This window comes from Acanthaster planci, linkage group LG02 (genome assembly GCF_054643075.1).
Source record: "Acanthaster planci isolate LZ-2023a linkage group LG02, COTS_SCS, whole genome shotgun sequence".
NCBI lineage: Eukaryota > Metazoa > Echinodermata > Asteroidea > Valvatida > Acanthasteridae > Acanthaster > Acanthaster planci.
In genome coordinates this window covers 10,163,826-10,308,004 of record NC_141778.1, presented here as the reverse complement: position 1 = coordinate 10,308,004, position 144,179 = coordinate 10,163,826, and the positions used below count along the sequence as shown (strand labels likewise).

At 41.9% G+C, this 144,179-nt stretch overlaps 6 protein-coding genes, 2 long non-coding RNA genes and 2 pseudogenes across 11 annotated transcripts in view; 8 read left to right on the top strand and 2 right to left on the bottom strand.

Moving 5' to 3' along the window:
• The first annotated feature begins 8,035 nt into the window (after positions 1-8,035).
• Positions 8,036-25,440, top strand: LOC147799869 (uncharacterized). 3 transcript variants are annotated; one of them, XM_087132493.1, is made up of 19 exons: positions 8,036-8,339; positions 8,703-9,029; positions 10,091-10,357; positions 12,730-12,978; positions 13,328-13,687; positions 13,878-14,153; positions 14,301-14,534; positions 14,685-14,789; positions 15,209-15,336; positions 15,471-15,614; positions 15,705-16,104; positions 16,485-16,675; positions 16,924-17,076; positions 17,182-17,315; positions 18,708-18,807; positions 19,005-19,170; positions 19,614-19,680; positions 19,952-20,120; positions 21,825-25,440. In XM_087132493.1, exons 1-19 carry the CDS (start codon positions 8,237-8,239, stop codon positions 22,041-22,043), a joined length of 3,792 nt encoding a protein of 1,263 aa, XP_086988619.1. In that variant the 5' UTR covers positions 8,036-8,236; the 3' UTR covers positions 22,044-25,440. The 3 variants fall into 3 exon arrangements, with proteins under 3 accessions (XP_086988619.1, XP_086988621.1, XP_086988618.1); XM_087132492.1 differs by having other exon boundaries at positions 8,039-8,339; positions 19,850-20,120; XM_087132495.1 differs by lacking the exon at positions 15,471-15,614 and having other exon boundaries at positions 8,038-8,339; positions 19,850-20,120.
• Positions 25,441-29,327: 3,887 nt separating this feature from the next.
• LOC110990964 (adhesion G protein-coupled receptor G7-like) lies at positions 29,328-45,037 on the top strand. The gene is made up of 16 exons (XM_087133880.1): positions 29,328-29,337; positions 31,405-31,629; positions 36,160-36,435; positions 36,576-36,809; positions 36,963-37,067; positions 37,464-37,591; positions 37,702-37,845; positions 37,942-38,341; positions 38,685-38,878; positions 39,778-39,930; positions 40,054-40,184; positions 40,299-40,398; positions 40,640-40,805; positions 40,935-41,001; positions 41,189-41,459; positions 41,779-45,037. The coding sequence occupies exons 1-16, from the start codon at positions 29,328-29,330 to the stop codon at positions 42,019-42,021; spliced, it is 2,847 nt and encodes a 948-aa protein (XP_086990006.1). The 3' UTR covers positions 42,022-45,037.
• An 8,182-nt stretch (positions 45,038-53,219) lies between these two features.
• On the top strand, positions 53,220-54,141 carry LOC147799868 (uncharacterized; annotated as a pseudogene).
• Positions 54,142-59,628: 5,487 nt separating this feature from the next.
• LOC147799867 (uncharacterized) lies at positions 59,629-62,160 on the bottom strand. The gene is made up of 2 exons (XR_015424220.1): positions 61,860-62,160; positions 59,629-60,687 (listed from the first exon to the last, which is right to left on the bottom strand). It is a non-coding gene; the product is annotated as an uncharacterized LOC147799867 (long non-coding RNA).
• Positions 62,161-62,333: 173 nt separating this feature from the next.
• On the top strand, positions 62,334-64,479 carry LOC147799866 (adhesion G protein-coupled receptor G6-like; annotated as a pseudogene).
• Positions 64,480-68,766: 4,287 nt separating this feature from the next.
• On the top strand, positions 68,767-69,093 carry LOC147799865 (uncharacterized). The gene has a single exon (XM_087133879.1). It carries the CDS (start codon positions 68,767-68,769, stop codon positions 69,091-69,093), a length of 327 nt encoding a protein of 108 aa, XP_086990005.1.
• A 2,515-nt stretch (positions 69,094-71,608) lies between these two features.
• Positions 71,609-91,809, top strand: LOC147799864 (uncharacterized). Its single transcript, XM_087132491.1, has 21 exons — positions 71,609-71,903; positions 74,557-74,930; positions 75,293-75,431; positions 76,343-76,582; positions 77,133-77,357; positions 82,331-82,579; positions 82,868-83,224; positions 83,400-83,675; positions 83,820-84,053; positions 84,208-84,312; positions 84,717-84,844; positions 84,955-85,098; positions 85,195-85,594; positions 85,938-86,131; positions 87,024-87,176; positions 87,289-87,422; positions 87,537-87,636; positions 87,870-88,035; positions 88,162-88,228; positions 88,416-88,686; positions 89,006-91,809. Exons 1-21 carry the CDS (start codon positions 71,804-71,806, stop codon positions 89,222-89,224), a joined length of 4,275 nt encoding a protein of 1,424 aa, XP_086988617.1. The 5' UTR covers positions 71,609-71,803; the 3' UTR covers positions 89,225-91,809.
• Positions 91,810-95,569: 3,760 nt separating this feature from the next.
• Positions 95,570-97,101, top strand: LOC147799863 (uncharacterized). Of its 2 annotated transcripts, none has more exons than XR_015424216.1 (2): positions 95,570-95,801; positions 95,894-97,101. It is a non-coding gene; the product is annotated as an uncharacterized LOC147799863 (long non-coding RNA). The 2 variants fall into 2 exon arrangements; XR_015424217.1 differs by having other exon boundaries at positions 95,875-97,101.
• Positions 97,102-97,736: 635 nt separating this feature from the next.
• Positions 97,737-113,585, bottom strand: LOC110987656 (acid ceramidase-like). The gene is made up of 12 exons (XM_022250574.2): positions 113,398-113,585; positions 110,170-110,307; positions 109,072-109,158; positions 108,115-108,193; positions 107,535-107,609; positions 107,256-107,301; positions 106,581-106,725; positions 104,899-105,035; positions 102,013-102,144; positions 100,833-100,956; positions 100,238-100,294; positions 97,737-99,068 (listed from the first exon to the last, which is right to left on the bottom strand). The coding sequence occupies exons 1-12, from the start codon at positions 113,512-113,514 to the stop codon at positions 98,979-98,981; spliced, it is 1,227 nt and encodes a 408-aa protein (XP_022106266.2). The 5' UTR covers positions 113,515-113,585; the 3' UTR covers positions 97,737-98,978.
• Positions 113,586-125,533: 11,948 nt separating this feature from the next.
• The window catches only part of LOC147799862 (uncharacterized), a 23,553-nt gene continuing 4,907 nt past the window's right edge, over positions 125,534-144,179 (top strand). Inside the window, exons 1-12 of the mRNA XM_087132508.1 lie at positions 125,534-125,622; positions 126,727-126,853; positions 130,218-130,307; positions 130,866-131,014; positions 131,351-131,544; positions 132,484-132,623; positions 134,083-134,345; positions 138,244-138,390; positions 140,070-140,116; positions 140,305-140,408; positions 141,266-141,536; positions 141,701-141,894. Coding sequence (XP_086988634.1) covers positions 126,728-126,853; positions 130,218-130,307; positions 130,866-131,014; positions 131,351-131,544; positions 132,484-132,623; positions 134,083-134,345; positions 138,244-138,390; positions 140,070-140,116; positions 140,305-140,408; positions 141,266-141,536; positions 141,701-141,894 — 1,725 coding nt within the window. The 5' untranslated portion in view covers positions 125,534-125,622; position 126,727. The remainder of the gene's footprint in view (positions 125,623-126,726; positions 126,854-130,217; positions 130,308-130,865; positions 131,015-131,350; positions 131,545-132,483; positions 132,624-134,082; positions 134,346-138,243; positions 138,391-140,069; positions 140,117-140,304; positions 140,409-141,265; positions 141,537-141,700; positions 141,895-144,179) is intronic.

Here is a 144,179-nt window from a genome sequence, read left to right as displayed (position 1 = left end):
AAAGGTTTAACCGTACTTTAGCCGAAAGGTTATTTGGCCACCAATACGCTCAAGAGATGTTAAATGTAGGTGCGCGAAACGTGGAATGGGTAGAACGTTTGCCTCAGGTCGTGAAATCGTTAAACGAGGAAAAAACGCGGTTAATAGATGCCGTTCCTGCAGAAGCTATAAAATCAAAGCGAGTGAACCAAGAACCGAGTACACCTGTAAGCGAGCGCCAGCGAGCTACGAGCAAAGCGAGTATTCCTCCAGACGCAGTCGTCAGGTACCTCTATTACCCGGGCGAGCAAGAGGGCGGCACCGTCAGAAGGGCAACAGATCCGATATGGTCCGTGGACGTCTACCAAATTGAAAAGCGCACCAGTCAATTTAAACGAGTGAAAGGAAAACGCGTCAAAACGGGCCCAACATTGTACTACCTATTAAACGGCCCGAATAGGAGTTTCGTCAAAGAGGAACTTCAGGTCGTGCCCGAGGATACCGAATTACCGGAGTAGCTCGCTTATGCCCGTAAGCCAACGTATCGATTCCGTTCGGCAATATGTAACGCTTTGTGTCCAACGGCGACAAACTAAGTTTATTTTGTGAAATGGTGAACACCCGATGTTTATCCGATCTAAATAGTTGTTGTTTATTGAAATGAGAAACCCTTTCAAATAGGCATCTTTTATACATCTCGTGGGTCAATCGTTTCTCGGTTACTACCTTGGAGACCCCTTTCGCCTTCTTTAAAGAAAAGTACTCGCTTCGCTCGTTGCTCCCTCTGGTCGCTTCGTTGCTCGCTGACGCTCGCTTGTGATCTACCGTCAGAATTGAATACATTTTTGGCCTAATACAAACGGCTTCTAAAATTGTTTTACCGCCAAACTCGTCTTTCATTTTGCCTATGACTTTTTTATTTTTGACGCTGTAAAGCGGATGACCCGGTGGATAATTACTAAAGTCAAATAAATGGCGCTTCTCGTTTAGGTAACCAGTTAAATCGTCAGAGCTTTGCTCGATTTGAACTAATAGAGAATCAGTGTCCGTATAAAGTAAATTTACTTTTTCACCAAAAGTTGATTTTAGTTCGTTGTAGTAGAAATCGTACATTAACGTTTTTGAGATATCGAGAATACTTACACCGCAATAGATTGGCTTATTTAATTTTGTTTTGGTTCGGTACATCTCCACAAACGAAAGAGAACAGTCCCCAAATGGCACCGTCGATTTATAATTCGGTTTATAAGTTAATTTTTTATATTTTGCGGCGTCTTGTTCGTCCCTTAGGAGGTGGCCGTCAATTCGATGTCTTACATTTTCCATCGTCTTGCCAAATACCGAATTGTTCATCAATTTGAAAAAGTCTTTCTCAAAATCATTTTTTGCTTTCTTGCGCAATTCGGTGTTTTTGTCAATATAGTTGCTCATCCAAGGCCATTGTTTAAACGACATCACCCGGTGAACTTGTTTTAAGGAAATCCCGAGTTCGAGATATTTTTGCAATGTACGATAGTGAACCACATATTTTTCTTTAGTGTTGAGAGTGCATACGAGTTTGTCGACCGAGGTTGGCGGCTCACCTTGGCCAATTAAATTCTGTTGATAGACCGAAAACCATCCCTTTGATACAGCCATATTTTCAGGCGCTAGTGGAAAATCATTGTGGGCGTCGTGTAGGTGTTTGGGATACTCTAAAGTGACTTCAAATATATAGCCTACGTCCGACTTGGGTGATATCCTAGTGATATTTTCTTTTGTAAATTTGCCTAAGTCTTTGACCCACTTAAATTTCCCGACCGGCAAAAACTGAGACATAGCCCAACCATATAGATTATTTGCGTCTAGGTACATGATCTGTGACTCCGGCTTATCGGGGTCGTAATCGGGTAGTTCTGGACTATTAGCCTTTGCATATCGCTTTGCACCCACACTCGAGATACCACCTCTTTTTGCCCTTTCAAAAAACAAGTGCTTGTCAATGTCTGTCAATAGTTCCAATTGGATTTCAGAGTGTTTTAGCAGAGCGTCCCACGACAGGCCTGGCGCAGTATAGTAGTTGGCTGGGTCAAGGCCATAGTTCTTCTTGCATACCTTCCGGAAGTTCTCAAATACACCCGCTAACAATAGCACGTCCGTTTCCACGTATAAGTCGTGGTAGTCGCCTAGGTTTTGACAACCAAAGGCTTCCCATACTGTCTCTGCACGAGTGTATTCTTGCTCGGTTATCCCTCCCTGCTTCAGAGAACTATAGAAAGCGTCTATTGGTGGGAGTTTTGTTTCTTGAAATCGATCAAAGGAATCGATATACTCATAGGGGTAAATTCCCTTTTTCAAGAGTAAATTTGGGTTATTTGGAAACCTTTCACAAAGTAATTTAAAATCATCTGGTGAACAATTTTTAACCAACCGATCTAGCGAAGCCGCCATGAAATGAAAGGAGTCTAAAAATCTGAGTTGGCCAAAAGAAAACGAAATGTAGTTCTCGGTATTTTTAGCGATCAACTTAATTGATTTCCCATAAAATTCGTGAGCACCCTGCATAATCAAGTGCGCATCGTATTTCTCCAAGTTGTGTAAGATAACCGGAATAGGTGTTTGGTCGGGCACTATTCTTAACTTGAGATTACAACTAGCGTGCGCTGGGCCTCGGTACTTCCCCGTCACGTGACAATGATCGCGAACTTTTCTAAAATTGTTGATGGGCTTTTCGCAATCTAAACATTTCCACTCTTTGAACCCAGCTTCATTTTTATGACAGAAAGCAATTTTGTCAGCTTTTGTCTCAGGTGGTTTTGGAATATCACATTGACAGTGAGATTCATACTCACTTCGTTCGTTCTCACTTCGTTCATCCGCTTTTGCTCGATCTATCAACTTTTCGCATATCCAGCATCTATTACATTTTTCGTAAATTTTTTGTAATTGATCGTCCCAAATCAACGGCTCTTTGTTTTTAAACGTTTCATTTATTTTCTCTGTTTCCTGAGAAAGTGATTCTACAAAATCTACAGCCGCGTCTTGGCCTCTATATGTTTTTCGGCTAGTGCAAACTCCATCGCATCTGACGACTGCGTATGAGTATCCGCAAGGCCTGTGAATCTGTGTTTTCACCGTGTTTGTGTCAGTCAGCGGTAATTTTTCTAAAACAGACTCAAAATCGGCGTAAATGACAAAAGGCGCGTCTTGCTTATTTTTATAATTTTTGAACTTGAGTATATTCTCGCCTTTGACTGGCATTTCGACTTTACATGTAGGAACGTTTAAGCCTTGACAATCTTCTTTGTGGCTGGCTAACTTTTCTTCAGTTAGGAAATGTGTCATGCACTTGAAACACCAGTATTTTTGACCGTCGTGTTTATTGATGTCACCCGTCAACCGAGAAAAGTTTTTAATCCAACAGTAGTGATTATCTTCATCTCGGGTAAAATAAAGTAAATTGATCGGTTCTTCTGGCCGCTTGCTTTTGTGCAGAATGTAAATACCGTCTTTTTTGGTATAACCAAACACATTGATCGCCAAGTTATTTTGCGATTCGATACGTGGAATTTGTGAAATCGGTGTTGGAAAGCTTATGTTTGTAAAATTTAAACCATCCGATTCTGACCGGTAAGTCGAAGGTCGCTCCTTATTTATTTTATATTTTGGATTTGTTTCTAGCTGACTTTTGACTCCGTCTGAATACAGCTTCAAAGCTGCTCTCAACGCCCATCGGATACATTCTTGATCTTTATTTTGGACGTTTATGATTGCTTTTTTGTCTAACAGTTCCTTAGGCAACGGAATGTAAGAAGAACCCACTGGATTATATTTAACCACGTTGATGTAAAAAGCGACAACTTTGTCAAAGATCCACCCCGAGCCTTTTTGTGTATGGGCCTCCACCTGTTCGATTTGTTCTTCGCGTTGCTTAGCGAGTGCATTTTTAACGCTTGGTTTACTCGTTACTACGTCTTGATCACTCTGAAAGGGAAAGGTGCCGTAGTCAATCGTTCCGTCAATTTTTTCCAATCTAAACTGCACTTTAAGATGTGTTTGTAATTTGTAACTCCCGATTTCTTTGAGTTCAACTAACGCTGTTTTCTCTATCAACTGCTTATAAAAATCAAAAAAATGTATTAAATCGTCTTCATAGAAGCGAGGAATCAACTCCCAATTACGAAAATTATCTTTAAAACGCCTTATACGTTTAATGTCTACTTCCTCCAGTTCTTTAGGTTGTGTATAAGCTTTAATCGCATCAATAAAGTCCTGTTTGACGTATCTGTCTTTGTTTGCATAAGGAATATTATATTTTTGTACCGTTTTCAACAGCTGCCGATATGACTGACGCGGGAGATATCTAAATTGTTTTTGATCCTCTCTGATAGCTTTTATTAGCTCTGATCGTGTATGATATTTGCGCCTAGGTGACGGTAATGGGATCTTATACCGTTTAATAAAATCTTCCAAAAACACCTTCTTAAATCGAATAAAGTTCGTTAATATAGGTCGATGTTGTTGATAGCTCATGTCTCTTTTTATATATAGATTTATAAAATTTTTATCATTTTTTCTGACGCCTTGACTTGACATGTTTTTATATATAGACCATTTACTTAAGGCGGTTGTAAACATAGCGTGTTTTGCTTTGAACAGAGCCATGCTTTAAGTAGAGGTCACAAGTTCAGATCGGGCAAGTCGAGACTTGTTCGCAAGGGGAAATCCCTTTTTTGTTTGTGCAGGCCGGTGCCAGTCACGAGTTGTTTAGCCAGCTGGGGTCAAAAGGTGAGCGAGCGTAGCGAGTACGACCGGAGGGAATACTGCGTGTGATGGGTAAAAGAGATTTTGGCTCAGAAGGTGTATATTTACCCTGTATTTTTAGAGCCAGATTTTGGGGTCGATGAGGTACCCAGGGGTTTTTGCTGAAATCTGGAATTCCAGATTTTTAGGGGATTCCCCCGATTTTTTGAGTCGATGTACTACCCAGGGGTTTTTGCTAAAAACGGTGAAAAAGGGCGTGTGATCCAGAACTGTCAGTTCTCTACTACTATTTGGCTGTGCTCTCCAGCGCATGTCGTCTGCATGGTCAACCGGCCAAAACAGTAAAACTAGTCTTGGGGCAAGACTTGTGATTGGCCCCTGTACTGCTTGTTAAAATTGCATTGTTGTGTTAGAAGTTTCAGTGGTACTAGTTTTTCTTGTTTGTCTGTTTTGTTTGGTTGCTTAGCTTTGTTTAAACCATTATCTGTGTTCGGTTTCATCACACTGCAGAAAAGCAAGAGAAGCTGAAAAATCAAACTTTCATCACCTCTCCAAGGAAATAACAAGGGACAGGGCAACGACTCTTAGGGGAAACAGGACATTGTACATGTTCTGGCATAAAATATGCTTTCTCTATTGATTTTCTAAAGTGTAAATCCTGGATGGGAAAAAGACATGGCTTTGTATGAAATATTTTTTTCCGCCAGAATACTTTAAGCAAAATTAATCTAGCATGATAAAAGATTACATAGATGAACTTTATAACTACATGTACCAAGTTTGGTTAGACATAGTAGGAGATTGAACCCGGATATAAAGTTTGGGTAGATGCAGAAGGTTAAAGTGTGTAACTATGTTATGTGTGTGTAATACGTTTTATATTTTATTGTGCTGGTTATTTATCCGTGGTGTATTTTTGTCGTAAATTGGGGGATGGGGAAAGTTGAGGGGATGACTTGCCGGGCCATGGAAATTTGAAGGGGGGGGGGGGGCTGATTCCATATAACACTTTAAAGTGGGCGATGTTCATGATACAGATGTACATCTGTAACATGTATTCCATTCCTGAAGGAATATATACGTACATTTCGGTCGTTTGCAAGTCGGAACAATTCATCACAATCCGTCTTCATTTTTGTCTCGCCACGAAAAAAATGGGAGATGATTCACTGACCTATCACCCGGTCTAAAAATGGGGATTTATAGTTATACCCCCATCGACCTGGGATTTACACCCGTGCTCTGCTTTAATCTGAAATGTACTAAAATTCATAACCTCAGTTGAAATTCTCAAAAATTATCTTGCCATAGCACCCACAAACGTAAAGTTAAGGCCCCAGGGTTGTATTTCGGTTTAAAGGATTCAGATTATTTCGCCTGATCTCTGTTGTCTGCAAGGATTGCATTTGCTAACCTTGCTACTGATTGTAACAATGAAGTTTGCATTGCTATGTAGCAATCTACCAGGATAAATAAAGATCTACTCCTTTGTCGCTTGAGTTTGTAATTTAAGCAAAATTGGGAACGGAGTTATCTACTGAACGCCTTTTGAATTTCACCCCCTCCACATTTTCGGGAGAATAGTATACAAACTGGCCCTGTAGGCCTATTCCTTAATAGTGAGTGTAAATTTCAGTGCTTACTGAGCATGTATGGTTCACTAACCTTATGGGCAAATAGAGGAATTAATATCCAAGTTCTGATTTGATTTTGATATCCGTTGGAAAGCATACATGCTCCAATCCAGGTCTTAAATACATTAGGCATATGTGCTATCATTGTGTCAGCTCTGTTTTCTTAACAACTGCCAAAGCGGACTGAGTGTTGTTCGACGTTCCGGGATCAGTGCCCCCAACCCGGATCAGTAACTGTTCAAGGATACTTATTTCGTCTTGATCATCTTAAAAAATGATAAAGATAGCGTAATGTATGCATGGGTCTTGGCCATGTTCCTAGTATGTCTGAACGTCAATACGAAGAAGTACTTCTGTGTTGTGATCAAATCCATCGAAGATCCGAGGCAAATTCTCTACCTTGATATCACCATTGCACAATTTATTTCACGCCAAATCTGCATGTGCCTGTCTGTCAGCTGATGTCTTTTGTACTCCATAACTTTGTGCAAATACAGAACAGTGTAGTACTTATAATATTAAAAATATGCTTAAATTTGAATGAAGTATATTTTGAACGAATGGTTAAGCGATGGTATCACCATGCCCAACTCTTAGTAGGTTTGGGATATGTCCCCCATCCTTCCAAAAGGGGCCATAGGAACATACTCCACCTGCTTGTACTATGCGGACGGATCCCATGGAGAAACCCTATTTTATTTGGAAGAGAGGTAGCAGAAGGACATCAAATACAATGTCTCATGATAATTTATACTCCCATGACCCAACATTAACTTTTTAACCACTACCGTTCAGTAGTAGGTCTACGCATGGTTAGTGGAGTAACCCCCAACGGAGGCCGATGCTCGCCAGCACGCTTCCATTTTATCAAGGTTACCGTATTGGACGAAAAGAATAATCGCTTACCTTCACTTTCCCCTTGAATATTTAGCAAACCCTGAGGTGCCCCGTAAAATTTAATCCTAGTGATGTTGTTTGTAACCTTTGTGTAAGTATGGTGGTGGACATTTTATTTTATCGTATTAAAATTAATCATCTTTGGCTCACGGAATCATTTGATTCACGTTTCAGTATAATATGATCCCACGACACTGTCGCTTTTGTGGGAGTGCTGGGTCTTCCACATATTGGCAGAACACAATCAATATTTTTATGATACGTGTCTTGCTTTTGCATATGACTTTCTCAACCTTTCATTCCATCATCACCAACTTTACTTATAGACACATAATTATTAACGTCAGTGATGAGAAATATTCTTATGATATGTGTCTTACTTTTGCCTATGACTCTCTCAACCTTTGACTTGTTCATTTTATCATTACCCACTTTACTTCTAGACACATAATAATTGACGTCAGTGATGAGCACTGCCCCCAAGTTACATAACTTTCCAGCCCCCACCCTAACCAGCAACCTGCAAGTTTGACATCTGTTGTCATAAAACAATTAGTGTCCCAAAATACGTCCATTTCATATTGGTCCGATTGCTTGATTGCAGTATATAATTATTCTGCTTTGCCAGTATTGGCAAGCACCCAAGTGCATATCCTCCTTGCAAACAGGACTGTAATACTTCCTCCTCCTGACAGAAACAAGCGTAGTTCACTGCAGAGTCCAACAAGGAAACTAAAACTTCAGTTATTGTTAGGGCTAGGCTAATGTCATTTGATTTCACTTTCGGATTTTACTCAAAGGCTACGCATCGGTTGCGGTAATGCCCGCGGAAACAATAGTTGTGTATATAAAAGCGATATTAAGTTGCGTCTCTTATTTAGTTTCACAGCTTCCAGGGACCAGCTCCAGAATACTTTCTTTCCTTGGACCCAAAGAGCTTGTAAGAGATTGGTAATCAGAATTGAATTCAGACGAAGGCAGTCATGGATGTCCTATGTGACGGAGCATCGCCTAACACGGTATTTGCGTGTCTGGCCATTTTCGTTTTATGTACCATCGGATGCAGATATGAAGTGGCAGCTTTAGGTAAACAATAAAAACCACGTTTTTCCTTCGCTAAGTAAGCACGCATATAAAGCTTACGTTTTCTTGTAAAAATGTACCATGGGTTACATAACTGAATGTTAGTAGTGCCCTTTCTAGGGTACCTTGGCAGATTGAAGGTCAGATTAGTAAAACAATATCGTCACTTTCTTAGTTCTCGCCCCAAAAGTGTCCCAGGCCCCGCCCCTGCTGGCTTGCAAGCGCTGCTGCTACGTCAAAAAGGGGTGAGGTCATTAGTAATTACAACTGTCATGTTTGTAGACCCAGCCAAGGCTAGAAAAGTGTTCATGCTAAAAGATATCGATTTAAAATAAAGGTAAATGGTTTTTCGTTTTTCACTTTCAGTACCAGTCCGACTTGCAGACGGTAGTGTACCAACTGAGGGAAGAGTGGAAGTTTTCTACCAAGGCCAATGGGGTAGAATATGTCATGACGGCTGGGGAATTGAGGAGGCCACGGTAGTCTGTCGCCAGCTTGGTAACTTACTTCCTGTGTTAAACTCTCACAGTCACTTTGGACACGCCTCAGTGCCGATGTTGCTTGACGATTTTGTATGCACTGGAAGTGAAGCAAGTATTGATCAGTGTATGCATAGAGAATGGGGAGATGTGGCCGGCTGTGGAAGTCATAATGACCATTATACGGCAGGTGTAAGGTGTTCCCCTTCACATGGTGAGTTACCCATTAATCAAGAGATTATGATGAGGGTTTATTACTATCAAAATCCTCCACAAAAATGTAAATTTCAACTTAAGACTGAACTTGACATGCCCCCGTATGATCGCAAAACGGCTCGACCAATATAAATAATCACTTACTGCGGCAAACAATTTGTTTTTTCTTAATGGTGCACAGCCAGAACCCTCAAATAGGAAAAATAACGTGCAATTTTTTCCGTAAATACCATATGATGAATAAGGTATCTCTTCTGACATGTAATTCGTTTTTGTTTCACTTTGTTTTTGTTTTTTTTTGGGGGGGGAGGCAATGCAAATGCCAATCGTTTTAAAACGGTACTACACGATCGGGAGTAGAATAATGGGTAACAAACAAAATGCCAACCTCAGACCTAGATATGCCACTGCTTCCATTTATTATGGCCAGTATACATGAGGCAAATCAATATTTCGTTATTACAGAAACATGTATAAGGATTTTTTCCTCACAAAGCGCTATCTCGCCACGGCCAAATACGTCATTAGATATCTCCGCGCGGTGAGAGGAAACTCACTGTGGCAAGATTTGAAAAAAATTCTTGGTGGTAGCCTTTGCCCGCTTTCGTAGGAAGCAGACAGTGTTTGACTTTGAACATTGATGCTGCTTAACGGTTGCGTTGATGTTTATGAATACTTATTGCCAGGCGTGAATCTAGACGGGGTGGAGGTTGTTGGTATGTGGCCTAATAATTGTGGAAAACAGGTAGGCTATACTCGGGTCTCTTCTCATTGTTTGATCAGCTATGTTGGATCCATATTATTACAGAGCGCCCACTGTTGGTGGGTGGTGACATTACTGAGGTCAACCCCCCTGTTCATGGCAATTTTGGGATGGGTCCTAGGTAAGGTTCGAAGACCTTTGAAAAGCATAAGCCGTGTAGGTGTATTTATTTGTATGTCTGTTTGATAACAAAACAAGCAGATTAATAGCTTTCACCAAGGGTGAAAACTTAACGTACCAATAATATTTCCCAAAACCTCCTCCGGCAAATATCCTGGATCTGCTCCCTGTTGCAGGTGCTGAGCCCCCTGTCATTACCTGCCCAAATAGTCGGACGGTCGAGACTGATCCCAACCAGAACTTTGCCACTGTCTTCCTGCCTGACGCCTCGGCATCCGATAACAATGGATGGGTCGAGATCACAATTGAAGTAGGAAGTTCTACGTATCACGTAAATGACAGAGTCACTTTGGAAACTACAAATTCTCCATATGTGCTACAGTATACAGCAAGGGATGTCATTGACAACACTGCAAGATGCAGCATGGTCATCACTGTCACTGGTAAGATACGGTGTTAAATAATTGTATTCATCCCATGTTGTGGCTCTCGTGTGGACAATTTATTGGGTTCTTTAGAACATAAGACCGTAGCTCCTCTCCAATATGTATGAAACCAACCAACGTTTATCCATTTATCAACGATTAAACGGATTTTTAATTTAACACTTCATAGGCGTGCAGAGTAACACCAGTGGTGTTAAAGTAACACCATATGGTGTGGTCATCGGATAATACCAAAAAGTGTTGATGTTAACACCACAGGTTTTGCAGTAAATGAGTTATTCTTTTTATTGAAGGTTCCTCACTTTTTAGTTCACCATATGCACTATACGTCACTGTATGCAAACAATATTATGTCGCTAATTTGAGATGTGGAGGATGAGGGACCACTCAGAAGTTATAATCTGATGATCTTTCCACATGGCATATTGTAGTGGCCTGTGGTGAGAGCTAATTAATTGCACAGCCCGAAGGTCACATTGTGCCTTGAGCGCAAAGAGCCTCAAGCATCCACTTTAAATGTATTTTATCATTTCTTCCCAGTTAAAGACAATCAATTTTAATTTCCCTTCTTCCAGCGCATTGTGATACTCATCTAAACGTCGATGCTGAAAGAAAAGGAATTAAAAAATTTATTGGTGTCTTAGGCTTAAAAAAGGGGGGGGGCCTAAGTTACCCTGGGTTTCGGGCAACATGGGCCAACTTTTGTTTTTGATCTTCATCAAAATGGGGCATGAAAATCAAAGTAAAAATGGTTACCATGGTTACCACAAACAACGAAAATGCTAAATAATGAATAACTGATTTCTAAATAAAATGATATTAAATACGTCCGCATCCACTGTACGTTTGAGAGAATAACAAAATTTCAAATCCTCTAGTGGTTACTAACCAAAGTTACCCCATGTCACGGTATCCATTCTTGCCTGCCCGGTAGGTTAGACAGACGGTACCAGCATGATCCAAACCAGAACTAGAAACTCTGACACAGCACTCCCACTTCCCTCCTATGCGTATGATAATTGAATTTTCCCTAGCACTTTCATTTTTAGCAGTATTATTAGTTAGTAACATTCCAACGTGAACAAAATCTTTTTGGCCCATCGATCATACTCACACAATGCAGCTTACTTTCAAGGGACGACACACTTAAAAGAGTAGCAATCCACGGTTGTGGTCAAATACGTCTGTACACTTGGACTAGGAGTGGAACAGTTAGTGGAACAGTTTTTACAGCCACAATATCCACATTATGTACATGGACCCGAATGTTATGTTTTTAAAGTACAGTGGATACTCCAGCGATCAGTCATTGAAGAGCGATGGTTGCCAGAAATACGTGGTCTTGTGACTTGTAATCAATGCTTAAAGTTCACAACTGTATTATTATAGCTTGACGTACATTGCGCGATCACGTTGTACAGGTCAGTTTAAAAAATAGTTGTTAGCAACGCAGAAAGTCCGCAAGATGTCTAGACGCAGACAGTCGAAGAAGAGACGCTGTAGGACGTCATTCCACCAAGTTATGAAACAAAATGGCGTCTGAAACTTTTCGCACTACATGCCTTTTTAGGTGTCACTGTTGCCTCTTGAAGTAAAACTGATTTTCCAGTTTGATGTCATTTTTTAATAGTGAGCTATTTTGTTTAAAAGTTTGGCTGCATATGCAATCAAAAAAGAGAAAATGGACAAACTGACTGGTACTAAGTGAGAGGAACGTCATTGTACGTCAGTCATGCCAGCGTGCATGTTCTAACCATAAAGCCCTGAAATTATATATAAATAGGAGGGTTGGACCATGTTAGCTTTAACGATGTTTCCATTGTTTCGGTCGTTGGTTTGTTCTGCCGATGAGCTTTCGTTTAAAGATGGGTGGTCTCTCAAAAACTGACTGCTTCATTTTATTATTCATAACTCGTTCGCCAGATTTATTTCTCAGGAATATCTTCAGACTCTAATCCTTTATTACCGGCGGTCAAAATCATTTGTCCACCAAAAACCACCGTCTCTATAAATCCTAACAACTTTGCCAATTTGTCTTGGAGCACGCCAGTTCTTAGCTTCAATGGCATCAATCAAAGTGTCACTGTCGTTAGTGATCGTGACCGTGGACAAGGATTCAACATTGGGACCACACTGGTTACATATGAGATTCTAGAAACGAGTTCTCGGTGTCAGTTCTCTGTAACTGTTACAGGTAAGAGTATATTGGGAGAGTGTTTTTTTTCCTTACAGGACCTTTTCTCTCGTTGACAAACGTAAAGATAGAAAATAAAACACATTTAAGTATGTACATGTTGATTGTAGGCTTACTTTGGTTAGTCAAGCGCTGGTATTTGAATTCACAAAAAAGGTTATTTACCTCATAACAGACACCAATCCGCCAAGATTCTTCCCAGATTGCCCGGGTAACATCTTTCGTCTCGTCAACATTGGCATCCAATCCGTATCTGTGTCATGGCCAGCGTTTAATGCATCAGATTCAAGCCCACCGTTGCTATGGAACTCCAGCCATCAACCTGGAGACGTGTTCCAAACTGGTGAGATAACAGTGGTAGCATACAAGGTGATGGACCAAAAAGGAAACTCAGCATACTGTAACTTCACAGTGACAGTGACAGGTATGTTTCATATGAAAATTAGCTGGAAACAAATTTGAGTACCATATACTCAAATTTATATAATTTATTCATATATCACCCACGTTTAGTGTTCTCTCACCTAAATTTTGGCTACATTTATTGCAATATTATTGAATTCATTAACCTTATGGCAGTATTTGAGCCACCCTTCCAAAAAGCGGGAAGTCCTTTCCCTCTAATTACCTGGAAGTCATGGGATGACATGACTTTGTCTTTACCCTATTGAACGCGTATTATAATTTTCCTTTGGTTTACTGAGTACTCAAATATGCTCCTTTATGCATGTGCCAATTTTAATTGTTGGCAATGTCCACCTCTGATAATGCAGGTGTAGATTTCCAATGTCCGGCCAATATCACAGTGGCCACGGACCCTGGTATCAGCACAACATCTGTTTCATGGATGCAACCCAAGGTGACATTCAACTCAATGAATGGCCAAGCTTCAACCACAGAGAATGGGAGTGGCTTTTATGAAGATGATGAGGACTATAACTACGATGGTGGTGATGGTAGCAGTGGCAATCGTATCAACGGAAGTGTTGTTTACCAACGAGACAATGGAGAGACAGGAGTTCGATTACAATCAGACCATCAGCCAGGAGACCTCTTCAGTATCGGAGCTACTCAGGTGATCTACCAAGTCCAAGAGACTGAGATAGAATGCCGATTCCATGTCATCGTCGGGGGTAAGAGTAACTTCATATAATTCGTTCCAGCTTAAGGCCAGGCATTAGTGCTTCTTTTTAATTAAAAAACCAAAAACTGACCGTTCCATCCTACATTCCATCCTACACATCCCATTCAACAGAAAATCCCTCCAATCATGGTTTGTCACAGTGGCTAACAATTATACTGAATGCGTGTCAACTGTCTTAGATGACGAACCTCCGAAGGTATCTGGCTGTCCAGATGACGTCATCATTCCTGTCACTTCATCCTCCCAGCTGGTGACCCACTCATGGATTCCTCCAATCCTTACTGACAACTCCGGCCAAGATGTCAGTGTGACATTCAACTGCTTACCAACCACTTTCAGTGAATGTAACCGAGCAGGGAATGGGTCCTTTTCTGTAGGAGATACAACGGTGAGATACACCGCCAGGGATATGTCTGGGAACAGGAATGTTTGCGCGTTTAATGTTACAGTTACAGGTTTGTGTTTGTTTTATCTGTGCTTCTTTATTTTAGTCTTCAGTAGAAATTTTCTTTATGAAGAACAAGGATAGAAGTGGAAGACCTGTGTGACGGACAGGTGTTGATAGTTCGGTCTTCGGTCAATCAACGTTCGTTTTTCCCCAGAGGTGAATCTTGTCTGCCCTGCGAATATCACCGCATTTGCAAGTCCCGGTTCAACAACAACCAGTATAAGCTGGTCAGAACCGGTTGTGACTGGATGGAAGGGAGAAACCAACTTCACCTCAAACTACAGCCCTGGGATGACGTTACCGATAGGAACCTACCGTGTCAGCTATCAGCAGTGGTTTGCAGCATATGACTTGCTCCTAGAGTGTTCATTCTTTGTGGGTGTAGAAGGTAAGACATATATGCAAGTTTTAAAAAATCCTTTGCATCCTTCAACTGGTTTGATCCCCTTTGTTTATTTGCTTGGTTCTTTATTTGGTTGCCGGAGGATAACAATGGAAATAAATTACTAAATGCTTTCATATGTTTCGACGGTTGTAGGTCAGTGTCCAGCCAGTATCACCAGCGACAGATTACGATGGCCGGTGGCAGTAGCCGGATCAGTGGCTAAGTCTGTGAAGCGATGCGCACTGAAGACGGCAAACGGTTAGACTGAAATCCGTCATTTTGTAGTTACCTTTCCATGGTAAAGTACTTCTTGTTCAATTACATCTTGGTACTTTGTCTCTAGACCGTTGCCTTTACTCCGTCCATCCCCTTGTTTTTCTTTTTAACTGTGGTGTTTTGACAAATCTATACATGAATGTGTGAAACTGGACTTTCGGGTAGGAGGACTTTGGAACAATTTTAATTAAAGTGTTCGGATCCACTCTTCCTTTCAATCTTGTCACCATGCACCAGTTCGCATAGACTCCGTAGACACTTTCAAAATGATGATTACAAGCACATCTCTTTTTTTTTGAAATTTTATTTGTACAATTAATTTGACAAATGTCAATCAATCAGTTTTAGGCATTCATTCATTTTAGGCCAATGTTGACTTTATCTATATTTCTCCCGTAAAGCTGGTCAGCCTGTCGCTTTGAGGAACTGTTCGAAGGAAGAAGCTCCTTTGTTCTTTCGATGGGAGGAGCACGCAAATCGCAGCTGTGGTGAAGTTAAGACAGAGGTCTCTCTTGAAAACGTTATTGAGGTAATTCTTTTCCGTAGATTTCTGAATTTCATCCCAGACGCAACAAATTTCACCTTATCATTTATAGAGTTCTTTTTTTTATAAACTTGATAACCTTGAAGTTCGATGCCGCTATAATAGTGTCTTTATGACAGGTGGAGGTTAGCAAGGGTAATGCAGTTGAAGTAGCTGGGTTTCTGGCCAGTCAGACGTCAAAGTCATCTGAGGATGCACAAGATATTGAGGCGGTCTCCAGCATTTTGGAGAATATTGCCAAGGCGGGATCGGGAGATACAGAGGTACATGAAATCTATTCCGTAGAGAGGACTTTACCCATTCCAGTTGATAGGATGATGTAAACTGTGACTTATTTCGTGATTTCTTTGAAGGTGACTGAGCTCGTGCTCGAAACTGTCAGCAATGTCATCCTTACTGTTGGGACAACTATCGATAGCGAGTCTCAACCTGCCGAAATTGATGCCGAAAGTTCCTCGGCCATCGTCCAGTCCGTAGAGGCCCAAATCTCTTTAACTCTTCAGCAGGAGGGGCATGTCAGTATACGACAGGACTCCATCCACGTCGAGGCAGTCAGTATGGATCCCACGCTGGCAACGGAAGGACTTAGTTTCGCTTCCGTGAAACAGTCCACCACACCTGAGCCTGGACAGGGGCTACTTGCTGGTACTGAGGTCAAGACTTTAAATTCTACCGTGATACCCAAGGATCTCGATGTCTTAGCTTCAGCTCAATTACCTAGCAACATTATTGGCTTGTTACAATCGCATAACGGTAAAGTATATAGTAAACATCCAGAATTATTTATGGTGATATGGCGACAGGTGCAGTTTAAATGCAACTAGCACTGTATACACTGTAGTTATTCTGCGAGACCTTCTGGCTTGTTCTTTCCATCCGGTAAAAACATACAAGAGAAATAGAACTGTAAATGTTGGGTTTATGGTCATTGTTAGTGTCTTTAAAGGCTGCAAGAGTTCCACTCTATGACTGTTTATAATAAAATTCTCTATAATTGTTTGATCTAAATGTTCAGGACTGGCTTGAGTCTTCTTTAGCTAGAGTATTGATTAGAGTTAATTGCCTTACGTTGCATTTTAGGTTATGTGAAGAAAGACTCGTTGATTTTCTGGAGTCAATTCCTTCAAATGCAGACAACACTTCTGCCGAGCTCCAAGCAAGTTTCCTGATTTACGCGGATGACAGCTTGTTCCAGTCTGCTTCAATCAGAAAGTACCGAGGAGAGAATAACTGGACTCGTAAGGTTGCTGGAGCCGTTGTCTCACTGACTGTTGAAAATGTTGAACTTGTCAACCTTACTGAACCACTTGTCGTTGAATTCAAGGTGATCAATGAAATAACTTTATTTACTTTGAAATAAATAAATAGCGATAATTAAAATTATCTTTTTTACCGACAACTTTATTTAACACCCCAAAAAGGCAATCCAATTCCCTCCCGTCTTCGCATCAGAGATTTCCATAATTCAGTGGAGATCAATCGCACACTGCTCGTATGTTATTAAAAATTGGGGTTAAAAGTGAACTTCATTCCAGTGTTGTCAGTTTGTAAGTCTTTTGGTGTCCCAATCAGGAGGAATCAAGCGACGTCCATTGCGTGTCGTGGAATTTTGAGCTTGAAGACGGCGTTGGTGACTGGACTACGGCTGGATGCGAGCTTGTTGAAGAGACCTATGACAGAGTAAAGTGTAACTGCACCCATGCCACCAACTTTGCCATCCTTGTGGTAGGCGCTTAAAATAATGTAAAGAAAATAATTAAACATACAACATCATTATTTGATTTCAGCGTTGAAATACATTTGCACAGTTTAATATTTTGTTTTGCAAAGGATGTGAAGGGCCAAGTTCCCGATGATGAAGATCACGCTCCTTCTAAGAAGGCTCTCGATATCATCAGTCAGGTCGGCTGTGTTTTGTCCATCATAGCTCTGACTATTACGGTGGTCATTTACCTGACTATCAGGTGAGAGAAGCAAATGAAATCTTGTTGAAATGTCTGTTTAATACAGGGTGTCCCAGAAAGAAACCAAACCCTGAGGAAAGGGGTTAATATGTCCAAACCATGAGATATGATTATAATGTACAAGGATCTCAGAAAAATTGTCTTGTAAATGGGGCATCCGAACTCAGTTATAACACTTTGGATAAACCAGTGAATGAGGTTGTCCTCTGTCATGCTGGATATGATAACAGGGGCACACCGATTATTTACACATTATGTAATACAAAATTAATAATTATGCACCGACACCTTCCGCGTGTCCGCGTTCCCTTTCAATACAGAGATTACAGCGGTGGCGCATGTCAGCCACAGCTCGTCTCACCAATGCAGGGTCATGTCATAAGATGTTGACCTCCTGTTGAATGCGACCTCGTAAGTCTTGGATGTTAGTAGATTGGTGAAAACTTTGTCCTTCAGATACCCCATAAAAATAATCACACAGGGTGAGATCTGGAGAACGGGGTGGCCTTTCAGTTTGGAATGTTCAGAGCAATTACTCGATCTGGGAACAGTTCCCGCAGGAGATTCCCCACAGGATGTCCCTTCTTTGGCCCACCACAGATGTCAGAAAACACCATTTTCATGCCGTTGAAAATGAAGTTGGAGTACCACGTCTTCGTTGATCATGTGCAAGTACCGTTCACCATTCATATTCCGTTCGAAAATGAATGGTCCAATAAAGATACCATTCCCACACAGTCCTACCCAAACGGTGACCTTCTCACGACTCATGTTGGTTTCAAAGTTAAAATTTGGCGGGTGCCCCTTCAGTGCCTATTCGACGTTGTTGTGGGTGTTAACTTCTCTGTTCATCCCAAATGCTGCCTCATCACCAATTGTCAACCATTCAAGAAACTTTTCATTGGCTTGAAAGCGGTCCAGGAGCCACTGAGCAAACTCCTGTCTCCTCCTGAGGTCTCCACGCAAAAGTTGGTGACGGATGTGCATTTGGTATAGATGGAACTGAAGGTTGAACTGCATTATGCGGCTAAACGAAGAATGGGACTGTCCAAGTCCCAAGCATGACAGAGGACAACCTCATTCACTGGTTTATCCAAAGTGTTACAACTGAGTTCGGATGCCCCATTTTCAAGACAATGATGTTGAGTCATTTATGACAGGAGGGATACCATCAAGGTATCATTAGAAAGAATACTGCTTCTACTTTTCGGAGATCCTTATACATTATAATCATATCTCATGGTTTGGGCATATTAACCCCTTTTCTCAGGGTTTTTTTTTGGGGGGGGGACACCCTGTATAATGTTGTCCACTACTGGTTGACCGACGCTGGAGCTATTACTTGAAGTTGATTTTAGCTATAAAAATTGAAATTGTTAATCTTGTGTTTAGGAAACTGCGAAGCGGCAAATCTCGACAGATTTTCATCCACTTTTGCTTTTCTTTGCTGATGTTGTACATCATTTTCTTGGCTGGCGTTGATAATGCTAAGGTGAGTAATTACCAGGGTGTCCTTTGCTGCAAGGTAGATGTTCGTTGTCACTTATGAATGTAGTCTAAAAGGAAAAAAAATCATCTTCAAGTTCAAAACAAAAAGTTGTTTTATCGCTGTTAACTTTCTATTGAATCCATAACATTGCATTTTAAATTGGAGCACTGTAGTGTGTGCAATATGCTTTTTGTTTTCAGGGATCTGGAGGTGGTTGTGTGTTTGTTGCTGCTTTACTCCACTACTTGACTCTGACCACTATGATGTGGATGGCTGTTGAAGCCAGGAACATGTACGTCAGCACAGTGAAAGTTTTCCCAGAAGACACTCCTCGATACATGCTAAAGGCGAGCCTCATTGCTTGGGGTGAGTTTTTGTCTCAATGCCACAAATTTTCTGGTCCAATCCTGAGATTTGTTTATTAACCACACCTAACAACATAAAAATGCCACTTAAAGAATGGTATAATATCAAATAAATAGAATTGATATATAAATATATGTACAGAACATCAAATTTAAAAAAAGACAAAATAAAACACTAACCTAAAAATATGTAGCTAGATAGTTTAAACAGCAGAGGGTACTGGCCAAATAACATGGAATGTTGTTGGAAAGGGCTGTCACCTGTAAAGAGATGACGAAACCACTCTCCCTCACAGAGTAAATGACAGAAATCTAGATGAAATTGTGATGTCTGTAAAAGAGAACTGCTAAAAAAGATAAACAGTGAGACTTGTACGGATTTGTTAGAAAACAGTGTTAGCAAAAATAATCTTCACTCTGCCGCGGCTTTTATTCCAATTTCAGGAACACCGTTGATAGTACTGACAATCACCTTGGCAGCAGCGACACATCACTACATCAACGACCATTAGTAAGTTGATCCTTTGATGTACAATAACATAGATGTGTTACAGTGTCCTCTTTCTTGTTGTTTTATTTCGATTTACATAAATTACTAGGACACATCGAAATAAGATAGGCCTACATCCATTTACATAGTTTGAAATCATATCGAATGCCCTGTCTTTTGTTTATCATAGCTGTTTCCTGCGACCTGGTCTTGTGCTGTACATTGGTCTCCTTACTCCCATCGGTCTCATCCTCATCCATAACATCGTCACCTTTGTCCTTGTCATGCGCAGTCTCCTGAAGGTCAAAGAGGTATCACGCTCCCAGCAGATCTCCAAACGCCTCCACAATGCTGTGGGTATCTCTGTCCTCATGGGACTGACCTGGTGTTTTGGGTTCCTGGCCATCAACGAGGCGGCATTCGCCTTTCAACTAATCTTCTGTCTGGCCAACTCCTTCCAGGTAGGTGACAAATATTCAGAACTATTACATCTGATCTTTTTAGGAGTTGGAACTGCTGTGCCTTCTCCTCAAAAGCAACCTTGCGGTATACTTTATAGTCACTCAGTCCATTTTGTTAACATGATGTCAGTGTGGGCACCGGGACGGACTCTGTGTTAAGTGGCCCCATGTGTTTATACAAGGCATTATTTACGAAGACGGTGCCAGGACCAGGCAGTGGAATGTTGTTTTTTTTTAATCACTGACAGCCTTTGGGACCTTTTCAGAGGCCTGTTTCGGCTGTCTCTGAGGTGTTATTTTGGTGGAGGGAGGTGTTGTGGCTTGGCCGACACATGGCAAGACACCCCCCCCCAAAATCGGGATAGTCTGGAAAACAAGGTCCCTGACTATTGACTATGGAGGACGAAAAGTGGCCATCTGCTTTTCTGCTGTCAGAACGGTAGAAAAGCAGATTTTAAGTTATGGTAACTTGCAATTTCAACTTTCCTAATTTTCTGCCTCCTCAAAAAGTAGAACAAACATTGTTTGGTTATGCATCCTTCTATTTTTCTACTTCAAGAAAAGCAGATTTTTTTTCTTCTCTGCTCGCGGCCGAAAAGCAGCCATCTGCTTTCCTCATTTTGAGCAGGCAGAAATTAGAATCAAATGTTTCGACAACAACTGTGAATTCTACTTTTTTGCTTTTTTCATACCGGAGGAGCAATTTTACATAGACGGCCGAAAAGTGGCCATCTGCGTTTTGGCTTTTCAAGGGCCATGAATGGGGTCGTGAACCTCAGGTTAAGACTATTTCCTTTTGGGGGGATTGAAGACGTATAAATCAATATTAACAGTCCTTGGCCCAATCAAGCTGGATGAAAGTTGTAAAACTGTGCTTCCTTTGAGATGCTGTTTTCTCTGCCTCACAGGGAAACTGATACTGCGGTATAGGATTGGTCGGCATAAAGCTTTGCTGAGTATTGCTTTCTATACGTCTTCACTCCCCCCGAACGGAAATGGTCGTAACCTACAGGTTCGTGACCTCATTCACTGCCCGTTGAGGACAGAAAGCAGATGGCCACTTTCCGGCTACCTATGTAAAATCTGCTTTTCCGGTATCACAAAAGCAGAACAGATGAATTCACAAGTGTCGTCAAAACGTTCAATCCACTTTCCTGCTTGTTTGACGGGTAAAAAGCAGATGGTCACTTTTCGGCCGCCATCAAAAAGAGGAAAAGTAAAACTACTATAGTAGTAGCAGAAAAGCAGAAAGTGGAAAAATGCATTGTACAGTAAAATGTCATTCTGCTTTTGAGGTAGTAGAAAAGTAGAAACGTCAAAAATTGCATGTTACAAATACGTAAAATCTGCCTTTCTACTTTTCTGAAAGCAGAAAAGCTTATGGCCTCTTTTTGTCCTCCGTACCCTGACGGTACTTCGATGTACTTTTTGCGGGTTTTACGAGCTGTATAGGCTAGAGGACAACCACTGAAATATTTTCATATAAAATGAAAATGCGTCGCAGGGATTTATTTATTAAATTAAGGATGTAGTCAACTCCATCACTAAGCCCATCACAAGTCATCCTGTGTTCAGCAACGTGGAATTGTGCGTGCTCGTTGTGCAGTTTGAAGTGTGACTTGTGATGGACTCAGCAATGCTTTGTGGTAGCTTGCTACAGCATGGCCACTTTTTAATAGTTGCAATCGTTTGCTTCCGTTGCAGGGTGTTTTTGTGTTCATCCTGTTTTGTGTTCGTCGTGAAGAAGTTCGCACGGCCCTGGCTCCGTACATGAGACGTATCTGCTGTGGCAGGGAATGCCATCTGCCCATGATGCACCCTGACAAGTCAACAGATGCTGAAATGGTTTCTACTGCAGCGCATACACAGCAGTCATCCGGGCCAAGTGCCAATTTGGATATGTCCATTACAACACCACAGTGAAAACCGTGCATTGAGCTACTGCAGGCAAGATGTCGCGATTCACAATCGGGGTCCTGTATTATGCATACATTTAACATGCTGTAACCTGTTTCAAATCGTTCTAAAGATTCTCGTCATCCTCTTGCAGTTTGATCTCTGAGTTGTTTGTAGTTAGTTTTTTCCAGAAATGGGGAAAGAAACAAACCCGCGTGCACGTTTTAAGATGTGTATTGAGATATTCTGTGATTGAATAAAGCTTTTACACTGTTTGTTAGACTGGAAAGTTCCTGAGTATATATTAATAAAATATAATATGCTGCATAAATAGTTACGAGACAACCCAGTGTTCATGTTAAATCTGCTCGTATTTATTACAATACGAATATGTAAAATCTAGAAACGACACTGTGTTTCATAGCTATATATAGCCTATGGAAAAAAGAAAACAAAAAAATTGTACCAAAGTATCAATTTTAGACAATAAATATGGATAATTGCTTATCTTAACGAGATGCAAGCAAGTAGATGTATTTAAATTTCGTGGACACCATGAATCATCCCCTGAAAACAGAGCATACTGGTCAGAGTATCGTGATTTGTCACTTCATTCTCAGGATACAGACAGCTGAAAATGTTACATATTTCTGCAAATATTGATATGATTTTGAATTCATTACGTACCACTTGTTCGTTTTGTGCCATTTATGCGGCTTGGCTGATATAAAAACTGCTACTTATTCTAGGTTCCTGACGTCGGAAAGTACAAAGAGATTAATTTGTTGAAGGAAATAATTATTTGAAGTTTACGAACGAGTGCCTCTTTTTTCGTGGCTTCTTAGAAGGCCACGCAAGCACTGCATAACGCATAAGTTGGACTACATTCAAATTCATCAGAACATTTAATAGAACTTGGCCATTAGTTTCAAATTATCCGTTTTTGAATGTTAGGCCTACTTATAACATTTCAGTGGGGATAGGTTTTGCAATTGAATAAGGCTCCACATTATACAGTTTGATTTCCAGTTGTACTATTCGGTAGTCATGTTAGAAGCCGCCAATGTTGGTCAAGAATAATCAGAATATTTATAGACGCCAGATAGTTTAACTGGGACCAGTAGGTGAATACTTGAATGTACAGTGGTATGAAATATTACTCTGTTGATCTGTAATCAGAAGTTTTTTCTCCTAATTTCCTTTAATCCACACTATGACATACGGCATTAGAGGAGACGGTTTCATGTAATGTTACTAATTTCATATTATGTCCTGGTAATCGAGCAGCCAGGATTTCCATTAGTTTCGATTCTGATTGGACTTCTGTAATTTCCTGATCTTTCCCGGCATCTACTGCAGAATATAGGGTTGCTGTTTGTTTTTAAATTTCATCCTACAAAATTTCAGGAAAGCATAACCACTGTGGTTTATGTTGGGAAGGTGTCAACCTTGCACGCTTCATGTACTCAAATCGTTCCTGAGTTGTTGGACAAATGCTATTGTCAGCCTCGTTTATTTTTACAATAAAATTATAAGCTACGTTATTCTGTCGTTCCTCCATTGGATAGATATCTGACAAGTGTGAATTGTTTTAAAATATTGTCGTGAATCGTTTTCTGCAGAGCATTTCTGTGTTTTCTGTTCCTCTTGTCGGAAAAGTGTTTCATTAGGGTTTGCCAATCCCACACAGCTGGCCGTGTTGGCGTTGCAAGGTGGGAGTCAGTAATAAATGAAATAAAAAATATTTCGAGTAACTCACTGCACTTCAGACTATTGTTAGTTTCTATTCCGACCGCAAAGAGTTGTACTTGGATCTTAATAATGCCTGCATATTCTGTCCCAATTGAAGAGCTTAGTTTTGATGTCTTTGTATTTAAGATCTAAGGCAAATGTTTTTCCTCAATATCACCATTGCATAATATTTTTTGCCCCGAACCTCTGATAGTTTGTTGGTGCATATCTTCTCGGTCTCCGTAGGCACATTAAACAACCTGTCAGTTAACACTTCAACTTTTGTGGGTTTTTTTTTTTGTTCCACCTTCCATGGACTTAAAGGTAGAATGATTAGTGTTTATTGTGCAACAATAGTTGGACTATGTTCAAATTCATCACAATATTTAATAGAACTTGGTCAATAGTTTAAAATTATCCGTTTTTGAATGTTAGGCCTACTTATAACATTGCAGTGTTATTTTGGACAATAGTCTTTGGGGATAAGTTTTGCAATTGAATAAGGTTCCACATTATACAGTTTGATTTCCAGTTGTACTATTCGGTAGTCATGTTAGAAGCCGCCAATGTTTGGTCAAGAATAATCAGAATATTTATAGACGCCAGATAGTTTAACTGGGACCAGTAGGTGAATACTTGAATGTACAGTGATATGAAATATTACTCTGTTGATCTGTAATCACAAGTTTTTTCTCCTAATTTCCTTTAATCCACACTATGACATACGGCATTAGAGGACACGGTTTCATCTAATGTTACTAATTTCATATTATGTCCTGGTAATCGAGCAGCCAGGATTTCCATTAGTTTCGATTCTGATTGGACTTCTGTAATTTCTTGATCTTTCCCGGCATCTACTGCAGAATATAGGGTTGCTGTTTGTTTTAAAATTTCATCCTACAAAATTTCAGGAAAGCATAACCACTGTGGTTTGTGTTGGGAAGGTGTCAACCTTGCACGCTTCATGTACTCAAATCGTTCCTGAGTTATTGGACAAATGCTATTGTCAGCCTCGTTTATTTTTACAATAAAATTATAAGCTACGTTATTCTGTCGTTCCTCCATTGGATAGATATCTGACAAGTGTGAATTGTTTTAAAATATTGTCGTGAATCGTTTTCTGCAGAGCATTTCTGTGTTTTCTGTTCCTCTTGTCGGAAAAGTGTTTCATTAGGGTTTGCCAATCCCACACAGCTGGCCGTGTTGGCGTTGCAAGGTGGGAGTTAGTAATAAATGAAATAAAAAATATTTCGAGTAACTCACTGCACTTCAGACTATTGTTAGTTTCTATTCCGACCGCAAAGAGTTGTACTTGGATCTTAATAATGCCTGCATATTCTGTCCCAATTGAAGAGCTTAGTTTTGATGTCTTTGTATTTAAGATCCAAGGCAAATGCTCTTCCTCAATATCACCATTGCATAATATTTTTCGCCCCGAACCTCTGATAGTTTGTTGGTGTATATCTTCTCGGTCTCCGCAGGCACATCAAACAACCTGTCAGTTTACACTTCAACTTTTGTGGGGGGGGTTGTTCTACATTCCATGGACGTAAAGGTATTTATTGTGTTTATTGTGCAACAAGCAACTTAAATTATTGCTTAGTTTTTTACTCAGTAGCTTCTTTCGTTGGGCCTAATGGCTCATGATTGTTGGGAATTAAACTGACTTCATGCACAAACTGAAATTTAAAGTAGTAATAAGCCGAAGTTTGAGGTCTTTATTTCTTGAGTACAAGTCTGTGTTGACAAGCTGACCAATCTGATTTAATCCCCTTCTTACAGAAACATGTGAACTACGCTCACCGCCAAGGCAAACAAGAAAACAATGACTTTGGTTTTGTTTATTGGTAGGCCTAAATGCTTTCACTGTCGGTTTTAATATCATGATATACCGGTTTGTTCACCTTTGACCTGAGCTAATTGGTGCAAATTAAGAAAGATACAATGAGTCCCGGTAACAAACAAGGAAGCAGTTGGCGCTGAATATCAATTTTGTTCACAGTTAACACTTTTCAGGGTTCAGCCCTGCACGTGTTTCTCTCCAAGAGACGATAGAGCCAGAAATACCGAAGAATGCGTTAGCTGTTCCCAGTCATGAATTTCATGTGCAAGGATAGATCACACAGTTCGTTCTATGCGACGTCTGTATTTGCTTTAGTTGTCGTCTTATGCGAATTCGGGCTTGCAGAGAGGGGTAAGTGCATTTATACTTTGTGCATGCTGGACGAAAAATGGGGATGACGTTCAATCTATGTTGGTCCGGAAGATTCTGGAAGATTCGGACCCGTTTTACAAAGGACTGGGAAGGTTTAGATTAGATACCACCAACTGGAATAATTAAGGTTGAACGCTGTACCTAGATTTTCGCACATAAAGACCTGATATGACTTTCACCATAAGCAGAAATCCCAGGGAATGGAGGTACTATACTTTTTGACGGGAGTGACCAACACAGTCATCCACCACTTTTCAAATAACTGACGATATGCACCTTTGAATGCACACTTTCCAGCGTCATGATCTCACCTGGGATGGAGGGCGCGTGGAGCTGACAGAATCATCCCCCACAGGTGACAAGAAATCTCCGCCCATACCTTCAACACTCATGAAATGATTATAATAAGACCTGGGTGGGTCTGCCCTTCTCATGCATCCTCAGTTCTGCTCATTGTGAGGAGGTTCAATATGTGTCAAAGCAAATGTTGAAAGCCACTTTTGTATATTGTAACATCATTATTCACAGTAGTTCAAACTGATGTGTTACTGGAACTCAGACGTGTTGTGATATATCATATTATACTATTATTAAATGCTGGAAGATGTGAAAATAGTGGCATACCTCGGGTGTGTCTCTACGACCTAAACATAGAGTGTGCAGCCAACTGGCAAAGGCTGCGTGTGGTGTACAAGGCCACAACTTCGTAAAGCTTCCCCGTTATTAAAACCGTTTGTTCAAAACACATGTATGAGGCTGTGGTGAATCTGGTATTTTAGTCTAATGCCTGGAGAAATCGCTCAGGTCATTCCCGCTGGCAGAGATTTTAGAAAGTGACAAAATTATGGATTGAAAAACAGTAATTGCCGTATGGTGTTTTGCATCGGAAGACGCACACAGCAAGCTGCTCGAAACGTCGAGCCCCACCCTCTTATCAGAACCACACCTGCTCACAAAAGGAGGGTGATTACATGGTGTCACTGCAAACAACGTTTCTATTGCTATCTTCACCATGCAAACCTTCACTTCTTGTATAGCACGTGTGTTTACAAAGTGGAAGCTGTAATGAAAGCCCGATTTAAGTAGTTTAAATAGGGCTGTTTAAATAATCAGTATTGACGTCAATATCTGAGACCAAATTTACGACCTACTCTTTGGTCGCGAATATTTCCGTCAATAGTCACGACTAGCAAGCAAGGCGGAAATGTAGAGTTCACGCGCACGCGCAATGATCTACTTTTTCGGCGTGATTTCAAGTCGTTATTCGGCTAGGCAGTTTTGGCACAACGTAAGGGGCACAATGTTTGAAAGCAATAGCTGTGTCTATGGCTGTACAACTTCTCTCTGTACCTGGCTTGCTGGAGAAAAATTGCGGCAATATTTGCGACCTGAGATACAACGGGTCGTGAATTTGGTCGCAAATATTGGCGTCAATATTTGTGACTGAAGAGTGCGCCGTGCATGAATTTGGTCATAAATAACGGCGTCAATATTGACAATTTGTGATGTCCCCCCCCACGGGCCACCATACTCTAGACGGTCAACCACTTTAGTAGATTTCTTTTATTACAAAATGAATCTTCGCGCTTGCTACATCACCTTACGACGTTAAACAAACCTATAAAAAAGGAGAAGTAAAATGAGCTTTACGTCATGATTTATCTTTTCCTCTAAAACATATACGTACTGCCATCCAGGTCTCTTAAACACAATTTTAATTAGTACCGATTGCCAAGTGCAGGAGGATGTTGCTCCAGGATAGAAAATGCAAACCCGGATCTGTCGTGGGAAAGCCTTTTTTGCTGTTTCGTCGTCTTGAAAAATGCTATAATTTTGATGGATTTTAGATCCTGTACTCATTTTGAAAACATCTGCTCTTTTGCTTGTAGGATATTTCAGCACAATTCATTCCTTGGCACAAATAATGTACATGGCCTCTTTTTTACTTTTGTCACAAATTTTACAAATTTAAGCTTGCCTTTCTCACAAAAGGTCGAATTCACAAAGCAGGGTGCCTTACACAGAAGTGAAAGTGAAACGATATTTTGACTCGTGGCTAAACAAACATGGATTTGGTTTTGCCTCCATACACTCGGTAAATGTCACACTGCTGTAAATAGCCGAGGCCAACAAGGGAAACAGCAGGCTCTATTCTGAGTTCAGTAGTTAAACGTTTTTATACTTTTTTATATAAACTGAACCTTAGAACCCTTCTTCTTGAAAACACAAGCAAATCATGTAGTTGTCACCGAAACGGACATTTGATCCTTTGAAAGTATTGCAATTCTTTCTGAATCAGCTCAGTTGTAAGCACACGGCTATGATGAAATTGTTACAATTCCATTTGAAATTGAATAAATTTGAATCAGAAAGCCATCAAACTGTAACCTACATCAGAATAATGACTGGATTGGGAATGTCTCCCCTCGGTAATTGCTCAGTTGCCACTGTTGTGATATCTTTAAACGATCCATGTAGGGGGGCAAAGGGGGCCATACCGGTACCCTCTCACCCCCACCCCTAAAAAGGAGCAAAACATCTGTTTTGAAATATAAGGAAAATACAATTTGGGGGTCTAGTTCCTTTCCCTGCCTTCAAAAGTGTGTAATAAGCACCAAAGCGTAGCCTCAACAAAGTAACACAAAAATCTCTAGTTATTTCACAAGTTTTTCAGCCTCTGGGACTGAATTCTTTGAGAAACATTTGTTTCATTAGAAGATATAAATATTGATGGCATCTGTATCGCTTTTAGCGGAATCTTAAGCGATTTGGGACTTAGTTCCAGTTTGAAATCCTCAGTAAGCATAATCCTAACAATTTATTTTCTTTCATATCATTGTAGTGTGCGTCGGGATATGTGATGACCCTCTTGGATTGGAAGATGGCAGCATTTCTGACTCAATGATTACTGCTTCAAGTATACTCAATATTCAAACAAATGATAATTGCCAACCTTACAACGCTCGACTAAACCACGTAGCAGCAGACAACGAGACCGTTGGTGGGTGGTGCCCATCGGATAGCGACAGAGAAAGCCCCTGGCTTCAAGTTGACCTACAGCACCAGGTGCAGATTGAAGGAGTGATCATACAAGGCAGCCCTGACCCTAGTAATACCCGTGATTGGAATGACTGGGTGACCGAGTATCAGGTTCAGTATTCTGACAGTCAGACTGACTGGACTTATGTGAGCGAACCATCTTCAACTACAGCTCAGGTAAAAAAACAAGAGAAAAAACGCCAACACTTTCTCAACACTTTTAAGGAGTCACAAAGGGACAAATGTAGAAAAGGGGTCAGGTTCACGAGAACGAATTTGTAATATTTTCCCCATAATATCCACCCCGGTTCCTGCTCCATGTCGCCATGAAAAAGAGTAGGTTTTTTTTTTAGTTTTTCTCTTTTTTTCAATTTTCCCAGTCGACTCCGTTTTTTTCTTCCATTTTAGCATGTAATTTGGCAACTGCTCAGATGGTGAACATGCTTTCAGTTTCATTGTTTTAATTAGCTTTCTTTATTTGTCACGGAAATACAGGAACACTAAACAGAATACCACCTGCGTTTCCATGATATGAATGCACTACATGTATCGTCTACAATCCTTTTTTTTTTTTTGGCAGACATTCCAAGGCAATACTGATCTCACTACACCAGTGAAAAGCTTGTTTAAGAAACCGATCTACGCACGGTATATCCGCATCAGACCAACGGCTTACCATATCTGGCCCTCAATGCGAATTGAACTTATTGGATGTAGAGGTGAGTACACGTAACCAAATCCTGTAAGGGCAAACAGCTTGTCAGTACTGCTCACAGCTTCAAGTTTTAAGACCAAAAAACAGTGTCCGGTTCCTTGTCAGGGGCTGATGAATTCATGAATCCGCAATGCTATACATTGTCGAGGAGGCGCATTACTCCAAGGTAAATTCACTGATTATTCCTAGCTGTTGAAAACTGCTGCTCTTTTTAAAGGGAATGAAAACCTGTCATGCCTGTTTCCCACCCTGACCCCACGGATGTTGTTTGTTCATTATGCAATATAATTACTAGACCTTCACTGTGTAAACTACCGTTAAGACCAACTCCTTTGTATGGTTCCTAGATGCAAATGTGTAATACAGAAACGACGTCATCTGAAAAAGAGTGCCCAACGAAATGTATGGGTGCCTAGAAGGACTCCTCTAATTTACTGTACGTATTTCTCAAATGTACCCCCAAAACACGTTAAAATTACGCAGTAGCAGGAGTCTAGCCGATCAAGCAAGTTTGGCAGCTTGTGGATATCAAATACAAAAACTTTTTTTTATCTACGCACAGGCCTACGGTGGCATCTGCGATGACTAGAAACATTTTTTGCCCAAGGCTGCATTTGAATCTTTTGTCTAGAGTCTAGGTCTTAACTCCATTGGAAATACGCGGAGATGCAGCGACAATACACCTACCTGGAGCTCTGAAAGCCCGTGTCGGACACGACCTAAGTTCTCGTCATTTGATCATTTTCGAACATTTAACTTTGTGGGCTAAAAAACCACCAACATGCCACAGTCTACCATTCAGGGGACTTCACAGGCCTTTATCATTGGGAATTGCACCGAGGCCTTGGACGCATCTTTTGGGTGAATTGGTTCAGATAATCGCAGTAAACAAGGTTCATTTGTGCATTTTTTCAGCATCAATTTTCCAGATAACAGGTTGCTCAAGTAACATCAGTTGTTTAGCTGACGCCAAAAGCAGATTTATCTCGGTTTCGTGGCCTGCGTTGAACAGATCAGCTTTACATTTAGTATTGCAATACGCCAGCCATCAGCCTGGTGACTTGTTCCCTGTTGGGAACATCACCAAGGTAAAACACACAACGTTAAGCCAAGGAGGAAAGACGAGATCATGCGATTTCTTTGTAACTGTGACTGGTGAGTATTTTACCTTTTGTTTTCAAATTCATTTCTAATCACAAACTGAAGTTCCTGTAAAAACTGATCAACCTCAAGTGGCAATGAAATGTTCCCTCCCAAAACGAGCATTTTTAGGGTGGTTTGGAGTCAAGCAGTCGGCTATTGGTCCGCTGGTTGGCTAGCTAGCTCTTGCAGGCTTGCTTCAACGGCCCTGCCTGTTTACCTAGAGTTTCCGCACACACATTTGTTTATCAACTTTATGTACTGCTGAAAATTTCCCAGAACACATGCTATACGTGTTCAAGTTGCTGATATAAAGCAACTTCATAAAATTAATGATCAAAACTTTTTGATGCCCAAGTGTACTCCAGATGAATCCCTACAACTTCAATGTACAAAGGCATGTCAGTCTTTGATGCATTTATTTACTTTGTTGTCGTTTTTATTTTGTTTGTATGTTTGTTTTCCATGTCTACCTCCACATGGTTTCCACTTAATGATTGTCTTGTCACTGCTAATGATAAAACGGGTATTTTGCTTCCAAATCTTAGGGGTGAACATCATTTGCCCAGAGAATATCACCGTATCTGCAAATCTTAACAACTTCGCATATGTGTTTTGGAGCCCACCCGCTCTTAGCTTCAGTGGCGTCGACCAAAGTGTCACCGTCATTAGCGATCACGATCAGGGACAACGCTTTGACATTGGGACCACACTGGTTACAAACAGGATTCTAGAAACGGAGTCTCAGTGTCAGTTCTCTGTAACTGTTAAAGGTAAGAATGTTCAGAGTGTAGTGTATGCAGCCAGTTTAATGTATGGACAGCCAGTCTAATGTGTATTTCGGGATAATGATGTAAGGCCTCGGGGCCTGTGCCGTTTGTGATGTGTGTAATATATGCCTCAGAAACGTTTAGCCAGAACTTCTCCATGTCCTCATTTATTGCTCCCAAAATCTCCCAACATACAAACGCAACATTTGCAACGAGGATTTAAGGACTTAGTTCGACATTCGGTGATAAAGAAGGCCTCATAAGGATTGCTGGTGAGTGGTACTTCCACACGGCACGTAGGAACTCACGTTCCAGGCAACTGTACGGCGCCATTTATGTTTCACGCACGTACGTGAGATCGGGTTGTTTACTGTCATGATAAATAATGGAGAATTTTCAGATGATAGTGTTTGAGGGGTTCAACCGTAAGGACGGCAATATAGACACATATTTTGACAAAGATTGAACAGTATTTCATTGCCGTAGATATAAAGCATCGGGAGCACAGTGTATAAGACACTGAAAGACCTTGCCTTTCCACAACAGCCGAAAGAGAAGACTTTTGCAGAATTTTGCAGTCTGTTGAAGGGACAGTGCAAGCCCAAAAAGACTGGCAGTTGGAGAACGGTTCAGATTTCATAATGCCAAGCACTTGCCAGGCCAGTCCATTTGTGACTATGCTGCCCATTTGAAGAAGTTGGTGGTGTACTGTGATTTTCCAGGGAACCAACTTCAGGACAGTTTACGCGATAGATTTAACTGTGGTCTGCAGTTGGAGAGCATTCAAAAGAAACTGTCGACACGCAACTACAGTTTCCGACACTCTGGCAGAGGAGGCGGCTGCAAAGAGTGTACGCCACATACGCACCACAAAAAGTAAACCATTGAACTGAGTGTTTTCCTCACGCCTCAAGGGGGAACCTAAAAGACAGAAGCAAAGACTTTCGCAGAGTAGTAGAAAACCCTGTGACCGTTGTGGATTGAGCAATCAAAATTGCGATAAGTTCAGATACAATGGGCAACATGCTACAAATACAAGAAGGTGGGACATTTGCAGACATAATGCAGGTCCAGGGCCAGATCAGACTCTGCAACTACGCCAACTGTGAAACACGTCTCCCAACCAGGCACTAAACAAAAAGGGCGTGTTAGTTACGTAAAAGATACCGATCATGATCAAAACACGCTTGCCAGTGGTGTTTCGCATGACAATGGTGACTTTGTGGACTAAGTTTTCTCGGTTTCCTCACATGCGGACGAGCAGCCCCGAACCAAGTCTGAGGACACGCGAGCTGAGATGCACGCGCACAAACGTAGCTCAACCATCAAGGTCCCTGTTTGGATAGCAAACATTACAAATCCAATACAAATGGAACTGGACACCGGTGTTGCTGCAGGAGCCAGGAGGACTATCACAGATTTGGGGGCGCATTCCACTGCAACCGTTAAATCGTGTCCTGCACGCTTACTCTGGACCCCCGTTAAGAATTGTGGGACAATAGATGGATTTCATATTAGCGATGCCTGCGCATATCCGCATCGAAACCGAGGCTCTCTGTGTTGAACTTCGTCGTGCGCCCGCGGAGTCGACACAGTACATGCAGTATCCGGTTCGTAAGTGTGATACCACTTCAATTTAAACCACGCCCATTGCACAAGATACACGGCCATCGCAGGTACGTTAGTTCGCGGTAAATTGCCATTGTTTTTTCTTCTGATTTCATGTGTTGAGTCATTCTCAAGAACTCTTCAACAAAAATTTGCAGCCTAAAAAATCTGAATTTAACATACCTTTGTGTATTTTGTGTCTCAACTCCTTACTTTCAATCGTCTGATTGTATTAAGAATTGAAGCTGACACATACGGCCTCGTTTTCAAACGCAGAAGTGCGCAGATCGACACTGAAAGCGTCGTTTTGGGATCCCTCTATTGCAAGTCAAGGTCCAGTACAGCGAACAGCAGGCAGAACTGCCTTTGATTACCATTGACAGGAACAAACATGCACCTCCCTTGCTGGGCAGAGACTGGTTAACAATCTTAAAGCTGGACTGGGTCAATCTGCTCTCTCAGGGTCAGTATCGAGTCAAGTCTCACCCGATTGCCGAGCTGAAACGAGAGTATGCAGACATTTTCCAGTCGGCATTTGGCACTGTACGCGGAATGAAGGCAACTCTGTCAAGGACGACGGGATCCCAGTTTTCCAGAAGGCTCGGCCAGTCAATCCACGCTGACCAATACCCCATACCTCCTTTAGAAGAAGTATTCAGCAATCTGGCTGGAGGTGAGAAATTCTCCAAAATTAACTTGAAATGTGCATACCAGCAGATGCTTCTGGACAAGAAATCCCAGGAGTACATCTCCATCAACACTTACAAGGGACAGTATCGTTACATACGCTTGCCATTCGGTATCTCCACAAGTCCTGCAATCTGGTAACCATTCATTGAGCAAGTCCTAGTGCTGGTAACCGGCAAGAACCACGAGGAATATCTCCGGAATGTAAGAAATGTCTTCCAAAGATTAAGGAAGTTTGGCTTACGTGTAAAAACGTGCCACTTCATGCAGGAGAGTGTCATCTACATGGGACGTTGTATCTCTGCCAAAGTGATTCGACCAACTGATGACAAGGCAGACGCCATACGCCAGGCTCCAACTCCGCAGAACGTGACGGAGCTTAGCTCATGGTTGGGTATGGTGAACTTTCAGGCACAATGTCTCCCCAATCTATCGACCATGATCCACCCACTGAATGAAAAGCTGGGAGGTCGGCCCTGGCAGTCGACTGACAGGTGCTCCCTTGCATTTGATGCAGTGAAGGAAGCTGTCACTTCAGATAAGCTCCTCGCACGCTACGACCCATGCAGTCATGCAGATTGTTCACGTTATCCAGTGGCCTGTGCATCGCGTTTTCCCAACGAACATGAGAACATGGTTATGCTCGTCGCAATTGGACAAGGAGGCCTTAGCAATCATGTTTGGTCTGTAACGTTTCCGTACATACCTATACGGGCGGAAATTCACCATACGAACAGATCACAAGCCACTGGAGTGCATTCTTGGTCCCAAGACTGCGATTCCAACTCACAACGCCTGCAACGATGGGCTGTAGTGCTGTCAGCATTCGACTACGACCTGAAATTTATCCAGACCTCACAGGATGAGTTCACCGCTGCGCTTTCACGTTTTCCAATACCAGCTATGGAAGATGATGAAGACGATTTCGCATTATACCAGGACAGACCCAGTCCTGGCACGCGTGTTGGAGTATACCAGGAGGGGTTGGCCGGCTAAAGTGGAGGATGAACGACTTAAGTCTTTCTTCAGTCGTCGACATGAGTTGTCCACGGAATAAGACTGTCTGCTGTGGGGTATGAGAGTTGTGATACCGCACAAGTATCAGAAGGACATCTTGGACAAACTGCGCATTGCTCACCCAGGTATGGTCAGAATGAAAGAGATAGCAAGAAGCTATATCTGGTGGCAAAATATTGATCGACACATTGAACAGACTGTTTGGTTCTGTACATGCCAACTCTCAACGGTCAAGGCACCTTCCACCGGTTGCACCTTTTAATGCCCTGGGTGTGGCCCAGTTCTTCATGGCACAGAATTCACGTTGACTTCACACAAAACAAATGGCCACGACGTATTGACCTACTGCACCACCAAACGCACGACAGGTCCCACCCCTGCAAGTTTGTTGCTGGGACGTGAACTGCGTACTCGCTTGTTCTTGCTACGCCCAGACACCGAGAGGAGAGTAACCAATATGCAAAGCAGTCAAAAGTTACAGCATAACAAGCAAGCACAGCTTTATGAGTTTTACAAAGGGGAGGAGGTTTTGGTGAAAGACTTTCGCCAGAAGGAGACTTGGTGGACAGCAACGGTTGCTGAGCGAACAGCACCAAAGTCATATGTCGTAATATGTCGTATGCACGTAGACAAATGAGGAGATCAGATCTGTTTCCAAATCATCGTGATACACACCCATTTCTTCCAGGCGTAACCCTTCCCGCAGAGCCTACTCCGGAAAAGGGCACACAATCTTCCCTATTGGAGAAGCATCAGACATAAGAATCTCCCATGGTCAAAGAAAGTTAGGCGAAATCAGCTTTGACCACAGTCTCAAAGGACTCTCCTAAACCTTTGCGTCGCTCATCAGGTGTCAGCAAACTACCCCAAACACTTATTGAGACTATGTAAAAGACTATTGCTGATTTAAGTCGAAAGCCATACTGTCGTTAATCGTAAAGTTCAATTATTAAGGAACATGCTGTTGTCCTTTTATGTGTTAACAGTTAAGGTTTGAGGTTGTTTTTACCCCCAAAAAGCTATTAGAGGAGTCTTGTTTGAATGGAACAAAAAAGGTATGGACAGTTTTTTTTCACACATTGCAGGCCAGGCATAAGTGCTTCTGTTTAAAGAACTGAACAATTCACTATTCCATCCTACATTTAACAGAAATCCCTCCAATCATATTTTGACACAGTGCCTAACAATATTATTATACTGAATGCGTGTCAACTTTCTTAGATGACGAACCTCCGAAGGTATCTGGCTGTCCAGATGACGTCATCATTCCTGTCACTTCATCCTCCCAGCTGGTGACCCACTCATGGATTCCTCCAATCCTTACTGACAACTCCGGTCAAGATGTCAGTGTGACATTCAACTGCTCACCAACCACTTTTAGTGAATGCAACCGAGCCGGTAACGGGTCCTTTGCTGTAGGAGACACCACGGTGAGATACACCGCCAGGGATATGTCTGAGAACAGGAATGTTTGCGCATTCACTGTTACAGTTACAGGTTTGTGTATTTGTTTATCTGTGCAATTCTTAGTCTTTGTGGAATGTTCTATAGAGTACAAGGATGAAATTGAAAAACCTGTGTGATGGATAGGTGTTGATAGTTCGGTCTTCGGTCAATCAACGTTCGGTTTTCCCCAGTTGTGGATCTGGTCTGCCCTGCTAATATCACCAAGTCTGCAAGTCCCGGTTCAACAACAACCAGCGTAAGCTGGTCAGAACCGGTTGTGACCGGATGGAAGGGAGAAACCAACTTCGCCTCAAACTACAGCCCTGGGATGACATTACCGATAGGAACCTACCGTGTCAGCTATCAGCAGTGGTTTGCAGAAGATGATTTGCCCCTGGAGTGTTTTTTCTTTGTGGTCGTGGAAGGTGAGACCATATATTATGCAAGTTTTAAAAAATGCTTAGCGTCCTTCAACTTGTTTAAGCTGGCTTGTTTGGCTGTTTGGTTCTTTTGTGGTTGTCAGAGGATAACAATGCGTATACATTATTAATAGTTTTAATATGTTTCAACGGTTGCAGGTCAGTGTCCAGCCCACAACACCAGTGATGGATTGCGATGGCCGGCGGCAGTAGCCGGATCAGTGACCAAGTCTGTGAAGCGATGCGCACTGACGACGGCAAATGGTTTGATTAAAATCCGTAATTTTGCTTACCTCTCCACAGTACAGATGTTCTTGTTCAACTAGATCTTGGTACTTTTCTACACACCTTTTTCGTTACTCTGTCCACCCCTTGCTTTTTCTTCTTAATGATGGTGTTTTTGGCAAGTGTATATATGAATATATGAAACTGAACATTCCAGGAAGGGGAATTCAAAGCAGTTTTAATGTGTTCAGATCCAGTCTTTCTTTGAATGTCGACACCACGAGTTTAGACACTGTTGCCACTTTTATAACGATCATTGCCAGCACTGTTTGTCTTCAAATTGTACTTGTACAGTTAGTTTGAAAATCGGTCAATCAGTTTTAGTCATTCATTTACCCGTAGAATGTTGACTTTTTCTATAAATCTCCCGTAAAGCTGGCCAGCCTGTTGCTGTAAGGAACTGTTTGATGGAAAAAGCCCCCTTGTACTTTCGTTGGGAGGAGTACGCAAATCAAAGCTGTGGTGAAGTAGAGAAAGAAGTCTCTCTTGAAAACGTTGTTGAGGTAACTTTTATATTCAGATTTCTTAATTTTATCCCAGTTGCAACAAATTTCACAATTTTAACTCATGGAGTTCTTATTTCTATTTATGAACTGTAGTGTCTTCCTGACAGGTGGAGGTTAGCAAGGCTAACGCAGTTGAAGTAGCTGGGTTTCTGGCCAGTCAGACTTCAAAGTCGACTGAGGATGCACAAGATTTTGAATCAGTCTCCAGGATTTTGGAGAATATCGCCGAAGCAGGATCAGGAAATATAAAGGTACATGGTATCTATTCAATAGAGAGAACTTCGGCCTTTCAATTTTGTAGGATGATGTAAACTGTGACTTTTTGGAAATCCTGATTTTTGTATCAGGTGGCCGAGCTTGTGCTTGAAACTGTCAGCAATGTCATCCTGACTGTGGGGAGAACTACCGATACCGAGTCGCAACCCACCAAAATTGATGCCGAAAGCTCCTCGGCCATCGTCCAGTCCGTAGAAGCCCAAATCTCTTTGACTCTTCAGCAGGAAGGGCAGGTCAGTATACGACAGGACTCCATCCACGTCGAGGCAATCAGTCTGGATCCCACGCTGGCAACTGAAGGACTTAGTTTCGTGTCTGTGAAACAGTCCACTACACTGGATCCCAGACAGGGACTTCTTGCTGGTAGCGATGTCAAGACATTACATTCCACCGTGATACCAAAGGACCTTGATGTCTTAGCTTCAGCTCAATTACCTAGCAACATCATTGGCTTGTTACAATCACCAAATGGTAAAGTATGAAAATCACCCAGCTTTATTTATGGCCTAGGTTAAATGCAAATAACGGTGTACACTCTGGTCTTCCTTCACAGCTGGTTGGTTTTTTCTTACCGTGTACAAGAAATACATAGTCGAGAGAAGTAGAATTGTCACAGTTGAGTTCCTGGTCCTTGCTAGTGTTAAAGGCTGCAATAATTCCACTCTGTGACCCTTAATATATGTTTGATCGAGATCTTCAATACTATAATTAGAGTTTTTGATATCACAAGCATTAATTAAATACCTCACGGTGCATATTAAATATGTAAGGGGAAGGCTCATTTATTTTCTGGGGTCAATTCTTTCAAATGCAGCCAACAAAACCTCTGGCCAGCTCCAAGCAAGTTTCCTGATCTACGCAGATGACACCTTGTTCCAGTCTGCTTCACTCAGAAAGTACCGAGGAGAGAATAACTCGACTCGTAAGGTCGCTGGATCCGTCGTCTCACTGACTGTGGAAAATGTCGAACTTATCAATCTCACTGAGCCTCTCGTCATTGCATTTAAGGTGATTAGTGAAATAACTTACCAGTATTAATTAGTAATCAAAGCGGAGGCCTTAGAGACATTTAGTGCATTTGTAACGGCGAAAAACGGTTTAGTAAGCGACTTTCGTTATAAAAACTAACCATTGCAGTTATGTAAAAAACAGACGCAAAAATTAGAATTAAATGGCCTTAAAGAGTAAAATTAAGTCAAAGCAATACATGTACACTGTAAAAAACTTAACAGCTGCCAAAAGTTAACAGGTTAAAGTTATAAGATCCTGACGCTGCGTGTACGAAAATTGTGGTAAGAAAAGTCATTAACCTGGGGAAACTAACTTACTTATAAAGGACTAAATAATAAAAGGAATTAAACTCCACATTATAACCATGATTAAAAGTGTCGATAATTTACCTTAAATAACATACATAAAAAAAGTGATGAGAAGTGATGAACTTACCAAAAGAGGATCAGACACTTGCAAGGATGAGTGTGTATTGAGGAGCAGGGCTATTGTGTGACCTGTCTCTGTGGTGTTGGTCTGCTGAATGAACTCCTCCTCATAGTTTATGTACACTACATGGGGAGTGGGGCTTCAAGACAGGGGAACCCTGCTAAAGTAAACACGGGCAAAGTTGTACTCTTCTAAAAGGATGGACAGCTATTAACTTACATACAGAAAATATCAAAGTAATTTCCCACTATTCTACAGATTGCAATTCGTGTTTTTTAAAATTTCCTTTCCCGACACGTTTTTAATTCCCCATGCAGCTTTCCGTTCCGTCCAATTTCCACGTCATCGATTTCCATCATTCCATGGAGATCCATCTCACATTGCTTATATTGAATAAACAGTCACATTGAGAACACAATTTCATTCCAGTGTTGTCAATTTGTACATCTTTTGGTTTCCAAAATCAGGAGGAATCAAGCAGTGTCCATTGCGTGACGTGGAACTTTGAGCTTGAAGACGGAATTGGTGATTGGACAACGGCTGGATGCGAGCTTGTTGAAGCGACCAATGACAGAGTCAAGTGTAACTGCACCCACGCCACCAACTTTGCCATCCTTGTGGTGCGCACTTTAAATGAAAAAAAGAATTCTTATACGATTTTAGAAATTTAGACAGAGAGCATCATGACTAAATTGAAGCATTGGCATTACATTCGCGAATTTTCATATTTTGTTTGTTTAAAGGACGTGAAGGGCCAAGCACCAGATGATGGAGATCGGAGTCCTAAGAAAGCGCTTGATATCATCAGTCAGGTCGGCTGTGTTTTGTCCATCATAGCTCTGACTATAACGATGGTCATTTACCTCACTATCAGGTGAGAGAAGCAAAGCAAATCATGTTGACATGTTTTTCTTAGGCTAATGTTGTCTACTACTGGCTGAGTGACGCTGGAGCTGTGACTTGTCATTGTTTTTATTCTTGTGTTTAGGAAACTGCGAAAAAGGAAATCCCGACAGATTTTCATCCATTTCTGCTTCTCCTTGCTGATGTTGTATATCATTTTCTTGACTGGTGTTGACAATGCTAAGGTGAGCAATTACTACAATGTCTTCATATCTGCTGCCTGAAGGTATGCGTCCGTCACCACTATAACACATGTAGTCCAAAGGGATTATGTCAGGTTTCACTCGAAATTTTAAAGAAACAGATTTTATCGTTTTTCTATTTGTGTTGAAACCTAAACGCCAATCATACTAATGCACTGAATCCTTAACATTCCATCAAAATAGTGCACTGTAGTGTTTGCTAACAGATGCTCTTCGTTTTCAGGGATCTGGAGGTGGTTGTGTGTTTGTTGGTGCTTTACTCCACTACTTGACCCTGACCACTATGATGTGGATGGCTGTTGAAGCTAGGAACATGTACGTCAGCACAGTGAAGGTCTTTCCAGAAGACACTCGTCGATACATGCTAAAGGCGAGCCTCGTTGCTTGGGGTAAGTCGTTGATGAACGCCACACATTTCCTTGTCCTATCCCATGATGAGAGTATTATTCTGAATTATGTGAGGACGCAATGTAGGTGAAAGTAATCTTCACTCTGCCGCGGCTTCCATTCTTTTTTAGGATCACCGCTGATAGTATTGACAATCACGTTAGCAGCAGCGACACATCACTATATCAACGACCATTAGTAAGTTAATCTTTTAATAAAATAAGAGGGTTGTGCTACAGCGCCATCTCTTTATCCATGTTATCTTGGATTTGCTTACGTCACAAGGAAACATCGAGATGAAAATAGGGCGACGTCCGTCTGAATAATCACTTCTATAACAGTGTGATCATAAATATTTGGAATGCCTGTTGCTTTTTTCTTTTAGCTGTTTCCTGCGACCTGATCTTGTGTTGTACATCGGTCTCCTTACCCCCATCGGTCTCATCCTCATCCATAACATCGTCACTTTCGTCTTGGTCATGCGTAGTCTCCTGAAGGTCGAAGAGATATCACGCTCCCAGCAGATCTCCAAACGCCTCCAGAATGCTGTGGGTATCTCTGTCCTCTTGGGTTTGACGTGGTGTTTTGGGTTCCTGGTCATCAACGAGGCGGCATTCGCCTTCCAGCTCATCTTCTGTCTGGCCAACTCCTTCCAGGTGGGTGACAAATTGTTATTATGTTAGGAGTTGCAAAACTGTGCCCTCTCTTTAACCAACCCTGTTCTGCAGTATGGTTATTTAATCGATTAAACAAGATGTCAGGGTGAAAATTGGAGTGGGGGAGTGGCAGTTTCAGTTTTAAAGATCTTATGTTCAGGCTATACTCAACTCCATCACAAGTCAACCAGTCTTAATCAACGAGGAACTTTGCCTGTTCATCTATTACTGTGATGGACTCAACAGTGCACTGTGATATCTTGAGTCAGCATAACCAAATTATAGATTGGTGCGTTGCAATCGGTTGCTTCCGTTGCAGGGCGTGGTCGTGTTCATCTTGTTCTGTGTTTGTCGTGAAGAGGTTCGCACGGCCCTGTCTCCGTACATGCAACGCATCTGCTGTGGTAGGGAATACCATCTACCCATAATGCACCCCGACAAGCCAACCGATGCTGAAATGGTTCCACTACGGCGCATACCCAACAGTCATCCGGGCCAACTGCCGATTTGGATATGTCCATTACAACACCACAGTAACAGCCATGAAGCAAATCATACTTAGGACACGAAAGAATTGGCATCTTTTAATCCCTTATAAAGTCCAAAATTCTGCAAAATAAACTTCTTTGAAAAACGCTAAAATTTCGTTTTGAAGGCTTCGCGTCATTCATTCTACGGCAGACAAACAGCTTGATTTCTGAAATGTTTGAAGAGCATTTGTTAAAAGAAGGAACGAAAAAGAAAAAAATCTTGTTTGCACGTTTCAAAGTGGGTTATTATTAAATATTTAGTAATGGAATAAAGCACCATGTTCAATCTGCTGAAAAAAGTATATCTGGTTCATATAGATTTAGTTACATTTCATAGACACCATGTTCAATCTGCTGAAAAAAGGTACTTCTGGTTCATATAGATTTAGTTACATTTCATAGACACCATGTTCAATCTGCTGAAAAAAGGTACATCTGGTTCATGTAGATTTAGTTACATTTCATAGACACCATGTTCAATCTGCTGAAAAAGGTACATCTGGTTCATGTAGATTTAGTTACATTTCATAGACACCATGTTCAATCTGCTGAAAAAAGGTACATCTGGTTCATATAGATTTAGTTACATTTCATAGACACCATGTTCAATCTGCTGAAAAAAAGTATATCTGGTTCATATAGATTTAGTTACATTTCATAGACACCATGTTCAATCTGCTGAAAAAAGGTACATCTGGTTCATATAGATTTAGTTACATTTCATAGACACCATGTTCAATCTGCTGAAAAAAGTATATCTGGTTCATATAGATTTAGTTACATTTCATAGACACCATGTTCAATCTGCTGTAAAAAGGTACATCTGGTTCATATAGATTTAGTTACATTACATAGACACCATGTTCAATCTGCTGTAAAAAGGTACATCTGGTTCATATAGATTTAGTTACATTTCATAGACACCATGTTCAATCTGCTGAAAAAAGTATATCTGGTTCATATAGATTTAGTTACATTTCATAGACACCATGTTCAATCTGCTGAAAAAAGGTACATCTGGTGATAATATTGAGGGCTGTCACTTCTTTCTCGGGAGACAGCATGTTTCTGCAAAGCCTGAATTGCATCTCAAGTTGCTATACCACTCACTTTCCTAGTGCATATGCCGTTTTTGCAGATTGGCTGATGTAAGAATCCACCTCTAGTTATTCTTTGATTCTATTGTGAGAAAAGACAAAAATACTAATGCGTTTAGTGTAACATTTATTCCAAGATGAAAATGAGTGTTTTTACGTCTTTCGTGGCCTCGAAGTAGGGACACAGCGCAGCACATTAGTTTGCCTTTGTAGGAATTCATTGCAAAATCGTACTAGAGTTTAGGTATTACTTCCAAATTTTCGGATTGTGAGTTATTTATAATGTTACCGTTTAATTTTAATATTAATATTTTACAACATATATATTTAACAATCGGATATGGCTCTTGAACCCATGAATCAGTTTGATTTGCAGTTTGGTCAGCAGCGAAGTGGGTTACAAATATGTATCTGAAGAAATGTTTAGATGTTTTTGTGGATCCCAGATACGGATTGATAGGAAGATTTCGAAATTTAAAGTGATTTAAAATGAGTGTTACGGTTTTTCATTCACTAGTATTTTTTTCTTATTTCCTGGAATTCGAAGCATGACATAGGATGTTTCAGGGCACTGTGTCATATAATTACTACTTTTGTCACCTTGAATCATGTTAATCGTTGGAATTTCCTGTTTCGATTCCAGTGATCGGGCTGCTATGATTTCTGAGGTCTGTTGCAGAACAGGAGTTTTTTTATTAATTAACTTAACATATTTCAGGAAATCGTGACCGCTATTTGTTCTACTAGCAAGTTGTCAACTTTGCACGCTCTGTGTACTTGAATTGTTCCAGGGTTTTGGTCAAATAGTTCATGTTATTGCTCGCCCTTATAATATCCTTCTTTGGGTAGATACCTCACAAGTGTGAATTATTTAAAATCTTGTGGTGAACCTTATTCTCAATCGCTTTGTGTTCCATGTTGCTCTAGTCTGAAAAGCGTTTCATTTGAGTTTGTCAATCCCACAGAACCTGCCACATTTGCGTTTATATGTGGAAGTCAATAAATGAAAAATACTTCTAGTGGCTGCATTTTAGAGAAATTATTCTTTTCCTTTCTGACTGCAGAGAGCTTTTCAATACTTGGATCTTAATGATACCAGCATATTGTGTCTGAAGTACGGCGTCTGTTTTGAAATCTTCTCTACTGAATATCGGGGGCAAATGTTTCTAGTTTGTTGGCTTATGTCTTGTACAGTTGCCGCCCACCCCTCACCAAACCCTGTCGGGTTACACTGCAACTTTACACACTCACGACAGGTTTCTTTCTTTTTGAAATGCATTTTTAATTTCCATGAAGCCTGTTTTGCTTGATTACAGGTGGATTCAGCTATGAAAGGGGCTTTTTAGGTATGCCACGTTCCATACAATTTCTTGACAGTTTGATTTATTTTCTGTTATTGGATGGATTTTATTTTTAAGAGTACAGATTTTTAATGGCGTCTATAAGGCAGAGTGTACTTTGCCTGTGAATATGCGTTAAGCAACTTACATTCATTGCTTAGCTCTTTACGTAGTTGTAGGGCACTTGGTGTAGGGCTGTTGGGGAACAGGTTTCAAGCAGAAACTGAAGCGTAATTATGTAATAATGAGCCAAGGTTTGAGGTAGTATTGTCAAGTAATGGCCAATCAGATATGTGTAATATAAAAATGTATGACTGTATATCTAGGTTGGTTCCATCCGGGGTCAGTGTTGCCAGAGTTGTCTGGGACCGAGGTACCCCTCTTCACCAACAAGATATGTTCTTCTGTATTTTCTCCTCCTTTACAGAACATGCAAACAACGTTAATTGCCAGGGCCAAAGAGGAAACTGCCAAGGCCAGCGAGGAAACGTGGGCTTTGGTTATGATTAATGGTAATTACTTTCACTCTGGGTTTTAATATCATTGTGCAGTCAACTTTGACCTGAGGTTATTGGTAAAAATAAAGAAAAAATATGCATAAGTGACATTAACATGGAAGCAATTTATGGATATAAAAACTGCGCCGAATATGAATTCATGCTCAGTTGACACCTTTCAGGGAGCAACCTTGCAATGTGCTTTTCTTTCAAAAACGTAAGGCGCTATAAGCACTGGAAAAAGCGTGAACGAATGAATTCTGCCCAAGACAGTCATGGATTTCGAGTTAAAGGGACGATCACACGGTTCATTCTGTGCGACGTCGACGTCAACTATCCCTGTTTTATTTGCCTTATGCAAGTTCTGGGTTGCAGCTAGGGGTAGCCTAAGTGAAGCAGTAATTTGTGCAGGTTTCAAGATAAATAGGGATAACTTTCAATCCGTATTAGTTCGGGAATTCGGAACCGTTTTGGAAAGGTTCAAGAAAGTAGAGAAAACACATATCGCTAACCAGAATGAATGGAGTTGTAGTACCTAGATTTCCGTACTTGAACTTTAGCTTCCACCATGGGCGGAGATTCCGGGAGAATGGAGGGGATACCCCCCATACACACACACTTTAACAGGGGAATGACCAATACAATCACCCCACACACTTTTCAAGTCACTGACTCTGCGCACCCTTAGCATGAACCACAGACGGCAAACTTTCCAACGTCACAGTCTTACCTGGGATGGAGGCCGAGCGGAGCCGTCAGAAATCATCCGTCCCCCACATGTGACAAGAAATCTTAACCCATGCCTTCCACACTCATAAAATGGTTACAATAAGACCAAGGGTGGGTCTTCTATTCTGTGTATCCTCAGTTGTGTTCAAGTGAGGAGGTTCAGACCGCCCTGGCTCCCTCCATGTTGAGGCTTATCTGCTGTGGTAGGGAATGCCGTCTGCCTATACATGTTGAGCAATAGCCGTAATCTTTGTAGCAAGTGTAATACCTTTGCCTTCTTTGTGACGAGTCAGGCCCCTTAAATATGAGTTAGCTGTTTCAAGTTCCGCTGGCGGGGCACAAAAACTGCAAATAAATGTCAACTCGGATCTTTTCTCTGTCTCGGCACTCAAAAACAAATTGAACATCGAGTGTCGTCCGCATCTTTCATTCTGTCTCTGTGGATTGGACAAACACAGAGCAATTTGAATCCGAGCCAATACCTGATGCTACACAGTCATTTCTTGTGACGTTTACTTGCATCGGTATGTGAGTATTAGCTACGGTCAACATTTTCAGTGGGGATCCCCTTCCGTTAACATTTGTGAATGAATGCTAGACCTAATTTAAGTTGAGGTCTCGAGGCCCTTCTTTGTCGAAGCTGTCTTCAATTTGTCCAAAATTGGTCCCCCACAAGAAGTTCACTGTCACAATGTGAGAAGTTTATAAATCATGTTTATATTACATTAACATCACAAGTTGGGAAATGTGTGAAAACCGTGGTTATATAAATATTGGTAGAAAGAAAAATGATTGGGCTAAGAGTTACTTTCAGATTTGAGTTTGTCCCCACACACCTACTGCAGAGTGTAGATGGCTATTCAAAACCAAATTTGTCAGAGAATACATAGTGGCAAGGAATGTTATGCAAATTAATCATGCTTGAGTAACTTTAGTCCAAGGCACTCCCCTGTGTGTGTGCTATTAGGCACTACCAATGCAGCCTTAGTGGTGTATGGAAGGGTAGTCCACCTGTGTGGTGAGGTACATGTCCTGCATGTACTGTACATAGGGCGTGGCCCTGAAGAAAAGCCAGTTTGGAAATCAAACTGTAAGTTAATTTTACTTGGTTTCTATTTATGTTTATGCTTATTTTGTATAAGATAATTGTAAGCTCATTTAAAAGATGTGTTTAAATGGCCAAAAATTATTGAAGGTTATTTGGATTCTTTTTCAAAGGGTTTTCCCTGAGGGGAACTTAAAACCTTGCTGGTTCTGAGTGAACCATTTGTTCGGAGTGAACCACCTTCATTCTGAGGGAGTCATTTGTTCTGAGTGAACAACCGTCACTCCGAAGGGATCATTATATTTGTTCTGAGTGAACAAACATCTTTATGAATAAACGAGCACCAGTATCGCTCCACAGTTCTTAGTGAACTAGCCACCCCACCCAGCTCGAGGTGAAACCGTACAGAGAGGTTTAAGGCCGACCATCAGGCCAGCAGGGAGAACCATCCTTCGACCTTCCTGGAAGATCAGCCCAGGCGCTGATGTTCATCCGTGCACCCACCTGGAGACAGCTTTACTCCAAGGAGCTGGCAGACATATTGTAGAGAACTGCATGGTACACGGGCGTGGGCATTCTTCCACCCATGCAAATTGTTGACTGTTATGAAGGTGGCCTGGTGGGGCTTGAATAATTAACTAATTAGTGGTAAAGATTTGTTTATTTATTTTCACGAAACGGCCGTAGGGGGGATATAATTAGGTATTTACATGTTTTACTAATTCGATTAGAAACTGGTTTTGGGTACAAGTGTTTTTTTTTTTGGTAGGGGGGGTTGGTAGAGTAAATGTTCCTTGTCTTAGGAAAAAAAAAAAACGGTTGATCGATTTTGAAGTATGATTGTTTGACCTCCAAAAACTTGTGTACCTACTACCATACTGGTTAGTTATTTTTTTGGTCCACTGAGGGGAAAGTCGGACCCCTGGTGTGACATTCACTAAACTAGTATTTGAAATAACTCAAAAAGGGCGAATTTTTGATGGGTAAAAATCCGTCGCAAATTGAAGTGTTTTATATAAGGGACATAAATTTCAACCTGGGAAAGTGAATTTGGTTTAAATTGGAGTGATTTGAATTTTTTTGCGTGTTGTGTGGGAGTTTTGTACACGACAACAAAGGAAACACCCCACAAGTATAGCTGTGTAAGGGTGGGTGACGTTGAGTTTGTATACACATTCAAATCGTGGACCTATAGCAATAGGGGACAATAGGGTCCACGGTTGGAAAACGTGTACAAAACATATGGGATGTCTTCCAAAAAAAAAAAAAGAAAAGTATGAACAAAAAAGGAACAATAGGGATTCCACGATTGAAGGCGTTTACACATTTGCGGGTGGGTGTGTACAGGCCTGGCATACATAGTGTGGACCTCTGCACAAAAGAAGTCCACATAATGCAGGATACGATGGCGTTGTGTGGACTTGCACATGTCCACACAAGGTTTCCCCCTCTCTGGAAAAGGAGTTTAGAGGCATTTTGGGGTCGGGGTTATCCGTGGTAAAAGGAAGAGGAATAGTCATGGAAACCTTGTACAAAAAACAGCCAAAAATCTTGTTCCTGTTTGAAGAAAAATGAGTATTTTCACTGAGTTTTCTTAACTGCACGAAAACAAAGGAATGTCCACAGTATGTATGTAACGTAAACATGTGTGATTGTGTGTGTGTTTTGTGTGCTTAATTCGTTTGGTAGGCGGTTCGAATTCCATGGAAGGCCGGGTGGAGGTATACTCGAGTAGTGAAGCCCGTCTGTATAGAGAAAACCACGCCCCTTTAGGGGGTTTTCTCAAGCCTCTCGAACAATCAGAACGCTGTATTTAGCCCCATTTCTCCCTCATTAGCATAATTTGACGAGCCAGCTCCTCATCAGGTCGTTCCATGTTTGGGTGACGAGTAGGGGTGTTCCCGTAGGCAACTCGAGGGGCGTAGGCAACTCGAGATAAAACATTCTTTGGATGGCTGTTTTATATACTGTACATGGACATGCATATACATATGTTTTATGTAGTGTATTTGTAGTCAGAAAGCACAGGAAACGCATTATGCATTAGTCGTCTGTATGAAGCGTGCAGTTATTATAATTTTTTTTACGTATGTAGTTATGTATGTTTCTAAAGGAGGGTAATCCATTGAAGTAAGTTTACATAAAATGGAAATTTAGTACAAATACATGGAAATAAAAAGTACATGATACTTTGAGTACGAAGTACATACATGTACATCAATACAGAAGCATAGGTACGTATCCAAGAGGATGGGGGAACCTACCTTCATGCAAAATTTGTCCGAAATGAAGCTATTACAACAGGCCTGTGTTGAATGGTCGGAGAGCAATTCCGTGCCGCCGGTTAATGAGAGGGATAATCCCTAGATAATGGACTGTATGTAGTGGCTGAGCTGTGTCGGCAGACTATTGTGTTAATGATTACATTGTGTACGTTGGAAGTGAGCGTTGGTCTGACTTAACCTTTGGACACTAAGGAAGAGAGGGCGCCCACATACCAGCGGTCTTGGGTTTGACTTGCTATGGCTACCGAGATTTGATCGATACGGGAAAAAGAATCTGTTGTCCCGAGCTGAATTTTTTAATTCTTTGAACTAGAGTGTTTTACGTCCCGTTACCCTGTACATGTATACGTTTCACAAATTCAGTCAGAGCGGAGCGTTACTGTTGTTCTTTATTGCGGATCCTAAATGTAAAATACAGCATAATATAAAATTAAGAATTCTGGGGGTGGCATGACGTCAGTTGGGGATTTTTAATAGATAGCAAAGGGGTAAATTTATTCGTTGTGCTGTGGAATATAGTGAGAAGCTCCGGCCAATAACCGACCTGAAAATTATTATTCGATAGTCATACCGATAAGTATAACACAAAACAAATTCAGTGGACTTCACATATTGGTTTCTGGTAGGTTTGTACTGGTACCGTTTTATTTCCCGTTGTTCATCATTGATTTTTCTCCAATAATCTATTTTATCAATACAAGATAAAATGCATTATTCTGGGCAGGCAAACGTTTGTTGTCAATCTCTCGCTCGATCAGCTGTTTGTTGCCATGGTGAAGTAAACATTAGGGCTGAAGTAAAGACACCCGGTAACCGGCACTCCTTGCTGGCAGGAGGCCAAGGTGATTCATAATCATAGCGATATGTAACTTCATTTTGCACAGGCAGAAATTGTTATACAATTGTCCCAATTAAGGGACCGCGCCAAACGGTTTGCGCGCACAGGCCACTTTGGCACTGACTTCCGAAGCCGCTGCGTCAAAAATAAATCTTGCGAAACGAAAAACTCGTTTATTCCCGTCGTTTTTTGCCGGCGTTTCACCGTTTTGGGAAATATCTATTGGGAGCAACTCCTGGACACTTCAGGATCCATCGACTGTTTTGTGCAGTTTAAGTTGGACTTTTCTTTGGTCCATCAAACAACGGCTGTGAACGAAAGCGGGTTGCCGGTCACGGGAATTTCAAGCCAGCACCGCTCAGGCAATTAAGGATGCCGCGCCCGAAACGGCAGCAGAAGAGGCAGGCCCGCCAGTCACCTCCACCGTATGCCCGAGCGACGTCGCCGGGGACCTCAAGGTGCACAGGCCTCAGTTTCGACGGGCACCGGGGCTGCTACGGAGAGCACCGCGGGGGACAGCGCAGCCGGTCCGGTCAACATCGCACCACTCATCACTGCATGCAGTCGGCCTGCCGGGGAGCGACACACTCCGGCCATAGCACAGCCAGCGCCCGCCCAAGCGGTGGATGTCCCGGCGGGCAGTTTCAGTGGGGATCCAGCTGCGCCCGGCGGAGGCCCGTCAAGTGGTGAGTCCATCCAAGGAGTTGCTCGTGGTCTGCAGCCTTCTCTGAGGGGGAAACCTAACTAGGGAGTCCTAGGGTATAGGAGACCCATTGGACTGAGATGTGAGGATGGGGCGCCAGATATCGCTGATGTTGAAGCCGATGTCTTGGGGAACTGTGTCGTGCTTGATGATTTCCATGGCTTCTCTAATGCGGCGGGGATACCATCGTTCGATGCTGGTGATAAGTTCAGCTTGGCTCCAGTTGATTTGATGGTCTTCAGTGTGGGAGTGCTTAATTATTGATGACTTTTCCAGCTCTCCCTTCCTACCATGGGCTTTGTGCTCGTTGATTCGGGTAGGGAGGTCCCTGCCCGTCTCGCCGATGTACACTTTGCCGCATTGGCAAGGAATTCTGTACACCCCCGGTCTGCGCTGGGGGTCCTGTCGGTCCTTGTGCGAAGTAAGCAGGTGATGCAACTGAAGTGGAGCTGTGTGAAAAAACTTTAATACCGTGCTTGTGGAGAATCCGCTGGATGTGGTGGGAGGTGTTGCCTAAGTAGGGGAGGGTAATGGAACTAGGGGCCCTAACTGGTTGGCTTTGGGTATAGGAGACCCTTCGGCCGGGGGTGGATCTGGGATCTTGGGTCTTGACTTGGCTTGGCTCGTATCCGTTACGTTGCAGCGCTGCAGTGATGTGGTGGAGTTCTTGACTGAGGAATTCTTTGTCGCAGATGTTGTATGCCCTGCGGACCAGGGCCCGGTTGACGGATGCCTTAATCTTGGGGTGGTGGAAGGAAGTATTGTGGAGATACCTGTCTGTGTGGGTGGGCTTGCGGTAGACAGTGCGTGCTAGGCTGCCGTTCTCCTTTCTGGTCACTTCAATATCAAGAAACGAAATGTTGCCATTACGTTCTTGTTCCGTGGTGAATTGGATGCTGCTGTGAAGCCCGTTGAGGTGTTCCAGAAAGAGTTGGAGGTTGTCCTGCCCGTGTTGCCAGATGACGAAAGTATCGTCCACATATCGGAGCCAAACTTTGGGCCTGTGGTCTGATGTATTGATGGCAAGCTGCTCAAATTCCTCCATGAACTTGGATCCCCTCGTTGACCAACAGTCAGTTGGTCAACGAGGGGATAAGCAAACCCATTTTCGGGCTCCTAACGCCCATTAAATTAGACGTGTTAAAGCAGTGGTTAACACATTATCCTGACAAGTCAGCAGCTGAAACGCTTAGTCATGGTTTTTCACATGGGTTTTCACTTTGTTTTCAAGGTCCTAGGGAGAAAAAAGATTCCAATTGCCTTAAGTCGGCAGCAGATAGGCCTGAGGTGGTTCATAAAAAGCTGCGGAGCGAAATCGCGTTAGGCAGGGTGGCAGGACCATTTAGTCATCGGCCCTTTCCAAATCTTCAGTGTTCGCCCATCGGTCTGGTCCCTAAAGCAACAACCTGTCGCTTTTCGTCTTATCCAGTACTTGTCATTCCCTTCAGGTGGCTCTGTTAATGACTTTATAAATAAAGACGAGTGTAAAGTCCATTACACGCCGTTCGATGTAGCTGTTGATTTAGTTATGTCTGTAGGTCCCAACGCTTGGTTGGCAAAAACGGACATAAAATCGGCTTTTCGGCTGCTTCCCGTTGCCCCTTCCGACTATGAGCTGCTGGGTTTTCAATTTCAGAACATGTTTTATTACGATAAGTGTTTACCCATGGGCTGTTCTATCTCATGTGCGTTGTTTGAAACATTCAGCACTTTTTTAGAATTCCACATTAAGCGGGTTTTGGAAACAACCTCTATCACACATTACTTAGATGATTTTCTTTTCATTGGTGAATCCATGTCACACTGTGAAGTACTTATTAGTACTTTTAAGGAAGTTTGCGCGCAACTAGGTGTGCCACTTGCGGAAGAGAAAACAGAGGGCCCTTGTCAAAAAATCACCTACCTCGGTTTAGAGATCGATGCAGTAAAGCGCAAAGTCCGCGTGCCCGGTAATAAGATTAACGCCCTTCGATCACAAATCCAGTCAGTTTTGGGGCGGAACAAGTTGTCTTTGAGGGAAATTCAGTCCTTGGTGGGTTCACTAAACTTCGTCTGTCGTGCTATAGCTCCAGGTAGGGCGTTTATCAGGCGTTTGATTGGCTTAACTCGTGGACTAAGGAAACCACATCACAAAGTGCGAATAACGCCGGGTGCGAAACTTGACCTGCTCATGTGGTTAGAGTTCCTAGATCACTTTAATGGGGTATCTGCGTTTCGCGACCAGGACTGGCAGGATAATGATACATTAGAGTTGTTCACTGATGCCGCAGCCAGCATTGGCTTTGGCGGGTCTTTGGCGGCCATTGGTTTCAAGGGCGATGGCCTTGTGAGTTGCTAGCCCTGTCGCCACCAATAGCATATTGTGAACTTTACCCTGTGGTTGTCGCAGTGAATTGTTGGGCCCCGCAGTTGACGAATCGAAAGGTGCGTTTCCGTTCTGATAACGAAGCCGTGGTAAATATCATTAACAAGCAATCGTCACATTGCGATAAGATCATGCATCTTGTGCGTCTTTTCGTATGCCAGTGCTTGCGGTACAACATCACATTTAAAGCCTTTCATATACCCGGCGTGCATAATGAAATTGCGGACTCCCTCTCACGTTTTCAGGTGAACCGTTTCTGTGCACTAGCACCGAAGGCGGACATAACGATGACGCCGATCGCCAATCTTCTCCAAGTGTAATACAAGGTGAGATCAACCGCCTATTACTAGCTGCATCGGCATCAAATACTCACAAGACATATCAGACTGGCTGGCGGGCGTTTTGTTCATTTCGATGCCAACAAATTGATGCCTGTTCTCCGTCCTCGCCTGCTGATGTTCTGCGATTTATTGCTTGGCTGTCACTGCAGCGTCTTGCACCATCAACTATCGGAACTTACGTTTCCGGGTTGGGTTATTATCACAAAATTTCCGGTTGGCCGGACCCAACGAAAGATTTCTTGGTGACGAAATTATTGTCGGGTTGCCGTAGGGATAATCCCGTTTTTGACGAACGATGGCCTATGACCTTGCCAGTTCTGGCCCGTATCATTCAAGCACTCCCACACGTGTGCAAAGATCATTACGAAGTGGCACTTTTCCACGCGGTCATGTTATGTGCATTCTTTTGTTTCATGCGTATAAGCGAGTTTGCCGCCATTTCAAAAACAAACGTGCAACACTCACTTATTTTGGCTTCGGACGTCGAATTTATAAATGTGGGGCAGGACAGTGCTTCCGTTTTAGTCACCTTCAGGTACACAAAGAATAACCAAATGGGTAATCCTCAGATTGTGAAATTAGTTCGCTCAGGGGACGAAACCATCTGTCCAGTGCGAGCCCTCACAGTCTACGCCCAGATGCGTCCGAAGCAGGAGGGTAGTTTTTTTCTGTCATTTTGGGGGCGATCCCCTTACCCAGTACCAGTTTAACGCCACATTGAAACGGGTTCTGATTTTCTTGGGCCTTGGAGGCTCATCATTTAGTGCACACTCCTTCCGCATTGGGGCGGCGTCTACTGCAGCGTCCTTGGGTTTTTCGTTGGATGAAGTTAAGGCAATGGGCCGTTGGCGTTCAAATGCCGCTCAACTTTATATCCGTCCAATTGTACTTTGCTAGCTGCCTGGCGTTTAATTTCAGCTGTTTAATTCCGCGTTTTGTCCACCATTTTGTCTCACTTGTTCCCACCCCTTGTTTACAGGGGATGTGTGGATCATTGGGGATTCCATCGTCCGCAGAGCGGCAACCAGGCTGGAATGCAGTCCACCAGTACGCTGGAACGGTCTGGGCGGAGCCCGATACAGTGATATAAATCAATTGTTATCTGACCTGGAAGCTAAGTGCCCTCGACCGGCCATGCTGATCGTTCACATTGGCACTAATGATTTGGGCGATACTGATGTTTTCAGCATGCGGCAGCGGATAACCTTATTCATGAAAGAATGTAGTGCTAAGTATCCCCAGGCTAAATTAGTGTGGTCTGATATACTACCGCGAGCTTGTTACTTTGGGAACATTAATCCAGCGAAAATGGAGATGAAACGGTGGGCCGTGAATAGATGGGCGCGCTCCCTCAGCCGTCGCAAGGGCGTGTCAGTGCTACATCTTCCGCAGTTTAAATGGTCCGAATTCTCATTGTACAGATATGATGGGGTTCACCTGTCCCATACGGGTAACATGCACTTTCGGTCGAATCTTCGGGATTGCATTTGCGCTGCCTTTAATTGAGTGTAATTGAGTTTATCCCACTCAAAGGGTTCATAGCGATGGTCCTCTTTACTGTTGTTATTATAATTCAATTCTAGGGGCGTTAATAGGGAGATGCACTTGCCTGTCGTTCCGGTGGGGCGCGTTTGGCGCGTGTGGCAGAAATTTGCCGGAAGCGACGGGAAGTGCCTCGATTTTGGCTAACATGATAATCAAATTATATTAGTGAATAGGTTTCAATTAAACTTTGAATTTTGATGTTTACAGTTAGTACTTGCTGTTTAATCTTAGGAACCCTACGCCAAGCACCCTCTTGTTCAGGTGGGGCTTCTTCCAACAGTATTTTCAAACGGTGGAAAAAACGGCATGCTTTGCAAATCTTTTGTTAATTGTTCCAGACATGACATTCGACAAATTATAAGCATTTTGTGACTAGCACCCTCTCGTTCTGGTGGGGCTAGCGTTTAACTTTGATAAATATTCCTATAGCCTAAAGGCGAATGGTTGGCAAGCCTGCCAAGGATTCGGGCCCGTGGATGCCAAGCTTGGCAGATTGGGGCAAGCCTGCCCGTTTAAGCTGATTTTGCCAAACCTTTTAGTGTCAAAGACAAATAAACCAGTGGCTTGGAATAACGTGCCAAAAATTCATACCTTAGTCTCAGTGGCTATTTTGTTTGTTGTCTCAGAATAATCTATTTTATCAATACAAGGTAAAATGCATTATTCTGGGCAGGCAAACGTTTGTTGTCAATCTCTCGCTCGATCAGCTGTTTGTTGCCATGGTGAAGTAAACATTAGGGCTGAAGTAAAGACACCCGGTAACCGGCACTCCTTGCTGGTAGGAGGCCAAGGTGATTCATAATCATAGCGATATGTAACTTCATTTTGCACAGGCGGAAATTGTTATACAATTGTCCCAATTAAGGGACCGCGCCAAACGGTTTGCGCGCACAGGCCACTTCGGCACTGACTTCCGAAGCCGCTGCGTCAAAAATAAACCCACCGCCTCCCCGTCACCGCCATATATCATCAAGGAATAAATAAGGGGCAGAAATTTGCCGGAAGCGACGGGAAGTGCCTCGATTTTGGCTAACATGATAATCAAATTATATTAGTAAATAGGTTTCAATTAAACTTTGAATTTTGATGTTTACAGTTAATACTTGCTGTTTAATCTTAGGAACCCTACGCCAAGCACCCTCTGTTCAGGTGGGGCTTCTTCCAACCGTATTTTCAAACGGTGGAAAAAACGGCGTGCTTTGCAAATCTTTTGTTAATTGTTCCAGACATGACATTCGACAAATTATAAGCATTTTGTGACTAGCACCCTCTCGTTCTGGTGGGGCTAGCGTTTAACTTTGATAAATATTCCTATAGCCTAAAGGCGAATGGTTGGCAAGCCTGCCAAGGATTCGGGCCCGTGGATGCCAAGCTTGGCAGATTGGGCAAGCCTGCCCGTTTAAGCTGATTTTGCCAAACCTTTTAGTGTCAAAGACAAATAAACCAGTGGCTTGGAATAACGTGCCAAAAATTCAAACCTTAGTCTCAGTGGCTATTTTGTTTGTTGTCTCAGAATAATTATCTTGGTAATTTTAAGAATTACTAAAAGGGTGATTACCGGAAGTTTGTTAACTTTGAAATCAGAGGTATTACATGTACTCATTATTTTTGGAACCATTTGTCTCTACAGACTGTTATCTTTTAAGCATACTCCTCTTCGTCATGAAACAGTCCGGCAGTTCAGTTCAGCATGTTTAGGCTAAACTCTATCCAAGGCTTTGTTGACGTTCATGCCTTTGTCAAGTTTTCCATCGAGATCATCCACAATGTCCTTGTGAGTTTCATTTTCCCTCAAATATAGGTAACTTGACAGGAACTCCTCATAGTTGTCTCGTTTGACTGCCCAGAGTGTCTTTCTGTTTGCCTTCTGCCTAGCTTGATCTTCATCCATGCCTTCGTTGACGTAATTATATATAACGGTTTTGCCCTTACCCAACGTATATTAATAAGCACTGTATGCTCAGTGCTTGTCCGAGAGCTTGCGAGAAAAACCTCACAAGCTTACTGGGGTGGGACTCGAACCCACGACCTCCTGCTTACTGGTGCGGATAACCACTCGACCACCGAGCTTGCCGGGGTCGGTTGGCCGGCCCAAGTCAATTTTTTTTTCGCAAGCTCAGCAGTGATTATTAATATACGTTGGGTAAGGGCAAAACCGTTATATATAATTAACATCTCCCCAGCGCAAAAATACATCTTGAAAATTCGTTGACGTGCTTGTCATATTTTTCATCCCTCATCTCCCTATGTGTTTCTCTGGGTTCAGCCAGCCAATCTTGGTAGGCGGCATTGTCTTCCAAATCTGAGGTTTCGTCATCGACCTCCTCAACAGAATCCGAGTTTTCGTCAGCTTCATTCATGTCTGATTCCTCCTCGACATGGTTATTTTCCATGTGCCTCTCTAGATTAAACTTCTGTCCGAAGCATTTGTCACTCTGGTGACAAGCATAGGGTTTGGATGCAAAAATACCATTCATGTTGACTCTGCGAAGGATGACCTTTAAATGACACGAAACAAGTGAAAGCGTTCCATATATCCTAAATATACACTATTTACTGCTTCTGATTTGTATATTTTATTGTTTATTTTTTCATTGTTTTATTGTTCAAATTGGTCTTTTTGTCGCTCAAACTACTCTATGTATTGCTCTTTTACTCGTTTTATTACTCTTTTACTCTTTTCATTGTTCAAATTGTTCTTTTTAGCGTTCAAATTGATTTTTTGTGGTGTGAATTGATCTTTACATTGTTCAAATATATTCCTTTCATTTGCTCAAACAAACTCTTTTATTTTTATTGTTCAAAATAAACTTCATATTTTTCAATTGGCCTTTTTATTGTTCAAATTGCTCCGTTTATTGTTGAAATCTCTTTGGACTGTGTAGGTTTGGTGTTTACTTCCCCTGAAATAAAAAGGCCAATGTGAACAATAAAAAGAGCATTGTTTGTACAATGAAAAGAGCGATAAAAACAACAATTTGAGCAATGAACGGAGCAATTAGAACAATAGAAACAGCAATTTATACATTTGTTTGCACAATTTGTTTTCCTTGTGTGGCCTTAAAAGAAGAACACGGCATAGCGTGTTACTTGGAATGTGTGTACAAATTTTCACAAAAGCAAAATTGATTGAATTTAGTCAGTAATTTCAAATGATATGTTTGCAATAGTTATATTTTGCAAAGAGGTCTTGGGGGATAGGTTTTGCAATGAAATAAAGATCTTGAATACATGCTGAGGTTTGATGTGGAGTTTGGTCAGTAGTCAGTACTATTTCCTTGAATTCATAGTGTAACATAAGACATTAGAGCCTAGAGGACATTGTTTCATTAAATATTACCATCTTTATATCACGTCACAGCGATTTAAAATCGAGAATTTCCTTTCGTTTCGATTCTGTGGACCGGGGCTCCCATACTTTCCGGAGCTCTACAGCAGAATGCAGAGTTGTTGGTTATTTTGATTTAATCCCACATTATTTCAGGAAATCAAAAACACTGTGTTCTGTTAGCAAAGTGTCAACTTGGCATGCTTTATGTACTCGAATCGTTCCTACGTTTTGGCCAAATTAACGGTTCGTGCTATGGCGAGTCTGGTTTGAAAATTAAATAAACAATTTACAATATTATTATAATAAGCTACGCAATTTTCTCGCCTTTTTATGATTTCCTTCTACGGATAGATGTCCGACACGTCACAGTTTCCTCGATGGGACAATTTTCTTGTGACTTGAAGTGAACCCCTTCTTTCAGCAGAACCAATTTTGTGTTCCGTCTTGTCGGAAAATTGTGGGGGGTTGTCAATTTGGCAGAAATGGCCATGTTCGCGTTGAAAGGGAACACTAAATAATATTTTTTAAAAAAATTCCAGTAGCTTCACTTTAGAAAAAAATTAAAGTTCGTTTCCATTCTGACTGGAAATAGATTTACATGGATTTTGATAATGCCAGATTGAAAAGTCTGACGGTTGGGGTTTTCAACATCTTGCCAAAGGGTGTCAAATCAGACAAGCTAGGTCATCAGGTGATACTCAGACTAGGCTTCCAATTTGCTACATTTGAGCCGTTTGGCATATCAGGTTTTGTAAAAGACTTCCTCTCCAATTTGAGCAAACTACAAGAGTGGATTGCGGGCCTCGGAAACCCAAAACTTCGAGTGCTGCAAACCTTAAATATCCTTTATCGCATCTGGTCATTGGAAAGGCCCGTAAAATGAGGTGACCGAACTGAAAAAGGGTCTGTCATATTGAAACAAGTTTCCATCGACAAACAGAAGATCCCGAAATAGTTCAAAGCAGTTAATAGACTGTGATAGAAGTACATAAGATCAGCACCTTGCTATAAATTGACTCGAGGTAAACTGTACGGGTTCACCTGACTATGGTGTCTCTGGAACAAACTCAGTAACTTGAAACTTCACCATTAACAATCACCGCCCTCTGAAACTAGCATCAGTTTCAAGGTTAATACAGCTAAAGATTAATTTTAAAGAAGTGTGGAACGAAACAGTTGTGTAATAATACATTACTCAACGATGGCATGCACATGCAGAGTAAACAGTTGGACAAAACCAAAAGTGAGTTACGTTACTTAAAGCATTCATCAAATTTAAATGAAGTCTTCAGTTTTGAAGGATAACGACCTAAGCTTTATTTAATTTGAATGTCAGAAAAAACTCTGAAAACTATTTAAGGAGAAAATAACCATTACCTTTGAGTTGCCTTTTTGAGGTGGTTCACCCTGTGATGAGACCGTTAGATAATTTTGCTTGATTATAAACACATCTTTTGAAGTCTTTCAAAAGGTGATCTAACCATGACTGTTCTAAGCAAAGCTATCGACACCATCCATCTGCATTTGTTCAACTATTAATTCTTTTATTACCAATCTCGGGGGTCAACGAGTCATTGATTAGTAGGGCCTATATATAAAATCTCTCATATTTTCATACAATATTGCACAGTGATATTATAGCTCAATCAAAATATGAAATTCAAACTCATCCTGATGAAAATTATAATTTATATAATAATAGCACTAAAGTCAAACGACAATTGAGATCCGTTTTAGAGCCAAAAGATCATGAATCAATCTCTCTAAATAAAGTCAAAATAGGCCTACCTCCAAATACATAATTAATGTCAAATTTTGCATGCAAAACTTTATTTCCCAATCATCAAATTACGAAATTAACGCAAATTAACACTGCGAGCCTGCACGAATCTAAGCCTGAAAATGTTTAGACATGGAACCGACGATAATCCATCTCAGCTCATGTCAGCCTCAACATTGGCTTCATTTTCTTTTCTTTTTTCATCTAATTAAGTACTGTTTTTATAGCACTGTCTTTACAATTGTAACAGAAAATTGGTGCTTCAAATTTAACTCCAGCTGCTTTTTGGATTGTATAAAATGTTGTTTGTATTCAAATAAATGAAGTGAATCAATTATTCCAAAATACAAAACTATTACACACATTTACATCCAAACAAATTATCTATAAATGCAGCATTCACATATTGCCATAAATATATATCCTGGATCAGTTTTATAATCTAGAAAGCTTGAGTCATATTTCAGAACAGAGGGTTATACCAATTAGCTGATACACGTATACAACACAATATTTGTCCTGAGAATACGCCTAAATTTAGAAAACAAAAAAAATAATGAACAATTGTTCATTCAAGTATCATTCGTCTGAACTGCTGCAATCACTTGTTAAGTAATAAACCAAATCCCGCCTTGCACCCCAAAATAATTTCATTCTGAATGAAAAGAAAAGATTACAGCTAATTCAAAGTCTCCTTAAGATAAAATCCTGTTTACCATGGATAGCATGGCTGGGGGCATTCACGAAGGAAGGTCTCAAAGTAGCCCATGTTCACTTGCATCAAGGCAGAGTAGGTTGTTAACTGGTGAAGAATGAATAACAAATGTTGTTTAATCTTACAGTTAATGGACAAGGGACAGAAGGTTACTTTGTGATATGTACACGTACTACTAAAATGACTTAAATATCGACCATTGGAGGCAACAACCCTGTGCCAGTTTCATTGTAAATGGGCCACATCACTTGACACCTAAAACAATTCTGATAAAAGAAATCCAACTTCAGGCCCTTCCCAAACCAGCCAGGTGCACCAGGTACTGAGCCACTCTGGCTCAAAGCTCTAACAGCTTAACAAGCCAGAACGATCCATAACAATCCAAGTGACAAGGATTCTCCACAAAAGGTAAGTGAAGGGAGAAAAAGGGTACAAAAAGTCAAATGAGATAAGAGTTCTTGCCGAAAAAGTGTGGATATGTAGGCCTATGTACTACCTAGAGTCAAAGACGGCACTGCCACATTCACCACTTTCCCATTAACAGAACGTTTACCGATGCATACTAATTTCTGTCATTGCTAAAATCTATTGTAGTGCCGTCCATGTGCAAAACTGACAAGTCACGCAAATCTGCAAATAGGATTTCCAACAGAGACACATTATTCACAGTACTAAGAAAACTCAAGAATATTCAACTAACAACATCTCGTATATCAATTTGTTGATAGATTTTCATACGTTAACACAGCTGATGAGCTTTGACAGGTGTCAGGTAATGAAATGGGTCACAGTTAGACTTAAGGGCCACTGGACAGGTGAAGTGCAATGCAACATGCAGTTGTCCAACTTTTTATCAAATGAAAGAGTGGAAAGAGGTTTCAAAGCATGATTGATGGGGAGAACAGAAGGGTTTTGTCTTCGGTGTGGTCACTGGAAATGCTGCATATGGTAACATGTTAAAATAATGTAATGACATTGTGGGGAGGCCAAAAGGGGCAGACCCTCAGAAAAAAAAATAGCCACAAGGGTAACAAGAAGGGGGAAAGTGAAAGAAGGGGAAATGTGAACGAATCGAAAAAAGAAGACGAAAGGGGCTGGAAATCACCAACTGGAAAATCTCAAACTTGATCCCCTCTTAATGTTAACTTTCAGTTCCTAGTTGAAAAAAGCCCCCCCCCCACAAACAAAATTCCTGGTGATGCCAATGTCTGCATGAGTATCAGTGACAGTTTTCAGAAAAAAATCAGTAGTTGGCATACCAGGTTGAGATTTGGCTTGGTTGACAGAACGTTGTATATAGATCCCAAGCCAACTGCCTGCAAGAAAAAAAACTATCATTTATGATGTATATGAGATGCATGCACAACACCTCAGGCATCAACGTAATGACGTGGTCATGAGACAGTACAAGGGGCAGTAGGTGACAAAAGGGGAAAGACAAATGCTTGTAAATTTCTTCTAAAAAATGCTTCAGAATTGAACCTAACCGTAGCTCTGGAAGCCCGTTTCGGACACGGCCTCGAGATTGCGAGATATCGAGATTGTATTGTATTTATTAACCACACCTCACAACATAAAAACGCCAGTTACAGGAATGGAATAATATCAAATAAATAGAATTGATATATAAATATATGTATAGAATATCAAATTAATAAAAAAACAAAATAAAACACTAAACTAAAAACTTGTTGCTAGATAGTTTAAACAGCAGAACGCACTGGCCAAATAACATGAAATGTTGTTGGAAAGGGCTGTCACCTGTAAAGAGATGACGAAACCACTCTCCCTCACAGAGTAAATGACAGACATCTAGATGAAATTGTGATGCCTGTAAAAGAGAACTGCTAAAAAAGATAAACAGTAATACTTGTGTGGATTTGTTAGAAAACAGTGTTAGCAAAAATAATCTTCACTCTGCCGCGGCTTCCATTCTTTTTAGGATCCACGCTGATAGTACTGACAATTATCTTGGCAGCAGCGACACATCACTTCATCAACGACCATTAGTAAGTTGATCCTTTAATATACAATAACATACATGTGTTACAGTGTCCTCTTTCTTGTTGTCTTATTTTGATTTGCATAAATTACAAGAACACATCGCAATAAAATAGGCCTACATCCATTTACATACTTTGAAATCATATTGAATGCCCTGTTTTTTTTCTTTATAATAGCTGTTTCCTGTATATCCTGTTGCTGTATATCGGACTCCTTACCCCCATTGGTCTCATATTCATCCATAACATCATTACCTTTGTCTTCGTCATGCGCAGTCTATTGAAGGTCAAAGAGGTATCACGCTCCCAGCAGATCTCCAAAGGCCTCCAAAATGCTCTGGAGATCTCTGTCCTCATGGGACTGACCTGGTGTTTTGGGTTCCTGGCCATCTACGAGGCGGCATTCGCCTTTCCAACTCATCTTCTGTCTGGCCAACTCCTTCCAGGCTGGTGACAAATATTCAGTACTATTACATCTGATCTTTTTAGGAGTTGGAAAAGCTGTGCTTTCTCCTCAAAATCAACCTTGAAGTATACTTAATAGTCACTCAGTCCATATTGTTAACATGATGTCAGTGTGGGTATCGGGTCGGACTCTGTGTTAAGTGGCCCCATGTGTTTATACAAGGCATTATCTGGGCCATTTTGTTTTCAATGACAGCCTTTGGGACCTTTTCAGAGGTCTGTTTCGGCTGTTTCTGAAGTGTTATTTTGGTGCAGGGAGGTGTTGTGGCTTGGCCGACACGTGGCAAGACCCCCCCCAAAAAAATCGAATAGTCTGGAAAACAAAGTCCCTGCCTATTGACTATGGAGGACGAAAAGTGGACATCTGCTTTTCTGCTGTCAGAACGGTAGGGACACTGATACTGCCGTATAGGATTGGACCGCAGAAAGCATAGCTAAGTATTGGTTTCTATACGTTTTTACTCCCCCAGAACGGAAATGGTCGTAACCTACAGGTTCATGACCCCATTCACTGCCCGCTGAGGACAGAAAAGCAGATGGCCACTTTTCGGCCACCTATGTAAAATCTGCTTTTCCGTTATCACATAAAAACAGAAAATTTGAATTCACAGTTTTCGCCAAAACATTGAATCCACTTTCCTCCTTGTTTGACAGGTAGAACGCAGATGTTCACTTTTCGGCCGCCATCAAAACGAGGAAAAGTAAAACTACTTTTGTAGTAGCAGAAAAGCCGAAAGTAGAAAAATGCATTCTATAATAAAATGCCATTCTGCTTTTGAGGTAGCAGAAAAGTAGAAACGTCAAAAATTGCATGTTACATACACGTAAAACCTGCTTTTGTACTTTTCTGAAAGCAGAAAAGCAGATGGCCACTTTTTGTCTTCCATACCCTGACGGTTCTTCGATGTACTTTTTGCGGGTTTTACGAGCTGTACAGGCCTAGAGAACAATCACTGAAGTATTTTCATACAAAATGAAAATGCGTCGCAGGGATTTATTTTATTAAATTAAGGATGTAGTCAACTCCATCACTAAGCCCATCACAAGTCATCCTGTGTTTAGCAACGTGGAATTGCGCATGCTCGTTGTGCAGTTTGAACTGTGACTTGTGATGGACTCAGCAATGTTTTGTGGTAGCTCGCTACTGCATGGCCACTTGAAGGGTTGCAATCGTTTGCTTCGGTTGCAGGATGTTTTTGTGTTCATCCTGTTTTGTGCTAGTCGTGAAGAAGTTCGTACGTCCCTGGCTCCGTACATGAGACGTATCTGCTGTGGTAGGGCATGCCATCTGCCCATGATGCACCCCGACAAGTCAACAGATGCTTAAATGGTTTCTACTACGGCGCATACTCAGCAGTCATCCGGGCCAAGTGCCAATTTGGATATGTCCATTACAACACCACAGTGAAAACCGTGCATTGAGCCACTGCAGGCAAGATGTTGAGATTCACAATCGGGGTCCTGTGTTATGCATATGTTTAGCATACTGTAACCTGTTTAAAATTGTTCTAAAGGTTCTCTTCATCCTCTTGCAGTTTGATCTCTGAGTTGTTTGTAGTTAGTTTTTCTAGAAATGGGGAGAGAAACAAACCCGCTATGCAGCGACAATGAAGCAGTTGCATAAGGCATATGGGGATCCTGCACGGATAGTCCAAGGCCTACTCAATCAGCTAGAGGCCCGTCCTGTCCTTGCGTACAATGATTGGTCTGGACTCCGTGACTTCTCAGATGAGCTGGCCACAACTGTAGAAGCAGCTGAAAAATTGGACTTTAGTGATGAGCTGAAGCACCACCGCTATGCCACTGAGCTTGTCAAAAAATTGCCTGAGAGGCTTCACTCAGAATTCCTGTCCAAAATGTGGAATCAAGGCCATGGTATGAGATAAACAGTACATGGTCTTACTCGATGGTTAAAGAAGAAGACTGGCCCAGCTGGTTTGATCCTCCTAGAAAAGGCGAACAAGTTAAAGTCCCCCAGGGAGTTTTCACAATAGCGGAGTCAGGGGCAAAAGACGTCTCCATCCAACCAACCGTATCCATCCAGATCTTACATGGCCAAAGCCAGTCCTCAGTCAGCAGCGACTGCATCAGCAGTCAGAAAGAAGAATGCTACTGAGACCAAAGCCCCTAGTGAAAGCAATGCATCTGCAATGACTCCAGAGAGGATTAGCTGTTTGTATTGCAAAGTCAGAGAATTGGGCCACTACCTCGAAACTTGTCAAAAATTTCAGGGCCTGACATGAGAACAGAAGTTGCAGTGGTTGAAGACAAACCAACGATGTAAAAATGTGCGAAGAAACATGAGAAGGAATGTGTGTATCCTAAAAAGTGTAAAAAATGCGAAGGTGACCACTGCACCAGCCTCCACGAACTTTCTGAACCCATAGATAAGGAAGCAGTAATGTGTTCAGGGGTAAGACCTAGCCCTAGAGTGGACTTCATGCGTGATGTTTTGATCAAAGTTGTGCCACTTACAGTGCATGGGCCTTCAGGTCGCATTGACACCTTTGGCGTGTTGGATGAATGTGCGGAGAGGACAATGGTCCTGCAGTCTGTTGTTGACAAGTTGAATATTCCTGGCCATGAAAAACAACTTTGCATCAGCACTGTGATGGGTTACACCAGCTGGAAGGGAAAATGTGTTGACTTCAAAGTCTCTGCTCGTGGAAACAGTGAAAGGTCGGTATACAGTGTGCTTTCAGCGCCCCAGATGTTCAGCCAGTTGATTACAGTGTGTCTGCAGAGGATCTACAAAACAAGTAGCCTCTCTGACGAGGGCTAGCATTGTTTTCGGCCCACAGGGTTCAACCGTCTGTGCTTATTGGTGGGGACCATGTCAAACTCACGCTTTCATCTGAAGTGCGCTGTGGTCCAAAGTGTAGTTCCCCCGTGGCAGTAAACACCTTGTTTGGCTGGACTGTCCTTGGTCACCAAGGTCTCCATATCCCTGGTAAAACTTTGGAGGGCCGAGGCATTCTGTTCACATCATGCGCTACACAGCAACCGGACCAGCAGCCAATTGATGGAGCAATTTATGACAGTTGATAAATTACCACAGGTAAATGAAAAGCAGGTAACCCGCTCGAGGATTGACAAGCTTGCCATGAACATGCTGGAAGAGAACACCAGGGAAGTTGAAGTTGATGGGGTGAAGTGGCTCGAAACTCCACTCTTGTGGAAGCCTAACCACAAGACACCTTCCAGTCTCCCACAAGCAGTATTGGCATTGGCCCGCTCAAACCAGAGGAAGATTGAGGGAAACTCAGAGTTGCAAGATTATTGTCGCACGTACATCCGGAAACTCCAAGACCAGAAACAGGTCAGGGTTCTTGGACCGCTTGATGACTTGTTGGCAGACCAACTACGAGGTTGGTATATTCCATGTCATGTTGTACACAGCAGTGGGAAAAACCGTCTCGTTTTCAATTGTTCATTTGAGTTTGGAGCCCAAAGCCTCAATCATGAACTAGTTGCCGGCACCACCTTGGGTCCATCTCTGTTGAATGTTCTCTTACGATTTCGTCAGGGTCGAGTGGCGGTTTCAGGCGATATATCCGCCATGTTTCATTAAGTTAGACTCCGACCGGAAGAGCGACGAATGTTTCGGTTCCTTTGGAAAGATGAACATCTTGACAAATGGGTTGTCATAGAGTGGTTGGTGCTTCCATTCGGGGCTGCATGTAGTCCGTGCTGTGCAACATTTGCCCTTCAGAAAGCTGCTGGGGACCGGGTAGACCAGTATCCACGAGTCCAGTCTACAATAGAGAAAGAGACCTACGTAGACAACCAGCTGACAAGTCGAAAAACTTAAGAAGAGGCTACCCAACTTGTCCAGAGCACACGCAAATGCTTAGAAGAAGTAGGATATGAGATGGTGAAGTATGCCAGTAGTCACCCCACAATACTTGAGAGTCTTCCCAATGAGGCTTGCTCAACTCGTCACGTACAATCGCTGTCACTGGATCCACAGGGGGGGGGCGATCCAGAGCCAGCTCTTGGGCTATGCTGGGACTGGAAGAGTGATGAGCTGTATCACCCAGCCAAGGTTCCAGAACACAATGTGCTGATTAAACGCAGAGCCCTCAGGGCCCTTGCAAGTCAATTTGAACCGTTGAAGAACATTGCACCCTTCACAGCTAGAGTCAAGTTGCTTGTTCATGATTTGTGGTAAGAAAAGCTGGATTGAGACCAGAGGGTAACTGATCCTGGTTTAACTCAGAGATGGGAAGAGTGGTTCACCGAGTTGGAGTATATCCCACAGATACGGTTGTCACGGTGTTATACCCCACCATCTGTTGAGACAACCACAGCGAGGAGGTTCTTACATGTCTTTTGTGATGCTTCAGAGAAGTTGTATGGGGCAGTTGCCTACTTACGTACGGTTTACAGCCTTGGAGAGATGCACACAAGCTTTGTGTTAGCCAAATGTCGGGTAGCGCCAAAGCGTCTGCTATCTATGCCACGTCTTGAGTTAATTGCGGCTCTCCTTGGTGCCAAACTCGCGCAAGTCGTCCTAAAGGCTCTTACAGTTGATATTGAGTATACTCTGATGTGGAGCGACTCCACCACTGTACTCAGTTGGGTTCAGTCAGAGTCATGCAGGTTCAAGGTTTTCGTTGGAACTCGTGTAGCTGAGATACAAACATTGTCTTAGGGTATGGAGTGGCGCTATGTTCGAAGTGAGGATAGCCCTGATGACGATGTCACCCGCGGCTTACCAGTTTCCAAATTAGGGAAAGGCTCCAGATGGGCTAATGGCCTAGGGTGGCTTCATGACCCTCAAGAGGAGTGGCAGAAGGACAGTGCATGTATCTTGGCACAAACTCGTGCCAACTCTATAGTTGAACAAAATGAAAGCAAGAGTGTCTTCTGTGGTCTCACAGTGCCTACCTCAGAGGTTGATGTTGACTTTACAGCCTTTTCAAGTTGGACAGAATTGGTCAGTGCAGTTGGAAGGCAGCTGTACCCAGATGATCAGTTGCTGGATGGTACTCTAACTCCAGAACAAACCCATGAGGTGGAGATTTTGTTGCTTTGGAAGGCACAGAGCAAGACCTTTAAAGGAAGTCAGTGCTCTTTCGTCCAATAGGGAGCTGTCTCAAAATAGTCGTCTTCTTGAGTTGGCACCGGAGCTGGACCCGGTTAACAAGCTGATTAGAGTTGGAAGGCTTCCTCAACAGACACTGCTTTGGTTGAGCCCCATCCAGTTGTTCTTGACCCACACCATCCTGTCACAAAAATCTTGATAAAGGATGCTGATGCCTATTTTTGTCATCAGGCTGGTACTGATCAAGTTTGCGGCACCGGTTTTAGATCTTGCGGTATGGTCAAGGGAGTCTTGCATGCTTGCCCAGAATGCCGTCGCTGGCGAGGGACGCCCAGGGTGCCCCGCATGGGAGATCTTCCAGAGTGCAAGCTGCGGCTGGAAAAACCACCCTTCTACTCTACATGAGTAGAATGTTTTGGACCCCTGACAGTTAAAATTGGGCGGCGACAGGAAAAACGATGGGGGCTACTCTTCAAATGCATGACTACCCGAGCGGTGCATCTCGATATTCTAGAGAGTCTGGATGCCGATCACTTCTTGATGGCCTACAGGCGCTTCGCCTCTTTCAGATGAGTTCCCTTTGAACTTCTTAGTGACTGTGGAACAAATTTCAAGGGGGCCAGGACAAAAATCGAGCGGACTTTAAAGGCAATGGAGCTGGATATCGTGCAGCGACTTGCCAAGTACAAGGTCAAATTCAAATTTGACCCCCTCAATGTGCCCCATTTTGGGGGTACTTGGGAGCGGGAAGTCAGATCAGCCAAAGGAGCTTTAAAGGCAGTACTTGGAGACAGGACCGTAACTGACGCAGTTCTTCGCACAGTGCTAGTGGAGGTTGAGGGTATCCTCAATTCAAAACCTCTGGGATACGCCTCCTCTGATATTGCTGACGTGGATCCAGTAACTCCAAACATGCTCCTTATGGGGCGACGGGATCCAGCACTTCCAATGGTGGTCTATGACAAGAGAGAGAGCTGAAGGGCCCCAGGAATTGGCGGCACAGTCAGGTACTAGCCGACCAGTTTTGGCGTCACTTTGTTAGGTCCTATCTTCCTAACCTGCAAACCCGCCAGAAATGGCAAAGGGAAGAGGAAAACCTGTCGGAGGGAGCTGTTGTGATGATAGCAGAGCCCCAGCTCCCAAGGTCTCGGTGGTCAGTGGGGACGCTTACACAAGTATTTCCTGGTGATGACCAGAGAGTGAGGGTAGTCAGTGTTCGAGTCAACGATCGAGAGTACAAACGCCCAGTGGCCCGGCTTGTGCGACTGGCAAAGTATGATGAGGGTGATACTCCTGGTTTGGCCAATCTGTTACTAACCCAAACTCTCATTCCCTTTAGACTCTGTGGCACAAGGAACTGCTTGCATGAGTAATAATTAAAAAGAAAAAAACTGTTCTCATTGCAACTGCGTTCTTCAACTTTTTATCGTTTAAACTGAAGTGTTACGTTTTTGCAATTGCCTTAACAGTTAGCAAATTTCTTGGTGAAATTTGGGGCGGCCATGTTGCAGCAGTGCCACAATTTCACGGCCGTCACGTGAGGGCATGCTTCGTCAAAAGGCCTCACTTAGCGCCTTGGTTTATACAATTTAACGGAATTCGGAACAGGGTTTCAAATCAACAATCATCATACATTCTAGGGGGTTCAGAAGTATTCAGTTGGCTCACATATATTCAAGGGAGGGACAGCAACTACATACCGGGAGGGTTTTTTCTTGAATTTCTTCATAAATGCATGTCCAAGTAATCAAGTCAGTGTACCAAGTTCTTACTGAGCATGCAATAAACCAGATTGCAAATTAAACTTGAAAAATAGTCTACCCCTCTTTTTTCATGGCTTCTAAGAAGGCCACGCAAGCACTGCACAACGGATAAGTTGGACTATGTTCAAATTCATCACAATATTTAATAGAACTTGGTCATTAGTTTCAAATTATCCGTTTTTGAATGTTAGGCCTACTTATAACATTTCAGTGTTATTTTGGACAAAAGTCTTTGGGGATAGGTTTTGCAATTGAATAAGGCTCCACATTATACAGTTTGATATCCAGTTTTACTATTCGGTAGTCATGTTAGAGGCCGCCAATGTTTGGTCAAGAATAATCAGAATACTTAAAGACGCCAGATAGTTTAACTGGGACCGATAAGTGACTGCTTGAATGTACAGTGATATGAAATATTACTCTCACTGTTGATCTCTAATCACATTTTTTTCTCCTAATTTCCTTTAATCCATGCTATGACATACGGCATTAGAGGACACGGGTTCATCTAATATTACTATTTTTATATCATGTCCTGGTAATCGAGCAGCCAGGATTTCCTTTAGTTTCGATTCTGATCGGACTTCAGTAATTTCCTGATCTTTCCCGGCATCTACTGCAGAATATAGGGTTGCTATTTTTTTTTTAATTTCATCTCACAAAATTTCAGGAAACCATAACCACTGTGGTTTATGTTGGGAAGGTGTCAACCTTGCACGCTTCATGCACTCAAATCGTTCCTGAGTTGTTGGACAAATGCTATTGTCAGCCTCGTTTATTTGTAGAATAAAATTATATTAGAATAAAATTATATTCTGTCGTTCCTCCATTGGGTAGATATCTGACAACTGTGAATTGTTTTAAAATATTGTCGTGAATCGTTTCCTGCAGAACATTTTTGTGTTTTTGTTCCTCTTGTCGGAAAAGTGTTTCATTAGGGTTTGCCAATCCCACACAGCTAGCCGTGTTGGCGTTGCAAGGTGGGAGTCAGTAATAAATGAAATAAAAAATATTTCGAGTAACTCACTGCTTTTCAGACTATTGTTAGTTTCTATTCTGACCGCAAAGAGTTGTACTTGGATCTTAATAATGCCTGCATATTCTGTCCCAATTGAAGAGCTTAGTTTTGATGTCTTTGTATTTAAGATCCAAGGCAAATGCTTTTCCTCAATATCACCATTGCATAATATTTCTCGCCCCAAACCTCTGATAGTTTATTGGTGCATATCTTCTCGGTCTCCGTAGGCACATTTTTTTGTTCCACATTCCATGGACATAAAGGTAGAATGATAAGTGTTTATTGTGCAACAAGCAACTTAATTTATTTTTTAGTTCTTTACTCAGTTGTTTCTTTCATTAGGCCTAAATGGCTCATGATTGTTGGCAATTAAACTGACTTTATGCACAAACTTAAAGTAGTAATAATCCGAAGTTTGAGGTCGTTATTTCTTCAGTACAAATCTGTGGTGACCAGCTGACCAATCAGACTTAACACCTGTATATAAGCCGTTGCCTGGAGGCTTGCTCGCATTACTCTGTCTTGCCAGTTTAGGACACAGTCGCTAGTTCTTGCCAAAAGAACATGTTCTCAATTTCCTCCTTCTTACAGAAACATGTGAACTATCCTCACCGCCAAGGCCAACAAGGAAACAAAGCCTTTGGTTTTGTTTATTGGTAGGCCTAAATGCTTTCACTCTCGGTTTTAAAATCATGATATAGCGGCTCGTTCATCTGTGACCTGAGCCAGTTGGTGCAAATCAAGAAAGATACAATGAGTCCCGGTAACGAACAAGGAAGCAATTGGCGCTGAATATCAATTTTGTCCACAGTTAACACTTTTCAGGGAGCAGCCTCGCACGTGCTTCTCTCCAAGAAACGATAGCACCAGAAGCACCGAAGAATGCAGTATTAAACCGTTGCCAGTCATGAATTTCATGTGCAAGGAGAGATCACACAGTTCGTTCTATGCGCCGTCTGTATTTGCTTTAGTTGTCGTGTTATGCGAATTTGGGGTTGCAGCAAAGGGTAAGTGCATTAATAACATCTGCATGCTTGAAGAAAAATAGGATTGGTGTTCAATCCATGTTGATCCGACAGATTCGAAACCGTGTTACGAAGGGCCGGGAAGGTTTAGAATAGTAATACCACCAAATGGAATAAATGGAGTCTGTTGAACGCTGCACCTATAGCTTTTCGTACTTAAAGACCTGATATGACTTTCACCATGAGCGGAAATCCCGGGGAGTTGAGGTGCTAAAACCACCCCTTTCACTTCTTGACGGGAGTGACCAACACAGTCATACCGCACTTTTCAATCACTGACGATGCGCACCCTTCGCATGCACCTTTGAATGCACACTTTCCAGCGTCATGATCTCACCTGGGATGGAGGGCGCGTGGAGCTGACAGAATCATCCCCCACAGGTGACAAGAAATCTCCGCCCATACCTTCAACACTCATGAAATGATTATAATAAGACCTGGGTGGGTCTGCCCTTCTCATGCATCCTCAGTTCTGCTCATTGTGAGGAGGTTCAATATGTGTCAAAGCAAATGTTGAAAGCCACTTTTGTATATTGTAACATCATTATTCACAGTAGTTCAAACTGATGTGTTACTGGAACTCAGACGTGTTGTGATATATCATATTATACTATTATTAAATGCTGGAAGATGTGAAAATAGTGGCATACCTCGGGTGTGTCTCTACGACCTAAACATAGAGTGTGCAGCCAACTGGCAAAGGCTGCGTGTGGTGTACAAGGCCACAACTTCGGAAAGCTTCCCCATTATTAAAACCGTTTGTTCAAAACACATGTATGAGGCTGTGGTGAATCTGGTATTTTAATCTAATGCCTGGAGAAATCGCTCAGGTCATTTCCGCTGGCAGAGATTTTAGAAAGTGACAAAATTATGGATTGAAAAACAGTGATTGCCGTATGGTATTTGCATCGGAAGACGCACACAGCAAGCTGCTCGAAACGTCGAGCCCCACCCTCTTATCAGAACCACACCTGCTCACAAAAGGAGGGTGATTACATGGTGTCACTGCAAATAACGTTTCTATTGCTATCTTCACCATGCAAACCTTCAATTCTTGTATAGCACGTGTGTTTACAAAGTGGAAGCTGTAATGAAAGCCCGATTTAAGTACTTTGAATAGGGCTGTTTGAATAATCAGTATTGACGTCAACATTTGAGACCAAATTTACAACCTACTCTTTGGTCGTGAATATTGCCGTCAATAGTCACGACTAGCAAGCAAGGCGGAAAGGAAGAGTTCACGCGCACGCGCAATTATCTACTTTTTCGGCTTGATTTCAAGTCGTTATTCGGCTAGGCAGTTTTGGCACAACGTAGGGGCACAATGTCTAAAAGCAATAGCTGTGTCTATGGCTGTGCAACTTCTCTCTCTCTACCTGGCTTGCTGGCAATATTTGCGACCGGAGATAAAACGGGTCATGAATTTGGTCGCAAATATTTACGTCATGATTTATCTTTTCCTCTAAAACATATACGTACTGCCATCCAGGTCTCTTAAACACAATTTTAATTAGTACCGATTGCCAAGTGCAGGAGGATGTTGCTCCAGGATAGAAAATGCAAACCCGGATCTGTCGTGGGAAAGCCTTTTTTGCTGTTTCGTCGTCTTGAAAAATGCTATAATTTTGATGGATTTTAGATCCTGTACTCATTTTGAAAACATCTGCTCTTCTGCTTGTAGGATATTTCAGCACAATTCATTCCTTGGCACAAATAATGTACTTGGCCTCTTTTTTACTTTTGTCACAAATTTTACAAATTTAAGCTTGCCTTTCTCACAAAAGGTCGAATTCACAAAGCAGGGTGCCTTACACAGAAGTGAAAGTGAAACGATATTTTGACTCGTGGCTAAACAAACATGGATTTGGTTTTGCCTCCATACACTCGGTAAATGTCACACTGCTGTAAATAGCCGAGGCCAACAAGGGAAACAGCAGGCTCTATTCTGAGTTCAGTAGTTAAACGTTTTTATACTTTTTTATATAAACTGAACCTTAGAACCCTTCTTCTTGAAAACACAAGCAAATCATGTAGTTGTCACCGAAACGGACATTTGATCCTTTGAAAGTATTGCAATTCTTTCTGAATCAGCTCAGTTGTAAGCACGCGGCTATGATGAAATTGTTACAATTCCATTTGAAATTGAATAAATTTGAATCAGAAAGCCATCAAACTGTAACCTACATCAGAATAATGACTGGATTGGGAATGTCTCCCCTCGGTAATTGCTCAGTTGCCACTGTTGTGATATCTATAAACGATCCATGTAGGGGGGCAAAGGGGGCCATACCGGTACCCTCCCACCCCCACCCCTAAAAAGGAGCAAAACATCTGTTTTGAAATATAAGGAAAATACAATTTGGGGGTCTAGTTCCTTTCCCTGCCTTCAAAAGTGTGTAATAAGCACCAAAGTGTAGCCTCAACAAAGTAACACAAAAATCTCTAGTTATTTCACAAGTTTTTCAGCCTCTGGGACTGAATTCTTTTGAGAAACATTTGTTTCATTAGAAGATATAAATATTGATGGCATCTGTATCGCTTTTAGCGGAATCTGAAGCGATTTGGGACTTAGTTCCAGTTTGAAATCCTCAGTAAGCATAATCCTAACAATTTATTTTCTTTCATATCATTGTAGTGTGCGTTGGGATATGTGATGACCCTCTTGGATTGGAAGATGGCAGCATTTCTGACTCAATGATTACTGCTTCAAGTACACTCAATATTCGAACAACTGATAATTGCCAACCTTACAACGCTCGACTAAACCACGTAGCAGCAGACAACAAGACCGTTGGTGGGTGGTGCCCATCGAGTAGCGACAGAGAAAGTCCCTGGCTTCAAGTTGACCTACTGCACCAGGTGCAGATTGAAGGAGTGATCATACAAGGCAGCCCTGACCCCCTTAATACCCCTGATTGGGATGACTGGGTGACCGAGTATCAGGTCCAGTATTCTGACAGTCAGACTGACTGGACTTATGTGAGCGAACCATCTTCAACTACAGCTCAGGTAAAAAAACAAGAGAGTCACAAAGGGACAAATGTAGAAAAGGGGTCAGGTTCACGAGAACAATTTTGTAATATTTTCCCCATTATATCCACCCCGGTTCCTGCTCCATGTCGCCATGAAAAAGAGTAGGTTTTTTTGGAGTTTTTCTTTTTTTTTTAAATTTCCCGGTCGATTCCATTTTTCCTCAATTTTAGCATGTAATTTGGCAACTGCTCAGATGGTGAACATGTTTTCAGTTTCATTGTTTTAATTAACATGTGCATTTGTCACGGAAATACAGGAACACTAAACAGAATACCACCTGCGTTTCCATGATATGAATGCACTACATGTATCGTCTACAATCCTTTTTTTTTTGGCAGACATTCCAAGGCAATACTGATCTCACTACACCAGTGAAAAGCTTGTTTAAGAAACCGATCTACGCACGGTATATCCGCATCAGACCAACGGCTTACCATGTCTGGCCCTCAATGCGAATTGAACTTATTGGATGTAGAGGTGAGTACACGTAACCAAATCCTGTAAGGGCAAACAGCTTGTCAGTATTGCTCACAGCTTCAAGTTTTAAGACCAAAAAACAGTGTCCGGTTCCTTGTCAGGGGCTGATGAATTCATGAATCTGCAATGCTATACATTGTCGAGGAGGCGCATTACTCCAAGGTAAATTCACTGATTATTCCTAGCTGTTGAAAACTGCTGCTCTTTTTAAAGGGAATGAAAACCTGTCATGCCTGTTTCCCACCCTGACCCCACGGATGTTGTTCGTTCATTATGCAATATAATTACTAGACCTTCACTGTGTAAACTACCGTTAAGACCAACTCCTTTGTATGGTTCCTAGATGCAAATGTGTAATACAGAAACGACGTCATCTGAAAAAGAGTGCCCAACGAAATGTATGGGTGCCTAGAAGGACTCCTCTAATTTACTGTACGTATTTCTCAACCGTACCCCCAAAACACGTTAAAATTACGCAGTGGCAGGAGTCTAGCCGATCAAGCAAGTTTGGCAGCTTGTGGATATCAAATACAAAAACTTTTTTTGTCTACGCACAGGCCTACGGTGGCATCTGCGATGACTAGAAACATTTTTTGCCCAAGGCTGCATTTGAATCTTTTGTCTAGAGTCTAGGTCTTAACTCCATTGGAAATACGCGGAGATGCAGCGACAATACACCTACCTGGAGCTCTGAAAGCCCGTGTCGGACACGACCTAAGTTCTCGTCATTTGATCATTTTCGAACATTTAACTTTGTGGGCTAAAAAAACCACCAACATGCCACAGTGTGCCATTCCGTGGACTTCACAGGTCTTTATCATTGGGAATTGCACCGAGGCCTTGGACGCATCTTTTGGGTAAATTGGTTCAGATAATCGCAGTAAACAAGGCTCATTTGTGCATTTTTTCAGCATCAATTTTCCAGATAACAGGTTGCTCAAGTAACATCAGTTGTTTAGCTGACGCCAAAAGCAGATTTATCTCAGTTTCGTGGCCTGCGTTGAACAGATCAGCTTCACATTTAGTATTGCAATACGCCAGCCATGAGCCTGGTGACTTGTTTCCTGTAGGGAACATCACCAAGGTAAAATACACAACGTTAAGCCAAGGAGGAAAGACGAGATCCTGCGATTTCTTTGTAACTGTGACTGGTGAGTATTTTACCTTTTGTTTTCAAATTCATTTCTAAATCACAAACTGAAGTTCCTGTAAAAACTGATCAACCTCAAGTGGCAATGAAATGTTCCCTCCCAAAACGAGCATTTTTAGGGTGGTTTGGAGTCAAGCAGTCGGCTATTGGTCCGCTGGTTGGCTAGCTAGCTCTTGCTGGCTTGCTTCAACGGCCCTGCCTGTTTACCTAGAGTTTCCGCACACACATTTGTTTATCAACTTTATGTACTGCTGAGAATTTCCCAGAACACATGCTATACGTATTTAAGTTGCTGATATAAAGCAACTTCATAAAATTAATGATCAAAACTTTTTGATGCCCAAGTGTACTCCAGATGAATCCCTTCAACTTCAATGTACAAAGGCATGTAGTCTTTGTTGCATTTATTTACTTTGTTGTCGTTTTTTGTTTTGTTTGTATGTTTGTTTTCCTCTCCGAGGACTTTCCATGTCTACCTCCACGTGATTTCCACTTAATGATTGTCTTGTCGCTGCTAATGATAAAACGGGTATTTTGCTTCCAAATCTTAGGGGTGAACATTACTTGCCCAGAGAATATCACCGTATCTGCAAATCTTAACAACTTCGCATATGTGTTTTGGAGTCCGCCCGTTCTTAGCTTCAGTGGCGTCGACCAAAGTGTCACCGTCATTAGCGATCATGATCAGGGACAACGCTTCGACATTGGGACCACACTTGTTACAAACAGAGTTCTAGAAACGGAGTCTCAGTGTCAGTTCTCTGTAACTGTTAAAGGTAAGAATGTTCAGAGTGTAGTGTATGCAACCAGTTTAATGTATGGACAGCCAGTCTAATGTGTATTTCGGGATAATGGTGTAAGGCCTCGGGGCCTGTGCCGTTTGTGATGTGTGTAATATATGCCTCAGAAACGTTCAGCCAGAACTTCTCCATGTTCTCATTTATTGCTCCCAAATCTCCCAACATACAAACACAACACTGGCGAGGAGGATTTAAGGACTTAGTTCGACATTCGGTGATAAAGAAGGCCTCATAAGGATTGCTGGTGAGCGGTATTTCGAGACAAATTTCTGGCTGTCTCCACACGACACGTACGAACTCACTTACGTTCCGGGCAACTGTACGCCGCCATTTATCTTTCACGCACGTACGTACGATCGGGTAGTCGTAACATAGTTTACAGGCATGATAAATAATGGCGACTTTTCAGAGGACTGTGTTTGAGGGGTTCAACTCTAAGGGCGGCAATATAGACCTATATTTTGAAAAGGATTGAACAGTATTTCATTGCCGTAGATATAAATGATACTGAAGCATATAAACGTAGGGCAATTTTGTTGAGTAGCATCAGGAGCACAGTGTGTAAGACACTGAAAGACCTTGCCTTTACACAACAGCCAAAGGAAAAGACTTTCACAGAATTTTGGAGTCTGATGAAGGGACAGTGCAAGCCCAAAAGACTGGAATTTGGAGAACGATTCATATTTCATAATGCCAAGCACTTGCCAGGCCAATCCATTTGTGACTATGCTGCCCATTTGATGGGGTACTGTGATTTTCAAGGAGACCAACTTCAGGACAGTTTACGTGATAGACTTATATGTGGTCTGCAGTCAGAGAGCATCCAAAAGAAACTGTCGACACGCAACTACAGTTTCCAGCAGACACTCTGGCAGAGGAGGCGGCTTCAAAGAATATACGCCACATGCGCACCACAAAAAGTAAACCATTGAACAGAGTGTTTTCCTCACGCCTCATGGCGGAACCTAAAAGACAGAAGCCAAGACTTTTGCAGAGTAGGAAACCCTGTGGCCGTTGTGGATTGAGCAATCACAATTGCGATGAGTTCAGATACAAGGGGCAACATGCTACAAATACAAGAAGTTGGGACATTTGCAGACATAATGCAGGTCCAGGGCCAGATCAGACACTGCAACGCCAACTGTGAAACACGTCTCCCAACCAGGCACTAAACAAAAAGGGCGTGTTTGCTACGTAGAAGACACTGATCATGATCAAAACACGCTTGCCAGTGGCGTTTCGCATGACAATGGTGACTTTTCTCGGTTTCCTCACATGCGGACAAGCAGCTCCGAACCAAGTCTGAGGACACGCGAGCTGAGATGCACGCGCACAAACGTACCTCAACCATCAAGGTCCCTGTTTGGATAGCAAACATTCCAATACAAATGGAACTGGACACCAGTGTTACTGCAGGAGCCATGAGGACTATCACAGATTTTTGGGGGCACATTCCACTGCAACTGGTAATCGTGTCCTGCACGCGTACTTGGAACCCCGTTGAGAATTGCGGGCCAATAGATGGATTTCACATTAGCGCCGTCTGCGCATATCCGCATCGAAACCGAGGCTCTCTGTGTTGAACTTCGTCGCGCGCGCCAGCGGAGTCGACACAGTACATGCAGTATCCGGTTCGTGTGTGTGATACCACTTCAGTCTAAACCACGCCCACTGCACAAGAAACACGGTCATCGCAGGTACGTTATTAAGAAGTAAATTGCCATTGTTTTTTTCTTTTTCTGGACGAGAAATCCCAGGAGTACGTCACCATTAACACTCACAAGGGACAGTGTCGTTACACACGCTTGCCATTCGGTATCTCCACAAGTCCTGCAATCTGGCAACCATTTATTGAGCAAGTCCTGGCAGGTCTTGACGGCACATAATTATGCAATCATGGGTGATGTGCTGGTAACCGGCAAGAACCGGCACTAGGAACATCTCAGGAATGTAAGAAATGTCTTCCAAAGATTCAGGAAGTTTGGCTTACGTGTAAAAGTATGCCAATTCATGCAGGAGAGTGTCATCTACTTGGGACGTTGTATCTCTTCAAAGGTGATTCGACCGACTGATGACAAGGCAGACGCCATACGCCAGGCTCCAACTCCGCAGAACGTAACGGAGCTTCGCCCATGGTTGGGGATGGTGAACTTTGAGGCACAATGTCTCCCCAATCTATCAACCTTGATCCTCCCACTGAATGAAAAGCTGGGAGGTCGGCCCTGGCAGTCGTCTGACAGGTGCTCCCTTGCATTTGATGCAGTGAAGGAAGCTGTCAGTTCAGATAAGCTCCTGGTACACTACGACCCAATGATACCACTTCAGCTAGCCACTGACTCGTCACCGTGTGGCGTCGGGGCAGTCATGCTTCACAATTATGCAGATGGTTCACGTCATCCAGTGGCCTACGCACCATATCTTACAGATCACATATTATATCACATCACTTATTATCACCATACGAACTGATCACAAGCCATTGAGCGCATTCTTGGTCCCAAGACTGCGATTCCAACTCTAGCTGCACAACGCCTACAACGATGGGCTGTAGTGCTGTCAGCATTCGACTACGACCTGAAATTTATCCAGACCTCACAGAATGTGTCCACCGATGCGCTTTCACGTCTTCCAATACCAGCTATGAAAGATGATGAAGACGATTTCGCATTATACCAGGACAGAGCCAGTCCTGTCACGCGTGTTGAAGTATACCAGGAGGGGTTGGCCGGCTAAAGTGGAGGATGAACGACTTAAGTCTTTGTTCAGTCGTCGACATGAGCTGTCCACGGAATAAGACTGTCTGCTGTGGGGTATGAGAGTTGTGACAAACTGCGCATTGCTCACCCAGGTATGGTCAGAATGAAAGAGATAGCAAGAAGCTATATCTGGTGGCCAAATATTGATGGACACATTGAAAAGACTGTTTGATTCTGTACATGCCGACTGTCATCGGTCAAGGCACCTTCCACCGGTTGCACCTTTTAATGCCCTGGGTGTGGCCCAGTTCTTCTTGGCACAGAATTCACGTTGACTTCACACAAAAAAATGGGCAGGACGTTTTGATAGTGGTGGATGCATACACGAAATGGCCAGAAATCTTCCACATGACTGGCACAACATCACAAGCTACAATAACAGTACTGCGTGACAGCAGGTATGGTATTCCGTTCCAGCTAGTCAGTGATAATCGACCACAGTTTATCAGTGAGGAATTCCAGCATTTCCTAAGGTGAATGGTGTCAAGCACGTTCGAGTTGCACCTTACCATGCAGCGAGCACTGGTGCAGCCGGGCGCATGGTACAGTCATTGAAACATGCTCTCAGTGCAACTAAGTCGAGTGGACAGAGTTTGCAGCAACGCATTGACAGTTTCCTGTTGACCTACTGCACCATCAAACACACGACAGGTCCCACCCCTGCAAGTTTGTTCCTGGGACGCGAAGTGCGTACTCGCTTGTCCTTGCTACGCCCAGAGACAGAGAGGAACCAATATGTAAAGCAGCCAAAAGTTACAGCATGACAAACAAGCACAGCTTCGTGAGTTTTATGGAGGGGAGGAGGTTTTGGTGAAAGATTTTCGCCAGAAGGAGACTTGGTGGACAGCAACGGTTGCTGAGCGAACAGCACCAAAATCAAATGTCGTAATTCTGCAAGATGGCATAGAGTGGAAACGGCACGTAGACAAATGAGGAGATCAGAACTGTCTCCAAATCATCGTGATACACACCCAGTTCTTCCAGAGAAGAATCCAGATCCAGGGTTTGACCCAGGCGTAACCCTTCCCTCAGAGCCTACTCCGGAAGGGGGCACACAATCTTCCCTGTTGGAGAAGCATCAGACATAGGAATCTCCCATGGTCAAAGAAAGTCAGGCGAAATCAGCTTTGACCACAGTCTCAAAGGACTCTCCTAAACCTTTGCGTCGCTCATCAAGAGTCAGCAAACTACCACAAACACTTATTGAGACTATGTAAAAGACTATGGCTGATTTAAGTCGAAAGCCATACTGTCGTTAATCTTAAAGTTCAATTATTAAGGAACATGCTGTTGTTTCCCCCCCCCCCAAAAAAAGCTATTAGAGGAGTCTTGTTTGAAAGGAACAAAAAAAGTATGGACAGTTTTTTTTTCACACATTGCAGTACATACAGTGACCGTAGGAAGACTTGTCACACTGTTTCAGAAAAAGTTTTCTATTTGGAATATTGTATGTTATTGCACACCACATGGAAAACTGCGTGTTGTATGGTTAAGGAGGAACAGCTTTGTAGCTTGTTGCATTTTTTATAGTTGTAACTTGTATTGCAAACAATGTTCCTGTTTGTGCGTGTTACATGATGTACAATTAAGCCCCATACACCATCGTCGTCCTTTCTGTCGGGCGAAGCCCGGGGCTGAAAACTTAATTAGCTGCCATGATGTGACTTTCGGTTCGCTTCGGACAGTCGACCGGCCGGCCAGCCGAGGCATGTACATGTACCGTACACTCGTTATCGAACACGACTTTCAACCAGTACGTGCCGTGCAAGATTGTACCAGACTATTGAGCAACTTCATTGTGGCTGTCCAACGTGTATGCGCATGCGTAAACGGAAAATGGGAAACACCTGCATTCGTAAGTAACGCATGCACAGTGAGTCCCCCCCCCCCCATTTCCGACGGGGGGAGGGGAGATTTGATCAACTTCCCAAGACGTTGTTGCTGGTGTGGCTAGTTGTGGTTTGTGCTATCCAGCTATTCGTCTTGTTAGCGAAGGGTTTCAAAAGTTCGCTTCTTGACCATTTGCTTGAAGTTCTTTTGTATAGGCATTTACCTAAACAAATGTATTGTAATTGAGATTTGCTTCTTTCAGTGTAGCGTGAATTATTCTTCTCTGCCAATTAAAGAATATTTGTTGGAAATGTCTACATGTAAATCATTATTACAAAAGTAAGGTTCCATATTTCATAACAGACACCAATCCGCCACGATTCTTCCCTGCTTGTCCGGCTTACATATTTCGTCTCGTCGACATCAGCATCCCGTCCGTATCTGTGTCATGGTCAGCCTTTAATGCATCAGATTCAAGCCCACCGTTGCTATGGAACTCCAGCCATCAACCTGGCGACGTTTTCCAAACTGGTGAGGATACCGTGGTAACATACGAGGTGACAGACCAAGAAGGAAATTCAGCATACTGTAACTTCACAGTAACAGTGACAGGTATATGTTTCATATGATAATCAGCTGGAAAAATGTTTTGAGCGTCGTTTAAAATCGATGTTTTGTCTTCTCTAACCTCTTGAAATTTACGGTAAAAATATCGCTTTGTTTCTGTGCAAATGTATCCCTAAACCTGAGCCTCCTATCTGAAAAGCGGTTAAGCCTCTGGGATTACTTGGATGCAGAGTTGATGTCTTTACCCTTCTGTTTATTGAGTGGTCAAATATGTTAATTTATGTATGTGCCCATTTTAATTTGATGTTGGCAATGTTACCTCGGATAATGCAGGTGTAGAGTTCCAATGTCCGGCCAATATCACAGTGGCCACAGACACGGGTATCAACACAACATCTGTTTCATGGATGCAACCCAAGGTGACATTCAACTCAATGAATGGACAAGCTTCAACCACAGAGAATGGGAGTGGCTTTTATGATGATGAGGACTATAACTACGATGGTGGTGATGGTAGCAGTGACAATCGTATCGACGGAAGCGATGTTTACCAACGAGACAACCGAGAGACAGGAGTTCGATTACAATCAGACCACCAGCCAGGAGACCTCTTCAGTATTGGAGCTACTCAGGTGATCTACCAAGTTCAAGAGACTGAGATAGAGTGCCGGTTCCATGTCATCGTCGAGGGTAACAGTATTAACTTAATATAATTTGTTCCAGCATAAGGCCAGGCATAAGTGCTTCTGTTTAAAGAACTGAACAATTCACTATTCCATCCTACATTTAACAGAAATCCATCCAATCATATTTTGACACAGTGCCTAACAATATTATTATACTGAATGCGTGTCAACTGTCTTAGATGACGAACCTCCGAAGGTATCTGGCTGTCCAGATGACGTCATCATTCCTGTCACTTCATCCTCCCAGCTGGTGACCCACTCATGGATTCCTCCAATCCTTACTGACAACTCCGGCCAAGATGTCAGAGTGACATTCAACTGCTTACCAACCACTTTCAGTGCATGCAACCGAGCCGGGAACGGGTCCTTTTCTGTAGGAGATACCACGGTGAGATACACCGCCAGGGATATGTCTGGGAACAGGAATGTTTGCGCATTCACTGTTACAGTTACAGGTTTGTGTTTGTATTATCTACGCTTCTTTATCTTAGTCTTCAGTATTTTTTTCATGCAGTACAAGGATGGAAGTGAAAGACCTGTGTGATGGACAGGTGTTCATAGTTCGGTCCTCAGTCAATCAACGTTCGTTTTTTCCCCAGTTGTGAATATTGTTTGCCCTGCGAATATCACCGCATTTGCAAGTGCCGGTTCAACAACAACCAGCGTAAGCTGGTCAGAACCGGTTGTGACTGGATGGAAGGGAGAAACCAACTTCACCTCAAACTACAGCCCTGGGATGACGTTACCGATAGGAACCTACCGTGTCAGCTATCAGCAGTGGTTTGCAGAAGATGATTTGCCCTTGGAGTGTTTTTTCTTTGTGGTCGTGGAAGGTGAGACCATATATTATGCAAGTTTAAAAAAATCCTTAGCGTCCTTCAACTTGTTTAAGCTGGCTTGTTTGGTTGTTTGGTTCTTTCGTGGTTGTCAGAGGATAACAATGCGTATACATTAGTAAATACTTTTAGTATGTTTCAACGGTTGCAGGTCAGTGTCCAGCCCACAACACCAGCGATGGATTGCGATGGCCGGCGGCAGTAGCCGGATCAGTGACCAAGTCTGTGAAGCGATGCGCACTGACGACGGCAAATGGTTTGATTATAATCCGTAATTTTACTTGCCTCTCCACGGTACAGATGTTCTTGTTCAACTAGATATTGGTACTTTTCTCCACACCTTTTTCGTTACTCCATCCATCCCCTCGCTTTTTCTTCTTTATGATGGTGTTTTTGGCAAATGTATATATGAATGTATGAAACTGAACATTCTAGGAAGGGGAATTCAAAGCAGTTTGATGTGTTAATGTGTTCAGATTCAGTCTTTCTTTGAATGTCGACACCACGAGTTTAGACACCGTTGCCACTTTTATAACGATCATTGCTAGCACTGTTTGTCCTCAAATTGTACTTGTACAGTTAATTTGAAAATCGGTCAATCAGTTTTAGTCATTCATTTACCCGTAGAATGTTTACTTTTTCTATAAATCTCCCGTAAAGCTGGCCAGCCTGTTGCTGTAAGGAACTGTTTGAGGGAAAAAGCCCCCTTGTACTTTCGTTGGGAGGAGTACGCAAATCAAAGCTGTGGTGAAGTAGAGAAAGAAGTCACTCTTGAAAACGTTGTTGAGGTAACTTTTATGTTCAAATTTCTTAATTTTATCCCAGTTGCAACAAATTTCACAATTTTAACTCATGAAGATCTTATTTTTATTTATGAACTGTAGTGTCTTCCTGACAGGTGGAGGTTAGCAAGGCTAACGCAGTTGAAGTAGCTGGGTTTCTGGCCAGTCAGACGTCAAAATCATCTGAGGATGCACAAGATTTTGAAGCAGTCTCCAGCATTTTGGAGAATATCGCCGAAGCAGGATCAGGAAATGTAAAGGTACATGGTATCTATTCAATAGAGAGAACTTCAGCCTTTCAATTCTGTAGGATGATGTAAACTGTGACTTATTGGAAATCCTGATTTTTGTATCAGGTGGCCGAGCTTGTGCTTGATACTGTCAGCAATGTCATCCTGACTGTGGGGAGAACTACCGATACCGAGTCCCAACCCACCAAAATTGATGCCAAAAGCTCCTCCGCCATCGTCCAGTCCGTAGAGGCCCAAATCTCTTTGACTCTTCAGCAGGAGGGGCAGATCAGTATACGACAGGACTCCATCCACGTCGAGGCGGTCAGTCTGGATTCCACGCTGGCAACGGAAGGATTTAGTTTCGTGTCCGTGAAACAGTCTACTACACTGGATCCCAGACAGGGACCTCTTGCTCATACCGATGTCAAGACATTACATTCCACCGTGATACCGAAGGATCTTGATGTCTTAGCTTCAGCTCAATTACCTAGCAACATCATTGGCTTGTTACAATCGCCTAATGGTAAAGTATAAAAATCCCCCAGCTTTATTTATGGCCTAGGTTAAATGCAAATAACGGTGTACACTCTAGTCTTCCTTCAAAGCCGGTTGGTTTTTTCTTACCGTGTACAAGAAATAAATAGTCGAGAGAAGTAGAATTGTCACAGTTGAGTTCCTGGTCCTTGCTAGTGTTAAAGGCTGCAATAATTCCACTCTGTGACCCTTAATATATGTTTGATCGAGATCTTCAATACTGTAATTAGAGTTTTTGATATCACAAGCATTAATTAAATACCTTACGGCGCATATTACATATGTAAGGGAAAGGCTCATTTATTTTCTGGGGTCAATTCTTTCAAATGCAGCCAACAAAACCTCTGGCCAGCTCCAAGCAAGTTTCCTGATCTACGCAGATGACACCTTGTTCCAGTCTGCTTCACTCAGAAAGTACCGAGGAGAGAATAACTCGACTCGTAAGGTCGCTGGATCTGTCGTCTCACTGACTGTAGAAAATGTCGAACTTATCAATCTCACTGAGCCTCTCGTCATTGCATTTAAGGTGATTAGTGAAATAACTTACCAGTATAAATTAGTAATCAAAACGGAGGCCTTGGAGACATTTAGTGCATTTGTAACGGCGAAAAACGGTTTAGTAAGCGACTTTCGTTATAAAAACTAACCACTGCAGTTATGTCAAACACAGACCCAAAAATCCGAATTAAATGGCCTTAAAGAGTAAAATTAAGTCAAAGCAATACATGTACACTGTAAAAAACTTAACAGCTGCCAAAAGTTAACAGGTTAAAGTTATAAGATCCTGACGCTGCGTGTACGAAAATTGTGGTAAGAAAAGTCATTAACCTGGGGAAACTAACTTACTTATAAAGGACTAAATAATAAAAGGAATTAAACTCCACATTATAACCATGATTAAAAGTGTCGATAATTTACCTTAAATAACATACATAAAAAAAGTGATGAGAAGTGATGAACTTACCAAAAGAGGATCAGACACTTGCAAGGATGAGTGTGTATTGAGGAGCAGGGCTATTGTGTGACCTGTCTCTGTGGTGTTGGTCTGCTGAATGAACTCCTCATAGGTTATGTACGCCACATGGGGAGTGGGGCTTCAAGACAGGGGAACCCTGCTAAAGTAAACACGGGCAAAGTTGTACTCTTCTAAAAGGATGGGCAGCTATTAACTTACATACAGAAAATACCAAAGTAATTTTCCATTCTTCTACAGATTGCAATTCGTGTTTTTTTAAATTTCCTTTCCCGACACGTTTTTAATTCCCCAGCTTTCCATTCCGTCCAATTTCCACGTCATCGATTTCCATCTTTCCATAGAGATCAATCTCACATTGCTTATATTCAATAAACAGTCACATTGAGAACACAATTTCATTCCAGTGTTGTCAATTTGTTCATCTTTTGGTGTCCAAAATCAGGAGGAATCAAGCAGTGTCCATTGCGTGTCGTGGAACTTTGAGCTTGAAGACGGAGTTGGTGATTGGACAACGGCTGGATGCGAGCTTGTTGAAGCGATCAATGACAGAGTCAAGTGTAACTGCACCCATGCCACCAACTTTGCCATCCTTGTGGTGCGCACTTTAAATGAACAAAAGAATTCTTATACGATTTTAGAAATTTCAACAGACAGCATCATGACATTGCCATTACTTTCGCACATTTTCATATTTTGTTTGTTTAAAGGACGTGAAGGGCCAAGCACCAGATGATGAAAATCGGAGTCCTTCTGAAAAAGCGCTTGATATCATCAGTCAGGTCGGCTGTGTTTTTTCCATCATAGCTCTGACTATTACGGTGGTCATTTACCTCACTATCAGGTGAGAGAAGCAAAGCAAATCCTGTTGACATGTTTTTCTTAGGCTAATATTGTTTACTACTGGCTGAGTGACGCTGGAGCTGTGAGTTGTCATTGTTTTTATTCTTTTGTTTAGGAAACTGCGAGGCGGGAAATCCCGACAGATTTTCATTCATTTCTGCTTCTCCTTGCTGATGCTGTATGTCATTTTCTTGACTGGTGTTGACAATGCTAAGGTGAGCAATTACTACAATGTCTTCATATCTGCTGCCTGAAGGTATGCGTCCGTCACCACTATAACATATGTAGTCCAAAGGGATTATGTCAGGTTTCACTCGAAATTTTAAAGAAACAGATTTTATCGTTTTTCTATTTGTGTTGAAACCTAAACATCAATCATACTGAATCCTTAACATTCCATCAAAATAGAGCACTGTAGTGTTTGCTAACAGATGCTCTTCGTTTTCAGGGATCTGGAGGTGGTTGTGTGTTTGTTGCTGCTTTACTCCACTACTTGACTCTGACCACTATGATGTGGATGGCTGTTGAAGCCAGGAACATGTACATCAGCACAGTGAAGGTCTTCCCAGAAGACACTCGTCGATACATGCTAAAGGCGAGCCTCATTGCGTGGGGTAAGTCGTTGATGAACGCTACACATTTTCCTGTCCTATCCCATGAGAGTATTAGTCTGAATTATGTGAGGACGCACTGTCAGTGAAAGTAATCTTCAATCTGCTGCGGCTTACATTCTTTTTTAGGATCACCGCTGATAGTATTGACAATCACCTTGGCAGCAGCGACACATCACTACACCAACGACCATTAGTAAGTTAATCTTTTAAAAAAATAAGACAGTTGTTCTACTGCGCCATCTCGTTATCCATGATATCTTGGATTTGCACACGTCACAAGGAAACATCGAGATGAAAATAGGGCGACGTCCGTCTGAATAATCACTTCTATAACAGTGTGATCATAAATATTTGGAATGCCTGTTGCTTTTTTCTTTTAGCTGTTTCCTGCGACCTGGTCTTGTGCTGTACATTGGTCTCCTTACTCCCATCGGTCTCATCCTCATCCATAACATCGTCACTTTCGTCTTGGTCATGCGTAGTCTCCTGAAGGTCAAAGAGGTATCACGCTCTCGTCAGATCTCCAAACGCCTCCAGAATGCTGTGGGTATCTCTGTCCTCTTGGGTTTGACGTGGTGTTTTGGGTTCCTGGCCATCAACGAGGCGGCATTCGCCTTCCAGCTCATCTTCTGTCTGGCCAACTCCTTCCAGGTCGGTGACAAATTGTTATTATGTTAGGAATTGCAAAACTGTTCCCTCTCTTTAACCGACCCTGTTCTGTGGTATGGTTATTTAATCAATAAAACATGATGTCAGGGTGAAAATTGGAGTGGGGGAGTGGCAGTTTCAGTTTTAAAGATCTTATGTTAAGGCTATACTCAACTCCATCACAAGTCATTCAGTCTTAATCAACGAGGAACTTTGCCTGTTCATCTGTTACTGTGATGGACTCAACAGTGCTCTGTGATATCTTGAGTCAGCATAACCAAATTATAGATTGGTGAGTTGTAATCGTTTGCTTTCGTTGCAGGGCGTGGTCGTGTTCATTTTGTTCTGTGTTCGTCGTGAAGAGGTTCGCACGGCCCTGTCTCCGTACATGAGACGCATTTGCTGTGGCAGGGAATGCCATCTGCCCATAATGCACCCCGACAAGCCAACCGATGCTGAAATGGTTTCCACCACGGCGCATACTCAACAATCATCCGGGCCAACTGCCGATTTGGACATGTCCATTACAACACCACAGTAACAGCCATGTAGCGATTCATAGTTAGTACACGAAAGAATTGGCCTCCTTTAATCACTTATAAAGTCCAAAATTCTGCAAAATAAACTTCTTTGAAAAACGTTGAAATTTCGTTTTGAAGGCTTCGCGTCATTCATTTTACGACAGACAAACAGATTGATTTCTGAAATGTTTGAAGAGGATTTGTTAAAAAAAAAGGAACGAAAAAGAAAAAATATTGTTTGCACGTTTTAAAGTGGTTATTATTAGATATTTAGTAATGGAATAAAGCATATTAGTTATTTGATAACCTATTCATAGCAATATTTATGCGACACCACCGTTTTCATATTGAAAGCCGCTTGTATTTATTGCAATACGAATATCTACAATCTGGAATCACTTGTGTTTCATGGCTGAATAAGCAACAATAACGATAAACGTACCAAAGCATCGATATTAGATATTAAAATTGATTACCGCTTCAAGAAAAATAATCATATAAATAAAGTTACATTTCATAGACACCATGTTCAATCTGCTGAAAAAAGGTAAATCTGGTGAAAATATTGAGGGCTGTCACTTCTCTCTCGGGAGACAGCTGAAAAGATTGCATGTTTCTGCAAAGCCTGCATTGCATATCAAGTTGCTACAGCACTTACATTCCAAGTGCATATGCCGTTTTTGCAGATTGGCTGATGTAAGAATCCACCTCTACTTATTCTTTGTTTCTAACGTGAGAAAAGACAAAATACTAATGCGTTTAGTATAACATTTATTGAAAGATGATAATAAGTGTTTTTGCTTCTTTCGTGGCTTCGAAGTAGGGACACAGCGCAGCACATTAGTTGGCCGTTGTAGGAATTCATCGCAAAATCGTACTAGAGTTTAGTTAATACTTCCAAATTTTCGGATTGTGAGTTATTTATAATGTTACCGTTTAATTTTAAAACATATATATTTCACGATCTAATATGGCTCTTCAACCCATGAATCAGTTTGATTTGCAGTTTGGTCAGCAGCGAAGTGGGTTACAAATATGTATGTGAAGAAATGTTTAGACGTTTTTATGGATCCCAGATACGGCTCGATAGGAAGATTTTGAAATTTACAGTGATATAAAATGAGTGTCTATAGTTTCTTACTCACTAGTATTTTTTCTTATTTCCTGGAATTCGAAGCATGACATGTGAGATAATGCACACTACTGAGATACCTCACTAGTGTGCATTATTTAAAATCTTGTGGTGAACCTTATCCTGAATCGCTTTGTGTTCCATGTTGCTCTAGTCTGAAAAGCGTTTCATTTGAGTTTGTCAATCCCACAGAATCTGCCACATTTGCATTTATATGCGGAAGTCAATAAATGAAAAATACTTCTAGTAGCTAGATTTTAGAGAAATTATTCTTTTCCATTCTGACTGCAAAGAGCTTTCCAATACGTGGATCTTAATGATACCAACATATTGTGTCTGAAGAACGGCGTCTGTTTTGAAATCTTCTCTACTGAATATCGGGGGCAAATGTTTCTAGTTTGTTGGCTTATGTCTTGTACAGTTGCCGCCCACCCCTCACCAAACCCTGTCGGGTTACACTGCAACTTTACACACTCACGACAGGTTTCTTTCTTTTTGAAATGCATTTTTAATTTCCATGAAGCCTGTTTTGCTTGATTACAGGTGGATTCAGCTATGAAAGGGGCTTTTTAGGTATGCCACGTTCCATACAATTTCTTGACAGTTTGATTTATTTTCTGTTATTGGATGAATTTTATTTTCAAGAGTATAGATTTCTAATGGTGTCTATAAGGCAGAATGTACTTTGCCTGTGATTATACGTTTAGCAACTTACATTCATTGCTTAGCTCTTTACGCAGTTGTAGGGCACTTGGTGTATGGCTGTTGGGGAACAGGTTTCAAGCAGAAACTGAAGCATAATTATGTAATAATGAGCCAAAGTTTGAGGTAGTATTGTCAAGTAATGACCAATCAGATATGCGTAATATAAAAATGTATGACTGTATATCTAGGTTGGTTCCTTCCGGGGTCAGTGTTTCCAGAGTTGTCTGGGACCGAGGTACCCCTCTTCACCAACAAGATATGTTCTTCTGTATTTTCTCCTCCTTTACAGAACATGCAAACAACGTTAATTGCCAGGGCCAAAGAGGAAACTGCCAAGGTCAGCGAGGAAACGTGGGCTTTGGTTATGGTTAATGGTAATTACTTTCACTCTGGGTTTTAATATCATTGTGCAGTCAACTTTTACCTGAGGTTATTGGTAAAAATAAAGAAAAAATATGCATGAGTCACATTAACATGGAAGCAATTTATGGATATAAAAACTGCGCCGAATATTAATTTGTGCTCAGTTGACACCTTTCAGGGAGCAACCTTGTAATGTGCTTTTCTTTCAAAAACGCAAGGCGCTATAAGCACTGGAAAAAGCGTGAACGAATGAATTCTGCCCAAGACAGTCATGGATTTCGAGTTAAAGGGACGATCACACGGTTCCTTCTATGCGACGTCAACTGTCCCTGTTTTACTTGCCTTGTGCAAGTTCCGGGTTGCACCTGGGGGTAGCCTAAGTGAAGCAGTAATTTGTGCAGGTTTCAAGATAAATAGGGATAACTTTCAATCCGTATTAGTTCAGGAATTCGGAACAGTTTTGGAAAGGTTCAAGAAAGTAGAGAAAACACATATCGCTAACCAGAATGAATGGAGTTGTAGTACCTAGATTTCCGTACTTGAACTTTAGCTTCCACCATGGGCGGAGATTCCGGGAGAATGGAGGGGATATCCCCCCTACACACACTTTAACAGGGGAATGACCAATACAATCACCCCACACACTTTTCAAGCCATTGACTCTGCGCACCCTTAGCATGAACCACAGACGGCAAACTTTCCAACGTCACAGTCTTACCTGGGATGGAGGCCGAGCGGAGCCGTCAGAAATCATCCGTCCCCCACATGTGACAAGAAATCTTAGCCCATGCCTTCCAGACTCATGAAATGGTTACAATAAGACCAAGGGTGGGTCTTCTATTCTGTGTATCCTCAGTTGTGTTCAAGTAAGGAGGTTCAGACCGCCCTGGCTCCCTCCATGTTGAGGCTTATCTGCTGTGGTAGGGAATGCCGTCTGCCTATACATGTTGAGCAATAGCCGCAATCTTTGTATCAAGCGTAATACCTTTGCCTTTTTTTGTGACGAAAGGGCCCGTTAAATACGAGTTAGCTGTTTCAGGTTTCGCTGGGGGGGGCACAAAAACTGCAAACAAATGTCAACTCAGATCTTTTCTCTGTCTTGGCACTCAAAAACAAATTGAACATCGAGTGTCGTCCATATCTTTCATGCTGTCTCTGTGGATTGGACAAACACAGAGCAATTTGAATCCGAGCCAATACCTGCGGTCGTAGGGTAGATGCTACACAGTCATTTCTTGTGACGTTTACTTGCATCGGTATGTGAGTATTAGCTACGGTCAACATTTTCAGTGGGGATCCCCTGCCATTAACTATTGTGACTGAATAAACCTAATTTAGGTTGAGGTCTCGAGGCCCTTCTTTGTCGAAGCTGTCTTCAATTTGTTCTTTGCGTGTGTGCAGGCGTGGCATACATAGTGTGCACCTCTGCACAAAAGAAGTCCACATAATGTAGGGTGCGATGCGCTTATACATGGGGCCTTGTAGGGTACCTGAACATTGGGAAGTACCCCACAAGGCCAGTTTTTACCTTGCGGGGTACCAAAATTGGTCCCCCACAAGAATTTCACGAAACTGATAATTATAAATAACTCAAAAAGGGGAACCTTTGATGGGTAAAAATCCGTCGCAAATTGAAGTGTTTTATATAAGGGACATACGGTTGAAATTTCAACCCAGGAAAGTGAATTTGGTTTAAATTGGAGTGATTTGAATTTTTTGCGTGTTGTGTGGGAGTTTTGTACACGAGAACAAAGGAAACACCCCATAAGTATAGCTGTGTAAGGGTTGGTAGCGTTGAGTTTGTTTCTGCATTCAATTGGGGACCTTGAACAATAGATGACAATAAGGTCCCCGATTGACAGAGGGTCCCCGATTGATAACTGTGTACAAAACATATGGGTGGTCTTCTAAAAAAGTTAAAGTACGAACAAAAGAGGAACAATAGGGGGTCCCCAGTTGCAGGCAAATACACACTTGCATGTGTGTGTGTGTGTGTTTTGTGTGCTTAGTTTGTTTGGTTGGCGGTTCGAATTCCATGGAAGGCCGGGTGGAGGTATACTCGACAGGCTGGGGCTGGAACAGTTTGTGATGACAGTTAGGACATCAACGAGCCTTGGCAAACTTCCGGCTCTAGCTTTGGTGAAGGTTTCGGGCTGGACATATTACTAGATAATGTTTGTTGCACGGGCGTTGAAGCGACGGTATGATCGATTGCCTTCATTGCAAGCTGAGTTTGCACAACTGTGCTCATTATGAAGATGCTGGGATTCGATGTGGTAAGTTGTTTGCTACTTGTGTCATTGTTTTCAGTCCAACGGCATGGTCGAACGGTTCAATCGTACCGTGAAGACCATGCTGAGCATGTTTGTGGATGAGAATCACGGACGTGTATAATAAAATCTGGACTCGCAATGCCCTTAATCAGCTTATAGAGTCATTGAATCCACTCGCAGCCATTTTACCGAGCCGAATACAAAGCTTTCCTGGTAATGCCCGCCTTTGTTCTTCCTGACGTCAATAGTAGGGAGCCAACCCACGCCTTTGTATTCGGCTCGGTAAAATGGCCGCTGGTTGGCTTCTTTTTCATACAAAGGCGTTGCAAGTCCAGGTTTTTCTATATACGTCCGTGATGAGAATCAGGACGACTGGGACGAACATCTTCCCTACGTCCTGATGGCCTACCGCTCCTCCCAGCACGATAGCACCAGGCTCAACCCGAACATGCTCATGCTCGGGCGGGAGGTGGGGCTTCCCCTGGACGTCGTTATGGGGTCAACGGAGGAACGGACGAAGACTACCGAGGCACTAAATTACGTCGACGAGCTGAGAACTAAGCTCACGCGGGCCCACGAGTTTGCCCGGCGACACCTGAGGCGGACTCAGAGCTACCAGAAGCAGCAGTACGACCGTAGCGCCCAGGAAGGCGGGTTCGAGCCCGGCCAGGCTGTTTGGCTCTTCACCCCAAAGAAGAAGGTCGGCCGCTCCCCCAAGCTGCAGCGGTGGTGGGACGGACCCTCTGCAGTGCTACAACGCCTCAACGACGTGACCTACAAAGTGCAGCGTACCGCCCGAGCGAAGGCTCAGATCGTGCATCGCAATCGGCCCAAGCGCTACCTGGGCGACGTGCAGCTTGGATGGTGGGAGCCTTGGCCGAGGAGGCGCCAGCGGACCAACTTGCGGCAACACCTGAGGTCGGCGAGTCCGGAGCTGTTCGCCACCCGGCCCTACACCTGTGAGCAGGGATGTGGTCGCTGCTTCTTCGGCTCGGACATGCGGGATCGGCACCACCGACACTGCGACCACGTCCTCGTCGGCCAGATCCGGGCGGAGGATCCTGACGTCCCGGAGGTCTTCGCCAGTGGCGGAGAGTTGGGGGGTGACGAGTTCCCCATGGAGCAGTCACTCCCCCCTGCCGGTCCTCCGGAGGGAGCTGCCCGGACCCACCCCCGGTCAGCTGCCGCGGGTGAGCCCTCACCGCCGATGCCTTCTCGGCGCCAAAGGCGGGGGTCGCGGGGCCGGCCGGAACGACGAGAACGGACCTTCCAGTGCGGCCCCGGGCCCTTGGGCCCCCGCGGCGGCCGCTGCGGCCGGGACTGCCCCTCTGCACTGACAGACTGAGGAAGAACCCCAAGCCCCAGTTTGGAGCGGGGACCACCGGAGTCTGCCCCCTGGCTCCTGGGTGACGTATGCGGGGGGGATCCGCCTGCGACTGGGGGTACGAGCCACTCTGCAGGAGGAGCGGGCCACCAGAGACACAGACACCAGTTTGGACCCACCCCTCTGTGAGCTTCACCACAACCAATGGCGGTCGGAGGTCCAGCGGGAGCCCCCTCCACCGCCCAGCGGAGTCCGTTCCCTCGGGGCAACGACGAAATGCCGGGGGGCACCACGGCGACCGGAGTCTCCTCCACACTGGACCCCTGGACCCCCCCCCCCCATGGTAGCGGAGAAGACCCTCGGAACCCACAATACTTGTACTTGTTGCTTGCTATTCCACTGCCTTGTAAGCTGCGCAAGGGCGACCGGGATGGCCTCGGGCTGGCCCGCCGGGTTGCGCCGCCTCGTTCGGGGACGAAAAAGAGTCCTCGGAGAGGGCGGTGTAGCGCCGGCGGGTCCGGCCGGTGGGGGCGCCAGCTCGGACCCATATGAAGTTGGCTGGCTGCCCCCGCTGGTATGCGAACGGCCCGCGGTTTTCCCGCCTCGCGCATGCGCAGTCCCTGCCGAGGGGCGCCATGTTTAGAGCTTGTCTGAAAAACACATTGTTGTTGACGCTACAGTAATAAAACAGAGATTTCTCGACCAGAACAGCGATCTGTGGATGTGTGTGTGTCTATACTATCGGCGGATCCTAACCCGTAGGACACGCTACAATATCATCCCAGAATATAAAAACCCATGTTAGTGTAATAATTTATCTGTTGCTTTTCTTTTTGTTTTTCTTTTAAAATATTACAGTTTGCTTTGTTGTAGTCGTTTTCTTCCTTTGCAGGGTGTGGTCGTCATCATCCTGTTTTATGCTCGTCATGTGGAGGTTCGCCCGGCCCTAGCTCCGTGCATGAGACGCATGTTCCCATGATGCACCCCGGCAAGTCAACAGATGCTGAAATGGTTTCTACTACGGCGCATACTCAGCAGTCATCAGGGCCAACTGCCGATTTGTATATGTCCATTACAACACCACAATACGAATTGCGCATGAGGCAGATTTGGGCATGCCCCTCAGAAAAAGGGAAAAAAAACAAAGAAAAAGATAAAAGCCTAATTTGTTTGCACAATTTGTTTTCCTTGTGTGGCCTTAAAAAAGGAACACGGCATAGCGTGTTAGTTGATATTGTGTGTAGGCCTACAATTTTTTCACAAAAGCAAAATTGATAAAATTTAGTCAGTAGTTTCAAATGATCTTTTTGCAGTAGTTATATTTTGCAAAGAGGTCTTCGGGGGATAGGTTTCGCAATGAAATAAAGCTCTTGAATACATGATAAGGTTTGATGTGGAATTTGGTCAGTGGTCAGTACTATTTTCTTGAATTCATAGTGTGACATAATACATTTGAGCCGAGATGACATTGTTTCATTAAATATTACCATCTTTATATCACGTCGGAGCAATTTAACCTCCAGAATTTCCTTTCGTTTTGATTATGTGGACCAGGTCTCCTATGCTTTCTGAGGTCTACTGCAGAATGCAGAGTTGTTGATTATTTTGATTTAATCCCACATTCTTGCAGGAAATCAAAAACAAGGTGTTCTGTTAGCAAAGTGTCAACTTAGCATGCTTTATGTACTCGAATCGTTCCTACATTTTGGCCAAATTAACGGTTCATGCTATGGCGAGTCTGGTTTAAAAATTAAACAATTTACAATATTAATATAATAAGCTACGCAATTTTCTCGCCTTTTTATGGTTTCCTTCTACGGATAGATGTCCGACACGTCACAGTTTCCACGATGGGACAATTTCCTCGTGACTTGTAGTGAACCCCTTCTTTCAGCAGAACCAATTTTGTGTTCCGTCTTGTCGGAAAATTGTGGGGGGGGGTTGTCAATTTGGCAGAACTGGCCATGCTCACGTTGAAAGAGAACACTAAATAATATTTTTTTTAAAATTCCAGTAGCTTCACTTTAGAAAAAATTAAAGTTCGTTTCCATTCTGACTGAAAATAAATTTACTGGGATTTTGATAAAACCAGATTGAAAAGTCTGAGGTTGGGGCTTTCAACTTCTTGCCAAAGGGTGTCAAATCAGACAAGCTAGGTCATCAGGTGATACTCAGACTAGGCTTCCAATTTGCTACATTTGAGCCGTTTGGCATATCAGGTTTTGTAAAAGACTTCCTTTCCAATTTGAGCAAACTACAAGAGTGGATTGCGGGCCTCGGAAACCCAAAACTTCGGGTGCTGCAAACCTTAAATATCCTTTATCGCATCTGGTCATTGGAAAGGCCCGTAAAATGAGGTGACCGAACTGAAAAAGGGTCTGTCATATTGAAACAAGTTTCCATCGACAAACAGAAGATCCCGCAATAATTCAAAGTAGTTAATAGACTATGATAGAAGTACATAAGATAAAACTGACTCGAGGTAAACTGTACGGGTTCAGCTGAAGTTGGTGTCTCTGGAACAAACTCAGTAACTTGAAACTTCACCATTAACAACCACCGCCCTCTGAAATTAGCATCAGTTTCAAGGTTAATACAGCTAATTTTAAAGATTAATTTTAAAGAAGTGTGGAACGAAACAGTTGTATAATAATACATTACTCAACGATGGCATGCACGTGCAAAGTAAACAATTGGACAAAACCAAAAGTGAGTTATGCTACTTAAAGCATTCATCAAATTTAAATGAAGTCTTCAGTTTTGAAGGATAACGACGTAAGCTTTATTTGATTTGAATATCAGAAACAAATTCTGACAATTATTCAAGGAGGAAATAACCATTACCTTTGAGTTGCCTTTTTGAGGTGGTTCACCCTGTGATGAGACCGTTAGATAATTTTGCTTGATTATAAATACATCTTTTGAAGTCTTTCAAAAGGTGATCTAACAATGACTGTTCTATACAAAGCTATCGTCACCATCCATCTGCATTTGTTCAACTATTAATTCTTTTATTACCAATCTCGGGGGTCCACGAGTCATTGATTAATAGGGCCTATATATAAAATCTCTCATATTTTCGTACAATATTGCATGGTGATATTATAGCTCTATCAAAATATGAAATTCAAACTCATCCTGATGAAAATATTTATTTTGCAATTTATAATAGCACTAAAGTCAAACGACAATTGAGATCCGTTTTAGAGCCAAAAAATCATGAATCAATCTCTCCAAATGAAGTCAAAATAGGCCTACCTCCAAGTACATAATTAATATCGAAATTTGCATGCAAAACTGTATTTCCAAATCATCAAATTAAGAAATTAACGCAAATTAAGACGGCCAGTCTGCACGCATCTAAGCCTGAAAATGTTTCGACATGGAACCGACGATAATTCATCTCCATCCCAGCTTCTGTCAGCTGCAAAATTGGCTTCATTTTCTTGTATCTAATTAAGTACTGTTTTTATAGCACTGTCTTTACAATCGTAACAGAAAATTACAGCCTCAAATTTAACTCCAGCTGCTTTTTGGATTTGTATAAAAGGTTGTTTGTATTCAAATAAATGAAGTGAATCAAGTGAATTATTCCAAAATACAAAACTATTACACACATTTACATCCAAACAAATTATCTATAAATGGAGCATTCACATATTGCCATAAATATATATCCTGGATCAGTTTTATAATCTAGAAAGCTTGAGTCATATTGCAGAACAGACGGTTAAACCAATCAGTTGATGCATGTATACAACAAAACAACTGTCCTGAGAATACGCCAAAATTTAGAAAACTAAAAAAATTAACAATGAACAATTGTTCATTCAAGCATCATTTGTCTCAACTGCTGCAATCACTTGTTAAGTAATAAACCAAATCCCGCCTGGCCCCCCAAAAAACAATTTCATTCTGAATGAAAAGAAAACCATATCATACAGTTAATTCAAAGTCTCCTTAAGATAAAATCCTGTTTACCATGGATAGCATGGCTGGGGGCATTCACGAAGGAAGGTCTCCAAGTAGCCCATGTTGACTTGCATCAAGGCAGAGTAGGTTGTTAACTGGTGAAGAATGAATAACAAATGTTGTTTAATCTCACAGTTAATGGACAAGGGACAGAAGGTTACTTTGTGATAAGTACACGTACTTTCAACTAAAATGACTCAAATATCGACAATTGGAGGCAACAACCCTGTGCCAGTTTTATTGTAAATGGGCCACATCACTTGACACCTAAAACAATTCTGATAAAAGAAATCCAACTTCAGGCCCTTCCCAAACCAGCGAGGTGCACCATACTGAGCCACTCTGGCTCAAAGCTCTGACAGCTTAACAAGCCAGAACGATCCATAACAATCCAAGTGACAAGGATTCTCCACAAAAGGTAAATGAAGGGAGAAAACGGGTACAAAAAGACAAATGAGATAAGAGTTCTTGCCAAAAAAGTGTGGATATGTAGGCCTATGTACTACCTAGAGTCAAAGATGGCACTGCCACATTCACCACTTTCCCATTAACAGAACGTTTACCGATGCATACTAATTTCTGTCATTGCTAAAATCTATTGTAGTGCTGTCCATGTGCAAAACTGACAAGTCATGCAAATCTGCAAATAGGATTTCCAACAGAGACACATTATTCACAGTACTAAGAAAACTCAAGAATATTCGACTAACATCTCGTATATCAATTTCTTGATAGATTTTCATACGTTAACACAGCTGATGAGCTTTGAAAGGTGTCAGGCAATGAAATGTGTCACAGTTAGACTTAAGGGCCACTGGACAGGTGAGGTGCAATGCAACATGCAGTTGTCCAACTTTTTACCAAATGAAAGAGTGGAAAGAGGTTTCAAAGCATGATTGATGGGGAGAACAGAAGGGTTTTGTCTTCAGTGTGGTCACTGGAAATGCTGCATATGGCAACATGTTAAAATAATGTAATGACATTGTGGGGAGGCCAAAAGGGGCAGACCCTCAGAAAAAAAAATAGCCACAAGGGTAACAAGAAGGGGGAAAGTGAAAGAAGGGGAAATGTGAACGAATCGAAAAAAGAAGACGAAAGGGGCTGGAAATCACCAACTGGAAAATCTCAAACTTGATCCCCTCTTAATGTTAACTTTCAGTTCCTAGTTGAAAAAAGCCCCCCCCCACAAACAAAATTCCTGGTGATGCCAATGTCTGCATGAGTATCAGTGACAGTTATCAGAAAAAATCAGGAGTTGGCATACCAGGTTGAGATTGGGCTTGGTTGACAGAACATTGTATATGGGCCCCAAGCCAACTGCCTGCAAGAAAAAAGAGATGAAAGTATCATTTATGATTTATATGGGATGCATGCACAACACCTCAGGCATCAACATATATGACATGGTCATGAGACAGCATAAAGGGCAGTAGGTGGCAAAAGGGGAAAAAAAATGCCTGTAATTTTGTTCTAAAAAATGCTTCAGAACGGACCCCTCCACAGTGAATGACTTTGCAGAACTATCACTCTTATTTGGTGGCTGGTTTTACCTCAAAATGTACATTTCCACGAGACTTTTTAAGGAGGCTGGTACTTTCCTTTAACATTTAGCAGAAGTTTCATTTTGGGGGTTCTTATATTTACATAATTCTTTGAAATACCTATGCGAATTATTCACTGGCCTGTAATGTAACCTGATGGCCAGCCATGATCTACTGGTAGGCAAAAATGATTGAGCACAGTCAAAAAGATACCTGTATAGGATGTGCCTCGCTTTTTATACTTTTAATCAGTATACAAACTGACTGGAGTCAGACTTGGAACAACCGCCTGATGCACTTTCAAGTGTTCGCACATACCTTTTGAGTAGTGTTGGTCATGCACTTTAGGGCTGATGTGCGTCTGTCATCATAGAAAGGTGGCTTATCCGTTGGGTCATAGTTGGTTTGAACGAGAAACCATTTGCCATTCTTTGGATCCAACCTACCCACAAGAAAGTCACCATTAATTAAAATTGTGATCCAAGCTGATCCCAAAGTCAAAACGAAATTTGCTTGTTGTCAGGTGTAGGTTTTGGATTTGGGGTTGGGTTTCGGATCTAGAGTTTGGAATTTTTAACATTCCAGAATTACACCTTTAAGGGTCATGATCTTCCGATTGCATCAAAATACGTGTAGACCAATCCAGTAAGCCCCATCCACTGCCCCGGGTGGGCTCTTAAAGCATGCTCTTCTCTTGTATTTGGCTTGCCTCCTGATTACGGGAATGATGTTTAACTATCAAAGCATTAATTCAGCATACCAAACAGCAAGGCACATGTTGCAGGCTCAAAGCATGGCATCTGACATTATAATTGGCAGCTTTTTCAGGGAAGGGTGTGTGTACATAAGCTCCTGAGTGGTTGAGGGAAGTTGGTGTGATAGTGGCATTGCTATTTGGTTTCACCTCATGAGCAAGTCAACAAGCATATGATCATATGCTGGTTAACTTGCTCATGCACTACTCATATGGTGTTCCGTGCATGTGCATGTACAGTGTATATATTAGTTGAAGAGACATGCTGGCTTTTTGATGATGCAGGAGCTACAGCCCCAGTCTAGTTTCGATACTGTTGTGCATCGTATATGCTGGCATTGCTGATGTGGAATGATCTTGTGACAAATCAGTGTTTAGGGCTTCCGAGCAGAATTCCAAGGTGTCATTTGCAGTTTTAGGCAATGTACACGTAGAGGAGCAAAACAGTGTCAGCCCTTTTTGTAAAAGCACAGATGGCCTCCACAACCTGAACTTCGCTGAAGATTCTAAGGTGGAAAGATGTTTTTAATCAGTACTTAAATGTATCTTCCTCAACAGTGGGCTAATTTCAATATCGAGAGAATCACAGAATTCTAGTTCAGCATCAGCGGACATGTTCATTATATTTATGCAACATCTGCATTAATCACAAGATTTGCATATTTGCAAGATCTGCATTGATGCTTGAGATCAAGGGGATATCTTGGTTGCAGATGATACAAAGGGTAATGACAATGAACTTACTCTTCAACGTAAGCTGGCTTCTCTCTGTCGATGACGATAATAGAACCTTCACCTGTCTTTGTGCCTCCTAATATAATGTAGGCTGGGGCCATAAGCTTGGCATTTACCACCCTGGTTTTAGTGGTTGCATAACTGCAGTTGGAAAGCAAATAATACATTCACTTACATGTATGACCAGTGTGTTCTAAACATAATTGGATTCTTTTTTAAAAAAGGATGACAGCAGGTATTACTAAGCAACACTAATTACATGAGGCTTGGTCTCATAATACCCCTTAAAATTAGAGTACAAAGGATGTGCTGACAGTTTGCTGCATAATGAAGGGCTTGGTAAGGCACAAAATGGATAATGTACACGTACATGTACACAGAGCAAGGCTTTTGCCACCTTGCCCTTGCCATGAACAGGGTAAACTTTACAGTACAGTAGGTTTCAAATCATGAATCGACCTGGAAGATACATGTACCAGAAGTCTACATATATATATGTAGTGCACAGCCTGAAAGTGAAAAATGCTGTGCTTATTTTGCATATCTGACCATGGTACAAACAACATGAACTAGTTCTGTCTCTCAGTCCCATTTAAAAGGTTAATCAAAAACAGAATGGAGGGTGTTTTGCTCGCATTTCTAACAAATACGTCTGCGGGGACACTGGAAAATTTGGCCCTAAATAAAAGAACAAAATTAAAAAGGCCGATGAGTAGATGTGACTGGTCCAGATGGTTCTGATTTCATTTTTAAGAATGATTATTTCGAAATTGCAGTGAAAGCCAGCGCACATACATGCACATGCACAGCGTTCGGCACCTGTATTTGCACAAATATGCACAAGTGTTCAACACCTACACACATACAGTCTCACCAGAAAAGAAAAACAAACTTTTAAACTAACCAACCCTAACACCAATCCCAGCAGCAATTCCAACTCCATCCCCCAATCGTGAACCCTAATACAATCCATCCCCCAAACCCGAACCCTAAACAGTAACACTCCATCCCCCAAACCCGAACCCCAAACAGTAACACTCCATCCCCCAAATACGAACCCCAAACAGTAACACTCCATCCCCCAAACACGAACCCCAAACAGTAACACTCCATCCCCGAAACCTGAACCCCAAACAGTAACACTCCATCCCCTAAACACGAACCCCAATCAGTAACACTCCATCCCCCAAACACAAACCCCAAACAGTAACACTCCATCCCCCAAACACGAACCCCAAACAGTAACACTCCATCCCCCAAACACGAACCCCAAACAGTAACACTCCATCCCCCAAACACGAACCCCAAACAGTAACACTCCATGCCCCAAACACGAACCCCAAACAGTAACACTCCGTCCCCCAAACACGAACCCCAACCAGTAACACTCCATCCCCCAAACACGAACCCCAACCAGTAACACTCCATCCCCCAAACACGAACCCCAAACAGTAACACTCCATGCCCCAAACACAAACCCCAACCAGTAACACTCCATCCCCCAAACACGAACCCCAAACAGTAACACTCCGTCCCCCAAACACGAACCCCAAACAGTAACACTCCGTCCCCCAAACACGAACCCCAACCAGTAACACTCCATCCCCCAAACACGAACCCCAACCAGTAACACTCCATCCCCCAAACACGAACCCCAAACAGTAACACTCCATCCCCAAAACACAAACCCCAAACAGTAACACTCCGTCCCCCAAACACGAACCCCAACCAGTAACACTCCATCCCCCAAACCCGAACCCCAACCAGTAACACTCCATCCCCCAAACCCGAACCCCAAACAGTAACACTCCATCCCCCAAACACGAACCCCAAACAGTAACAATCCATCCCCAAAACCTGAACCCCAAACAGTAACACTCCATCCCCAAAACCCAAACCCCAGACAGTAACACTCCATCCCCCAAACCCGAACCCCAGACAGTAACACTCCATCCCCCAAACCCGAACCCCAACCAGTAACACTCCATCCCCCAAACACGAACCCCAGACAGTAACACTCCATCCCCCAAACACGAACCCCAAACAGTAACACTCCATCCCCCAAACACGAACCCCAAACAGTAACACTCCGTCCCCCAAACACGAACCCCAACCAGTAACACTTCATCCCCCAAACACGAACCCCAACCAGTAACACTCCGTCCCCCAAACACGAACCCCAAACAGTAACACTCCATCCCCCAAACACGAACCCCAAACAGTAACACTCCATCCCCAAAACCTGAACCCCAAACAGTAACACTCCATCCCCCAAACCCAAACCCCAGACAGTAACACTCCATCCCCCAAACCCGAACCCCAGACAGTAACACTCCATCCCCCAAACCCGAACCCCAACCAGTAACACTCCATCCCCCAAACACGAACCCCAACCAGTAACACTCCATCCCCCAAACACGAACCCCAACCAGTAACACTCCATCCCCCAAACACGAACCCCAAACAGTAACACTCCATCCCCCAAACAGTAGCACTCCATGCCCCAAACACAAACCCCAACCAGTAACACTCCATCCCCCAAACACAAACCCCAACCAGTAACACTCCATCCCCCAAACACGAACCCCAACCAGTAACACTCCATCCCCCAAACACGAACCCCAAACAGTAACACTCCATCCCCCAAACACGAACCCCAACTAGTAACACTCCATCCCCCAAACACGAACCCCAACCAGTAACACTACATCCCCCAAACCCGAACCCCAAACAGTAACACTCCATCCCCCAAACCTGAACCCCAAACAGTAACACTCCATCCCCCTAACACGAACCCCAACCAGTAACACTCCAAACCTGGTTATTAAACCCAACCCCAAACCAAGCCAAGTCAACCTATACCAAAAATCCAAACCAACCTCAGTTGCAACTTACTCAGTGGCTTCCATCAGTGTGTCTCTCATAAAGAATCCTGTCCACTGTTCTGACCTTCTACCCATGATCCATTGCAGGAACCCCAGGAATCCGCTGTCAGGGCTGTGGCGCGCATTCATTGTCATGGTCAACACACCCTTTAAAAGGAATCATATTTTATATCAGATATGTCAATAACCTCAACCTTGTGTCCTTGTAACACACTAAAAGATCATAATAATTCACTTGGTCCTTTATACCTGTAATGGTGTCCAAATTTATGTTGTTCATAAATTTGAGTGAAATGCATTCCTCATTGGATATTACACTCAAGTACTGAATGCTATAAGCAGTGCGACAGTGACCAGCACATGCATGCTACCCTAAGGTTCAGAAATCCATATGGGTGGAAACACACTCAAGCATTGCAATGATTTCTGTGTGGGAGATAAGTGCAGTTGTGACTGATAAAGAAAGTGTCCTTGTGTACTTCCAACACTCCCAAGCTTAAGCCCCATACAACATGCTCCACCACCATATGTGGTATGTATATATATATATTGATGTTAAATGGTATTCCCGGTAGGGGGGGGACAGGTTACTACCCCAAGCCCCATACAGGGAATACGGTTTAACATTACCACGTAAGCCTCTTCTGTGTCAAACTCTATAGCACAGCTAAGCAGAAGAATTGACAAATCAGGATCCCTGTTATTTCCTGATGCATCATAATCAAAAGTAAATTAACAGGCCAAATGTCGTCACAGAAACTTTTCACAGAGCCATGATGGTTCAGACAGAAACTTTCCACAAAGCCATAATGGCTCAGACAGAAACTTTTCACAAAGCCATGATGGTTCAGACAGAAACTTTCCGCAAAGCCATGATGGTTCAGACAGAAACTTTCCGCAGAGCCATGATGGTTCAGACAGAAACTTTCCACAGAGCCATGATGGTTCAGACAGAAACTTTCCACAGAGCCATGATGGTTCAGACAGAAACTTTCCGCAGAGCCATGATGGTTCAGACAGAAACTTTCCGCAGAGCCATGATGGTTCAGACAGAAACTTTCCACAGAGCCATGATGGTTCAGACAGAAACTTTCCACAGAGCCATGATGGTTCAGACAGGGCTCCTGATTAATTTAATGAGAACATCACTGCTCTGTCAAACCTTTGCAAATGCACTGAAAATTAATTTCATAGAAAGAATAGTTTCTCTTCCCCATGCTACAACACTTTTAAGTGCACTCATTCATGTTATTTTGTGGAGAGAAACATGATCAGGTTTTGTGCAGGAAAAATTGTTTGGTGGTGGGGAAGAAATGGATGAACGGTAAGTCCTGCAACATTGACTTAACCATTGGAGTAGGTGGGAGCTGAACATTTTGGGCAAAGATATACTTTGCCAGTGACAGGGCATTGTGACATACTTGCCAACTATGCACTAGGAATTAATGTTCTGCTATTTTAAAAATAAGGTCCAGTGATGTTTTATGCAGAGGAATGTTAATAGGGAGTTGTGGTAAGTTTATGCAAGGGCATAGCAGAGAACGTCCAGTAGGAATATGACTTTAGAAAAGGAGAGAGTCATAGTTAGAAAGTGGCTGAAAAGAAGCACATGCAACAATTTTCCTCAATTTGACAAAACAACATGAAGCGTAAAACTGATGGGTGTTTATTATGATCATGTCTCGGCCTTACTGGTTTAACTCCAGTGATAACTCCAATGTAACCAGCAAAGTGAACAGCCTTGGCAACCGTTTTCCCTCCTTGTTGGTAGTCCACATTCACAAGCAGGGGTTTCAGGCTCTCTGTCACTGCCCACTGTTTACTCTTAACATCCCACCTGCATGCCAACAGTGAGTGAATGAATCACAGAATTGTCATGTACCGTTAGTAGCAAAGTGTGCTAAACTTTAGGCCCAGTTCTGATTGAGTAGCTGTCCATATCCCATTTATTTACCACAGAAGGGTTCCATTTATGAATATCAGTTGTGTCTTAATGACAGTATTTCATATGGCTTATCATAGTAGTCAATTCAATGCTCAAACTCCCACTTAAGGGATAAGATCAAAATGACTTTGAGTTAGTTGTAAAGTGGAGACTGCAGATATTCACAGCTCAAGAGCATCATCGCAGGGTAAAATCTTATTTCACTGAGCAATCTTAATGTGAAGGGTTTTGAAGGGTACTGCGTTATTTTCAGTTGATGGTCAGATCATTCGCAAAGCACGATCTATCGTACAATTTTTTTAATTTTGTCGTCATGTTTTATTTCTGTCTTTCAAAGACCTCAGACATGTCAGATGTGCATTTAGTTTGTATATACATATAACCTTCAGGCTCTTGCTAGCAATATTATGTAACACACTCACCCAAGAAAGATCCCAAAGTCCATGTTTCTTGCATGGTACAGGGTTCCTTTGAAGAGAATCATCCACATACATGTAACATTCTATTACTTCTAACTTCTCCAATGAGAAAATAAAAATTATTAAGGCAGATTATTCATCCAACTTATTCACATCAAATACACTCTTGCATCAAAAACTCACTAATTCTTGCATCTTGTCTCTTTAGTTTTCTCAATTTGTTTGGAAGAAAAAGGTTTAAACAAAAAAAGACATTTACACAATGTGAAATATTTTCCTTACCATTGGAATTTTCAGCCACAATTGATGTGCAGAATGGATTCACTTCATAAAAAATATTGTACAGAACAATCTGACCTGGAATTACAAGAGGAAACAAAATAACAAACAAACAAGGTGCCCATCAGCCTAATAATAGAACTTAATGCGGTTTAACGGCTACTGCCGAGAACAGGAAAACAGTGCTGATCTGATCTTTTGGACTAGCTGATAAACTGGGATAAAAAATGTTAAGGGTCTAAAAATATCAATGCCTATACAAAACAAGCGACAAAAAATATATTGTATGCCCTTGTGTGCACACTAGCAATAGTTACGTAACATACGGTGACATCTGAAAATGGTATTGTTGGACAAGTCAAACACGAGTGTAGATGTAATTATAAACATACATGTACATGTACGTCAAGGTATGCCTTTTAACACTCACTTTGAAGTTAAGTCAACAATCACTGCGACCGAACTCCCTCTACTTTACATTTCAGCATGGATACCAAACTATTAGCACTGAGAAATATTGTGAACTTTATACAATTCTCGAAAGGCAGGCTTAAAATGAAATTTGAGGTAAGTTATCTATTACCTAGAGGTATGCCAGTCGACTCAGCAATTCCTAAAATCTCATCTTGATACGGCTGAGGAAGAGTGAAGGCCAAGGGAGCCTGAGATATAAAATCAGAACAATTTCAATCCACAATATGCAGAATTCACTACACAGCGCAACCACATGAATAATATGCTGTTAGACATAAACACGATGGGGCATCAGCCAAGGAGACGGGTTAATTGGTTCACAAAATTGTTCATGTTGAAGTCTATGGGTAGTCAATGCACCGCAATGAGCATCGCATACAGGCAAACCACCAGTGCTTACAAACACACATGTATTGGGTGCACAAACACAGCAGTGAAGTACATGTATTTTGTTCACATTTGGTTGATTCTGAATCCCTCTTTAGCTCGGCCGCCTCCATCAGCACTTCATGTCACAACTGGCTCACTATGCAGACCTCCTCTTGACTAAATATGTTTCTGTTTATCTTTTTTTATTTATGAATGAATTCCATGGCACTGACAACTTTATGACTCTGACGACCAGAGCAAATACCAATGCATGATCACCATGCTGTGTGTATTACAAAACGATGTGAGCTACATGTGCAGTGCAGGCTTCCTGTGCAGGCCAACCATGAAATGCACACTATATATATACACATGCCGTACATGATGTTTACTGTACATGCCACTAAATAATTTAAGCAAGGGAGGCCATTCCAAAATTCTGTATCTCTTAATGTTAAAAGGCTAGCCCTTGCGGCCCAGAATACACTCTCATGAAAAACAGGTGTCTTTATTCAGTGGTTGGCAGTGAAGTTACATGTATCTTTGCATTTGTTTTACAGTCACGGTTGCTATTTTAAATTTGGTACATCAGTCAACAATGATAGACAAGAAAATATTACATTTGTGTACTTTCATTTGTCCCCATTTTATCCATCATGTCTATCAAACCAGGTAGCAAGACTATGTGATATCTTACCATTATGTCATCCAGAAGTTCAGTTACTTTGGTTTCATTGAAGAAAGCTCCCAACAGATCAATAAGATCATTTAACAGAGCCTTCACCTGAAATTACAAAAGAGATTTAGTCAAACCTTCCTCAGTGATCTCTCCATTTCATTGGGAGACTGGGAGAAGCTGGTGGCAGCAGTCATGTACAAGTTTCTCAGTACTGTGCATACTAAGAACTACATGTACATATACATGTACACACAAAACACACGCATGCTCAGAACTGGTAAAATAACTGGTACAGTATGTTTGCTGCCACCAAGAATCTCAAAGTCTCCAATGATAGATAGATATTGAGAGAAAACTCTGCGATAAATTGCATCACATACATGTATTCTTCACCACTTCACTTTATACATACTTGTACCCATAAGTGAGGTCCTGTTGGTTCTGTTAAATACATCAGGATCATTTGAAGGGATTTTGTAAATGTATGCCAGAGGCAAAGATGTTTTTCCCCAAGGATGAGTGATCTGATTCGAACCAGCCAGCCGACACTGGCAAGCTCGGTGGTCGAGTGGTTAAGATGTCTGTACTAGAAAAAGCAGGAGGTCGTGGGTTTGAGTCCCACCTGAGTATGCTTGTGGTTCTTTTTCACAAGCCTTTGGCATACATTGAGTATACAGTGTCATAATACACGTCAGACAGGGCAAAAATCCACAATTAATAAGAACGGTTTTGTTTGAAGTATTCTGTTGACACAACATATGAAAACTAAACCCAATATAAAATACATCTTCAGAATATAATTACTTTGAGGGGGGCACAAGACAACATTTAGCTTTTTGTTTTAATATGTGACTGTCTTTGGCATTTTATAGTCAATTCTGACTCAAGTTTGGCATAATTGAGGCCTTTCCTCCCAAACGGACTTGCACATTTGTAACTCATTCTTCATCAAGTTAAGGGAAGGGTCACGCAGCAGCGGTGCACTTTCTTTGGTGCTGGTGGGCTGCACTTCCTTGAAATGAAGACCTTCCCTAACCTTAAATACCTTTCCTTTTCATCATTATCTGTTTTCTCGTTTGTTCGGATCAGGTAATTACTGCCTCCATTGCTCTTTACCTCAGCACTCTTATTCTTCACAAGTGGCCGCCAGCGCTCCTCTGGGCTAAGGTCAAGATTCAAGACAAAGGACGGCACTTTAGCCTTGGGATCCTCAGGAGGGTACTGCACATCTGTCCTGCACACTCTGTCTGTGTACTGTCGGAAAAATAGAACGACAAAAACACAAAACAATATGTTGTAAAATATAACCTTCATAACATGCATTCATAAAAAACCAACTATGCACACTTCATCAGGTGTAAATACTAACCCTCTATATTCTGCGAGTGTGAGGTACATGTACATGTAAATATCACATACAATCCAAGAAAAGTTAATGTGCATTACAATCAAATCTCATGTACACATGAGCAAGGGAGCAACATTACTACATTTTACTTCAAGGAAATTTTAATTTGAGGTGCCAATTCTGTTATTTACAGTTTTACATTGCTAATACAAGGTTCTGTTGATAACAAGGCACAGGTAATCCCAAAGTCCAAAAGACCTCTTACTGGCCGGTACGTGCATTAAAAGTTCCACAGATTATGACCATTGGTTTTCTTGAACACACACTGCTTTCAGTGGGCATGTGTAGATTGGGAACCAGATTGTGACAGAGGCACTGCACATGCAAACAATCTGCTATTCTTAATATTGATAATGGAAACTTTTACAGCTGCACAGAATTTGTTCATTTCTACGGAGAAGCCTTTTGAAATCTGTGTGTAAAATACCGGTGTAATGCAGTAAAATTATTCAGCTATACACCTGTCCTGAGGACAGGCAAAACCAAAATAGGGCAGGTAGTTTTGCATGCTATTCAAAATTACAAGCACTGTAAGCCACGCCATCTCCTCACCCCTTACACACTCTCGAGCACCAGTGACACAATATTCTGCCAACAAGGAAATGTTTGCGTCCCAGTCCTTTTTCTTCATTTTCCTTCCTGATAATACAGAGTTTCTGTTATGACACACCAGCACAAGGTTGTAGTTAAATACTTTTGCATGAGTATGAGTGCTCTCCCATGAGTAGGAGTATGAATACCTTGATAAGATTAACCTTAACACTCCTCAATCCTTCACCTGTTGGAGGACTGAGGAGTGTTAGGGTTAAAGGAAGAGAAAATTTTTGAGAGTATGGGTCATACATGTACATGTACTGTACAAGTACGAGTGAATTTTATGAGTACAAGTTCAGCAAAAGTATTTAAGTACTACGTGTACACGTACATGTACCACATCAACATGATGTACAAGCAGACGAGAGTGACTGTGACTGCACCACACAAGCAAGTAGAATGAACAACATGGGCATAGATGCAGAATGTATGCGTCAGTGGGCAGAGCATGGGTGTTGGAAAGTTTGGTTTTAACTACCCAGTGTACACAGGATTATCTGTTTACATTACCATTAACTCATTGTTTATACCATGAATGCACTGCTGTAGCTCTTTATATTACATTTATCTATGGAGTTAAATCAACTGAGTGCTTACACATAACATGCCTCTATTTATAAGGCCAAATTGTCTCATTGCCCCAGTATGAGTACTTTTCCAAGAATATTCGTACGAATATTTTGGTATAGTACGAGTATGAGGAAATTTTTCTTGAGAGTACATCCGAGTATGAGTACATTTCCATGAATATGAGTATAGAAAAGTACAGAAAAAACTACTCGAGTATGAGTATAAGAGTACAACAATTAACACTGATCTGTAAAATCTCTTGTTGATGAAGTTTGACTGTATCAGCTACCTTGTATTAATTAAACAAGTCTTTCACTTTTCAGGTTCAAACAAAACATAACTCTGTTTTTCCTCTAGCTGACGCTAGGTACATACGGTATGTACAAGCATATGTACATGAACTTGAACTTTCAATCTCAAAAATACTGTGGAAGTTTCAAGGAACAATTTCCTGTGCCATACAGCTTACATGTACATGATGTGCTCATGGTGTAAGTAAGTCTGCTGCCAGGCTAAGCACGTTCTCAGTATTCCGTGCCTGTGTCCGATTGGCACTGTACTATATGTAGGCCTACCATATAAACATGTACATGTATGCAACATTCACCACTCGTGGTCCTTTTGATACATGTAGCTCAATGCACCATAGAGGATATTCACAAATTTCTGGTTTTCCCACAATCCAGTCCATTTAATCATCCTCCCCAAAATATCACTGGGAAACTTAACACTGGCCATGTTGCCGATTCTGTGCTGATTGCTTTAAAATCGCACTAGTGCTGTGTACGTACTTCACGTTGTACATGTAAGCATACAAAAAATGCTCAAAGCATGAAGACATTGTACATTTTACTGATGTTCAACAAATTAACCTTTGACCTTCGGTGTTCTAACAGCAATTCTTCTGGCATTTAGTTTTCCAAAGTCATCAGCTCAGTTGAGCTGCATATACATGTATGTACATGTTCATAAGCCTTATCGCACATACTGTGTGGGTGATATTTTGCACAATGGTAGGGAAAAGGGGCAATGTTTGCTCCTTTACGGATTATAATTACCCCTATATGTACATGTACAAGGCACTATAGATGATGCAGCACTATGGGCATGATGATGGGTTAAATTGGAGCATGCTACAATGCATACTGATGCTACATGTATATACTACATGTACACACATGCCACAAACCATGCATGATGACACTGAAAATGAGCTTCCTTGCTCTATGCAATGAATTATGGTTATAAACTAAACTACATGCATGAATACTGGAAAGTGTAAAGGCCAGTTCATACTTGTAAAAGCAACACCAACAAATGGTTGTGAAAATATGTCACGTCATTATCATGAAATCTTTGTCCAGCAAGTATGAAGTATAAAGTAAGTATAAAGGGGCCTTAATGTTCCACAATATCGCATGATTCTGCTAGCTAGTAGTGTATTAGCTCATCAGCCATTCAGCATGCAGTCAGCATTTTGCATGCATGCTAAGCTGCACGTACACTTTTATTCAGAATTTATACACAACATGCGCAAGGCCTTGGATAGCCCAACTAGTGTGGCACGGATCACTCCCGATTTATCCTAAGGATAAATCGGGAGTGATCACGGTGCCACACTAGCGGGCTAGGCCTGGGACTGGCATGGCACGACTAGCAATACATGTAATGTATATAACGACAAGCATGACATGGTTTGATTTGATGATGATTTAACCAGTTAACAACGTGAACTCATGTACCATGTCATGTGTACCGGTAAGATTACTCACAGGATAAGCATCCTGGCAGAGCGAAGGAACAACTAGTATCCCCACCAGAGCAAAAGGCACCAGCAAACTCAACCAAACAGTCATTTCGCTGCAAAAGTGTACGCCTACTGTGTACATGCGGTTCACTTGTGTTGCACATACATGTATGCATTTATCAGCTAAGATAACAATCAGATCTGTCGATTCAGTTCTTGTCATGTGATCACATCAGATGATCTTCTCTTCTATGGACAAGTTTATTTGCCATGGAGTGGACGACTGTCAGAAATTTAAAACTCGCAGTGCAAAGTGAAACCATAGTGAAACTGGGTTCGCAAAAGCTGACGAACATTCAAAAGTTCCACAGAACCCTACCTTCAAAGGAACATTTACGGCTTCGACTGAAGTAACGATGGTGCAGTATCTACACGTATAAAAATTTGCCTCTTGAGGCGGATCCACGGAGCATTCTATTTTCCCGCGCAGTGCATGGCGAATCCACGAACAGAACTTGAATATTCCATGAATCGTCCAGGGAAGCCAGTTGACTACACCACGAGCTCTAGGCGACAACATCTCCTCCAGACGGATTTTGCTTTCATTTACGCAATAACAGATTAATTTGATCTAAATACACATAAAAAATACGTCTGTCGATTAGAAATGTATTGAAAATTCACCACCACCAAATTATCTCTTCACAACATGTGTGAACCTACTATAGGGTGCACCCCTATAAGTAAATTCCCGTAGACGCCAATGATAAATATCTACACTATAAACTATTTTTAAAAATACAACTTTCACAATTGTCCAGGCTGGACAGGTGATGTTCGACATGTCCTCTTTTACTTTCCTTTCAATTTTAGCGTTTTTTTAATGAATTTTTGAGAAATATCTCCCTATAAGCGGACCACCCCTAAAGTGAAGGAAATTTCATTGCCCGGAAAAGTAGTCATTTCCAAAATGCATCCCTCTGTAAAACGGCTAAATACTGCCATTTTCGGACTCGATTGCGTCTAAATTGCTCAGACCTGGAAGCCCCAAGTCCGGGCCAGAGGTTCAGTACAATATTTCTTCATTTCCCTGATTCCATGCCTCTCGGGACAACTTTAATCAATGAGTTCGCCGGACCCATTGCTGGCGTAGTACTGGCGGTAGCACTTCTGAACTTAAAGCGCGCAGTACCACTGATCATAATGTTACTTGTTCTTCGGACAGCTGGTGTATCCGGTCACTATATAGGTCACTATATTCCGCATCCTGCAGTAAATGCCAGGCGAAAAAAAGAAGCTCTTTTTTCTGGCATTTGCTGTAGGCTTTCTTATTTTCTCGTTGCTGCATTGTGACGATGTTTCATAATTTGTCTTCTGCTCTCTTTTAAGAATGCCAAATAATAATTATAAAGAAGGTTCTCTTTCTCTTGGCCTCTAGCTTTGGGGAAAAAGAGTTGTCACGATCGAATCACTAAATTTTGTGAGTCATTTTCATGTAGTGACTCGTGTCGTCAAACATCAGATATGTCAAATGTGCATTTATTTTCTGCATACATAACTGCCAGGCTCCAGCTATCAATATCCTTTAATATACTGACCCACGAAAGATCCCAAATTCCACGTTTCTTGCCCCATGGGTTTCGGGGCCTTTGAAGAGAATCATCCTAGTAATGTTCGTCTACTTCACATTTTTCCAAAGAGAAATTAAAAGTCATTGATGCACAATATTCATCCAACTGTTCGAAATCTTAGTACAATATTTTCATAAAACTCAACAAGTTTGTTTGAAAAAAACAGATTAAAACGAAAAACATAATTTCATTGTGTGAAACACACCACTGAAACTTTAAGCCGCAATGTACATGTAGAATGGATTCCCTTCATTAAAGTTATTGTACTGAACGATCTGACCTGGAATTACAAGAGAAAACAATAATAAAAAATAAACAGATCAAGCCAATCAGTTTAAAAATGGAAAACAATTCAGTTTAATGGCTATACTGCTGCGGAAAAAACAGTGCTGATCGCAGGTTAATGACATCTTGGCCTAGCTGTAAGCTGGGACCAAAAACTGTGAAGGGTCTAAAGATATAAATTCAGTACTTCACAAGACTAGAGATAAAACGCACTTTATGCCCTAGTGCACACTATATACATATAGTCACAGGACGATTGGTGACATTTTGAAATGAAACTGGGTAGGAGCAATATTATCAGACAGTTCCAATACACATACTGTATTAATATAAGCATGTGTCAAGCTACGTGTGCCATTACACTCACTTGAAGTATAGTCATCACTGACTGCAATGAATGAATTCCCACTACCTTTTAGTTTTTCACTGACAGCCCACCACATTTTGATTTAAAAAAGAGAGACCAAAACTGACAACTCTGCAGGAAATTCACAGCATGTGCCTAGCGTTTATCCACTTCACAATAATGATAAGACTGTTTCTCTAAATTACAGTGAGTTTGAAAATAAATGGAAACCGAGCTTAATTTGTTTTAAGTATCTTGGACATGGTTAAATCTTTTGGAAATTGGCAACTACCATTTATTAACCAATGATGTTCTCTTTCTTATGACACCAAGAAATCCAATTTACTGTCACAGATGACTGAGAACGATGCATTTCAATCAACCGTGTCAGAACTGGTCTTACACCAGATTCACCGCAGCCTAACTCCGACAATTTTCATACCTAAAAAAAGAAGAAAACCAGTATGTTCTTAACACAATTTTTATTCATTGAAATTTGGGGCTTAATAAATGGTGGTTGCCAATTTCCCAAAGATTTAACCATGTCCAAGAAATGAAGAAATTAATCTCGGTTCCGTTTTTTTAAACACACTGTGTATTACTCCCCACCTAACAGGAAAGTCCAACATCAAAGTGAATTTTAAAGCCTCAACATGAGAGACTGAGAGACCAGAACGTAGGACAGCCTTGGTTGGTCTGGAGCTGTTTAACTACAACATAGATGACACAGCTGCCCTAAGTAAGACACGCTTTGCTGGTGAGGGCTAACTTCCATGCTTGGAAAGGAGTGCTTGGTAGACAAGGCATAGGCAAGTCTAACAGCAATGGAACACTACTCCTGAGCATATGTGCAGCCAACAGCCTCGTCATTACCAACACCGTGTTCGGGTTGCCAGAAAAGTTAAAAGCAACATGGATGCATCCTCGAACCAAACATTAGCACTTGATCGACTATGTAATTGTTCGCCAGAAAGATCTGAAAGATGGGAAGATCACTATAGTACTGAGAGATGCAGAGTGTTGGACTGATCAAAGTCTAGTTCGAGCAAAGCTACAGCTTGTGATTGCCAACAAGTGCCGGTCACAGTCAGCCAAGCTTCCTAGGAAGCTAAACACCGTGAAGGATAGGCTTGGATGCCTCAAACACACCGCCTCAAACACACCGTTCCAGTCGATACGAAAAGAACGTGGTCCGGCTTCAGAGACTGTGTGTATGAGACATCTCTTGAAGTTCTTGGCAAGCAGCAACGTCGCCTCTAAGACTGGTTTGACGAAAATGATACTACGATAGAAAGGCTCCTTGTTGAAAAGCATGCAGCTCACCAGAACTGTCTTAATGACCCAACCTCTATATCCAAGCGTGATACCTTTAAGAAGCTGCAGAAGTCTGTGCAATCAGAACTGAGGAACATGCAAGATACATGGTGGAAAGACAAGACCAAAGATCTACAAGGTTACGCTGACGCGCATGACATGAAGAACTTTTAAGGCTTTCTGAGGTCAGTGTATGGCCCTGTCTCAAATGGGTCCACCCCAATGTTAAGTGCTGACGGAGGGACATTTCTAACTGTCAGAGATCAAATACTGAAGCGTTGGGTTGAACACTTTGACGGAGTCCTCAATCGTATATCTCATATCACCCCAGAGGTCATCGACAACATCCCACAAGGACCTATGAAGGGGGAAATGTCAGCTCCTCCAACAGTATATGAGACAAAGAAAGCTGTCAAACAGATGTCAAGTGGAAAAGATCCTGGAGTAGATGGTATCTCTGCTGAAGTGTTCAAAGCGTGTCTGTTTGGGGCTATGTGGGAATCGGGAAAACTGCCTCAAGAGTTCAGAGATGCCACTCTAGTTCACCTGTATAAGCGGAAAGGAGCCCGCTCAGTGTGCGACAACCATCGGGGCATTTCGCTCCTCTCTATTCCTGGTAAAATCCTGTCCCACATCATGTTGAACCGAATTATTCTGCGTATCTCAGAATCGTTTGTTCCTGAGAGCCAATGTGGATTCAGAAAGGGACCAGGAACTGCGGATATGATTTTCACCATCGGCCAGTTGCAAGAGAAATACCTGGAACAACATATGGGGCTGTACATGGCCTTCATTGACCTTACCAAGGCTTTCGACACATTAAAGCAGAGAGTGCCTATGGATAATACTATCTAGACTAGGCTGCCCACCAAAGTTCCTGGAGATGCTCCAACAGTTCCACACTGGTATGATGGCCGGGGTAGCTAACGACAGCTCGATGTCGGACCCTTTTTCGGTCTCTACTGGTGCCAAGCAGGGTTGCGTACTTGCACCAACCCTGTTTAGTATCCTGTTCGCTGTGTTGTGCGAGGCTTCAACTGGTCCGGATAGAGGAGTCCATTTACAACTTCGGACAGATGGGAAGTTATTTACTCTTCAGATTCAAAAGACGAAGATTCAAAGCCCAAACTAAACTGTTCAACGTACTTCAGGTAATTATAGACAGATTTGCAACAGTTTTCCAGTTATGGGCTTACCATCAGCCTTAAAGAGACGGAAGTGATGTTTCAACCACCTCCTGGCCATAACTATATCCCACTATCCATCACTCTCAGGGGCACAAAGCTCAATGCAGTGGAACAGTTCACTTATCTGGGTAGCACCCTAACTAGATCAGCAAATATCGATGCCGAAGTGTCCCGCTGCATCTCTAAGGCAAGTGGTGCATTTGGTAAGCTCAGTGTCCATAGAGCTACCGTTTTGACCTTCTTACGATATGCATGTGAAATATGGACAACATATGCACGTCATATTAAGTAGCTTGACCGTTTCCACCAGCGATGCCTTCGTGGAATCATGAGATGGAAATTTTCTATTTTTAATACTTTCACCAGACTTTTGTTTTATGGAGATTCCAGAAAAGGATTCCCACTTCAGCTTCTCGTTCCAGCCATGGATCGTGCATGCGAACACGTTTATAATCCATACGCTGCGTTGTGATATCCTCAAATCAGTGTAATGACGTGACGGATGGACTGTTCGAGCCTGGACACGATGGCGGGACTTGACCTTTTTCCCAGAATGCCATGTATGAATACATACGCTGCAGCGTTCGATTAGTCGAGGCTTCCCTTGCGTGTAACAATGGTGTGTTCAGGGAAGCTAATCGAACGCACCCAATGTAGGATATTTAAATTAAACAATACCTGGGGTTAGATCGCGCAAGGCATGGTGGGAACCAACAAGGTGCGGCAAGACCGTTCCCATGGGAAGGAGGTTGGTGAGGACCGAACAAATGCAACCTCGTTCCCATAGGAGCTATCTTAATTGCCATTTTCTGGCTCCAAGCTGTAGTGGGATTCAGTACGCATGCACTCAAACTAAGTGAGGGGTATTAACCAACCTCGTTTCCATAGGTTCGTGGTATTTCCTTCACAAAAAGCCCCAAATTTCAGGCTTATTTTGGATAGAGCGTACAGTTATACCACTAATTGGGGGGTATCTTAGGAGAAAGGCTATTAAAAAAAATAAAATTGAAACGAAAAGTGATCTTCTGGCTGTAATGTCGAATTCCCAGAATTCCCATATTTGGTGTAGTGCAGCCCTATATGTCTGAGATCCTTTCTCACAGTATTGTGTGTATATGTACTAAGTATGCACGCCTTGGGATCCACAGAAGGTTACTGTACATCTGTCCTAGGCCTACACACTCACTGTCAGAAAAAAAGTACAGGACGACAAAAAGCACAAAACAATAGGTTTTACCTGCTTAACATGCATAAATAACCAACTACATGCAAGCTTCACCAACAGGTGTCACATTATTTCATTTATAAACCCCAATTCATCTTGTAATTGTATGTGTACAAAAGATGCCACGTTAATCCAAGAAGAGAACATTACATTTAAACCTAGTTAATAAGAGCACTGTTAATATTGTTGCGCACCCGCAAATCGTGGAATTCTAGCGCCCCCTAGTTTTACTCGTTCTCGGTCCTTGCATTTCTAAGGGTCTCTTATTTAGCTCAGCTACGCATTATGGACATGTAGCAGAGACGCTAATTTTGTATTAAGTTATTCATGCTGTACTCTGGCGTGATCACGTGTTCCTTCACTCCTTTATCCTTGTGTTTTCTCTGCTCAGTTTTAGCATGTCGAAATTCCCCTCCATGTGGCTGCGTGGTTGGGCGTGGTAAGGTTCCCTGAAATGCTAATGTCCAGAAACCTCAGACTACTGTCAATCATTCGCCACAGATGACCGGGTAAGCACTTTCACACACCCGGCTCTACACTTTGTACACGTGACTTCTTTTTCTGTGTTTTACATTGTTACACACGACACTGAGATTCTTGCACACGACTCTAGCAGGAAGTCATGCGACCCTTTGAGATGGAAGATTTTCATTGGTTGAGCTGTTCAGCGACGCTCATATTTTATTAATTTCTAAGCCTCTAGAATCCTATATATAGAGCAGATTTTCCTTAGTTCGTCGGTCAGGTGCGGCGGACCAAACCCTTATTGCGAGAGCGGAACCCAACGTAGTGCGGCGGTTGGACCCTTACCGAGAGAAGTGCGACAATAACCATTCTTATGGCGAAGAAATTTAACCATATGAATGGCCAGCTAGCTTTGCTTGGACCGATGCGAGAGCGGTACGAATTAGCCCAGGGTGCTAGTGAGAGTCGTAGCGGCCCATCACCGCTAGGTCCGAACCGATTGCCGGGCGAGACACCCCAGTGTCCCTCGCAACCCTTGTCCTGCAAACTAGCCCCAGTCCTCCCCGTCTCTACGCTGAGCCAATGGTGCCCAGTGCGGCGATCTTATCATTGCGCTCATCACATTGCGGTCTGAGCGGCAGTGCGGTCGGTACATACCGGCGCTGGCCCCGTCCAGCCCTTGCTAGTCACCGTGGTGGTCTGGGACAGCTCCCACCACGGCCCGGCCTGATGAGTGTAGCCTAGCTGTGCGATACTACACACACGTACCGTACCCACTCCGTATGACTTGCATTTCCAATGGTCCTGCCAAACCGTAGTTCAGTTACACTCATATACAACTTTGCCTCTCTATAACTTTGCCTTTTGTGTGTTGTATTATGTTAAGCTACACCTTCAAATCCATATTGAAGTTTGACGAAGAGAAGTGAGAGCAATAAACCAACCATATAGTTTGACTGTCACCCAAACCCCTTGTTTCACGTCCACCCTTTAATAAATTGTTGACCCCAAATGTCATCCTGTAGACACTAATTAAGTCCATGCTACCATCGACTTGATATTTAGGGAACGCAACACTATATTGTATTTGTATCATGGAAAATTTGAGGCCCCAATTATGTGTTATTGTTTTCATCCCTGATAATACAAGGTGCCTGTTATAACAAAGTAATATACAAAAACCACAGGAGATCATACCTTTGAGGTTTGATTGTACGTGTATTTGACAAAGGTTAGGTTGAATAAGCGCTGTTATTTTTAACACCTCCAAGTGGACATGTATAAATTGATAAACAGTTGACATCTTGTGTACAGGCAGAGACACTGCCAGAGTTGTAGACTCGCGTCACTTGTCTTGGACTCGAATCAGACTTCAGTAACTATTTTCGTGACTCGTGACTTGTATCTACCAGTTTTTGACTTGGACTTGCGAAAAATGATTTGTTACCTGACTTGGACTTGCACATTGTGACTTGTTACCAATGCAAGTCAGAAAACTACTCAATCGAACTCATAAAAGATTTTAATTAGGCCTATCAATTTATGCCTTGCATTCTTAGAATATTCAGCAAAAGACTTCGTTCAGATCGCGACTTTTACTTCAGTCTTATCTTGTCTGCCCAAGGCCACATCTGAGTCATTTGGCTGTGGCTTAAAATCACACATAACTCAACTTGACTAGTTCTTTGACCAGAACTAGTGACTTGCTTGTGTTTGGACCAAATTGACTTGTGACTTGACCTCTGATTAAATGACTTGTGACTGGACCAAATGACTTGTGAGTTGGCTTAGACTTGCAAAAGTTGAGTTGTGCCTTGACTTGGACTTGCATAAATTTACTTGTTACCACCTCTGGAACCTGCACGCACTAACGATCCTTTTTTCTTTAATGGTGGAAATATTTACTGATGGACATATTACATCATTTCCAATTAAGTATTTTAAAATCTCTGTGTAAAATATAATGTAAAATCATCTCCTTACCCGCACTGAGGACGACAAAAATTAGGACACGTAGATTTTCTAGTTCAAAATTTCAATTACAACCCCCAATTTTTAGACTATTTTCTAAGACCACTTGGCAAGTCTTTACTTGCTAAAATATTCATACTTTGGTGTAAAAGCGTGTACGGATAATGTCAGGCACAGATTTTAATCAAGGATTGTCAACAAATTCACGGTATACATGTACATCAGGTACCCAAAATACATGTGCATGATTTTATAAAATGGGATTTGATGATTGATCGATTGAAATTAGTAATTTTATTACTAGTGAATAATTGTAAAGAAAACAGATTAACCGCCTCTTTTGTGATTGCATGTTTATAACTTTGAGTGATATTTGAAAATAAATCACTGATAAGGAAAAGCAAAGTAAATATTAACGAAGGCAAGAAAATAGAAATGTGCTGCACGTGCTGGACTGTGTTCATATTGCGGCGGTCTCGTCTTTGGAGTCTACTACCGGGTCGGGCCAGCCCAAGTCAACGGGCAGCATTAGAAGGCCGATTGGGCCAATCCGTTTTGGCTGCAGTTTGCCACTTGGTCCGTGGCACACCACACGCGGTAACCACACCCAAGCGCCAGTTTCAGTCTCGACAAACAGGGATAGTAACGGGTCAACAGATACAATAGGAGTTGGATTGAGTGAGTTGGGGTGAGGCGGGTTGAGTGGTCTTTCAATGAAACCTTGGGTAGCATGACAGGGTTACGCATCATCGAGCGCCACTGTGGTGACATTATGGTGTACAAATGTAGTTGCTTCACTTTCCTCCTTAACAAAATCGACACAGATTCATGACTTTTTTAATTCCTGGATTTTATTCCTGAATTCAAGCATGGCTTGCTTCATGGATTTCATTTGCAATTATGCGTAAAACACCTGACAGCCGAAGTTTGTATGATTTTCTCTCATGGGCCAAGACCCTCCACGTGTCCACCTCCCCTCTCCAAGCACAGTAACTGTTGAGGTCGACGCCGCATGTCTTCCACAGCTCGTCTCACGGTACGTGGATCTTGTCGCAAACTGTCAACCCGGCGATGAATCCTTTCACACAAATCCTGCATGTTGTGGGGAGGGGTGCTGAAATCTCTGTTCTTCAAATGACCTCACAAAAACGAAGTCCCAGGGGTTGAGGTTTGGTGACAATGGGGGCCATTCAATGGGGTGGTTCAAAGTAATCGCACGTTCGTGAAAGATCGTGGAGGCGATTTCGAACAGCAATGACACGATGGGCTGGTGCACCATCTTGAGCCCACCACACATAATGGAACATTCCATTTTGCCCTCGCTGGGAGTGGATCTCCATCTGTGGCACAACCTCTTCGTTGATGACAGTCACTTTCGCTCTGCTCATCTTTGTCTCGAAGTTGAACACTGGTGGTTGCCCAGCTGGGGCGTACTGAACAACATTGTGGGTGTTGACCTCACTCTTCATTGCAAACGCAGCCTCATCCCCGATCAAGAAGTTGCGAAGAAATTTGGTATTTCTCTCACACCGCTCAAGGAGCCACTCACAAGAAGTCTGTCTTCTTGCAACTGCAAGATCAGCAAGCAGATAATGATAGATGTGGACGCGGAACGGATGGAAATGAAGGTCATGACGAGTGATCCGATTAAAAGTGGCGTGGCTCGGTCTAACACCATTCCGTCTTGCACTTGTCTCCTTTGGGTGGTCAATCAGATGCTGTCGTACGGCAGCGATGTTTTCCTGAGATCTCGCCGTTCTTGGCCTTCCTGAACGTTCTTTGTTGCGGTTGAGGCTGGTTCCATGTGCTTCATACTTTCTCACATTGGCCCAGATTGTTTTCTTTGGTGGTGGTTCTCGGTCTCGGAATGCTTCTCGCAAGGCGTCCTGTGTAGCCTGCAAACTTCTGGTTGCATGCCATTTCTTGACCACAAAGATTCTCTGTTCTGCCGTTTGCTAAGCCATTGCGACAACCGGAGGCTTGCACACTGTCTGTTGGCCAGAATGACATCGGTTCAAAAGTGAAGCAACTGCATTTTTGCACCACAGTTTCAAAACAATGGTGCTCCATGAGGCGTGACCTTGGAATGCTACCCAAGGTTTCATTGAAAGGCGTGAAGCTTCAACTTTAAGATGGTACAATGCTTTTTGCTGGTAAACAAATAGTCTGGCCACAATAACCCTTTAAGTAGGATTTCCTTTTTGAGACACCCTGCACAAAGCCTTTTCAAAACAATACTGCATATATGCTTGGGCGACAATTAAAATGTCTTCAAATTGTCGGGGAATTGTGAGGTACCTTTTGAAACTATAAAAATGCTTCAGCTGAAAGCTACCATAGAGCATGGTAAGCTAAACACGGGCAAGAGAAGGAAAAAACGTGAACCTTTCAAGTCATTTGAAGCAAGGTATGGGACAAAATAATCCTGCTGTCATTTTCACACCAATATGCATTTGCACAGACTAAAGTGTTGTCCTTTTTCAAGTCAACCACGGTCAACGTAGACCAATAAACAGATAGTAAAGATAGCTTGAAAAGGATCCCTGTAACCCTAGAACATGCGACATGGAAAAACAGCAGATAGCATATCATTGTGCGTCTGGCTTGCGGTAATTGACTCTTTTTTATCACGGAAGAAAAACCACTGATTGATCACTCCATGCCAAATCCAGGTTCCTTCACATTTCAGATTCTTTATTGTGCAGAGCAAAACTCTAATTTTTGAGTCAATGTCGCTGATTCCAAACCTGTAATAAAATGCAATGCCTCATCCAGCACGCCCTCCTGCTTAATTCTGGGATTGACAGTTTTCACTAAATTGTATCTGAAGATCTTGGATTTAACCACAGTTGACTGTAGGACTAGTGGAAAAGTTGATGCTCTGCACAATTAATGAGTTACTTTTAATAACAAGACTATTATGCTGAGGGAACTTGTTTTATAAACTTAGCGGTGTCAAATTGACATCCTAAACGCAGAGCAATTTCGAACTAACCAATTTAATTCAATTTATTGTCCACATAAAAATATGACATTTGATTTCCTGGTTGCGATAATGAAAATTCACATTAAAACATACAATCCATATTTCATAAGAACAGAAAAAAGAATCAAGCCATGTACAAATCCACTTGAACACAAATTAAACCCATCAATAACAAGATGATCGTTGAAAAGTAAACTAAATAAAAAAAATAGCTATGACACAGTTTTAAAGCCAATTTCAATAAGCCAAGAGGAACCCCCATAAAAAAATAGAACAAAAAACGATGAAACTGAGAAACTTTTAAAAATTTGAAGTGTCAGACAGCCACTTTTTTTGTCAATCTAAGTTGGTGATTTAGCGACACAGATGGTCAGTAAGTTTTGTGCCCAAGGTATCAGTATAATACGACTTTTCCCAGATTTGTGCAAAGGAGCTCTCGTACTAATTGCATGAAATGTAATATTGGTTTTTTTTTGTTTCGAAATAATACGCATGACTACGTTTAAGTTATTGAATGTTAATGGCAGAACAGGTTTGTAACTTACAAATCATGTATTGTGGTAAAATATACCAGATGACGGGTGACAAATTAAAAATTAATCTATCGAAACTCGATAGCAGCAATATTCTGATTGAAAACTATCCAGTAAGACCTAATTAGGTTTTCGCAAGAGATGAGATTAACATCGGGCTGATGCGATGGGAAGTTGTTTGAAGAGAGTATAAAAAGGGTGCTGTATCAATGCTTATCGAGTGGGCCTTTGGAGAAGAGCTGCTTGAAGGGACCAACGGCACTGAGCTTTGTGTTAGGACAGTGTGAACGAATCTGCACTTTTTCAGGTGAGTCTTCCGTGCACCGCAGGTTTCTTTTTGAAGGTGCTTCTAGGGTGAAGGTGGTTTGCAAATGTCTTCTTGTTCAGTCCTCCATACATTTGTAACCGAACAGGGAAGGCTACATACAATGATAGCCAGATTCGAAGCAGATCTTTCTTCCCAAAATATGTTTATTGAGTGTTGGACAACTAATGATGTGGTGTGTAAACGACAGCATTTACTCAGGTTTATCATGAATTAGAATGCCACGAATACGTTGGCCAAGCCCAAGATGCTGTGGTTAGCTTCGCCAAGTCTGATAAAGGGCTATCAAGGCTGGCCCACACCTCCCATGCTTCTTACGATATAATTTTTAGACAGTGCTAGACTAACACTAAAAATGTCCAAAATATCTATGACTACTGATGAAGCTACAAGCTCAGTGTCGAACGGCAGAATACGTTAACTGCCAACTACAAATACTCGTTGTAAGTAACAGGTGTACCAGATTCTGCCCCGAGTGTACTTGTAGAAAAAGGTAGGTTTCCGTATTGTAAATAAATACACTGGCATCATCACTGATAACACAACAAATACGTTGCTCGCAGTGGTGAGGACATTCACGTATAAAATGCACATATTTAAATAATTTATTTTTCTCTTTTGCCGTTAGAAATAAAATCCAAAATTCGCAAAATTTGAAACGTATAGATCTTTGCTTTTCGACTTGTGGCTTTTCATAAAGGATTTATTACACTGATGTATCCAACTGGGGTGAGATGAGGGCAGCTAGCCCTGCCACTGGCGACAATTTTGGAAAAAGAAAATGCCCAAAGAAGCGACAAAATGAAAACAAATTATCAACATATGTGCCCTCAACAAAGTTTGTTGTTCCCTCAACATAGTATCTGATTTTACATCCCTTTTTCAAAAACATCTTCAACAACTGCAGTTAAAAAGAATGGAAAATTGGCATATGGTAGAGTTGCTAACAAATTCTGTAGTGAGTTCGACAGGTTGGCAAGAAGACTGATTGATTACGGCCAGCATAAATATTAAAGGACACCAAAACCAGATTTGAAAATGATTTCAATATGAGGAATCTTTCATTTTTCTTTTTGTTGTTCGCAGGATGTTCACTCGCAGTTTGTTACTATTGCTGCTGGCCGGTGGGCTTTTGAATCTTGCCGCGGCAATTGGCTATTACGAAGGTGGAACAATCTTCTGGGAAGCCCGAAACCCTGATAATCCCCTCGAGGTAAGGAATAGTTTTGGACAGATTTTCGTTTGTCCTTAAGTCGACTCCATGCCGAGTTCATTATTTACCTTGAACAGAAGCACCTCCTCATAAGCCGAGAAAAATGTTGGAGGGGAGTGCTCATTTTGCTGGTAGCAACGCGACTGTTATGCATGCATTTCATATTCGTTTAAGAACCAGCGAAGTGCATTTCCCGACAAAAGGAGCCTCCTTTTCCAGAAAAAAGGTGCCCTCTTTTTCGTCCAGCACGAGGCTCATAACGTTCACTGGTGACACTTGCTGGGTGAAGCAAGTAACATGTTGTTTTTACACATGGATAGTATACATGAACAAGCGTTGACATGACATGACATATCATGCAATTTGACGATGGGGTTAACAATTTGTCATCCCTGATTACTTCTTCGAAGTGCGAAACAGTGTTCATAGGGCTAATTTCCAAAGTGCGTCCCCGCAAGATTTGTGCTTAACAACAGTATTGCAACAGGCTCTGTTTGATTTCGCGCTCCCATCGCAAATGAGGCGTCGATGGTTGATGGATTTCCAGGAAATCGAGCGTAAATAATGACATTTTTCACGAAAAAATCAAAATTACATTAATCATTTTGTTTTACAATAAAAGTAAATATTGTGAATCGCGTCAGAAAATGTAATGAGAAAGTAGTTTTAAATAACCCAAAAGCTATTTTTATTTTCACCTGAAATTGCTCTAACAAATGAAAACATTTGAGGCCACAATATAGTTGTGTGGTTAAGGAATCCTTTGTTTTTGGTTTTTTTCTCTGCTCATATTTTATAAGCTGTAAATAAAGTTTTAAGCGATTAATAAATTTGATATAGTTATCACTTTACTTTTTTGCTTGTTTTCTTAACCAGATTTTTCCATCTTGGATGTAACACTTGATTTTAAGACAGAAAACTACTACGGCTATAGATCATTACCCTTGGAAGTATAGATACTGGTGTACTAAGCAGAACTTGACTTTGAAACCATATTTATTGGTACATTTTTACACTCTAAAATGCAGCTTTACATTAAACCTCAATCTGCAACGCACGCGCACATGACAACTTCGTCTTTTGTTAAACATAAAAGGTTTTCATAAAACGTAACATTCTAGGCACCCTTCACGAAATGCTTCTGGTGGTCACCAGATACGGAAATCCAACAAAACCTACTTGTAAGGAAAAGTCTAAACGTATGCCCAACCAACGCAGACCACCCCTCACGGACAAGCTCATACATCAATGAAGGAGACATACCAGAATCCTGAACACATCTTTCAAATTGAAAGATGTGTTCAGGTTAATTGATTAACATCGGCCTAAATTAATTTCTGTATGCTCTTGTTGCTGATAGAAGGCGTGAAACAGCGCATATCTTCCTGGGCGATACATATGTCATATCCGTGCCATCCAAAATTGAAACTTGAAACTGAATCAGTTAACTTCTGTAATTGTAATTGTAAAAGGAAGTAACTTCTGTAATTGCTAATTTGCTCCTGCATTAAACCGAATACCACTGCTGCTGCAACTCCAATACTTAATTTCATACTTTTTAAGGAAGCGGTTACTTCCCGTTCCCTATTTTAGATACAGTAGAGAGCCAGCGTTGTCTATGGGGCAAAATTTGTATTGAGATGTAAAATAGAAAAACACGTTCGTTCTTCATTCAACATCAAAACAGAAAAACATTTCCTTCCCTTTTTCATTATTTTTCGATGGAAAAACAAGAAATGACTCTTTTTCCAATTTCAAGATTTTCTTTTTTTCGAATTCAAGACAAAAAAGACTTGTGTTTCAATTTTCGTTAAAACGATGAAAAAACGTACACGGACCCTTCTAATACTGTTTGGCCAGGATTCGGGGCAATTTTTAGGGACGTCAACGATATATGTGCAATAGACTAGTAAATAATTAACAGCTTTTGACCGCTGTGGTGTGGGATATGACGTTTTGAACACCCTCGGGTACGCATAGCGCATAGCGATCACCCGAGGGACGCATAGCACCCCGCGGCGAAGCCATGGGCGCTGTTTCATTTTATGCGTGCCTGAGGGTGTTCAAAACATCATATCCCACACCACAGCGGTTAACAATTGTTTGGCATACCTCTGTCTTAAGGAATTTATCCAAAGAAAAACGCCCTGAATTTCAGATGGGCCTACTGTAAAACTGTACAATAGTACAATTAACCATAGAGGAAGGCACACACAAGTAAACGATATCGTTTGCAAATGCACTGTCCCCTCACTTTCGTTAATTGCGTAAACTCTGATGTAAAACTAGTGCGGGTACCAGTGCGTGCATTTATCTAGCCTGGTTAACGATCCCTGCATTACTTTATACGCTGCGGGGACGGGAACGAGTCTGTTATACGAACGCAATCATTGATCTAATTCCCTTGTAGCCTATACCCAAAACGTATAATGGGTACCACGCAAAACTGACAGAAGTACTTGCGTGTTCGTTGTCGAACTCCCTGAAGCTTTTCGGACCCGTACGCGTTTACGCTTTGCGCACACGCAACATGGGTAGAATGAGATGTCTCACGGTGAGTGTAATATACGGATATGTTGTTCTGTCCTGTGATCGTTATGGACCAATAAACGGGCAGTATCCAAGACAGAGAAATGACAATTTGATTTGTCATACCTCTGTCTTAATTAGATACTGTCTGTTCATTGACCCAGAACCGTCACAAGACAGGGCCATATATCCGCATATCACACTCACCGTTACACATCTCATTCTGCTGACAGTGCACGCGCACCTGCACGAGAAAGAAGAGCTTCTGAAAGTTCGACTGTTTTCATAGAGGTTACCAGAGGGTTTGATTAGTGGTTGCGCTCGAGTAACACCCTTGTTCAGGTTTCCGCAGCGTATAAGGTTATACAGGGACCGTTAACCAGACTACATAACATGTGAACTTGTAATCAATACGTTCACATGAATGTTTGTGCAATAAAAGAAAGTGAGAGAAATGTGCATTCAAAGACGATATCGTTACGTCTGTTATATTAATTGTAGAATTTGACAGTAGGCTTATCGTCTTCTGAACTTCTGAAATTCAGAGCTCGTTTCTCCTCAGCCTCAACTCAGAGGTATGAGAAAACAGTTGTTGACTGCTGTGATGTGGGATATCATTTCAAACACCCTTGGCCACGCATAGCACACTCGGCTTCACCTCGGGGCGCTATGCGTCCCACGGGAGCTCAAAACGTAATATCCCATTTCACAGTTGTCGACAATAATTATTTTGTCTTTCGCCCCAGTTTTACTTGTTGGCGGTACCCAAGGAGAACATTTGCTGGAGAAGCTATACATGATTATTTTCACTTCGCCTGGTATGCTTTCCTCTTAGATTACGGTTAATTTTGAGTTCAAGTTCGATGCAAGTGAGAAATCCTACACCCATCACCAGTGTACTCAGGAGGCTATTGACACACACAAGGTTTGTTACAAGAAATATCCTCATTTGCTGTTTCAAGAACTAGTAGATAAACAAATTGAATAACTGTTATCCAAATGAACCATATTTTTTTTTACTTTTAAGGAATTATGCATGTTTCAATTTACAAGTGTAATAGAATGTGAAAAATGATGACTATAAGGAATAAATAAGTCTCAGAGGATACCCTCCAAGAAAGAAAATGTGAAAAAGAGTGAGAACCATTCTAAAACAGGGAGAATCACTGAGTGGAAATTTTACTTGTTTAAAAAGGTCTTTGATCTTTGTACTTCATAACAGGAAATTTTTCCACCATGTGCCAAGACCAGCAGAGTTTTATTCAGAGAACAAAAACTTCCTCAAGTTGAGAGAATTGCAGCTTATATATGTCGTCAAAAGGCAAACAACTTCGAATGCAAATCGGTAGCAATAATATAAATCACTTCATCACACCCTTTACCAGCTAGTGTCTTTAACCCTCGGCTCCTGAATTAGCAAGTTTCGGAATCTGCATATCAGCAATGCGTACAGTTCAGTCCGTTTTGAATTTACTTCTGGCAGAAACTTTGGACGGGTGGTCAATTCCGTATTGGATCATCATTCTCTACCACTGCCATCTATTACTGCACACACTTAAAAGATGGTATTGCCACAGGTGTTTATACCTTGACGTACATGATACCGACAGAAGAAGCCACTCCAAAAATAAAGTGAGTCTCGCCAATATAGCGACGTGCATACTATCATAGCAAACCTGCCCTTAAACTGAACATTTTCAACTTTGAACCACTTAGGTAAGATTTCCGGAAAGATGGAGCAAGATTTTTTAGACACTGAACCATTTGCAAAATGAGGGGGGAAACGTAACAAGACTTCGACAAAAACATAAGCAAATTACCTTCAGTCCTGTTAGCATTCCTCTTGTACTTCAGATCAGTCATGAACTTGAAATTTGTTGCAAAGATTTTTATTATCCAGAACTGAAGATGCGCATTGACGCTGCCTTTTAATGCACAATATTTCGGTTTCTTTTCCACCTGCCACAGTTACGAGGAATGTTGCTGGATTCCATCCATCTCCAATAACGCCCAAATCATCCGAAGTGGGAAAGGCTGGAATCTTGTTTCAAAAATCAACACCAAGCACAAGGATGGCGTTTCTATCAATTCCCCACCTCAAAGCAAAGCCTTCACCGTGTTTTCCATAATGTCAGGCTGCACATACCGAATTCATATTGCAAGTATGCACTTTTAGCCCCTCTGTCCCTTGGAGTTCAAGTGTACAGTTTACAGAAGTTTGGGGGAATGTGGATTCAATCGGATTGACCCTTAAGGTACGGAGCAAAGGACTACCTTTCCTTCTTGAACAACGGGCAACCATACTGCAATGAAGATTTTACGTTTTACGGGGAACCTTGTAGTGATATCCTCTTGATAGGAACAATCGCCATCAACTTTGTTACGTGTTGCAGGTTTTTGTTTTCAATAATTCACAAGGGGAAATTATCTACGAATAATGGAAATTAGCTTTATGTCTTCAGTGAACTGTTTTGTGGATGTCCTGCGACCAAAATAAAAATCTGGGTTTTTTTCGAAAATCAGTGTCTCAAATGTAACACAGGTTAGTGAAATAATGCATGAAAATATAAAATGTAAATGGGTTCAGCATTAAAGACCTTTCTTCACTTTGCACTTTACAACTGCAATTGTGATGGTCATGTTTATGTCTGTATGCTGTTTTTAGAAAGACTTTGCTTTCTTCGGTATAGCTGGGATCTTAGGGCGAAATCATTCATCCTAGCTCCTCTTTTTTGCTGTCAATACAAGGCAATCGCGGATCAAGTGGTGAGGATTACCCCCTCACACACTCACGCACACAAAAAATTGGATCTGCGTGGGCACTGTCAGTCCGTTATTCGAGTTAAAATATCTCCACACCAGAAACCAATTATGACTTTCAGGTCTATAATTATAGACAGGGATATTGACAAATTGGAAGAGCAAACAACATAGGGCGGGATAGCTCAGTTGGTAGAGCACGGATACGGTGTTCCAGAGGTCGCATGTTCAAATCCCGCTCCAGTCAATTTCTTCGTTCATCTTTATAATTATATTGTCGTGTCATTCTGGACATTGGTGTATAACCCATCATCGATTTCCTACTCCCCCCCCCAATAAAGACGTTGATGCCAACGACGACATTGTGAAGTGCAGGTGGGCTTCGGAAATGAGGGAAGAATGTAACGAAAATGCTGGTGATCTTTGTGGACAACCATACTTCGATGCAGCTAAATCTAAACCACTTGCAACTTGGGATCAGGTAAGAGAGTAATTATATGATTGCTGCAAGAATTGGGCTTAGTGGCAGGGTATATCGCTGTTAGCGTTTGTTTCCTTTCTCGTATAGGGCCTGTGTTATGATTTCATGCTGGATCGACCGATCGCGCAGACCAACTGGGTGTGGTGGCGTCAATCGTGCTTAACTTCCCTTTTTGAAACAATCTTTCAGCCGCAAATTAGAAAAAAGGCGATTTACGTATGGGGGCATTCGCCATTTAGAAGATTTGTCAAATCATTATTTTAATGAGTGTCTTCATCACACCCCTTCGTAACAGTTGGGCCTGAATTGTCCGCGCTTGCGTCACTCGACTCCCCTACATCAACCAGTCTTATTATTTAGGTTTGGGGCCCATCTTCCGTTCTAATGACATTTAAATTGCTTAGTGGGAGTGGCAAATACTTTTCCAGCGAGCCAGGTGGGAGAGAGGTTGCTCGGCTATAGACACAATTGCTTTTTCACGTTGTGCCCCGTGCGTTGTGCCAAAGCTGCCCAGCCAAATAACGACTTGAGATAAAGCCAAAAAAATGTGGATCATATATTGCACGTGCGCGTGAACACTTCATTTCAGCGTAGCTTGCTGGAAAAAAAATCGTGGAAATATTTGCAACTGGAGATACAAGTCGTAAAGTTGACCGCAAATATTGACGATTTGCAATGTCCCCGGTTCACCATAATCGATTTTAATGATTTAATTTTAATAATTAGGAAATTACAAGCACTGACCTCTGCAATTTAGGTCAATGCATCTACGCTTTTCCGACCGTTTGGCTAAATTTTTGTTTTACCATATAGTACTATGGAAACTAAATGCACGTGGTCAAACAACACCCTGGAGTAAAGAACTGCAATCGGATATCCTAAAAACCCTCCACAGAAAACCTGTTACATGCGACGGCCAAAAGTCTTACTTTCAGAACAACTGATGTGCTGTTAGTTTGTTCCTTCCTTACTTTGTGAAATTTCAGTTCAGTTAGGCACAGCAAGGTGATAGTACAGTATCTATACTAGGACTGGCCATCCTGATGGAAAATTATTTGTCCGCTGGTAGATCGACGGTTGGTGGCATGACACTTGGTTGCAGTGGCGTAAATGTACATCTGTAATGTGTATTCATAAGGCATATTCATGGCTTTTTAATTGTTTTCCTTTTTTGAGTGATACTGAACGCATTTTAGTCGATGGAAGTCTGAAAAAGTCTTCACAATACGCTTCAATTTTGTGCCCACCACACAAAAGTGTGTGTGTGTGGGGGGGTTGATTAAATAGCCCATTCCTGACCCCGAAAAGTTATGGAGACATGTGCCCCCCCCCCCGTTTTCCGCCCAAATTTAGTGGCCTTGCTATTACGTTCTCACGGACCACAGGTCTTCTCACATTGGTGTGTTAAGCCCTCTTGCCAATTGAGCTTTAATTTATTTTGAAATGCATTTGTTTATAGGGAGCATGTGAACTGGTGTTTGGAGAAGGAGACCCAATCCCCTCTGGTTCCTACGCTTTGATGGTTATGTTAGAGGACTACGCCAGCGTTGAGTCCAAGGAACCGATGAGTAAGACACCTTTGCATTTGCTAATTGATGTATTCCGTTACGATGGAGAGTGCAGAAAGCCGGACCTGAACGTTCCAAGGTTGTGTTTTTACCTGGTACTTGGACAAGAGTTCAGGAGGAGAATGGTTGCAACAGCTACATCTTCAAATTACAGGTGACAGCATTACTTTCTAGCATTACTCGAAGTAATACATGTAGGCCTAGCTGATGACATGCTCCTTATATACAGATATAGATGCTTCGACTGAAGATAATCAAAAGTTGTAAATCAATGAATATGACTTTATTCTAATGGAAACAGACATGTTTCACTGTATGAGGAACTTCTTTACGACCGCGAAAGTTATTAGAGATTTATAATATTATATTATAATATTATAATATTTATATTATTATAAGAGATTTCCGGAAGCTTGCTGTGTGACGTTTTACTTTCAGACTCTATAGACGAGCGTTTCGATTACTAAAACACCCTCCCGTATTTTAAAATAGTACACGCAAATGGTAAAGCCAATTATGGCTTTGGGCCACACCGTGTCTGCCTGGCTGAGCTATATGAATGCCCCTGCATGCGGGTCAACATTTTTTATCTTGTTTTGGACAGCGTTCTCCAGTTTGCAATCATGAGTCCCGCCTGGCTTTTGATTTACAATGCCCTATGCCAAGTGGAGTAGCTAGGATTTTATTAGTGGGGCGCACAAAGGGGGCGCCAGCACTGCATCTTATAGGGGCACCAGCTTTCGGTGGTGTTTTTTTTTGGGGGGGGGCAAGTTTTTGTTATCCATGTTCAGTATCCATTTGTCCTTGTTTTTTAAGTGGGGGCCCCCCGTGGCTGTGCCAATGTTAGTATGCCGACGATACAAAGAAATGAAATCCCTCGAACCCGTCTTCAATGAACACTGTGCAAGTCAAGAGTTAAGTACCATACAGGACATCCAATGCAAGCCCAGCTTTACTCGGAATACGTTGGTCTCTGCATACCAAGCTATATCCAGCCGAAAGGCTGTCTTCATGTGCAGGATAGACGGTAGAGTTTGGCCAGGTGCTTCGGGAACGCGGGGTCCTTTCCAAGTTTTCATTACAGCTACAGTTTACTTGTCTCAAAAGGTTTCGGCTCGTATTTGAGGCTTACAAATTTTTAGATATATGCTAAAGTAGTGGCTCTATCTTCCATATTTTAGATGTATTGAATTTCTAGCATCCATATGGCTCACCGGACAACCAAAATAACAGGTCAACTCTCGGTATCAATTCCTCTGACCCCTCTCTCAAAACTCAGGGATTTTGTCATTCCCAAATGAAATCTGGAAAATATAAAGCTCGTGGGTGAAGGAATCCTTGGCACCATCAGCAACTATTGGAATGTAGGTTGTTCTGCTGTCCTTAAGAAAGTTCTTTTGCAACGAACGTTTGGCTGTGTTGAAGTGACGGGAATGAGCGGGGTGTTACCAAAAAGGGTTGGCAGATTGCCTCTGTAAAATAAACTTCGGTGCGTTGTGCTTGTGCCGGAAATGAGGGTATATTGCTCATGGCAATATGTCGTGCACAGTTCGTTGTAACGAGCCAGTTTGGAACTCCTTCGAGAGTCCGTGCGAAAAACGTACTGTGTCCGACGTCATTCGGGCGTGCCTGTGAGGTCTGTCCAATCAGCGCAGCCCTATGAGACTCACACGTGTCTTTTTTTTTGCGTTCCCTAAATGTCAGGTTTGTGGCAGCATAGACTTGTACTACCGTTCATTAAAGATTGTATATTCACGGTCAACAGTTTATACAAGTGGGTGGTATACGAGGGCTTGGGTGACAGTCCAACTGTATAGCTGGTTTATTGCTGTCAGTACTCTCCCATTGCTTCATATCAGTTCATAAGTGGTTTTGAAGGAGGTGTAATTGTAAAGCCCAACATAACGGTGCAGCACATGTGACATCTTTAATCTCAAAGGGTCACATATGTGCAATAACGTCGTGTGTAAAAAGTAGAGAATACGATGTTACGTGTACAAAAGTATAGTTTTGGGTGCAAACCATGGACCATGGAGCTATTATACACGAGGAGCAAGTACATGTAGAGATCAAAAGGGTCAATGATGGCCACCGCGAGCACTGCACGTGCTGCAAGGACAAAACAAATTCTTCGTCATTTGAGGGCTATAAGGAATGCTCGGAAGTGCATTTGCTAAGGATCGTGATTGGTACCACGCATACGTGTCCGTAACACTTTTGCATGTTCAACATGGCCGCCTCGAGACGGAGACCACCGATAATCTTAGTAATTTTTCTGATACTCCAATGGCAATGAAAGTCTGGCTACGTCTTACATCCCCAAAACGTCTCCCTTAACAATAAACAGAAGTAGTAACTAATACAAATTCTATTTAACGGGTATTGCCGTTACCAACGTATATATTGATAAATACTGTATGCTCAATGCTCGTCTGAGAGCTTGCGAAAAAAAATTCACAAGCTTACTCGGGTAGGACTCGAACCCACGACCTCCGGTATGCTTACTCTCCTGCTCACTAGTGCAGACGTCTTAACCACTCGACCACCGTCGGTTCGAGTCCCACCCGAGTAAGCTTGTGAATTTATTTTATTTTTTTTCGCAAGCTCTCTGACTAGCATTGAGCATACAGTGTTTATCAATATATACGTTGGGTAAGGGCAAAACCCGTACATAAAATTAACATCTCCCCAACGCAAAATTTAAAAACGCATCTTGAAAATATTACAAATTCTTCAAAAATACGCACAATAAAACGGAAAGAGTGTAGCTGTCCATAGGAAAATTAAAAACACACAAAACATTGGAAGATTCGTTGTCCTTTCTGTCATTTTCCACAACTGTCTCGGCATGAAACCTCACCACGTTGCTAATACGGGCGATTTACAAAAGTGCGCCACCAAGAGTTTGCAACGCGTTAGACAATCATAACGCGCGAAATTTGTCGACCCTTTCCAAACGCGCATTGTGTTTGGCCAACGCGTTGCAAACTCTTGGTGGTGCACTATTGTGAAACGGCCGTATTGCATCCCTGCGGCATGTTTCCACCTTCTTTTAACCGTAGGAACCACTAGGTTAAATAAATATCGCAGTTCATATTTGGGGTATTTGTTCTCTACCGCCGGACTCGCAAAATGGCATAACTGACTTGAAAGACGTTCGACTTTTTGCCAAATAACTACGGCCGATTCAGAATTTTGGCGCACATCTAAGGGGATCACTCGCTGACTCCTGAGGACTACTGAAGAGGACCTACGGTACGCATCTTCTGCGTGCATTGATTCCACCGAATGTCTAGGGTCTTCAATACTGGAGCAGGTATTCGCGCTTTGTCTATGGAGCCGACCAGAGCAGTTAATCGGATTACAGTATGTAGGGACTTTGTTCTAACTCCTCGTGTTTAATAGCTCCATGAACTGAGTAACTGAGCAGAAGAAAGACAAAGAAGTGAGGAAACACAAAATCATATGGTAGAGTAGCCTACAGCATGAATAACAAAAATAACGTCTCCACACATTTCCATATGCATAGTCGAGATAAATACATGTAATACACCATGAGAATGAAAGGCAATGAAAACGAATAAAACATGGGCGCTTGAATTTCACCATTATGGTTTGTGAGTGCGCAACACTTTGTACCTGAATGGCCTCACTTTTTGGAATACCAAAACTAGATCATGCTGTTCAAATATTTTATTGATTAGCTGCTTATCAGGAGTGCCCTTAAAATGAATCCAGCGAAGTGTGTACAAGTGAAGCTTGAAGTACGTTTTAATTAAAAAGGTTTGCAGTATAGAGAGCACCATGCAAGATGTGTGGTCTGCAAAGAACCGGAGAATCAGAACCACGCATCTTTGCATGCTGCCGCAAACCTTTATACTTAAATTTCCACCTTCACTGTGAAAAGCTTCAGACCTCAATTGACATACAAGTTAAACAGAGTGCATAAATAAATAAATTAATAGTCTGGCATTGCCTTGAACTGCTATAGATGTCCGTTTTACTTACTGAAATTTAAATATTTGAATCTGATAAATTTACTCTGTTAACAGAATTACCAGCATTAAGGTAGACGACTACTCAACCGACACACCAACACGTGTCCCCGGAACTACCTCTGATTATGAGATCGTGTTTAGATTTACCCCAACGCAAGAGAAGACTTACATCATCTGTGCCGTGGCTGTAGAAGAGGAAAGGTAAATCGTATCAGTTTAAGTTCGTAATCTGTGCAGTGGTTGCAGGCAGACTATAGGTGTTCCACCTTTGAACTCCTTACCCGGCAATATCAAAGAATGGGATAGGTCCGTGGTGGCATATAGGTACGCTCTGGGCCGATGTACGTGCATCAGACATGAGTCCCCTGCCCACATTAATATTTATTTCTGCCCATTAGCTGACCATTTTTGTTCCTAAATAAGGTTGTGCTGGCCTTATAACAATCAGAACATCCCTTGTACCCCCGAAAATAGGACTCTTCCCTCTAAAATTGTACAACAGGTCAAGGCCTAACCACTCTATGATTATATTACTGTCCTCAGCAGCTCGAGCAGATACCACTCTCTAGGCAGACGCAGACCTGACAAGGTCAACAAAAGAGCAGAGGCATTTTCATGTAGCATTGAGCAAAAAGTCTTCCTAGTTTTTCTAGTGATTAAGCCTCATATCACTTTTCATTAAATGATTTATTTCAACAGACCATGACTCTCAATGCGTATTATTTACAATTACAAATTTCCATAAAATTACAATCAGTAACATTGATATAATTATTAACATTAATAATATTAATAAAATTATAATTAATAATATTGATGTGAACAGTTAATAGTACTACATAAATATACTATCATAAAAAGCCAGGTAGGACTGACAAAACACCCCCTCCCCAAAAAATCAATACCAAATACCATTGAAAAGCAAGCAATAACACAGACGGAGAATTGAGTGCAAACTTGAGTGATTTCAGGACAATCAATTAAAAAACATTCAAGATGTGGATAAAGTGAGGCAAAGGGCTTCTCTTGAATCGTTCATTCTAAACCTGATCTCACCTACCTGCCCAGTATGCCTTAAATGGTAACTGCGCCTAGGTTTAGCGGGAATGTGATTTCTCAAATGGTTAATTGAGGGAGTGTTTATGCAAACACCTATAGCAAGGGTGTTCCCTCCTGTGTTCCAGCTGGTCCAGTTTGCATATATTTAATGCTACAGAACACTGTTGATTGATTCCACAAGCCCGCTTGTCACTATGAACATCTAAAATAAGAGGTACGATGCAATAACAATGGACGCTCATTGTTAGCGCACTGTTTCTTTTGTTAGATGTTTGTTGTGTGGTATTCTCTCGATATCTCCAGGTCGTCGCTGTTTTTCTTTGTTATACTGCTTGACCACACAGGTGTAGCGTACTCCTGCAAAGGACGGATAAAGGACGTATAGATACTGACAAGATCAAAAATTTTGAGACTGTAATACCAAACTTTCGGAGCATTAACAAGACAAAAATGGTGTGTTTGATGATTGAATTCATGTGCGAATCCCACTTTTTGTCAGACTTCACAATATCGGAGTGTTCAGTTGTTATATCTGTGAGTGTTGAAAAGGGGGGCACGGGTTTATTTTGCGACAACCAAACATCCATAATAATACACATTTTAGGTTGAGCCACATTTTATTATCAAATGCCCGAATGTGCAACTCAGGTAATAAGTTAAGCAAACTTGATTGATCACTGACGTGTACCTGTACGTACGGCAGCTATTGAGCTGTCAGGGCAAAGATGTTCTTATCTGAATACAAGCTTTACCTAAGTGGTTTTTACAAGACTGGTATCCACATTTGTTCATTTAAAATTCCTGTTTATTATCATCTACAGATTCGTAAGCTCACAGTACTGTTGCAGCGTAACGGTTGTTCGAACAGGTAATTGCACAAAAATTTTTCGCTCGCTTATATTCCAAATGCTCCACAAAATAATGTTTGCCCTGAGATTTTAACTTTCAAACTAACCAAAGACCATATATTATTTGGCAAATGAAAAATGAGAACCGAAATAGAACAAATGCAAAATTAAAATGGTTTACGTAAAAAGTGCTGTTCGTCATGGTCAGAACCGGAGGCATTACGAGTGGATAAAATCAACTCCATCCCAGCTGAAAACTCCCAAGAAGCTGAAGCAATCGTACCGAATTGGGCCATCAAATTCAACAGAGAGGTAAGAAATTTAAAGTGCCACTTTAGTGTGCTCTTTTATGTATCATTCAACAATACAATAATGAAAATTATGTGCTTTATTAATGCATCTATCGCATCGAATGAAACTGGTTTCCTCGAACTTTTCAACAGCTAATTATTTGCGAGAAAATTACGTAATGAAAAAAGCGATATGCATCGTGTCTTGGGTTTCAAAGAAATCTCCAGTGTATCTTCTCAAACCTTTTTAGATTCAAAGCATACTAAAATCCAGCCTGTTATTTTTGTGTCAAATATATCACGTCTGTCAATTCTACAGTATTTTGAAAAGAGCGTGGAGACGAAGCTCAATCGGGAAACTCCCGTTTGGCAGGGCCATTTTTGTAAATCCCAAAATACTTTCTCATTGGATTCTTTGGGAATAAGCACTAGAAAATAAAGTAATGAAAAGGTTGAGTTTTTAAAAATGGGAGTTCAAGTGTAAAAGATAACTTACTCCAAATTTGTAAGCTTCTCTCTTTACTAAATGTTGGCATAGGCTTAGCCAGTTTCATTGCGTTTCTTTTTTTTTCTTTTTGTTTGTTTGTTTGTTTGTTTGTTTTTGTTCCTTGTGACTCCAGGAATCTTTTCCTTAGTAATCCGGGAATCTGAATTTGCAACAACTGTTGGCAGTGATTAAAAACGAACTAAGCAAAATTATTCTGCAATCAACAGTTGTTTAATTTTTTTCTTTGTGCACTAAAACTCATGCGATATGAAAACTACATAGACTAGGATTGGCCTATGAGGACCAAATTTAAGTTTTTGTTTGGACCCAGTCAACTTTACTTTATGAGTTTTTTTTATGATAAAACAAATAAATATTCACTATAATGGCAGATTCAACAAGGAGTGTTCAGCCCGGCTTATGTGACCCTGCGTGATTCTAGCAACGCCTTGATCTGGCGTGTGGATGCCACTGGCCCCGATGCTGTCGTTGTCAACGGTGACACCCTTACGTTCCCAAACAGCCACGAGGTGTTTCTTGATTTCAAAACCGAGTACACCATTTCCCTTGATGAAGGAGTCGTACAGAGTGCTGAAGGGCAAGCCCAGCGCAAGTGCACAGTGAAATCCAAACCTGCAGAGTGGAGCTTTGTCCCCAAACAACGTCAGTCTTGATGTGAATCGATTGTATCTTTCTGTCTGTTGTTGTAAACGATGCTTGTTTCCCAGAAACGATTAACCACTTACCTCTGCACCTAATGCATTTTTATAAGTCGTTCCACGAAGTTGTTTTTCAATGATATTTCCTGCAAAAATTAATCTTCCTAGCGGAGCAAAAAGTACCACGACTTACGTGCAGCGTGTCTTCCATGAATATGCTCATTCCCACGGATGAGGTGGACCTCGGGGGCCATGGTCCAGAGATAATGCATCTGCGTGACCCACGCTGTAGAGGAAGCAGGCACAACGACACCTACCACCGCATGTGGACATCTTATGGCATGTGTGGAACAACTTTCCAGGTAGGAAATGTTCTGTCGCATTCACCTCATTCTCTCATTGTCATTCAGACCGATTAAAAACGAATCCAAATTTTAAATCACAAGGAAAACAAAGAGGATTTCAAACTTAATATATACATGTAGTTATACAGGTAGAAAAATACATATTTATGCAGTGTATTAGAGAATAATATAAGCAGTTTTCAAGATTGTTATGAACTATTAGTGCAATATTCAAATCTTCACACTGTATTTAGTCCAGTGGTGAAGATGAAGAAACCTATTTCTCTATTTACTAAGAAACGTGCAATTTTAGTGGGTTTTTGGTAGGTATTGAAAGAATGGCAAAACCGTCATTCATTTGTCGTTTACTTCAGTTAAAATACAATCCTCCAGGCCAGCATCTAAAACGTAATTATCTAGCAAAATTTAGACCTAATTCATAAAAATGAACTGTTAAAAAATTAACAAATTTATATCAAGTTGTTCGAGGTGCTTTGCTTTATCTTTCAAAATATTAACGATGCTTTTAGGTTTATTGGCGATTCGCTCATCAATGACGCAACGTTCTAGATTAGTTAACGCAAGTATGGAAAAATAATGAAGACACCAAATTTGTATATTAGATGCCATCCATTTTCTTGCGTGTTTACGTGAACAAAGTTAGCATTGGTCCTACCTAGATCTTTCGTTTGTCCTGTTATGTCGAAGCACTGCTATAGACCGTTTCACTAATAAATTCATAATTATGCACACATGCGCACAAATGGCCTTGGCGGCAAGGGTGATTAAAAATGTACAGGGGTGCAACTTTGATCATTTTTTCTCGGATTTTCTGGCGCTGTTCATTTTGTTTTCTTCAGGAAACCCCATTAAATGTTTTTACTAAATTAAATTATCTATGGACACTTCTAATACCTCTTACGGTAGCTTTTATGGATGTTTGAAGAATTAAACCATTTTCAATGTAATTACTTCCGGTTTCATGACGTCATCGGCCTCAACCTTTTACATGTGTCTCGAATGGGTAAAGATCATCACAGACACCAATTTTGAGGCTATTCCAACAAAATCTGCCAGACATCCAGTCAAAACTCATTTTTCAAAATTTTTAACCTGTCGCTAGAGGGCAATCGAGAATTATTTCACGTCATCGGTAGATGTTTTGAAGAATACTGTACCCTTAGAAACTAACACTGTTCAATATCAAGTCAATATCTTTTACCAAATTAAACAATAAACCACTTCCTGTTTTAGTCTTTTTCGACCTGAAGGAAAGGTCATGTGAGTTGTAGGCACGAGATGAAACGATGATTTAAGTTTTACTACTTGCCGCAAGCAGAATACTGATATCATATCCATTATTAAATATTTAAGGGATCGAATTTTAAAGGGCTTGTAATTTCACACTTGGTGACGTCATGATGACTTCATTGCTCCAGAAGAGTATTGGTTCGTACGGCTTAGTTCTGTGTAAAAAGTGGCCCAAAATACCTTCGGAAAAGCTGTATAAATTGATAAAATCTCTACCTATTCAAAATTTAATCCACTTGATAACGTCATCATGACACTGCTATTTTAATATGATCTTTGGGTTGAGGTTTTTTTGCTTGTTGTAACTTTAATGACAATTCAAGATCGCTAGGTGACCAAAATATTGCCTTGAAAACGTGTACAAAGTCAGTGGGCTGAAATAAATATAAAAAAGCAATAATTAATCATTTGATAACGTTATCACGACGTCATTGTTTATTACCATCTTAACACAAGGGTCCTTCATTGGTGTAATTTTGATGAAGATCTAATCTTGCAAAAGGACTAAATGTCCCTGGTGGAAGAAACGTGCACAAAGTCAGTGGACTTTTTGGAGAAGAAGTAAAAAACGTCGGAACAAAAAGAAATCCTTTTTTACATAAATGCAAAAAACAACAACATACTAATTATTTTAATCACAATAGCAATGGGAAAAAAATTGATTATGTTATATTAAAAACCATCATAAATTAAAAGCGATTGAAAGCCAGCAAAAACTGACCTGCTTATAATAACTACATGTACCTTGTCTTCATGACGATGCTCTTGTGGATTCTTATGAAGAGCCTTGTCAGCAGATTCGCTGGAAATGTCTCTACTTTTGGTCTCGTCATAAACAGAAAAATGATGAGGTCCTCTTTCAACTGCTACCTCATTCAGCTTACATCCAACTGTCCATCACAATGACAAGCCGATGAAGAAGTGCGATGCTTCACTTACATTGGCTGCATATTTTTTGCACGACAGTAAACTAGACAGATGCTGTAGCAGCA

What these genes read in the sequence shown, in the direction of transcription:
- LOC147799869 (XM_087132492.1), top strand. Translation starts at nt 8,237, where the DNA reads ATGGATGTCCTATGTGACGGAGCATCGCCTAACACGGTATTTGCGTGT. An exon ending in CGGGATCGGGAGATACAGAG is followed by an intron (nt 15,615 to 15,704) that starts GTACATGAAATC and finishes ATTTCTTTGAAG; the next exon opens with GTGACTGAGCTCGTGCTCGA. An exon ending in CTTGTTACAATCGCATAACG is followed by an intron (nt 16,105 to 16,484) that starts GTAAAGTATATA and finishes CTTCAAATGCAG; the next exon opens with ACAACACTTCTGCCGAGCTC.
- LOC110990964 (XM_087133880.1), top strand. An exon ending in GTTCTCTGTAACTGTTAAAG is followed by an intron (nt 31,630 to 36,159) that starts GTAAGAATGTTC and finishes CAACTTTCTTAG; the next exon opens with ATGACGAACCTCCGAAGGTA. An exon ending in CGCACTGACGACGGCAAATG is followed by an intron (nt 37,068 to 37,463) that starts GTTTGATTAAAA and finishes TCTCCCGTAAAG; the next exon opens with CTGGCCAGCCTGTTGCTGTA.
- LOC147799865 (XM_087133879.1), top strand. Translation starts at nt 68,767, where the DNA reads ATGGAGCTGGATATCGTGCAGCGACTTGCCAAGTACAAGGTCAAATTC.
- LOC147799864 (XM_087132491.1), top strand. Translation starts at nt 71,804, where the DNA reads ATGAATTTCATGTGCAAGGAGAGATCACACAGTTCGTTCTATGCGCCG. An exon ending in TTTCTTTGTAACTGTGACTG is followed by an intron (nt 76,583 to 77,132) that starts GTGAGTATTTTA and finishes TCCAAATCTTAG; the next exon opens with GGGTGAACATTACTTGCCCA. An exon ending in CTCTCGTCATTGCATTTAAG is followed by an intron (nt 86,132 to 87,023) that starts GTGATTAGTGAA and finishes GTCCAAAATCAG; the next exon opens with GAGGAATCAAGCAGTGTCCA.
- LOC110987656 (XM_022250574.2), bottom strand. Translation starts at nt 113,514, where the DNA reads ATGTACACAGTAGGCGTACACTTTTGCAGCGAAATGACTGTTTGGTTG. An exon ending in GTCGACTGGCATACCTCTAG is followed by an intron (nt 107,610 to 108,114) that starts GTAATAGATAAC and finishes TTGTAATTCCAG; the next exon opens with GTCAGATTGTTCTGTACAAT. An exon ending in TGTGGCTGAAAATTCCAATG is followed by an intron (nt 107,302 to 107,534) that starts GTAAGGAAAATA and finishes TTCTCTTCAAAG; the next exon opens with GAACCCTGTACCATGCAAGA.